Source organism: Cryptomeria japonica, chromosome 6, assembly GCF_030272615.1.
Source record: "Cryptomeria japonica chromosome 6, Sugi_1.0, whole genome shotgun sequence".
NCBI classification, from domain to species: Eukaryota; Viridiplantae; Streptophyta; class Pinopsida; order Cupressales; family Cupressaceae; genus Cryptomeria; species Cryptomeria japonica.
Window position 1 is genome coordinate 618,058,493 of NC_081410.1, and position 144,179 is coordinate 618,202,671.

The window sequence follows — 144,179 nt, forward strand, 5'->3', positions numbered from 1 at the left end:
GAAGACTAGGAAAAAACAACATGTGCCTATCCATGGGGAAGTTATGCCTATTTAGTCCTTCCATTCAAGCTATACAATTCTCTTGCTAGATTTTAGGAAAATGTGATAAGAATATTATTTTATTTGGCTGATGACTCATGAAAGTGTACATAAATTATTTCACTACATATGGGAATACCTATGAAGAAGCATTGCCAAATCTAGACAAGGTACTACAATGGTGTCAAGATCACAACTTGTCCCTTAACAATGAAAAGTGCTACATGATGATAGAGGAAGGAATTGTTCTGGGACACTACATCTCACAACATTGTATTTAAGTAGATCTAAGTAAAGTTGAAGTGATCAAAATTTACCATATCCATTAAAATAGAAGGATGTCATGAATTTTCTTGGACATGTAGGCTACTACATACAATTTATTTAGGATTTCAACAAAATTGTCGTACCATTGTTTGTCCTACTGACCAAAGATTTTTAATTTGACTAGACAACATGTAAGTAGCCTTCCAAACTCTACAGAATCTTTGACAAAGGAACTAGTACTAAGAGGACCTAACTAAAATCTACCATTTCATATGCATACAAATGCTTTTGATTTTGTTGTTGGGGTAGTCTTAGGCCAAGTAGAAGGAGCTGCAAAGTATGCAATATATTATGTTAGGAAGAATATTTAAGTTGTAGAATTGAAATTATTGTTACTAAAAATGAAATGCTAGCTATGACTTATGGCATCAACAAGATTAGATACCACATAACAAGATATATATTTTTTGCATATTGATTATGCAACCATCATATATATGATGAATAAATGAATTGTCAATGATAGGTTAGTCAAATGGTTATTGCTCCTACAAGAGTTTGACATTACAATAGTGGATAAACCAAAGAAGCCAAATGTTACATATTTTTTTATCTAGATTTATTACTCCAACATTTTAGACTAATATATACATTACTCTTTTCCTGATGAACATTTGTTCAAGTACTAATAGGACAAATACCATGGTATGCAAATATAACTAATTATTTAGTTTCAAGAAGGACATCCTCTTGAGAGAAATAACATCTAGTTGAAAAAAGCTTCCCCTTCTCATGGATATCTAGTTATATTTTCTACATAGATTTGATAATGTCCTGTGAAGGTTACATGCATGTAGTGATGAACCTTATGGAGAAGATTTTGTTGCAAGAAGAATACTTTGAAAATATTGAATACATGTTATTACTAGCCCTCTCTCCATAATAATATATTAAAGTATAATAGGAGATGTGATAGATGCTAAAGGATGGGTTGTCATCTGATTCAGAGTAATGAAATGCCCCTACAAACACAATTGGTTGTCTCACCTTTTGAAAAGTGGGGACTTGACTCTATAGGGCATATTAACCCTCCTTCCAATAATAAGAAGTACATATCATTCTGCACTAATTACCTCACCAAGTGGGTGTAAGTTCATGCAATGAAGCATGCTCGAGAAAATGTTTTTGAGTTCTTATATAAGGAAATTTTCACTAAGTATGGAGTACTTAGAGAAATTGTTATCGACCAATGGTAGGGTTCACCTAACTTGCTTACACTTCACCTAGTTGGTGTTGCTCAATTCCACCAACCTCACCAAGTCTAGCTATTCTTCAAGACCTCCAAGTCCTCCCCAATCTCTAATAAGGACTTTCTCCTTGCCAATTAAAGGTGTTTACATAGGTGCTTTGACTAGGAACTCCACCATTGAATGTGCTTCTCAAATGCTCATCTTGCAACCTCGACAACAACTTGTCAACTTCCCACTTTTCACCCCCATACTGTTATAAGACATTGCAGAGGTGTGGAGGCAGTATTTACCATGGAATGAGTTCAACTGGGTCCAATTTTGTTTTTTCAATCTTCATTTCCCTTACCGATTTCAAAAAGTTGCTTAGAAATAGGGCTACAAGGATGAGCCCCGATTAGGCCTCCTAAATCCAGTTTTTGAGGGGTTTGAGGGAATCGGTCCAAAAGACCCTACAATAAGTTTTATTTTTCTTCAGTCACTCAATCATCCTCAAGCTATTTTGGTGGTTTTAGTCTCCCATCTTGCCGTACAGTTCCCTAACCCAAAAATGAGGGTTTGCTAGGGTTTATAGGCCTCAACCGGCTGTGACTGTTCAAAAAAGGAGTAAGGTTATGAAATGAGGTTGTCAAATCTTCCCCTCTCAAATAGAACTCTAAATGGACCTATCCTTCATTTCCAAATGCTAAATTTTGGGTTTTGAAGTCACCCCTGCCATATACATTCAATTTACACCCTGTTTTCTCTAGCCGGGTTGCTCTTGGACTCGCTTAGAACAAGGTGGAAACTATGATGAACTCCACTTCCAGAACTCCTCCCTGCATATTTACAATGTACATAAGGTTGCCTTCCATGTCCCAACAGTTAGTGATGGTATCACGGAGGGATTTTATGGGGCAACCATTTTTACATAATTTGCTATTTACAAGCCAAAACTGGCTGCTTCAAAACAAACAATAAAAGAACTAATAGAAACTATCTACAAAACATGAAATGGATCAAATGGCACTAGAAAAAACCAAAGTAAAACTACCCAAAGTTGGATCAATGGATTCAATCCATTTGTGTTCACATTTATGCAAAATAAGACAAAAACAATGATAACAGTCCAAAAATGAGTGGTTTCAGATTGTCATTCACCAAAAATCAAACTTCCAACCTTGGTAACCATGCAAGAGGAGGTATAAATAGTCTTCCCCACATGTGGAGGCATCTTAGGTCAACGTGCTAACCCTAACTCCACCTCTAAGCTCATTTAGGACCAAAGTTGTCATGACAACTTTTACAATTTTCCAAATTTTGCTTTGCCAACTTAGGCAACCTATTACAAGTCATTATTCATGTCTTTTTCAAAATTCCTTAGACTATTCTAAACCTCTCTAATGCTCTCACAAATTTATGTCTCTTTTGACCAACAAGAAGGCCATTTTAACTACTCACCCTAACACCTACTCACAAAGTGCAAACCTAGAAAGGAAACTAACACAATTAGGCCTACACTTGACTCAAATAAAAAATTACGCACACACCTTGGACCCTCCTGGAGTCCTTATTGGAAACTTGACTTGGCTTAGGTCAGTACAAGCCAAAATTGTAGAAGGACTATGAGCCTAAGTCCTAAGTGCTCCTGCACCATTCTCCCAAAGAAAAGGAAATTAAGTCACCTCTTTGGGGATTAGATTCTGATCAATGCCTAACTTCTTGAAATCTATCTCAAGCACCCATGTAGCTTCAACATCATCCATACCCTACCATTTGATTAGGTTCTCCCAATAAATTTGGTGTCTTGTCTTCTTAGCGATCCTTGAACTCAATACCTTTTCAGACTTTGGACTTGATTTTGCTGGTACTTGAAGGTTATGTACATCATATGATACCTCTGAGTGACTGTAATCTGAATCTGGAATTGGTCCTTTGTAAGCTACTAGATCTGCTATATTGAAAACTGATGACAGTCCTATTTCACTTGGTAGGTCCACCTTGTATGCATTTTCTCCATACTTGGCTAGGATGGCACATGGACCCAACCTTCTCCTCTGCAACTTATTAGGTACTCCTTGCTATAGCCTTGCCTTGTTAAGGTGCACCATGACAAAGTCACCGACTTGGAATTGTAGGTTCTTCCTTCTCTCATCAACCTTTTGCTTGATCTTACTTGTGTTCTCCTTCAATGCTTGCTTGACTAATTCATGTACCTCTTTCATTGACTGAGCAAAAACTTCAGCATATCCACTCCTTGTTGCTACATTTACCAAGTCCCTTAACTCTAGTATACCCCTTGGGTGAAGACCATAGACCACCTCAAAAGGACTCTTGCCTGTGGTTCTATTTATTATGTCATTGTAAGCATATTCATCTTGTGAAAACACTTGATCCCATGTCTGACCATACTCCTTGGTAAGGCACCTCAATAAGTTTCCTAAGCTTCTATTAACCACTTCAGTTTGCCCATCTGTTTGTGGATGGTAGGTTGATCCAAAGGATAAGTTGGTACCAAGTTTTTGCCAAAGCATCTTCCAAAAATGACTCATGAACTTTGAGTCCCTATCTGAAACAATGCTCATGGGTAAACCATGTATCCTTATCACTTCCTTGAAGAACAAATGAGCTATATGACATGCATCATGAGTGGTCTTGCAATGTAAAAAGTGGGCCATCTTACTAAACCTGTCCACTATGACATAAATGCTATCAAATCCCTGCTTTTTCCTTGGCAAACCCACTACAAAATCCATACTAATGCACTCCCAAGGTCTATTTGGTATGGGAAGAGATTGGTATAAACCGACATTTGAAGAAGTTCCCTTGGCCTTTTGACAAACAATACAAGTTTCCACATACTTCCTAACATCTTGATTGATCCTAGGCCAATAGTAATACCTTTGAACTAACTCTTGAGTCTTGTTGACTCCAAAATGACCACTAAGACTGCCATTATGCTTCTCTTGTATGATATTTTCTCTTATTGACCCTCTAGGCACACAAAGTTGCCCTCCTCTAAACAATAATCCATCTTGCAAGGTAAAATCAGAATACTCACTATGAAAATGATTTTGATACTCTTTGCATACCTTCTAGGCACTTTAGAAGTCTTCATCACCCGAGTATAGGTCTCTAAAACTATCAACACCTATGCTCCTTAACTGAATTTCTTCGATTGTCAAGAGTCTCCTGCTCAATGCATCAACAACCCTGTTTAGTTGACCTTTTTTGTGCTTGATTGTAAATGTGTAGGCTTACATATATTCTACCCACTTCATGTGTTTGTGACTGAGTTTGTCTTGTGAGTTTAGAAAACTCAAAGCTTGACTGTCTGTGTAGACTACAAATTCCTTAGGAAGGAGAGAGTGTCTCTATTTCCTCAAAGCCTACACTAATGCATATAACTCCAAGTCATATGAGGAGTATTTCCTCTTAGCATCACTTAGCTTCTCACTATAGAAAGCTACTGGTATTTCTTCTTGACTTAGGACAACACCCACTGCAACATTGCTTGCATCACATTCCACTGTGAAGAGTTTCTCAAAATTAGGCAACACCAACACTAGTTGAGTGGATATCCTTTCTTTCAAGGTTTAAAAACCTTTATTTGCTTGTTCATTCCATTGAAACTTTTCCTTAATTCCACCTCTAATAGTGTCCAACATTGGTGCACATATAGCATTGAATTGTCTAATGAATTTCTTATAATACCGAGCTAGTCCATGGAAGCTTCTCACCTCTGTTGTTGACTTAGGAGTAGGCCAATTTACTATGGCTTCAACCTTGCTAGGATCCATCTTTAGATTTCCTTGTGACAACACAAACCCAAGATAAACCAACTCCTGCTTAACAAATTCACACTTGTCTAAGATCATGGTTAGCCTCTCTTCATACAATCTTTGTAGAACCATTTGCAAGTGGTTAATATTATCTGCCTTATTCTTACTGAAAATGAGAATATCATCTAAATATACCACCACAATTTTACCTATAAAGTCCTTCAACACCTCATTCATGAGTCTCATGAAGGTACTTGGAGCATTTGATAAGCCAAATGGCATTACAAGCCATTCATAAAGACCCTATGTTGTCTTAGATGTTGTTTTCCATTCATCACCCTCCTTAATCCTAATTTGGTGGTATCCACTTTTAAGATCAATCTTGGTAAATTATTTGGCTTCCCCTAAGAAATCCATTAGGTCTTCTATTCTAGGAATTGGAAACATATATCTAATGGTGATCCTATTTATAGCCCTAGAGTCAGTGCACAATCTCCAAGTACCACCTTTCTTTGGGGCTAAAACAATAGGTACAACACAAGGGCTAACGCTTTTCCTAATTAGGTCTTGGTCTAAAAGCTCTTGGATTTGTTTAGCAATTTCTACATTTTGTTGGGGAGTCATCTTGTAAGCTGCCTTGTTAGGTAAGGATGCTTTAGGTATGAAGTCAATTTGATTTCTTATGGCTCTTTTAGGAGGTAAGGTGGATGGTTGTCGATCACTCACTATCCCTTTGAACTATTTTAATAGGTCTTGAACCTCCATTGGCAAATATGATTTCTCTTTCTTGTCTTCCTCTTTTGGCTTTATCACTAATGCAAACCCTATTCCTTCACCTTCCTCAAGTGTCTTCAAGAACTATTTTTCACTCACCAAAAGGACATTAGGACCTGCTGCCCTCTTTTCACCTTCCTCAAGGATAGATTGTATCTTGAATGTGACTCCATCTTTCTTGAATGAATATGCATTCTTGGCCCCATCATGAATGGCTTGTCTATCAAATTTGCATGGTCTTCCTAATACAAGATGGCATGCATCCATGGGTAGGACATCACACAACACTTTGTCCTTATACCTCCGAATGGTGAATTCCACCCATGCTTGCTCATTGACTAGGACATGTCGGCCTTTGTTCAACCAAGTGACCCTATATGGGTTGTTGTGAGGTATCCTTTGTAATTTAAGCTTACTCATTGCCTCTTCTGACACAATGTTGTCTATTGACCCTGAGTCAATGATCACCTTGCAAACTTTGTCCATAATCTTACATTTAATCCTAAATAATGATCTCCTTTGGCTAGGCTCTTCTCTGACAGGTTCTTTTATCAAAGTTCTTCTTACCATTAGGTTGTCACCTACCTTTGATTCTAAGGCAACCTCTGAAGTCTTGTTGCTTGAAGTCTCTTCTTGAAGATAGTTCACTCTCCTCTCACTACTTTGTGATGACGACCCCTTCTCTGGACACCTATATGATGGATGACCAAGCTGATTACAATGATAACATTTCATTGAGGCAAAATATGAAAAACCTCTACCTTGTCCACTAGACCTTCCTCTAAAACCATTGTTTGACCCCCTTCCTCTATTGAATCCTCCTCTACCAGTGCCACCTTCTTGCTGCTCCCCTCATCCTAGACTTGGCCAGTTTGACTCTTTGAGCTTCAGCTATGCCTTCACATTCAAAATGGTTCTCCATACCCTCTATCCATTCTAGAACCACTTCTACTTCCATCTTGCCAGTGAACAATGACAATCCTTCTAGTGATTTACCACTTAAGGCTTTCAATGCCTTTAGGAAAGGTTCTTGTTCTAAAACAAGATCAGGTTCAGGTACTCTATCTACTTCTGACACCTCTTTACCCTTCCCTTCTTCCCCTTCAACCTTTACCAACACTTCATCTGCCTTGGTTTCAATTTCACCAAGCTTACCTTCTAATTCTACCAATTTTTCCTTCAAGAGCCTATTCTCTTCCTCCTGATCATCCACTTTCTTTGCCAACTCTGCATTGGTAACCATGGTGTTGTCTCCTACAGATTCCATTGAGGACATCTACTCTCCTATCCTAAATCTTATAGGCTCTGATACCAATTTGGTAGGTTTCACCTAGCTTGCTTACACTTCACCTAGTTGGTGTTGCTCAATTCCACCAACCTCACCAGGTCTAGCTATGCTTCAAGACCTCCAAGTCCTTCCCAATATCTAATAAGGACTTTCTTCTTGCCAATCTTAAGGTGTTTACACAGGTTCTTTGACTAGGAACTCCACCAATTCAATGTGCTTCTCAAATGCTCATCTTGCAACCTTGACAACAACTTGTCAACTTCCCACTTTTCACCCCCAAACTGTTATAAGACATTGCAGAGGTTTGGAGGTGGTATTTACCATGGAATGAGTTCAACTATATCCAATTTGGGTTTTGTAATCTTCATTTCCCTTACCGATTTCAAAAAGTTGCTTAGAAATAGGGCTACAAGGATGAACCCTAATTAGGCCTCCTAAATCCGGTTTTTGAGGGTTTTGAAGGAATCGGTCCAAAAGACCCTACAATAAGTTTTATTTTTCTTCAATCACTCACCCATCCTCAAGATATTTTGGTGGTTTTAGTCTCCCATCATTCTGTACAGTGTCCTAACTCAAAAATGAGGGTTTGCTAGGGTTTCTAGGCCTCAACCGACTGTGATTGTTCAACAAAGGAGTAAGGTTATGAAATGAGGTTTTCAAAGCTTCCCCTCTCAACTGGAACTCTAAATGGACCTATCCTTCATTTCCAAATGCTAAATTTTGGGTTTTGAAGTCACCCGTGCCATATACATTCAATTTACACCCTGTTTTCTCTAGTCGGGTTGCTCCTGGACTAGCCTAGAACAAGGTGGAAACTATGATGAACTCTACTTCCAGAACTCTTCCTTTCATATTTACACTATACATAGGGTTTCCTTCCATGTCCCAATAGGCCGTGATGGTAGTGCGAAGGATTTTATGGGGCAACCATTTTTACATAATTTGCTATTTACAAGCCAAAACTGGCTGCTTGAAAACAAACAGTAAAAGAACTAATAGAAACTATCTAAAAAGCATGAAATGGATCAAATGACACCATAACACACCAAAGTACAACTATCCAAAGTTGGATCAATGGATTCAATCCATTTGTGTTCACATTTATGCAAAATAAGACAAAAACAGTGATAACAGTCCGAAAATGAGTGGTTTCAGATTGTCATTCACCAAAAATCAAACTTCCAACCTTGGTAACCATGCAAGAGGAGGTTTAAATAGTCTTCCCCACATGTGGAGGCATCTTAGGTCAATGTTCTAACCCTAACTCCACCGCTAATCTCTTTTAGGACCAAAGTTGTCATGACAACTTTTATAATTTTCTAAATTTTGCTTTGCTAACTTAGGCAACCTATTACAAGTCATTATTCATGCCTTTTTCAATATTACTAAGAGTATTATAAAACTCTCTAATTATCTCACCAAGAAGGCCATTTTAACTACTCACCCTAACACCTACTCACAAAGTGCAAACCTAGAAAGGAAACTAGCACAACTAGGCCTACACTTTACTCAAATCAAACATTACACACACACCTTGGACCCTTTTGGATTCCTTATTAGAAACTTGACTTGGCTAAGGTCAGTACAAGCCAAAATTGTAGAAGGACTATGAGTCTAAGTCCTAAGTGCTCCTGCACCAACCAAGGACCTTAGTTCACATGAACATAGATTCAGACATTAGTGAACAAATGCAACATCAAACACAAGTACTCTACCCCTTATTATATCCAATCAAATTGGTAGGTTAAGTTCATCAACAAGGATATTGAAACTAGATCCTAACTGTGACAGTTTCCTTGCATTGCAAGCACTAGGTAGCTTAACTTCCTAAAGCAATGTGGCCCTATAGAACAACTTGGAAGACTACAACAATGGTTACACCATATGAAATATTGTATGGGATAAATTTTTTTCTTCCAATTGAAAACAAAACACAAAACATTATGAATAACACTTCAATTAGGAATATAGTTATTAGCAGCCCCAGAAAAAGAATAATAGAACTACATGTCCTAAATGAAATTAGAAGAGAGGCATTCCATCATACAAAGATAGTATAAAATCAAAGAATGAAATGGTGTGATAACTTCATCAAGACAAAAATATTCAAAAATGGTGACTAGGCTCTTCTTTATGATTCAAGGTATAAGGATCATAAAGGAAAGTTATAGACATAATGTTTAGGCCCCTATGAAACTGATGAAGTATATCAAAATAGTGCAATTTGTAGAAACCTAAAATTGTTCTTACCTATCCACATTCAATATTAGCCTTCTTGATCCCTTATTTCCATGTTTCAGATCCTTATTCCTATCCTAAACCTTAATTTTAAATTAATAATTATTATTATTTAATGATTTTATCCCTAGCCTATCCCATTAATAAAATAAATATCTATTATTTATTTAATTAATTCCATGATTCCATTTATCCTTGTCCATGTAATCCTATCAATCTAACTTTCTCACATGCATCATTATCTAAAATTTCCATCATGCCACAAGTGTCCCATTGACATGTCTAACTAAGACTTGTCCCAACTCATTGAACCTAGACACATACCCAAAATTCAAACTAACTTTATATCCTATCCATCAATTTCAAGCTATTCCCATAATGATGTTTGCCTAACCTTATGTCAAGCCCTAGAGCTTCTCTATTATGTGAAACTTGGCATATGAATCCAACTTTGAGCCAAACTCTAAATCTTATTCAATCTTAACAATCCATTCTTAATCAACCCTAGATATTGATTTTATCTCTTGAGAACTCTATAACTAGAGGCCCTCATCCTTCATCAACATATAGTGTTGTAAACTGTATGCCTTAATTACGAGTCCAATTTCACACACTTGTTGGCACTTCCTTTAGTTCTCATTCTCTTAGATCATTTTATGACCATTTCTAGCCTTGAATTTTACCTCCTCCAACTTAAGGTGATGTGTCCTATTCTATTTTAAACTTTTATAGCTTATCTCACACTTAATTCATCACCAAAAGCCAAAATTAGTACTACATCTAATACCATAGGCCTTGATTCTCGCATCCCCAGTTTTCAAAGATTTTTTTTGGGAGGATTAGGGCACCACTCTCCATAGTCCCAATAATTTATTTTAAAAATAATTGTAATTCAAGTGTCGGTTTTAACATTACAAAATCTGGTCTTGTTTTTTGTATTTGATCATTTTGTGTTAGCTTTTTATCAAAAAACAACTTTGTGATCCATATATTATAAGCTGGAAACTTTTCTCATTTCCATATATGATTAGAATGACAACGAAGCTTTTCTAAATTGATCACTTAACTCTATAAATTTCAAGCATTATCTAAAATATCAAGTTATATGTAATGATAATTCACCATTATTGCAAAATGATTGGAGCTTCAAGGAATGTTGGAGGACAATAGGGACTAATGACTGATGATCAACTTGTACCTCTTCTCAAGTAGTTGGTATGGTTTTATGTTGTTCTCACATTTTTGAGTTTTGATCTCTAGATCTGAAATTTTACTATTACTTGTGTCTTTTATGCATTTATGGTCTCTTGAGTTGGTTTGTACACCACCTTTTATTTAATAATCCAGGGCTCCACTCTAACACACTTGAGTAGGGATTTTCTTTTATGTTTATTCTTTTCACTACTCAACACAATCTTAAACACACTTTAGGTTCATAGGAAACACTTTATTTAAACATCTATTTGGCTATTTGTGGAGGTAAGAATTCCAACAATGGTGCTTGATTGAGGCAAGATCCTATATAATTACAACCATTTTTCCTCTCTTTGTTCTTGTGTAGGTACAAATCAAAAAAATTGTGACAATGTGGAGGTACAAAAAGATGGGATTTATAGAGATAAATTTATCATCATAAAAAAATCAAGAGAAAAAGATTGGATAGGGTAGTTAGTGCTTTGATCCTGCCTACTTTATCTAGATTTTCAAGCGACAAAAGCTTTAAGTTTTCTCATCCTAGATCTAGTAAGTTCTTTTAGTTTGTGCAACTTTGGTATAGGGGCACCTGATGAATCAATCCAACACAAAACCCTCTACTTTTAGCTACAGGTGTACTTTTATATCTCTATTCCATTTTTTCTATTGTCTTTTTCTTCTTGGATGTCTTTAACTTTTTTTCATTAGTTCATATTGTCATTTATGCATGCTATTAGAAGTAATTAGAAAACATCTCAATCAATCAATCAATCTTCTTTTACAACAAAGGAACACAACCTAGGTAGTTTGGATCTATTTGAGTAGAGTTAAAGATAAACTAAACGCCTTTCATCATTTTGTGTTCCAATGTTTTATGAAAGACAAGTTGGTTTTGGTTAAATTACTAGCTAGTTTAGTCCATCTCTTTTCCATATCAAACATTTTGGAACCCGATGTGTTTTACATATCTTCTGATTCTAAAAAGCATAGATCTGATTTACATACATTATTTATATATTCTATGGGGTTTTCTTGATTGCTTAATTGATGTATTTTCATTATAAGAAATCATTCAAAATCTTTGTTAAAAAAGCTTTTATTTTCTTTTATTTTAGATTAGAAAACCAAGCTTTTACATTAAAATTCTTCTATCCCTTAATTGACATTTTTCACCTTGTCTCATTTTATTCTACTTCTCTCTTCTATACTTTCTTCTATCAACATATATCTTGGAGAAAGAAAGCTTGTCCGATCATGTTGTATCTCTTTTTTATAATATTTTCATGCATATGACAAGCCATTAACTGGTTATGATTTTGATATGTTAGATGAAGCCCTTGATGACTTAATCTTGATAGAATCATCCTCTATGTCTCCTACAACATCATTTTTCCAATGAATAATCAATATGATATATTTATTTAGCTATACAAATGAACCTAAGAAACATAATATTATTGTGGACCTTTATCCTGACCTTTCTCATCCACAAACAAAACCTATCATAATTGTTTAGGTATTAAAAACCCATCTAGACCTCTTAGTTACTGCTTAAACTAGGCAAAAAAACTCAATCAAAGTAGTAGACTTAATCAACAAGTATCACAACAATCTCATTATAATGGAATTTCTTATGTATATAATAATAGAAACAATAAGCAACATAATTGTATAATATTTGTTCCTACTTCTCTTCCACATTCTTAATTTATGCTCCCTTTAACACCTCATCTTACTCAACACTTTGGTAAGGAGTATGGTCCTATTGAGGAAGTTCACACTTCTCCAACCAACACCATCCTTTGGGATTGATTCAAACATCACCTACATACCATTAGATTATCCATGAAGCCTTGCAAAAGATAGTTGTTGTACCTTTTGCAAGATTGACTGATGTAGAAGCTTTGTTAGAGTGTATGCGTGCAACAATGTCAGATATTGTGTTCTCACAAACATGAATTGCCTTCTTTGGAAGTTAAAAAACAATATCCTCTAATGATTGTGGTTCTTGTTGGGTCAAAACTAACAAGATTAATTTCAAGGTTATGGAGCTAGAAGTTAGGTTTAATTTTAGTTTTCTCCTATGTAAATCCAAGGTGTAAGATTGTGATAGGTGTAATAGTGGTATGCTTAAAGTTGAGGGTGGTAGGTTGAGTAAGAATGAAATGAACTTAAAATTCAAATAAATACTTAAGTGAAAATACCACTTAATATCTTTGTTTTAATTTTGATATAGGAACATGGGTAATCTGCAATAGGAACAACAATGTTTTGCAACAGGTACAAAGATAGTCTACTACAAGAATAAAAACGTTTTGTAGTAGCTAATAAATTTGAGACTTAAAGTCACGATGAAAACATAAAACAAAAACAATACTTAATTAGCTTTGTTTAGCATCACAACTTCACAATTCATAACTAAATTAAGAACAACAAATGTAAACAACAATCACAAATAATGTATAAGAAATTCCCATAAATCTAATTAAAATAGAAATAAGAAACATACAATACTATAAACAATAAAGACTGCAAAGGCATTCCAAGAAGTGGGTCTGGCCTCCTCAATTTGCCAAGTAATAGAATGAAGAACACTTTTTACTCTTGTTTGATCAAAAGAAAAGTCTTTATATTTCTCGTAAACTTAGTTGCATATCTATTACACACATAGTATATACTGTGATATTAATAAGCCTATAGCACATAACCACTGAGTCTATGAAAATATTGTAATGTTTGTATTTGGCCTATGACCAACAAATCAAAATATAATAGTGATACAAAACTTGTCCATTGATCACAAATTTAAAACAACATTCTAAATATCTTTCTTGTTGCACAACAAAAATATAATTTTAGAAAACAAAAAGATCTTCGACCATCTTCACCATATGGCTTCCAAACACATCCTTTTCATGAGATCATCATAAATTATTTGCCTTCTATTTGATCTTGCAATTAACCACCAAAAATAGATTAGTTTTCTTGAGAATTGGCAGTGCAAAGTATCTTTTATTATTTCAACATTTTAAAAAATCTCTACTTCCTTATGGTAATTATTGCCAAGAATGCTAATGGAGGACAATGGGAATAGACATAGCGGAGAACATAGGAATTCAAAAATAGAACATATTTCTCTCTCATTGTTTTCCTCTCAACTAAAGGGTTTGCATGTCCTTACGTAAATATTGGTTAGAAATCATGTTGCTCTTGGGGACTATACCCACTCATGGCCTCAAGTGCTTGTTTAGGCTCAGGATGAGATTGAGAAGGCTTGGAATGGCAAGATCAACTACCTTGTCCTCATGAAAGTTATGTTGGTTCCACACAAGTCTTGTATGGGGGGCAAGGTCGGGAGAGACTACTAGGATAACCCAAGATGGGGGTCGGGGTCTGTAGAGAGTACTGGGGCAACCCATACTGAAGCTATGTGATGACACTCTTCCTTTGTGAGCACTAGTATCCTACTCTTGTGTTGTAATTTGTAAGTCCTCTAGAGTTGTCCTCATTGTGTTGTTCATCTTTGTGTTACTTTCTTCTTGTTATTTTCTATGGTTGTAGGTAGTGACCTTGCATTCCTTTAACCCTTGCTTGTGTGAATGTGGTTCATGTGTCTATCTCCTAGCATGGGGGTGGGCCTTCAGGTTCCACATGGTCGGGTGGTAGTTGCCTACTTCCATTGGGTATTTTGGACTTGTTTGTTGCACGAATTGGCTTGCTTCTCTTGAATATAGTTTACTATGTATATTTGAGGTAGATTCATACATTCTTTATATTGTTGCTATGTTATATGGATATCAAATGTAATTTTAATTTTCACACATACAAGGCAGATGATGTAAACAATAATGTAATTATGATGTAATCTAAGTAAAGTGATTGCAGGATTTATGATAGCTAGTTGTAATGGTGTTATTGTTCCGTTTGGATAGAATATGTGTTAGTCATTTATTATTCAAAGGAATTATAGGAACATTTGGATTTGGGACCTAAAATGAACTTAGACTTAAAGATTAAATGAATGCAATTAGTTTCTTATCATAGTGAAATTGAATGGAAATGAATCTTTCAGAATATGTTAACTTGCTCTTTAATACTCATTTCATAATGAATGGTTAAGTTGGTAACTATGCTAGATGTAGTTTCATGATTGCATGAGTTGTTAAGTAACAATGTTAAAGAACCTTAGATGATGGTTTGGTTTTCTTTCTTTCCGCTTGTGCATATGATTTCATGATGTTATCTCTATTTGAACATGGCATTAGGATACACTTTAAGATGTTTTTTTTTAAAAATATTTCTTTTCTTAGTTGAGTTAGTTAGGTTAGATCCTCTGGGGTTCCTTGGCAGGGCATACAAGGTAACTAATTAGTCTTAGTACTATAATATATCTCAATGCCTTAGGAAAACTCCCTTATTCTTGTAGGAACAAAAGTGGAGGTCATACCCAACTCAATAATTGACTATTAGTTACCTTATTTGAGGATAAGTTTTATGGTATTATTCCCAAATTTTATACCCTTGGCACTTGGAAGACTATCCATCCTTAAGTATTTAAAGATTACAACTCAAATCACTAACATCATCATTCATGCACAATATCTTCCCAGTGCAAAGTGACAAAATTGATAGATTCACTTTTAGCCACATGCTTAAGAGATAGGTATGTGTTTAGCTTTTGTATCCATACATGAGTAGTACCCTTATCAATTATATCAAAAGAGGAAGTGTTAACTTCCCTACTACACATTTCTGAGCTTTCTACTATAGTTGAGTTCTTGGTTCTTGTCTTATTGTACCTCTAGATTTATTCATATTAATGAAGTTTGAGAGAGACGTTGCTTCTTAGATCTCTACTGGATTTTTTTTTATTATACATAATATGTAGTGATATTTTCCTCTATCAAAATTTAAGTTTCTACATTAGGATTTTATTCTTCTTCCTTATGAAGGATAGTGAGCTAGAGAGGTCTATCATTACTTTTGCTATTGTTGATATGAGCTCCTAAAGAGCTTATTCCATGATTCTCAATAATGGTTATTTATGTATTATCCATCTTATGAATAATTTGTGCCAACTAATAAAGTATTAGGTCAAAAACAAATTTCCTTGATCTATAGAGCTATCTTCCATATTAGTTCTCCTATCTCCATATGTCATAACCGCTTCTTCTATGTTTAATTCTTTTGTGCTTGATCCTTCTATCTACAATTTATTTTTCTCTCATGTAATATATCTAATTCCTTGGTTACTATATAAAATCATTAAATCATAATATTGAACAATATAACAAGAGATATAGCTCTTATACCACTATAATAACGATTTTAGAGAAACAATTTAGATTTGAGTGTTTTTAACTAGATATTAAAAACCTAAAAAAAATTCACATTCACACATCAAATTGGCAACCTAATATTAACAAATATAACCAACAACAAGATAAATTCCACAACTTCTCTTTTTCTTCAATGAAGTTCTAGCTACATCAAAATATTTTGTAGCAATAGCAAGAACAATAACTACAATAACAACAAAAGCATTCAAAACTACACTATTGCAACTCTAAAGGTTATTCACAACCTCTAAGTGAGATTTTCCTATAGGGAAAAAGGGGTTTTGACCTTTGACTCTTGAAACCAAAGGGTTTTCATCCTTTAATCTCCAACAATCGCAAGGGTTCTTACCCTCAAATTGGGTTTCTTCAATGCAAGTACTTAGAATATTTTTGATAAAAAAATTCCTATTATGATGCATGATATCAAAATGAACATGTTTACTATATCAATGAAATCATGGCAAGTATTGAATTTGAACCAAAACAATGACTTAGATTAAGCAAGGACCATCTAGAGTTAGGATGTAACCATTGCATTAATGAAAGCATGGTAATCTCCATCCTCTAATGCCACAAATACATGTGAACCCATTCCCTTAAAATCAAATAATTTGTTTAGGTTGGGAAGATTAGATTGGGTAGTCACAAGGACACATCAAGGATAGATCATGACTCTTACCACTTGACAATTATTAGGTGTGAGTCATGTTGGGCACCTTGGAAAAGGTTCTAAATTAAGGGGATGGGTGAAGCCATGACTTTTGAAAGGTAACCTACTATAATAATTGGGGAATTAGGAGTTAAGGGAATTCATACAAGTAAGATAAGGATGAATATCCTACAAAGGCAAAGAAAAAGAATGAGGGTTAAAGGAAATGAATGCTAAGAAATAAGACTCTAAAATATCAATAGGAAAGGGGAATAATGTGAGGTGTAGAAAAAAGGCATGTTGGGATGGGAAATTCTTATACCCTATTAAAGATAAAGGAATAAGGTGGATGTGGGTAAAAAAGAAAGGGAAACTTCAATATATCAAAATGATTATTTCCTATTTTGCTACCTTAGCCCATTGGAAATATGGAATGGTCAAATAATACCTCTCATTAGAGATAATTAGAAAGGAGACAATATAATTTTGTCCAATATCAAGCCTACTTAGTTTGGTATCACATTCAACAAGTATTGTGCCTTTTGAACTACTCAATATAAAGCCTCATAAGCTCATCCATTGATAGGGAAGATGTATTTTGTGTAGTGTGCTACATTTGATCCTTTATTAGGATTCAACTTCATAGTTTTTGAGTCAAAATCATTCACTATTATGAACATGAATGGTCCATTTAGTCATCATTACATCTAGATGATGTTCAAGAGGTGATGATCTACTACAAATCAAGTGCACTCAAGGCACAACACTTGTTGAAGGTCTTACGAATGGGTAGCAAGCTAAGTGGGTTTGATCTTAGGGAAAACTCCATAGTTAAGTGCTCAAGGATGGGCCCACGCATGCCCAACACCATTTTATCCACCTCTTGCACTTAGTGGACCATAGTGTTGGCCATTCATGGTTCCACTACTCTCTCCATGTATTTGCAACCAAATGCCATTCCAACCACACCTCCATCACTTCCTTCTCATATGTTGGTATCTATAAATGGGTCATGGGGAGATATCCTAACCACATTACCAACCTCACATGTTGCCATATAAGATGTGTCAGAGGCATATCTTACTATACCCTAAACTATCGTAACAATCACTTACAAAATCTCTCTATTATCAACTTTGTGCCATTGTCATACCACCTACTTTGTTTGAATTATTTTAGTTGGACTTGATCCTTTAGCCACTCTACCAAAAGCTTGCATGGATGTCAAATGATATCAATATCAATAAAATGTTTCCAAACTTGTCACCAATAGTCCAATCTCTAATTTTTCCAATTCTAAGTACATGCATGTTTCAATATTGTGCATAGGAAACATTGTTTGTGACCTCAAAACTCAATCATATTACTCTCACAATAAGAATGTGGTATATTCCCAACACTATGATAGTGCACCTATCATAATGCTCTTGCCATGATCATAAAGTATATCATGATAAAAACGCACAATGACATCTCCCCCAAGAATGCATTGTGCTATCCTACTCCATGCTATAAATCATAATTGTTATCCCATTACTAAGGAACATGCCCTTTCCATTTAGATATACAAAGCTACTATGATAACCAACATCCATTGACACACTTACTCATCCACATTGCCTTGATCTGCTCACTAAGTACTCAAATTCTTTAACCTTCACCAATGTACACACAATCAAGGCATCAATATTGAGGAATATTTCCTTCAATTTGATTGTAAACAATCTAGCATTTGAGCATGTATTATTTCATAATTTTTAACACAAAGATTGTTTAAACTTTGATTAAAGCACGTGCTATATACAACCTTCCACATGAGAGATCTAGATCTAGCCTATTTATAAAGTAAGCAAAGAAAATTAATCAAAATATTTCACCCATTCTTCTTCTACTCTAATGGACTATGGATCTCTCCTCCCTATGCAAACAAAGGCCCCTTGTTGTATCTAAATGAAATCAACACCCTCCTTATTGCATCTTTGATCTATAAATATAGTAAGCTAAAACAAAAAGTAGGATAATTATTACAAATTCAAGATTGCATAACGAACAACTCTCTCACCCCATCTTCAAGTGAAATGGATGAAAATATATATACAAAAATCATTCCAAAAAAAAAACCAATTTAAAGATTCTATGAATTTTGCAACATGACATGAATGGTCTCAAGATTAATTTTTCAAGTCTTGTATAACCACTCATTAATTGCACATATATTGCTTGAGGTGTATATCTTTGATGGGATAAAAAAGATAGACAAACAATAATTTTACAAGCTATAAATAGATTAACATCACTATATTTTAATTGACTTATGCAACAAGATATATCTCCCAATAGAAGAATTAATCTGCAATATCAAATTAGAAAGAAAGATGAGCTTACTAACTTGCATTTTGTTTGAAATTAAAGTAACACAAAATTTCCCCATTGAAAAGAGTGGAAAATTAGGAATCAACAATAAAATTATTTGAAAACAACAATGATCAGAAATAGGAATGTTTGATGTGCAACATGCCAAGATTTGAAAAATCTTGATTGCTTTAGACTTCAACATTAAAAGGCCAAAACTTGTTTTGGTAATTTGATGTTACAACTTTTGTCGATGACAAAATACCATTGTTGGTATATTGGATAAGAAAGTTCATAATATAAAAAGATTGATATTATGCAAGATTTTTTTTTAATTATAATTTTAAATGAAGGTATACAATAAGAGAAACAAAACACATTTTAAAGTCTTTTTCACAATCAAGCTTCATATTTAATACCCACAAATTGATCAATTAAATAATTATTCTCTATCATTATAAAAAATAATATAACTAGATTTGTAGAATGCATCAAGCAAATTAATTTAAACAACAAATAATTAGTGTTCTTATAATAAAAAAAATTATGCAATTTATTTTTTATTTTGTGAAATTATTTTTCTGGATAACAATAAAACTAAATTTGTGAGATATGATATCATACAAAATAACTTAAAATAATTAATAATTAATATCCTTATAATAAATACTTTGTTGAGTCCAATGGGATCAAATTTGTGAAATACAATATTGTACAAATTAACTTAAATCAATTAATAATTAATATCTTTATAATAAATACTTTGTTGAGTCCAAGGGGTTGAACTTAATTGGTTGAAACATTGAGTTCTTGTCGTGGAGACCCAAATTCAAAACCCAATGGAGCATCTAATATGAAATTCTAAGTCTCTTGATCAATGAGATATCTAATATGAAATCTAAGTTATCTCTTGGTCTTCCATGATAACTACTACACTTGATAATGAACAATGCTTCCCTAAACTGGGGACCATCTTCCTTCCACCAGTGGGTGATTTCTTCACTCTGGAGTATGCGCTCTATTGCTAAGTGATATAACTCTTTCAACACATCTTTTCCCAACTAATATAACATATGATATAATTAATACTCTTTCAACTCTACAGTGATAATGCATATATCAATTGTATCACGAGATAGCCAAAATTGCATTTTGAAGCATTCAACTTCATATTTTCAATGAACACTGGACATATTTGCAAATGTAACAATGATGTTTGCGAAAACAAATAACACCTATTTGCCAATCTTTGCAATTGCTTGAAAAAAACATCTTACAACATTGCTTATTATAGTCTAAAGCCCACTTCACAAATTTAGATTTTCTACTGAAAAAGAAAAGCCTTCATTTTTTGATTCTCCGAAGAATGTAATATCATATTAGATGCCCCAAGTTTCACTTATTGGGATATAAATATTCTGATGCCATTCACATCCTAATACTCTACGCAGACATTTACAAAAGATTATGCGAAAAGCAGTTGAATGCATATTATTGTCAACAGAAAACACCAACATCAATAAAAAGCACCACTATCCAAAGAAAATTTACTAGTTCATTCTCTCATCATAAATAACCTGTTGCATTATTTGCATTTGATACCACACAGCTTAGAATCCTTTGGTACCAGATGACTGCAACCGCAATGCTTCTATTTTTCATTTTCAATCATTTGTCGTCACATATACGCACAATCTGTTTTCCTATGTTTTTACCATGAAAGAGACCAACAAAAGCAGCTGGTGCATTCTCCAGACCATCAGTAATATCTTCCATGCAAACAATTTTCCCTTCTTTGATATAACCTTTTACCTTCTCCACAAACTCCGGATATGTCTTTGCATAATCAGGTTCAAGGAAACCTTCCATTTTAATGCGTCTGATAATTATTTGTGACAGGTTCTTTATACCTTTACCCTGCTCCAAATTATATTGTGAGATCATCCCACAAACAGCAATTCGGCCAAAGATGTTCATGTTTTCAAGAACTGCTTCAAGCATATCACCACCCACGTTCTCAAAATAGATATCGATCCCATTTGGAAGGTACCTGAGAATACATAAAAAACACGTTTATCAATGTTTTCTACAATACAAGAAATCATTAGCGATAATTAAGTAAACCATAAATATTGTCAGAAATTAGTCTGTGTCAGGTTTCTCGGACATATTCTCCAACAGTCTATGAGGAATGTAGTATCCAAAGAAATAAAAAATATAAACAAGTCTAGCCTCCTTTATGCTGATAAGTAAATTAAACAGGAAACCAAATGTAAAAGTTGAAACAAAAAACAGCAAGACCTGTGCTCTGGTGAAGGACCCTAGGCTCATATCAACCTTCATTCAAGGCATGAGAGGGCCATCTACAATTTTAGAATATTTCACTGAGTTTCAGGGATAGGCAGCATCGTAATGGGGTTTTTGGTAGAGCAATTTTTTTTCATGATTTTGGGGATGGCGAGGAGATGGCAGAATGCTATTAAATAATATAAAAAAAAAAATATTTAAAATTTGAATATACAAATAAATGTAAAATATGTTAATGCAATCTAAAATAAGTGAGTGAAATTTAATCATCCTTGAGCCTATTTTTTTCTAAAACACTGGCGACAATAAGTGAAAGAGGTTGGTTGTGGTTTGCATGCATGTGCCCCTTGTTTTGTCTTTTGTCAGCCACTTTACAATTCTATAATGGGATATTAAAATCTTGATTGCATTTATTGTGGAATATTTTAAGGTTTCTCACCCTTAGGGCAGTAATCCCTTTTGTTTAAATGGCGCCCATGCCTTTTCTTCAACTATTAATGCCGAAGTGATAGGAATTTGAGCATACAATGGTACCCCTATAGAAGAAACTTCGCAAGTTTGTTCCAAGGTTTCCCACAATGTATAGCTTCTAAACTGCTGAATATTGGTCTTCTGAACCCTAGTTTTGGTAACAATTGTAAAGGGACTGAACAATTTATGCATATTGATCATTTTGTTGGTCACATACCTTCTCAAAGTATGCTTTGCAGCAGGGTAGATTCTGCATGGGTCCCCCATCAGGTTAAGCTTGATGCTACTCAAAACTTAACCAAAGGGTTTCTTCCTCTTCCACTTTGCGAAAGCTAACCATACAGATGCAGTCCTCTGCCATGGTCCCTATTATGTGTGTAGCTCTTTGCTAGTTTTCTTTCCCTGGAGAAGGGATTTCATTGTGTCTGACCAACAAGCTCGTAAATTCAGGTTGTCATTGTCTTGTTGGTCATTCCACAACCATATGCTTCCTCCCATGGAAGGGTGCTATGGAGGGCCTAAGATGGCAGTATTTAGCAATTATTGCTGTAAAATACAATTAAAATTTTGGGAAGACAATATCACATAAAAGGGAAAATTTTGGATGGACCATTAAAACTTATATAAGATCATACCAAAATAAATATCTGATCTATGATATACTTTTAAAAATGATACATATTTTCACATTTGAAAGGCAACTCTGAATGGATAACTGTCACAAAATATTGGTTTGATAGGCAGGGTCAATTGTCAAATTTAGGTGCTAGAGGTAAGTGTTGAGACTGAAGTTTTTTATTCCGCTGAACTGCAAATTCATGTTTGTGTGCAGATAGACCTCTCCAAAGATTTAAAAGAAACTGTTGAAATTGTATATGGTGAAATTGGGAATTTAAATATTGTAAAACCAAATAAAGATCCAACCACATAAACCCTAGTTCTACAATGAAATCCACCATACACCAATGAAAAACCTAAAAACATGCAAAGCAACAAATAAGAAAAATTATATCATTCACATGCTCATTAAGGTTTGATCTCCAATGTTTCATATCTCCATTAATCTTGCTTTGATATTTTAGTTGCTCTTAGATTGTATGTGTGCACAAAAGCCCAACAAAGAACGGATTGTGGTTGTGTATGTAGACGCTTGACCGCTATGAGGATTCACACAAGCATTAGAATTCATATTCGCATTAGCATGAGGATTAGGATTAGGGGTTAATAAGGATAAAAGGATTTTCTTTTATAGAGAGTACCACAAAAATGAAGGGATATTATTAAAAGGTGGAGGGATAATTGATCGGCTAGGATTGAAGGGTAGATATAGAAAATAGAAAAATATTAGGGAGGTGGTTAAAGGTAAATTAAGAGATGAATGACAAGTGTCATGGAGCGAAAAAGCTAATGAATTAATTAAATAAATAAAGATTCATTTGATTAATAGAAGAAGTGAGGATAAATTAAATAAATAAAATATTTATTTAATTTAGGGAAATGATAGATTAAATAAATAAAATATTTATTTAATTTAGAGAAAGGATAATTTAAATAAATAAAAATATTTATTTAAATAAGAAAGGTTAGAAGAGGATTAGTGAATTAATTAATTAAATAAAAATCTATTTAATTAATAGAGGCTTAGGATAAAATAATTAAATAAATAAATTAGGCTAGGACAATTTTAGGTGTCTACATTTTGCCCCTCTTTGAGAATAAAAATATATTTTGGCGTCGTTGCCTTAAAAGAAATCGGGTCAGCCTTGAGTGATTCATGTCCGTAGATCCCATCAAAGGTGAGAAGAGGCCAAAGGGTGGTCAAGACCAAGCAATTAGGTGATTTGCCGACCCTCGGCTAGAGGGAGCACAAAGACGAGTCGAAGCTTGGAAGTACTTGGAGTGTTAGGATGCTGGAGGTGGACGTGTAGAGGACGTGCGCGTGTCTGCGAGTGCAAGGAAAGCATCATAACGTAGCAGTCGGAACAGTTCACTCAGGTCCGATACACCTGGAATTACTCAAAGCATTGGGGACGCTGAAGGTGGACATGTAGAGGACGCCTGCGTGGCCGAGAGTGCAGGGAAAGCACCGAAACGTAGCGGTCAAAACAGTCCACCCAAGTCCGGCACACAAGGCGAATACACACGTACCTTCCGACTAAAAACAATGTTGAACACCCAGGAGACGGGTCGGAGGACCCGGTACGGCATTGCAAAACATGCATAACCATTTGGGAGGCAAATGGCCAAGATGATAGGGAGTACTGGCTGAAGGCATTTCCCGCCACCCTTCGGGGGATCGCGATTGACTGGTACACAGACCTCGACGCCCAGCACAAGACGAGATGGAGTGATCTGAAGAGGGCGTTCAAGGAGGAATTCAAACTCTTGAGGGATGATAATGAGATCGTGGCCGAAATCTATAATACTAAGCAAGGGAAAAATGAGAGTGTACGCGCTTACAATTGTAGGCTCAAAGAACTGTTGAACAAGATGGAAAACTAGCCAACTGACAGGTTGAAGAAGAGGTGGTTCATGGAGGAATTGATACCCTCAATGCGCAAGAAGATGAAAGTAGTGCCTCCGTCCTCATACGCTGATGCGTACAATCAAGTGATGGACATCAAGAGTGAAAATAAAACTTCCTCTCGACAGAAGAGGAAGACTGATGATGATGAGAGCACCAAAGGAAGCAGTGACGAAGAATCCAAAACCGCACGAGCCCTTTGACGAGATATGTTGAGAATGATGAAAGAATTGAAGGCTGAGAAAGGAACCAACAATGAAGGTAATGAACTATGGTGTATTGAGTGCAAAAGGGAGGGGCACACGAAAGGTAATTGTCCTAGATATATGTTTTGTGAAATTTGCCAAGTGCTGGGGCATTCAATCAAGGAATACCCATACAATTTGAAGATGAGAAGTACACAAGTAGAGTCCAGCCCATCGAAATCACATAATGTATTGCCAAGTGGTTATGGAAATCAACGAGGGCGAAACCAAATACAGTACGACTCTAGAGGATGTCCTATCATACAGTGTCGGCAATGTAGTGAATGGGGACACTTTGTGAGAGACTGCCATAACAAGAAAGACAACATACAATTATTGTGCAAATGGTGTGGACTAGGTGACCATGAAGACACCAACTGCCCGAATCAGAAGGGTATTAATATGCTGGACATGGAGGAACAAGAGGACGTAGTTTTGACAATCACAAGAGCACAAACAAAGGCGGCGATGTATTCAAACTCCGGTACGGAAAAGGAACAAACCGAAGTAGAACAAGTGTCGGCGAAGGAACAAGTAACTTCCAATGGAACTGCAAGTATGTCATTGCGGGAGTCAGAGAAGAACATAGTCCGGCAGGTGCTACAAACCAAAGAAGCAAAAGTCGGCATTGAGTCGCGATTAATCGTGAATAATCGCGAATCGTCATAAATGTCAATTGTTTCCCCAAAGTCGGGCCAAAAAATCGTTGACTATCAGTCAACGACTTTGGCCGATTAATTGCGGGTAGAACTTTGCAAAATCGTGTTTAAAAATTGCGAAATATCTGCTCGGCTAAAAAAATGACATAAACCCTAAAAATCACCTGTGAAAATAGACCGATTCTGGGTATAGTTTGCATGGAATCAGTTAGGGTTCGAAATTTATCCTTAATTTTTTGCCAGACGTTTTGACCTCTGCAAAACCTTAATGACTTTCTGTATCGCTGAAAATTGAAACCTTAAATATTTTTGTTTGCATTTTGAATAAGAGCCTCACCTTGTCTCGCTGTTTCACTTGGGAATTAAAAATTAAAAATTGGAAATAACGTTTCTGCAACTGATAAAGCTTGAGAAATACGAGAATAAGCTTTCCGTCGTTTCCTTATTTTTGGTAACTTTATATTATTGAGAACTTTAAATTAAAATCTGAACTCTAAATTAAAAACTATGACATCTAATTTGGGAGATTATAAACTTTATATAGGTATTTATAAAAATAATTATAAGCGACAATCCTTACATTCATTTATATTATTGTTTACTATATGTTTAATATATAATTAAAAATAATTTAATAATTAACATTATAAAATAATTTGTAAATTAAAATTATTATACATTATATTAGTGTCATTTATTAAAATATATAGAATAATTATATAATTTAATAAAATTGTAAATTAGAAATATAAATAATTTAAAAATTATAAATTAAAAATTCATATCTTTATAGACCATTAATAAATGTAAATATAATAATATTTATTTTTAATTTATAATATATATTATTTAATTTTTAATATATAATTAATATATATAAAATAATTTATAAATTAAAATTATTATATATTATATTAGTGTGTAATTTATTAAACTATATAGAATAATTATATAATTTAATAAAATTGTATATTAGAAATATAAATAATTTAAAATTTATAAATTAAAACTTCGCATCTTTATAGACTATTAATAAATGTAAATATAATAATATTTATTTTTAATTTATAATGTATATTATTTAATTTTTAATATATAATTAATATATATAAAATAATTTGTAAATTAAAATTATTATATATTATATTAGTGTGTCATTTATTAAACTATATAGAATAATTATATAATTTAATAAAATTGTAAATTAGAAATATAAATAATTTAAAAATTATAAATTATAAATTCGTATCTTTATAGACAATTAATAAATGTAAATATAATAATATTTATTTTAAATTTATAATGTATATTATATCATTTTTAATATATAATTAATATATATTTAATTTATACTATATTTAATTTTAAAAATATATTTATTTTTTATACTATATCCGATTTTTTGCCGATTTTTTCCCGATTAATTCCCGATTTTTTCAAAAAATCTTATACTTTTGTTTTGTCGATTAATTCCCCAAACGATTAATGCTTCTTTGCTACAAACAACAGTAAACACAATGCATCTTGTTGCGTTGGCTCAAAGAAAATAAGATTAATTGATACAACATTTGCCCTAGTATGAGAGTGGTATGCCCCCTCGAGAGATTGGGTGAATTTTTTTGAAAAACTGTAGACAATCTCTCAATAGGAAAGAAAGGCTAGAAGGGATAACGATAAGACAACAGGTTCAAGGAGGTGAAAATCAAGCTCGAAAGGGATCACGGGGCAGTGAAAAGGCATCGAGAGGCAAGCACAACCAATTAGGGTTCCACGACCTATATATAGGAGCCACGGGGAAAGACATCCTCATTTGCATCCTTGTCATTTGAGAGATCAGAGCACAGAGCATCTAAGGAGCTTGAGCAAAGCAGACATCAAGTCCAGAGCTATGGCGGTTAGATTGCATAGGTTCGATCGAGTTTGACGCTTCGAACAACCAACAGACATGGGTGAGCCGGTATGTATCTCTAACTTGCTTGTCGATTTTGCATTTATGACGCATTTATTAGGCAAGAAGTGGGACGAAACAGAAACGTGGTCATAGGTTTTTAGGGTTTCAGCGTGTATAGGTTACATCTAGGTGCGTATAGGATGTGACAATGCATGTAGGTAGGCTAGATCTACGTGTATGCTTGTAATGTCATATGTGTCTGCAACTTCTGCATATATGCTATTAGTTCGCGTATAGGTAATAAAACTGTGTGCGCGTCGAACAGTGGCCCGTATATGTCTCGCAAGCAAAATTTAGGGCAAAAACCAGTTGCAATGTGATAAACATATGCAACAGATTGGATAAACTCTTGAAGTGATAGACTATGATAGGTGCCCCAACGAGGTAAGGCAAAACTATGGTTTAGTGCAATGTGATAAACATATTACATTGATAGCAATAGCACCATGCGATAAACATAAGCACTACAAAGATAATGCTAACCAAGCAGCACCATGTGGTAAACATAAGTACTATGAGGATCGGATACCAAAACGATACTATGTCATAAACATAAGCACCACAAAGATAGGGTTAGGAAAGTAGCACCATGTGATAAACATAAGTACTACTAGGATAGGATAATGGCCAACTAAGTAGTACCATGTGATAGATATAAGTATCGCAAAGATAATGCTAGATAAGAAGCACTATGTGATGAACATAAGTACTACTAAGGTAGGATAAGATAAGAAGCACCATGTGATAAACATAAGTACTACTCGGATAAGATAATGCAAGGGGCTAATAATGGGAGACTGATGCAATTTTGCTTGGTATGATTGTAGGAGTACTTGCCTCTCTTGGATTCGTAGGAGAGATCCCATGACACAGAGACTTTGGCCACAGTTGACAGAGGATGACCACAGAGTGCTAGACGCGATGGGTTTGAGACACATTATGTTCATGCTTGAGGTTTGGGCGAACATGGGATTGTTGACTGCACTAGCCGAGACTATGGCATTCAAAGAGCTGCTCATTTCATTTGTCGACCGGTGAGTTGTCGGTTACCTTGGAGGATGTTTATAGAATACTGTGCATTCCAATCACTAGAGAGATAGTAGTTTATGAACAGGACGGGGATGAGGATGCTCTGCACTGAGTGTTCGCTAACAAGGACCTAGACATTTGAGGTGGACACGTGAGTTGGAAGACCATGTATGCCAGCAGGGAGGTTTTAGCAGCAGTTGCGGGCAAGGTAATTAATGGATATCTTTGCCCAAATAAGATGACACATGGTTTAGCGGCTGGATGGGGACAAGCCATGGAGATGTTGATGATGTAGTCTACTCAACTTGCATGGGGCCCATGTATGTTGGCCCACTTGTACCATGAGCTACATCAATTTGTCTATCTTGGTGGATGCAACATTGAATGTGGAGTCACATTACTATAGGTATGGTCATATCAGCACATTCCAGGCCAGTGTGCTTCAGATTGAGGGTACATGGTTAGTCCTATGTACATTATTATTCTATGATCATTGGAGGAGGGTCATCGACAACATAGAAACTGTGATATGGAGACCCTACCTCGATTGCGAGGACTGGTAGGAGGATGCCATAGAGCTCCCATTTTGCTACAAGACCAAGTGCTTGATTGGGCGGATGCCCTATATACTAGATAGGCATTTACCGAACAAGATATCCAAGCAGTTTGGCTGGGTACAACAAATGCCTCGAGGGTCAGGTGAGTTTGCACGAATAGTGCGAGAGCAGGTACACTGGGGACCAATTTTGTCATATGAGACTACTGTGGCCGAGTTCCAGGTGCTTGTCCTGATGCCTTGGGATCTACACAGGGATATAGCAGATGCAAGGATGACGCCTAAGTATGAGGTGTATTTCAGAGCACCCTCGTTTCCACAACTGACAGGAATAGGGGAGCCACCACTTGTTTTAGAGGATGATGATGATGATAAGGATGGGAGGCCGGGTTTGAGGAGATGGCGAAGGGGAGGAGCTAGGAGGGTGGTGCAGGAGAGGGGAGGAGGAGAGGGAGATGGAGGCTGACATGGGGGAGACAAAGGTCAGGAGGGTAGGCCACCATGAGGGAGAGGGGGACAACCAACACAAGTTACCCCACAGGTACAGATTAGATAGGTGCAGAGGCAGGATGCCCCACAACAGGCCAAGGGATGGGGAGAGGATGAAGGAGGGGAGTTAGCTATGCTATGGGAGAAGGTTCAGACACAGGCCGCAGATATAGAGTATTTGGAGGCACAGGTGGCTAGGATGAGACAGGAGCTACAGGAGGCTCGGGATGTGAGGGACAGGGCCATAGAGAAGTATACTATTACAGAGGAGACCATCCGAACTGCAGGGGTTGCCCAACAATGAGATACAACTACAAGTTATGCATTTTGCTTAAGTGGGTGGTGAGATTATCTATTGGAGGAGTCTATGTGAGGTAGCGATGCCACCACATTTGAGGGAAGGGATCTATAGACAGGCGTCCCAGGCCACATCAAGGAGACAGGGGCAAAGGGCATCTAGTGGTGGAGTCATGGGACCACCACCACCAACAAGATCAGCAGGGGGGACACAACAAGGAGATCTAGGGGCTGGACTGTTAGGAGCTCAAATTCCATTGAGGCCTACAGGCTCCAAGGGAGGGAGTTCATCATAGTCCTCTCGAGTCCATATTGTACCCGTTTTGTATATGATTTTTAATCAGACACCTAGGACATTTGTAGTCATATGATTTTTTGACATCATTATATCATGACACATTATTTTTTTGATATATACATGAGATATGACCTATTTTGACGATGACTATATGGTGATGATCTTATGTGATGCATGTATGATTTTGCTTATGATATGATGTGACTATATGTTTTATATGTCTATGTGATGTGTTGGATGAAAATTTTGTAAACTTGGGAAGTTCACAAAATTGTGGTTTCAGCCACAGTGTGTGAGATTGAATCTCTCCTAGTTATAAGGGAAGGCTCCCCCTTTGTTTACTACTCTCTTTAATTAGTACAAAATACAAACTTTTATTCCTAATCTAAGCTTGGGTAATATAGCATCCTATTCTCTCTTTAGAATAGATGTTTTTTCTTTTCTCTTTTTTTTTTCTAGAAAAAAAGTTACAATTGGAGCAGTAATGATTAATTCTACTTTAAAGTCAATACAAAATAACTTAAAGCATGCCAATGAATGATACACATAAAGAGAAACAAAGTTTCTATAAAGGCACAAAGTCCTCTGTTGCTTCTCCGGGATGAGAAAACAGTGTTCAAGCTAAAAGTCTTGTAATCACTATAATCCTATCAACCTATTACAAATAACTTTTGTAACCCAAGATATTTTACCAAGATAACAAAGTCAAGTACAAAGTCTTTGTATTGATAGCTAATTACAATTTTGATAATCTTTTCTTGAAAATAATAAAATGAAGTTCAAAGTCTTCAAATTCCACCTCTTGTACTAATTGCTAATTCAATTTTAACAAGAGCTAAAATGTAACACAAAGTTTACAAACCAACACTTATTCTACTCTTTAATACTATTTCAACACAAAGCTTTTATTTGATCAAAACAAGGTTTTATCACAAGAATGACGTAAGAACACTCTCACCATAAACCACAATGTATTCAACACAAAGTTTGAATGCCAAAGATGTCTTATTTGATCAAACTCGCAAAATAGCAATATAAACTCAATGTTTCACTTTGCTCTTCACTTCGGCAGAGTTTTGTTGCATAAAATTAAAGATTCAAATTACAAAGAGCAACCTCATATATATAGGTGAGGTGCAATGAGCTAATCTAGAAAAACTGGGACTAAATCAAAGAAGAGTCACATTTGACTTAGAACTCGTGCATACGCTAGATGTAAAAACATAAATACAAAATGACACTTGAGGTGTCGAAGTCTTATTACAAAATGCACCTACAACTTTAGAAAATACTGTGTCACCAGCCACTGCATTATGATCTTGCTTCATGAATTCATCGAACTTTTGAAGAGCAATCTTTATCTGTTCTTCAACAGGTCCCTTGGTATGGCTTGTGATAACTTTGACTCGAGTGATCGAATCTTCGAGACTCACATAGCACTTTTTGTGCTTATTTAGAAAAGAAGACAGCTCATCCAAATTGACTTGAATGTCTATTAACTTATCAATGGAAGATATTGAGAAAACTTCTTTGTCCACCTCTTCTCCAATGAGCAAACTAAATTATTTGATAACAACAAGAGGCTTCTGGTTTTCATCAAGGAATGTATAGGGAAGTGCTGATATATTTTCAATGATCTCTTTTCCTTTGTCATTACATTCCCTTTGAGCCTTTCTCATATCCTTGATAAGCATTTCCAAGGTGTTCATTTGATGTTCTAGCGCTTCCCTTTGTTTAAGGTACATATCCCTTGAATGAAGCACTCCATTATCAACCAGAACATCTAATTGAAAATCTTCTAACTTCAACCATGAGTCGAAGTCTTTCTTGTGTGTCTCTAACCCTTGTGAGAAAAGATCCAATGTTTTATCTATCTCAGACTTAACTAATGAGATGTGTTCCCTGACTGAGTATCCTGGGTTGAGGATCCTTTTTGACTCTTATCTTTTCCAACTGTGAATTTGAATTTTGGAGCCTTTGGAGCCATTGGATCTTGTCTATTCTTAGTTCTAAATTAAGAAGTCTTTCCAACTGGCCCTACAATGTCATCCTCTGATCCAGTTTGAAAAGGTTTTAATCGACTCCCTTTCTGTGTCAGACAAACATTGGTGTTGGCAAGGATATTCTGAAATCTGGTCCTTAGTGAAGTATTTTCCTTTTGGGACCATTGAATAAGAGGCAAAAGTGAATCTGCAACCTTATTCCTTTCATATGTAGGATCTAAGATGTCTCCATCATCTTTGAGATCCTCAAGGATATCAACAAGGTTGAGGTTCTCAATTTGCTCCAAAGTAAGGCAATAGTAGTCGAACCTTTTGATATCCTCTTATGTTCTGCAGTCAATCCAAACATCCTCTACCCGGTGAACATGTGTAACTTTTCTTAAGTTTGTTCTTCATACCTGTTGTGACGTCTTCACACATCACCCCATTTCAAATGGGGACCCCACTTTTCCCCTTTAAAGTAGAAGTTTTGCCTGATTTCCTAGTGTTTGCCTTTGCTTATGAGAGGGTTTTTGAATTTTGAATAGGATCATGTGTTTAAAATGTCAAAATGTTAGAGTGATCTTGAGTTTTGTCTAAGTCTAGGGTTGGTGTTGAGTTTTAATTTTGCCTTGACATTTGGGCGTAAATGCGTTTAAGTGTGGTAAGTCGGTGATATTTTTGTGCCTAAGCATCAAGAGGTCCTGTAGGGGCTATTTTTGTACTCCTAGGAATCTATTCAAGTCAAATTTGCACTTTATTCTAGTGAAATCCCTATTTTATCGCTCAAGTTTTGATAAATTTGGCTAAGTCTCGATGTGTTTTAATGAAATTTGAAGTGTCCAAATGATTTTGAGTGGTTAAATTATTAAATTCCTGATAAAATCCATGTTCTAGTGGTCAAAAGGTCAAAATTCCTAATGGGAGGTGAATTTCCCCTGGATTCCTGATTGACCTAATTTTTCCCCCACTCATTATCCAAACATGGGGCAATTTTCCACCAAGGAGGTAAAATTTTGACTAAGTATGGGAAATTATCTTGATGACCCTCGATTTTCCCCTGGAATGTAGATAACTTTGATCTAGATGAAATTTCTTTTCCTGATGAAGATCGATTTTCCCCAGGATAGTTTGTGAACAAGTTTAATGGATTTTTTTTATGCATGGATTTTTATCTGGATGGGGGTCGATTTTCCTCAAGTGGCAGTTGAAATGGTTTATGATACTTTTTAATGAGGATTTTTATCCCGACATGGGGCAATTTTCCACCAAGTTGTTATAAAGGCAAAATTTTTATCCCACATTGCTTGTGTGGTGAAGTTTCAAGGCAAAAACATGTATAAGTATGCCCAGCCAGCATTCAAAATGATAATATATTTGCTGATTGTGATTGCTAAGTGGCAGATTGAAAATGATTTATTGATTCCAACTGGGCAATTTTTATCTAAGTGTCCATTGGACACCATTTTTGAGAGCTAAGTTGCAAATTTGAAGAGTTTGTTTGCCCAATCAGACCTGGGCATTGCCATTGAGGAGAGCTACAACAAGTATTGGTGGCTGATTAAGCCATATTTTCTGTGAACTTGAGGTGGCACCATGATTGGGTAGGCTGCGATTTTGTTAGTGAGGCAGATTATGCCATGTTTTGGGAAAATTTGAAGGTATTGCTGAGCTCCATTGAGGTTTGAAGGCTGCCATCACACTCAGATCAGAATTTTTCACCATTGCTGGAACTGATTTTAATACCATTGTTGGCTGAAGTGTGCATTTCCAGATTTAACTTTTCACTCACAGCCATCTTCACACTTGGGCGATATTGTTGAGAAGTCATTTTAGAGTGGTTTGGAGGGATTTTTTGAGTACACCATTGCTGGTGTAAAGTCTGAAACAGGTTGTCTTCAGACTTACTTTTCATTTCCAGCCACCTCTACATTTGAGAAATTTCACTTGTGCATCATCCTTATGAGTTTTTTGAGCACTTGGTGGAGCTTCCATTGCCGATCTAAGTCTGAAACCTCACTTTCAGATTTGTCTTCAGACTTAGATATTCATTACCAGCCCTTTGTTTGTGCCCAGAGTTGACAAACTTCACTTTGGTAAGGTAAAATCCATCAAATACAAGTGTTTCCTATGACTGCGACAAGTTTAAATGACTGATTTATTGAAGTTGCAGGTTGTCTTCAGACATTGGGCAGCCATTGTTTGACCTTGGAAGGGTGTCTTCAGACTATAAGAACTAAAAATCAAACTTTTCCACACCCTTTTCCAAGCATTGTGGTATACTTCCTAGCACTAATTTTGATATTTTTCTAAGTATACCAGGTTGTTTTCAGACTGAAACTTCATTTCCAGCCACACAGTTATGCCCAAATGTGACCATTTATGAGTTTTGAGGGTCAAAATAATTCAAATGCAAGCATGTGACATGGCTGTGACCGCTTCCAGCCATTGATATTCATCATTTTTAGAGTGTCTTCAGACTTTTTGGAGCCATTTTCAGACTTTCAGAGGGTGTATTAAGACTTAAGAATCAGAAAATCAGACTCCAATACACCATTTAATGAGTATTTTCAGACATTGGAGGGTGTATTCAGACTCAGTCCTCAGAAAATCGGACTTTTATTACAACTTTGATATCAAATCAATCACTTTCAGAGTGTTTTTAAACCTCCGAGTGATATTTCCAAACCTGGGTATACAATTTTGGGCTCCAAATACCTGATTTTCTGAATTTACAGTGGTGTCTTCAGACTTATTTATTGCAATCAAACTTATCCTAAGTCTGAAAATCAGGTTTTCTTGAGGAGAGTTTTCCAGATTTCAATCCGGACCTTACCATTTTCCAGAATTGGCGTTACAATTTTCTAATCGGAATTATCCGGACAAGTCTTAACTCCTGTCTCTTGTGGTAGACAACCCTAGAAAATGCCTCATTGAGGCGGCTGCATATACTAAATATGAAGTCATATAGAAATTCAAAGTGGTAGGAACCTTGGTCAACTACTCACACAAAGCATCAGCTATTTGTTTAACCCAATAGATCTTATTTTGCCAGATAATATGGATGTATTGATACATCCACTTGTGATAAGTATCTGAAATAGGAGGTCCCTTTACTCTAGTGAGGAGAGTAATCGAGTCATCTACCTCATCAATGAAGTCATTTAGATGAATAGTCTCAAGCCATCTGGCAATAGTAGGCCTTGGAGTCTTCAGTCAATTATCATTAATGTTTCTTCTGCATTTATCTAAGTTGTTGTCATAGTATGTTAATGCTGATGGCATGTCAATATTGGCATATTGATCAACATTAGGGCACTTGAAGGTAGTATCAAAGAAATCCTCATCCAATTTGATGAGAGTCTTCTTCTCCTCTGTATCTTTAGCTGACCTACTTACTGGATCATATCTGTTAGCTAATGCTAACACAAACTCAGGATTATGTGTTGACATTGGGAAAGTTGCAACCAAATGAATGCCACTGTTGATGGTTGCCTCCATTTTGTAGACTGTGGCGGTTCTTTGACTCTCTTCAAGAAGTCTTCAAGATCTATGCATCCCTTATGTTGTCAATATTAGATGACACGGATGAGGACGGGAAGACCAGATGAGGGTCTTGCTTCTTGAACTTCATTGCTTTCTTGCTTGGCGATGGCTTCGTCATCTGACTATGACTGTAACTCCAACATTTGAAAAAAATCGTCACCATGCTTTATCTTATTAGAATCACCTTATTAGGATTCCAAAAAACCCAATTTGTTGATAGAACGAAATCCCTTTGAATGCAAACTAGATTTATATCTCCAATCTACATGTGTTTGGTTCTGGTGTAAACCGGGCTTAATAGTCCGATTTACACCAAAAATTGGTGAAAGGCATACAAAGTGCATTTCGGACTTATAGGTCCGATTTGCACTTGAGGGACTCAAAAATGAAAAATGGTGTAAATTGGGGTTGAAAGTTCGATTCGCACCTTGGGAAGATCAAACAATGGCAAATGGTGGCAATCAGGCTTTCAAACCCGATTTAAACCATTGCATAAAGCAAAGGAAATACTGCAATTTCATGGCAGGGTTATACCCTCGCCATGCACCATGTGAAAGCACTTGGGAAAACTACAAAATATGAAAATGGTGTAGGTCAGGGATATGGTCCCGACATACACCGTGAGCTGGGGATTCACTAAACATTGTTACCATGGAAATGGTGTAGGGTGGGGGTATGACCCCGACATACACCGAAAGGTGAGACTATGATGTATGTCGAGGCCATCACCCCGCCATACACCATAAGACAAAGCCCTCAAAAACAAACATGTCGGGTTTGTATGGTGTACGCTAGGATGACAAGCCCGACATTTACCGCAAAGAAAACACTGTGTAAGGGCATAGATAATGACGTGTGTGCGGAGGTAACACCCGCCATACACCAACGGAAAAGAACACGGTGTATGATGGATGTTAACCCCAAACACACACCATGATCGAAATCTCAAAAGTAAATAGGGAAAATCGATAAGAAGAATACCTAAAAGAGTTCAATTCGCTAAGTAACCAAAACCGCAAAGCCCTTGAAAAGAATAGATAAAAAGGATTTACAAAGGAGGAAATTAAAACAAACTCAAACTCACCAAATAATTAATTATGCAAGTTAAAGCGAAATAAATGTGTATTTCGGACCTATAAGTCCAATTTACACATTTAGACTAAAAAATGGTGTAATTCGGACTTATAGGTCCAAAATACATCATTTTGAAGAAAAGAGTGCAGTGTCAAATTTAAACTCCAATATTGCACCAAAAGACCCAAAGGTGGTGTAATGTCGGACTTAAAATCCGACTTTGCACCAAAAGATAAAAAAGATAATTAACTAACAAAACTAACATGGAGAAACAGCCACAAAGTTTCCCAATGACTAAGAGGCAGGCAAAAAGCCTCGACAAACAAACTCTTAGAGAAATGAGATCGAATTCGAATAAAGATTCGTAGGGGTTGTCTTGTTTTTAGCTGAAGCAAAAAACAAGGACAGCATGATGTTTATGAGATGCAATTATGTGATGATCCTATGATGCTTACATGATGCTCATGAGATGCATTTTATGTTTCCATATGCTCATGCTATGTATGATGTTATGACGCTTATATGATGTTACTATGATGCAGTTGATCTATATTTATATATGATCTTATGATGCAGATGTGATGCATGCTTATAGATGCATAATGCAATTATGACTTATGTTATGACAATTATGTGATGCACTTTATTTATGATGACGTTATGATTATATGCAAACTAATCTATTAATATGTAGGATGGATGCAGCATAATTTTTATCTATATGGTATGCACGATGTAGACTAACATATGATGATGCAGATGAACAGTACATGAAATGCATATGTTTTTGGTGTGTCATTATACTCAGTCATATGATTCTATACTACACAGGCTCAAGGAAGAACAAATGGAGGACACACGGGAAAGGGGGATGGAAGGTAGAAGATATGGAGGTGAAATGAGCTTTTTGTGCTATATCATCATTGAGCTTATTATGGAAAATTTATTGTGACCATCCAAATATAGGTTTGACCTAGATAGTCATTGTATCATTTGCATGGAGATCAGACAATCACAACACAAGGAATGCCCTTGTTCACACTAGACCCATTGTGTCCTCATATCCTTGGACAAGTCATTGTATTACTAAGAGACAATCCACAAACAACAATAGGTGATCATGCCCCATCTGAGCCACTCTAGTCATAGACATCCTTGAGAAGCATAGGAAACATGACAACACACGAGATCAAATCAAAAGAAAATCAAAGACTCGACACCAACATAAATTGAAATCCTCAAGTTATAAGTGTATCTTGCCACACATGTTAACATGTTTGATTTGGTCACAATGTTGTCATCCTGATAAAGGACTGATAATACTAAAAAACCCTGTTGTAGTCAAAGTCTGCCAAAAGATTGATTTGTTGAAAGCTCACTGTTGCTTGTGTCTCATCTAAAACCAACTTACTCCATCGAACCAATACTTTATTGCAGAGAAGAGCGAAAACTTTATTGTGGATCAGCGATGCAAATAATCTTTTATTGCAGATTGTGTGTGGAAAGAAGGAAGGAATGAAAAGACAATGCTCCTCAAAACATGCGATGCCAAGGATCCACTTCCATTACTATGTTTAGGATATGCCCCCAGTTATAGGTAGGACCTAATTTATTATGGGTGAAAGGAAAGGGTGGAAAGGGTTTAGTATGGATAGCGAACCAATCTTAGGTAGATGAATAACAAGCCATGATGGGAATGGACAGGTTTATTATGGAATGATAAGCTGTGAGTGTGTGCATAGTGAAAGGGCGAAACTGAATCTTGAAGGAGGGAGGAGCAAAAGTCTCTACACATGGTGCCAGTAACCCGATTTTCACCATGGTACTTGCCTAGGGCACCACCGAAGTAGTTTTCACCGTTGGACGAATTTATTTCTCTTTACTTTTTTTTTCGATTTTTCAATTTTTTTGTGTCACAAGGTGCCTGTTTGCTAGTTTTTCACCAAAGTGACGATTTTTTATTAGGATTCTCTGAAAAGCTATGTATAAGACTTGCGAAGGTGCATGTTGTTGATAGGATCATCCAATGGTTGTCCATCTGGTGTTGATAACCGATATGCACTTGAGCCATAAATTGCTATGATGACATAAGGACCAAGCCAATTCGGTTCGAACTTGCCCCTTTTTCCTTTGTCCTGTTGATTTTTGGGGTTTTCTCTTAGGACCAAGTCACCCACTTCAAATGTACGAGGTTTCACTCTATGCTTGTAATGGTGACCCATGCATTTCAGATGATTGAATGCAGTTTGTTAAGGCTCATCTAACAATTCCAAGTCCTGCAAGCGACAGACCATGTAGTCTTCATCACTAATAAGATCGGGTAGAGAGACCCATAAAGATGGTAACTCAACCTCAATGGGCAAGATGGCTTCAACACCATAGACAAGTCAATAGGGAGTAGCTCCAGTAGGTGTATTGACACTTGTGTGATAAACCCATAGGGCGGGATTAAGTTGGACATGCCAGTTGTGGCTAGCATCATCGACTGTCTTTTTAAGGATTTTGAGAATAGTTTTGTTCGACACCTCAGCTTGACTGTTACCTTGGGGATAGTATGGAGTGGAAAAGCAATGGTGAATGTGGAATCAGTCACAAAGTTCACAAACATCCTGGTTTTTGAAGGAACATCCATTGTCTGTGACGATGGAAATGGGAACACCGTATCGACAAATGATGTAATTGAGGATGAAAGTTGCAATTTGCTTACTGGTGATTTGGGTGAGAGGGACGACCGCAATCCACTTTGTGAAATACTCAGTGGCCATGATAATGAATTTATGGCTGTTGGAGAATGGAGGGTAAATCTTGCCAATGAGATCAAGTCCCCACTGACAAAAGGGCCATGGAGTAGCAATCGGTTGAAGTTCTTGTGTTGGTGCATTTATTAGGTCTCCATGAATCTGACACTACTTGCATTTCTTGACAAACTGATATGAGTCCTTTTCCATTGTAGGCCAGTAGTAACCAGTTCTCATAAGTTTCTTAGCTAAGATTGGACCACTAGAGTGAGCCCCACATATACCTTTGTGGACTTCACGCAATGCAATTTGAGCTTCCTCACTCTCTAAACATCTAAGAGTACCATCGAGACTCCATCAATAGAGTGTGTCGGCTATGATGACATAGCAGGAGGTTTGGTGGATGAAGGTACAACATTGATTGTTGGAAAGGTTAGGTGGAAAGGTATTATCGTGAAGCTAGATGAAAATGTTGCCGTACCAAGGGGAATCGAGACCAATAAAACATATTAATTCAGATGGAGTGATCTCATATGCAGGGACCAAAAGATTATCTACCAAGAACTCACAACGGGTCATGTTCTATGGCATGTAGATCAAGGAGGCAATGGTAGCCATAGCATCTGCAGCTCAATTATTCTCTCTTGGTATTTGCTCAAAGACTATCTCTATGAAATATTTCTTGAAATCGTCCACCATTTTCTTGTAAGGCATTAGTTTTTCATCTTTGGTTTGATAATCATCATTTGCTTGACGAGTCACAAGTTGAGAGTCCCCAAAAACATGAAGCTCTTGGATCTTCCATTGAACTGCAATCCATAGACCTGTTGTCAATGCCTCATATTCTGCCATATTGTTCGTGCAAGGAAAAGATAACCGATACGATTTAGGAATAGACCCCCTTGAGGTGTGATGAAGAGTATGCCATAATCTGGATTTGGTCACTGTGAAGATAGATTCATCCGGAAATTCTAATACAAGAGGAGAATCGTCGATCATTGGTGCATCTGCGAGTTGGTCTACAATGACTTGTCCTTTAATAGCCTTTCTGTCAACATATTCAATGTCAAATTCGCTTTACATCATTACCAATTTAGCAAAACTGCCTATAAGAGCTACTTTGTTGAGTAGATATTTCAATGGATCAATTCTTGCTATGAGTTTTTGTTTTGTGAGTTAACATGTAATGACGCAATTTTTGTGAAGCAAAAACTACGGTAAGACACACGCTCAATTGGAGTGTAATTAAGCTCGTATCCAACCAATATACGACTAATGTAGTAGATGGCTCATTCTTTTCCTTCATGATCCTGTTGCGCCAAAAGTGCCCCCAGTGTTGTCATTGTTGCTGATATATAGAGTAACAATAGTTTTCCCTGAATTGGTGGCATAAGCACTAGTGGATTCAAGAGATAGTCTTTAAAAAGTTGAAAAGCTAGTTGGCATTTGTCATCCCACTTAAACTTGATGTTCTTGTGAAGCAAATGTTGAAATGGATGACACTTATCTACAAGTTGTGCTATGAATCTGGCGGATTGACTAGAGCTTTCCTTGCAATGATCGGAGTTGACTGATATTCTTAGGAGGAGGCATCTCTAAAATTGCCCTAACTTTTGCTGGATCTACCTCAATACTTTGTTGTAAGACGATGTATCCTAAGAATTTCTGAGAGGTCACTCCAAAGACACATTTCTTAAGATTCAATTTGACCTTATATTTCTCCAAACAATCAAAAACCATTGCTAGGATATCCAAATGCTCTTCCTTTGTAATTGATTTTCCCAAAAGATCATCTACATAATACTCCATGGTAACTATTGTCATTTTATGACACCCTTGGTCCATCAGTGAGAACCGATCAGAGATATGTTCCATGGACCAATGCGGCCCCAGTTGATCAAGAAGAGAAGAATCATGAAGTGTGAAGTGTTGCCTTGTCCAGAGGAATTTCCTCCCTTGGCCTTTTCTTCTTCCCCGGAACTCTGGAACCCAGAGGTTCCGTAGTTCTTTGCCTTAGCCGCTTTCTTTCCTTCTCCGAAACTCTGAAACCCCGAGGTTCTGAGGTTCCCTTCCTTCCCTTAGCTTTTCTCCAATTCTGCGGAACTCTGGAACCCCGAGGTTCCAAAGTTCTTCCCCTAGCTTAGCCCCTCCTTTCCTTAGCCTTTCTTTTTCCCCGGAACTCCGGAACCCCGAGATTCCTTGTCCTTATTCTCCTTCCCTCTTCGGAACTCCGGAACCCGAGGTTCTGAAGTTCCCCTTCTCTCTTTATCCCTTTCCCTTTCTTCTTAGGAACTCTGGAACCCCTAGGTTCCGAAGTTCCTTTGAGCAGTTCCCTTCCCTTGCCTTTCCCGGAACCCCGAAGTTCCGAAGTTCCCTCCTCCCCCTTCTTCCTTCTTCTCCCCGGAACTCCGGAACCCCGAGGTTCCGAAATTCCTTCCCCTTTTGCCTTCTCTCTCTAGTTCCTTTGGAACTCCGAAACCCCGAGGTTCCGAAGGCGATTTCCTTCCCTTCTTCTCTCTATCCGGAAACCCCGAGGTTCCGAAGTTCCTTGCTCCTTCTCCTGTCTTCCTCACTTCGGGAGTCCAAACTTCCGAAGTCCTCGGACTTCCTTCCAACTGGCGACACTTCCGGATGGCATGATCGACACTCAAGGCTTTTAATGCTCCAACAGTTTTGGTGACTTGTGCACTTTCTTTTGTGGAGCCACAAGGGTGCATTAGGTGTTTTTGGCAGGATTTCCATCAAGGAGGTACGGGGCCATACTTGGTGACTTATGTCATGTCTGACTTTGGAAGGTTAGTCAGTCCACCTTCCTCAGAGTTGCCTTTGGTGGTATGGCTAGGTTGCTTGCATGTACAAGCCAAGTGCATGCACTTCCTTGCAATTCCAGACTGACATGCAGGGGTCATGATCACCATTGTAACCCGTTTTTTTATATAAGGCTGTTAAGCCTCATTGTAAAGGGTTCTCTCCCTGCTGCCTTGAGCTTTCCTATGCTCTTTCTCTTCTCTTGAAGATTTGTAACTATTTTTGCATTTCTACAATTGTAAGATTGGGTTTTGGCCTTATGATTTATTAAAAAATCACCATTCTTGCCTCCTTCTAACCTATGTATGTTGTGTATGCTTTTCTTACCTTCATCATAGGTGTATGTCTTGTGGATTTTCTCTCCATATATGTTGTGTTAACTTGTTTTCTGAGTGTGACTTGTGGGAATCCTTCTCCCCTCTTGAAACTTAGAAAACTCTAACCTCCATATATGCATTTGGGTCACTTATGCAATTGAAGTTGTGCATCTCTTGGGTTTTTTAGTTGGTTCCTTGTGCCGTTTCGGTAGGGAGAGAAACAATCTCTTATCTTGGTGCACCACCTCCTTTCATTTCAAGCATTCTCTCTTCCCTTTACCTCTGCAAATTGTTAGGATAGGCTTAAGGGTTAGTTTTGAAGTGTTGAGTTAGTTCAACACTTGTACTCGGATTGAGAAGGAAGTCAGCCTTCTTCGGAGATTCAACCCCCTTGCGCAAGGTCCCACACTTCGGGGTTGTTTCCATGTTTCACAAGGTTGCTGAGTTGATAGCTCAGCAAGGGTGCAAGCTTTTGTGATAACAGTAACATGCACGATGTCATGAAAATTTATTGTCATAGCTCTCCGATATGTGGCACCTGTGTTTTTCAATCTAAAGAGCATGACTTTCCAACAAAAGGTACCCCACAGACATGTGAATGTTGTCTTGTGTTGATCTTCAAGTGCTATCTTAATCTAATTGTATCCGGAGAATCCATCCATAAGTGATAACTTTGCATGTCCTGCTGTGAGATCGACGATCAAATCGATGTTCATGTTGTGACCTATTTCACACATCGCCCCATTGCAAATGGGGACCCCAGTAGTTTGCTTTTTATGGTAGACCACATCCTTCAAAGAAGATATCAACAATCATCATAAACTAGGATCCCACCACTTTCAAAAGATGGGGTGAAATGGAAGAAGATATGTACAAGACGCTTTACAAAGAATTAGAAGAACAACCTGATCAAGACCATATCACAATACTAGTAGAAAACTATGGAAAAGGCTTCAAGTTTCTACAAAAGATGGGATATGATGGAAAATGTCCTGTTGGCCTGCAAAAGAAAGGTATTGTGGAACCATTACAACCGAAATTAGTACCCAAAACACAACGGACAAAAGGACTTGGTTTTGCACCATTAAGATTATGTGGTCTTGATTCTCAAGCAACATTGCAAATCACCCATCCCACTTCCACTAATGAACAACAAAAAGAAAGACGCTATTCTACAAATTCAAATGAATGGTAATGGGGTTCTGACAAATCATCCAGTAATTATGAGCTAGCAAAAACTTTTAGAGAACTTGGTGAACCCATCGAAGAAGAAAAATTTAGAGAACTATTCAAAGTTGGTCAAGCATCATCAAATTCTACATCTCAAGATAAGACAAATAGTGGTGAAGCATGGATAAAGACCTTTTGTGATCCTAAACCCTATATGTCTTGAGGCTCTAGGCGAAAACTGCAAAAAGTGAGAACTCCCATTGTTGAGTGTCCTTGTAGTGATGTTGATTTAGATTCTCTTACGATCGAGATTGATGAGGAGAGTACTAGTCATGACCCCGATGAGTTCATTGACATACTTGACGATTCTTGTGTGTTTACCCTTACACCTACCGACTTTGAACATACTGATGGCCTTCCCCTCATTCACCCTCAACTTATTGATTGGGACCAATAAGGACCTCCACAACTTGATACATTCCAAAATGATGAGGCCTTCATTAATTACCTTGGTATAAGAGATGATCTCCCTCTTGGGGACCATAATACAGGATACACCATTGAACTCAATAGTGTGGCATACTTTGGAGAGGGTGCCAAACCTTTTAGTTGCAAAAATATTAAAATAAAAACAAGTAATGGGTCTTTTAGTGAAAATTGCACTGCGGCGCTTTTTGACCCCCAAAAAATAAAAAGGATGCATTCGGTGGTGAAAACCTCTCTGAGGTGCCGGAGGATGGAAGTTTTGACACCCTCCCCATGACATCATATCAGGAAAAGACATCTATGTTGATTGAAGAGACCATAAAAAACATTGGGACAGAAGGAGTATCACATTACACCTTCCTCGCACAATCATTGACAGAAATTGAAGGGCCAAAGTTCAAAAAGTTTTTCACAGAGAGATAAATTTTGCATGGTCGTACGTAGATATGCCCGATTTAGATCCTAATTTGGTTATGCATCACTTGACAGTTACTCCAGGCGCCAAACCAGTTAAACAAAAATTGCGTAAGATGCATCCACAAGTGGCATTACTAGTGAAAGTTGAGCTTGAAAAGTTGTTGGATGTTGGCTTCATTAGGCCAATCAACTATCCCAAATGGATTTCCAATCTTGTACCTGTTAGCAAACCAGATGGCAACATAAGGATATGTACTGATTTCAGAGACACAAACAAGGCTTGTCCCAAGGATGACTTCCCATTACCAAACATCGATTTGATCGTCCATCTCACAACAAGCCATGCAAAGTTATCACTTATGGAAAGATTCTCCAGATACAATCAGATTTAGATAGCACCTAAAGATCAACACAAGACAACATTCACATGTCCGTGGGATATCTTTTGTTGGAACGTCATGCCCTTTGGATTGAAAAACACAGGTGCCACATATAAGAGAGCTATGACAACAATTTTTCATTATATCATGCATGTTACCATGGAGGACTATGTAGATGATCTTTTGGGAGAATCAATTACAAGGGAAGAGAATTAGGATGTCCTAGCAGTGGTCTTTGATTGCTTGTAGAAATATAAAGTCAAATTGAATCCCAAGAAACGTGTCTTTGGAGTGACTTCCGGGAAACTCCTAGGATACATTGTGTCACAATGAGGTATTGAGGTAGATCCAACAAAAGTCAGGGCAATTTTAGAGATGCCTCCTATGAATATCAATCAACTTAGATCCTTGCTAGGAAAACTCTAGTCAATTCGTAGATTCATGGCATAGTTCACAAATAAGCGTGTCCCATTTCGATATTTTCTTCACAAGAACATCAAGTTTAAGTGGGATGACAAATGGCAACAAGCTTTTCAACTACTTAAAGACTCTCTTGAATCCACCAGTGCTTATGCCACCAATTCAAGGAAAACCATTGTTACTCTGCATATCAGCAACAACGACAACACTGGGGGCACTTTTGGCACAACAAGATCATGAAGGAAAAGAACGAGCCATCTACTACATCAGTTGTACATTGGTTGGATATGAGCTTAATTATACTCCAATTAAGCGTGCGTGTCTTGTCGTACTTTTTGCTTCACAAAAATTGTATCATTACATGTTAATTCACAAAACAAAGCTTTAGCAAGAATTGATCCATTGAAGTATCTACTCAACAAAGCAGCTCTCACAAGTAGGTTGGCTAAGTGGGTCATGATGTTAAGCGAATTTGACATTGAATATGTTGACCGAAAGGCTATAAAAGGACAAGTCATTGCAAACCAAGTCAAAGATGCACCAATGATCGACGATTCTCCTCTTGTATCAGAATTTCCGGATGAATCCATCTTCACAGTGACCAAATCCAGATTATGGCAACTATATTTTGATGGATCATTTACTCAACATGGAGCAAGAGCAGGCATACTCTTCATCACACCTCAAGGGGATTCTATTAAGAAATCATATCGGCTATCCTTCCCTTGCATGAACAATATTGTAGAATATGAGGCATTGACAACAGCTCTACGAATTGCAGTTCAGTGGAAGATTCAAGAGCTTCATGTTGTATCAGTTAATCTTATTTTCTTTGAGCCAATGCTACAGGCTGCATTGTCTCAAAGAGGGGCAAAATGTAGACACATAAAATTGTCCTAGCCTAATTATTTTATCCTCAGCCTTCTATTAATTAAATAGATTTTTTATTTATTTGATTAATTCACTAATCCTCTTCTAGACCTTCCCTATTTAAATAAATATTTTTATTTATTTAAATTATCCGGCAAAGGCCTGACTTTGCACGGCTTGTACGATGACTCCCACAACGATATTTTGACAAAGCATTATTTCTTTGCTATTTGGTTGCTGTTACAGAGCTTTTGGAGGCGGCTCCATAACATTTTGAGTACAGATTCCTGTATAATCTTAAGCATTTTTGCTTTTAGTGTTTCTCCAGGTTTTGAGGACAGAATTTTGGGGTTGAGTTTACTTTTTCTTTTGGTCTTTATTTTTTACTTGACAAAAAGAATGCAGGATGTGGGGACAGCCTAAATGGTTGAGGGAAAAATTGGTGTGAAAAAGGAGGGAGTCTCTAAATTTTTTAGTTTGATTGCAGGGATGGGAGCGGGAAGTTTCATACTGTCCTCAAGTTCCTAAAATGTCCCAAACAGGGGAATGTGTCAATAGCCTTAGGGACATGTCCCTGGAGAAGCTGCAATTTTATTAAAATACATATTGGACAATGATTTAACTCTAAAGCTGCAATGAGAATGTTTACCTCTTAAGAGCAGCATTTAAGTCTGGTTCCTCCTTGTAATTGAACGCATCATCAAAACCTAGCCTGTTTTTCAGTAAGTCCACCTGCATGACACAAAGAGATATAAAATCCGTATAATTATGAATGCAATTCATATCTGAATACATTTTAAGTCAATCATTCATTTCTTGGGCTAACATAATTGATCATGATTTCAGGTTAGTGAGAGTTAAGGATAAATTGCAATGGGATGCTTATTGAGCACTCACATTCATAGTGTGCTCTGGGAGGTACATAAGGATCTAACTCTTCTATCCCTCATAGTTTGGGTGACCTATGTCATACTCCATTGTAAAGCCTACTTGTCCACCTATGTATGCTCTGCAGTTAGCAGGCCTTACTACTTGGGCATCAATATCTATAAATATTGCTGTACTCTTCCATTCAGTAATCTATTAAATGAAATTGTGCATATTTGAAATTCTGGTTCCTACCGTGCCATATGAAATGATATAGCTTTTCAATTTCAAATGATAGAAGACAGAAACTGAAAACATGGAAGAGACAAAAACCAACAAGAAGTAGCTCAATGTCACCTTTTCTTTGCTTCCAGCACTCCCAACAACATAACAACCATGCAACTTGGCAAATTGGCCAACAAGCTGACCAACTGCTCCAGCAGCTGCAGAGATATAGACTGTTTCCCCTGGTTTAGGGGAGCTCACCTTAAAAAAACCAATATAAGCTGTGTGTCCAGGCAGTCCTGCAACCCATCTGGCATTAGAAAAGAATAATGGTTCTTAATTGTCTGCATAAAAGGAAAATGAGACTTTTACCCTCAGAATAAGTTATCCATTTATTCAAGGGTTTCATTAAATCAAAAGAAGCCTACAGATATTTCTAGTTCAGACAATGCATGACCAGAGCTGGCAGTTTTCATGTACCAAATTTTTAAAGATCATTGTAAATTGTCACTCAAAAAGAATACAGTTTGCATCATTGATATCAAAGCATGCAATATCTCAGTAATAACAAGACACAATTGCTCACGCCTGATATAGTTTACGTATTCGTCTAGGAGGGAAAGCTCCTCTTATCTTAGAAATTAAAAGCATTTATAGATAATTAGAGACATGAAGCTGACTACTGGTATCATTTTACACAACTGATTTATTTTAATCATGTCTAAGATTGCTATTATTATTAAAGGCACTCACTGTTTTCTTCAAGTTTTTTTAATTGCTTTTTCAGGATTCAGGATAACATGTCCATAACAAAAGAAGCCTGGAGGTAATAACAGGTATTTCTAGTTCACATGAAGCATGACCAGAGCTGACAGTTTTCATGAACCAAATTTTTAAAGACCATTGTAAACTGTCGCTCAAAAAAATTTCAGTTTGAATCATTGATATCAGAGCATGCAATATCTCAGTAATAACAAGACACCATTTCTCATGCCTGATATAATTTATATATTCAACCATGAGGAAAACCGAAAAGCTCCTCTTATCTTAGAAATTAAAAGCATAGATAGATATTTATGGGCATGAAACTGAGTACTGCTACCATTATTTATTTTAATCATGTATTAGATAGCTATTAAAGCCACAAATGTTTTTTACTAAATTTCTTAATCATCCTGTCACTTCTTTCTTCAAGTTTTTTAATTCATATTTCAGGATTCAGCATAACATGTCACTACTTTCTTCAAGTTTTTTAATTCTCAAAAATGATGCATAGTTCAAAAACATTACTCACAGTACATGAATGACAACTTATATACATATGAATGGTATAACTTATACACTAGGGCAATACAAGGACACAGAAATGTGCTGCTGAGTTTACGAAAAGGATTTATTATCGCACACAATGGTATACATAGACTAAGGAAAACATAAAATTTTGTCAACAGAAGCAGCCATGAAATGCATTCCTTATGACATTGCATTTGATTCATGATATCTATTCTACAACACAATTCACTTAAAAGAAAGTCATCCTATTCATAGAAGTAAAATTATACATGTTAGTATACACTATTAAATGCATTCTAGGATTATCGATAGAGAAACTATGGACCACAAAGCTATTTACGCAATGTTAGGAAAGCTTCTTTCTAGAATATATTTAATGGTAATAATGAAATAATCATGGACCAAAAAACCAAGTTCAGACATGTCATTTACGGAATGCAATCTAATACAGAAAGATTTTGAAAAATGGCAAATGCCTATTATGCCATACCTAAAGCCCCTATATAGTAGGAAATAGGCACATCTGTATGTAGGATCTTTCGCATGCCCCTGCCCTCTGGTATTATACTGTATTCTTCCCATCCAGTAAAGCCAGCTACCAAATCCCCCTGTTTGAATTCTGGATGATTTGATATTACAACCTTGGAGATTCCGTGGCCATTGATAACCTGCACATGTTCTCAAAGTTCTCAGTATTGGAAAAGAATCCTATGAGTGTTTCATCTTTGATTATTTGCCTTGTACCAAACAAGAGAAAGGAAAATATACCATTCTACAGTGCAGCAAGGGGTTAAAAACATTGGTCCCCAAAGATGTGTCCCAGGGGGTTTTCAAACATTTCCTGAAAGTAGCACATTTCAAGGATCGGGGGACAGGGATAGAACATTATCATCCTGTCTCCACTTTTCCTCAGAATTTGGGGATGTCCAAAGGACACTCTTTCACTATGGGGTATGTCTCTGAGGAATGTCCCATATAGGGGTACATGAAGGCATACTGATTCCTGTGGACGTCTTGACATCCCTTACAAAAATGCTCTGAAAAAAATAAATTTAAACATGAAAAAAAGTTCTGATCTAAATGCTGCAGTTTCTTATTTCTGCCATTTCATCATTTTAAATTTCTGATACAGCTCCCCAAACAAACTTTTTCTGCTCTTTGAATGGTGCTCCTGCTGTTCTAGTGCAGAAGAGACCTTCTTATGCATTCAGAAGACTGAAACAACTGAATATTTTCTGCTATATGCTCCTGTACCTGCCTTTACTCTGCTGTTGCCTACTGCAAAGGGTGAATGAATATGAAATAACAATGATTTTACCTTTTATATATAGCATATTTTCTCATGATCTGATCAGGTCAGCCATAGTTCTACCCATAGTTGAAAAATTCGGACTTCACAATAACTCGGCAGGCCCAAAAATTTTAAAAACTTGGGACTCGACAAAAACTTGGCAATTTTAACAAACATTTTAAAATACATATTTTTTTTTAAAAAGAATCTTATAAAACACACATATTACTAAATTTGTTGAGCATATTACTAATTTCCATCATATATATTAGAGCTTAATACATATCATAGTCCAAAAAACAAGTTCAACATCTAAATGAGTTACAATGCCACTTCCACTAGCCATATCATATGTAGAAGTTGCCCCATCTAAAGATATTTTTGGCAGGTTGTGTAATAATAATGTCTATGTAAGCACACTCAAAGAGTCATATCCCAATTCCTCCTCACCCCCTCATTGTAATCAAGTTTCTTATTTGATGGATCCAATAACAAATGGGGATTTGGGAGTGGAGACCTATTGGTGTGGTTTTTATGCACGCTCAACTCAAAATAAAATACCCACAAATATCCTATTCTCTCTTGATCAAAATCTTCTATGTGCTAAACAGCTGAACTATGTGATCACAAAGACGACTCCAAGCTTCCCAATTCATATAGATGGTCTTAGATGGTTCGTTGTGATTTGCTAGTAATCTCAAGGGGGACTTACATAATTGTTCGAGGAGCTGACCAATCTAAAGATTCTGCTGATTCCTAACTTTTTTTTTTTGGAATGATTTTGCAATAAGCTCTTTACAATCATACTTCTATTGAGATTTGGAAAAAACAAGCAAAAGAATGATGGTTTAGGAAGATAATTCTAACCCTAAGCTAATCCTATGAACTCGGGAGACAAAAATTGCAAAAGTGGAATTTAAACGAATTATTGTTTCGCCAAATTCAACAACTACACAAGAACGGTGCTATCTACTAGGGAATTCAAATGATTTTCATATCACTGATATTCCCCAACATATAGAACAATGAATATAGCAATAGAAGTTAATTTTTCATTTACTAGTTCAAGCTAACTTTGCAAAATAATTGAAAATCATCCAATTATAGACAGTATGAGCACGTCAACTCCACATTAAGCAATTTTTATCAAATCCTTCATTCAATCTACCAACTTGAAAATGAAATCTATTCTAATGAGAGCTGAGAAACCATGCTAACTTGCAAAAGTGGACAAAGATTCACCAACAATTGAACAATGAACCATGTTTATTGCTTAAGAAATATCACTACAACAATTTCTTCGAAATCTCTCATATCCCAAATGAGAAAAGGAGGGTTTATATAGATACCCTATTACAAAGCAATGGCCCATATTGATCCAAGATCAATGGCCAAGATTGAAACCCTAAACCCTAATTAAGGCAGGCTACGATAGTTACCCAAATTGGACCAATGAGAAATAAACAACTATTAAATCCATCTTTCTTCTAGAGGTGGGTGTCCCTTATCCTCTTCCTTGGCAGCAAATTCCATGAAACTAGTCATTATTGGCCCCAGCTCTTCCATTGGGACACTTGGCAGAATGTCAATCTTGTACTCCATCAAGTCCATCCCATCTGTGACATGTAGCAAAAGTGGCTATCCAATCAATTTCTACTTTTTGAAAACCATCCTCAATGGACAGAAATGAGGATGTTGTGCTGAAATGATATTTCTGGATTGAATTTGTGGAAGTGAAGAAGTTGCTTTGAACTTTGGCTTTTAGGTTCTCTACATCCATGTACTTGTCTCGAACTATTTCCTACTCAAGCACATCAGAGACTATGACGAAGACCTTGTCTTGGATTGCTTTGATTGTTTCTTCTATTTTGGCACCATCAATCCTCATCTTTTCAAAGGAATATTTATGGATTAAGGAACATTTCTTTGCCTTCTTTTCTTGAAGTCTTTGAGGTCCACACGGCCAAGGTTGGTATCTCCAACCTTCTTCCACTTTGTCACGATCTTGGATTCCGGTTGTGGTCCTTTGTTACTGAACTTCATTTGCGCCTTTCTGGAAATCCCTGCTTGAGTTGACATCTACCACTTGAAAATCCTGAAAAATTTTAAGTTAAAAACCATAAGGGGATTTGATGTTAATTTCCAGCCTAGAGTGCAAAGTTTGAAGGAATTTTCAAAGGATAATTCTTATTTAACTTATGAAATTCTAGGAATTAGACTTAGTAAAATTTTGGAAATTGAAGCATTTGCCCTTAAAAAGCATAAAAAAGCGAGATGATGATAAAATTTGAAGAATTTGAAATGAAGTTTCTCATGCACTTCTTGAAGATTAGAAATTCCGATTGAAAATCTGAAAGAAATTTGGAATTCCGAATGAAAATCTGCCCTCAATCCTTAGTAAACCTAAGAATTTTGATAAAATTCCCTGAATTGCTTAAGGAATCACTTTCAAATTTGCCTCCAAGTGTGGAAATTGGCTTTAAAATTCTCTTGGAAGTTGTCCTGTACCTGCAATTTACTTCAAATTTTGCTTTGAAGTTTGAAAGAAAATTATTTCCTGAGCCGCAACTTTCAACTTTGAGAAGTGATTTGTGAATGAATTGCCAATGCTCGTGTTTATAGAAAGGTCGAATGAATCTGATCTTGTTTTGAGCATCAAGTCAAACCTCCTTTTTCCTTTTTTGCTTTCATGATCTTAGTGGCGATCTCTCGTGTTTTTTTCTCTAGAACCTTCTCTTTGTGGCAACTTTTGACTTCTTTCAACACTTCCACACTTAGCCAAATGTCTATAGTTTTGAATTTTTCACATAGCCAAATTTTCAAGAGCTTTGAATTATTTTTCAGCACTTAGGCAAATTTTACCTCATCTCCCTTGGGCGGCCTTAGTTGGCAATCAAGGAGTTTCTTCCTTAGGCATTGGATGATCTTCATGTTTGAACAAGAATTTTTCACCTAGGCAAGGTGGGGCAGACTTCATGTTTGGTTGAGAAATCCTCATACACCTAGGGCAGACTTGGTGTCATCTCAAGGAATTCCTCATGCATGGCAAACTTGGCACTTGCTTGGGAAGTTTCCTTCATGGCTTAAGGGCGGACTTGCTGTTGAGATAGGAAATTTCATTACTAGGGAAGGGCAGACATAATGTTAAGATAGGAAATTTCCACTCTTGGAGGGTGAACTTCACACTTGATTTTAAGATTTTTGCTTTAATCCACCAATACTTAGCCAAAATTTTCGAGTTTTTCTCCAAGGTAACTAATTTCTTATCCTCTCCTTGGGCAGACTTCATGCTTGGTTGAGGAATTTCCATCATGTTGGAGCGAACTTCATATGAGATCAAGGAAAATCCTCAATACTTAGCCATTTTCTTGAATTCCTCCTTGAGCAGACTTCATGTGAAAAAAGGAAAATCCTCATTCTTGGAGCGGACTTCAGTGCCATCAAGAATTTTCACCAAGCATTGGCGAACTTCAATGCCATCAAGGATTTTCACCAAGCATGGGCGGATTTCAGTGCCATTAGGAATTTTCACCAAGCATGGGCGGACTTTAGTGCCATTAGGAATTTTCACCAAGCATGGGTGGACTTTGGTGCCATTAGGAATTACCAAGCATGGACGGACTTCTCTTGGAATCAAGAAATTTTTCCATGGATAGACGGTCTTGATGATTAAACAAGGGATATCTTGATCCAAGCTCTAGACTTAGCCATTTTCTTATGATCTTCAATTAGCTTTTTGGAAATTATCCTCTGGATTCGAAGATGGTTCTCTCTTGGCTCGACATTTTTCCTGACTTGATGACCACCCATGATCCCGAAAAAAGAAAAAAAGCAACTTTCTATTTTTAGAAAAGAGCAAAACAAAAAATCAAGTTCCCGGATTGGCCTCAAAATGCCAAAAACAGAACTTTCTAAATTTAGAAAAAGCAAAAAACTGCAAATTTCCTAAAAATAGGAAGTTGTTAGAATTGATCCGGAAAAATTGCGATTTTACTCCTTCAAACTATCTGAGCACATCCGTAGCATCAGAACACCCTTTTGACCACTCTTTCTCCTTATTGATTTTGATGACTCCAAATTTTGAAAAACTTGACTCATTTGCAAAGGGCGAGAGATTGGAGACAAAACCCTAAGACACCAAAACACTACTCTTAAAAGCGAAAAGAAGGGGGTCCCCATTAGCAGTGGGGCGATGTGTGATTACGTCACAACATGACCCCAATGGGGTTGAGGGGCAGTGCTCCTCATGTGGGTCTGGGGGCATTGCCTCCAACGGGGTTAAGGGGCAATGCCCCTTGTGGGCAGCACCCCTCACCACCAAACCCAAATTAAGGGATTTGAAACATTCATCACCAATGAAAATTATGTTTTTTTAATTGCAAGCAAGAAAAACCAAACTATATAAATTTAGACAAGATTTTCAAGGAAAATTCAAGAATTTTTGAATTTACTAATGAGTTTTTCAAGGAAAAATTGCCACAAGTTTTACGAAAACTCGTCGGCAAGTAGCTCACCTAGCAAATTGACTCATGAGTACTCGGCGCATTTTGCAAATATAGTTCTACTCTTTTATAGCTAGGTTGGCCCTTTGAAAACATTTCTTTTTTTTTTACATTTAAAAATTCACAACAATGTAACGAAAATATGTATCAAACTCATTTTTTTATCTATGATGTGTGCTTAACTCTAATTTTGATATGTATATGAAAGAAATCAGTAATATGCATGTTTTTGAAGAATAATTTATAGAAATATGCTAGAAAAAAAATTATATATATATATAGCCATCCCCCAATTGTCCCCAGACTTTTGAAAATAATTCGAGATCCTTGACAACCCACCCCTCTATTAGGTTCCTAGTTATATGATATTATAATGTATGTAGGTGCATGGAGATGCCAACATGTGGCACACATCCTTTAAGTTAGTTAAATCGGCTCATGTGGATAACTTGTGTAAGTTATATCAGGTGATGAGTAGGCCTTCAGTGGGATTAACCCTCCATTATATTATTAGGTCTATATAGAGGAGGTAATTATCATTGTCAAGCTATGTGCTGTATATGATTTTGTGCTTGAGATCTCTTGGAGATATATTATGAATTTGACTTCTTAGATAAAGAGTATTGTATGGTGTTAAACTACCTCAAAGGTTTATTCTACTTTTGCTTATATTGGATATTAGGGCATATTGGCCCATATCTTGTGTTGTGTGAGATTTATCTTCTACATTGAACTATTACAATAATTATATGTGTGGATCTTATCAAGTGATATATCATATTAGAGATATGAGTTAGGCAAAGGTGAGGACAAAACCCTAATGTTTTGAGATTTGCTTATATCTTTCAAATGGCTGCAATTTTTTCTACAATTTTTTTCACTAAAATTTGAGGATCATCTAAGGAAGCTACAACCCAAAAATCAGGTTTAGAGTATCAACATTAAGAGTTATTGTATTTTTATGATTTTTCATATCTTCACTTTCTAAGCTGCAAATCAAGGAATTTTCTTATATTTTACAAATTTGGGAAGTTTGGCAAAATTTATTGCATTTTTATATTTGTTTTTAATTCTAAGCCAAAAATTCATGACTTGATTAAATCAAAGTTGGGTATATAGAGGAAATTTAAAAACCCTAGTTTCAATGGGGATTCTTGAGTTTGATGGAAGTGGAGAGGCATTAGAATGGTGGCAAAAATATAAAAGAGCTCATGGTAAAAGTGAAATAATAAAGAAACAATTATCCTTCAGCAAAAGCAGCGAACATCACCATTGGATAGTCATGAGTAAAGAGGCACGATAACAAGATTAGACTAATAATGATTACTATTTGAAGATAGACAATTATGTGTTAGGGAAGGGCATAAAGTACGATTTGTTAAGGCAACAAGTAGTTGGAAAAGAAGAGATTAAGTTTTAAAGAGGAGACACCACCTTTCATGAGGAAGGTCCACCTCAAACAACACCTCCTTTCAGCAATATAAGAAGGGAGGACGAGATGATGGAGGGGGGATCATCAGGAATAAATATAAGAACACCTATGCAGATATCCACATCACTCAGCAATAAATATAGTAACAAAGGCAGATTGAATCATCAAGGAATCAGCATTTAATTGGAAAACACATCATCAGTCCTCTGCAGTAAATCACCATCAATCAGATCATATCAGAACTGTTATTAAGTTACAGGCACACACACACACAGACATATACATATACATACATACATGTCCTTATGCAGAATTTAATAGTAATATTAATATAGACTGCAATATGTATGAAAGCCATATATATATATTAATATTACTATTAAATTCTGCATAAGGACATGTATGTATGTATATGTATATGTATATGTATATGTATATGTATATGTGTGTGTGTGTGTGTGTGTGTGTGTGTGTGTGTGTGTGTGTGTGTGTGTGTGTGTGTGTGTGTGTGTGTGTGTGTGTGTATAACATGAGAAGTTATATACTCATAGTCTAGTCCTTAGTCTTCTGCTAATGCGTACGTAAGGATTGGAATGATTGTGTAGGGAAAGGCAGTCTAAATCCTCACAAGTCAGGCAATTCCAAGATGGGTAAGGATATGTATTTCCAATGCCTTGAGGGAGAGTCCCGAGATGGGTACGAACATGCATTCCCAATGCCTTGAGGGAGCTTGCTTGTAGATGGTCTCTAAGCACCCTAGCACAATAATTTTCCCTTCTCAGTTTGGGCTAGAGAAGTAACAGGGATAAGACCTTGATATATAGGGTTTTAGAATTGTATTATTAAAAAATAAATGCCTATTAATCTAAACATTTAAAGTGAGATGTTATAATATTTAATGATGCATTCAATAATATAGATCAATTGTTGATAAACAGCCTGCCTCCAAGTAGGGGACATCACAATGAGAAGATTAAGGATAAAGTATTTGTACTTTTGCTCCAAAAAGGGAAGATTCAATCCTTCAATATAAATGTATTCAAAAGGTGAAGGTCATTGTTTTTGTATACCTAGCAGCAAGTATAACTTCATCAACAAAGAATTATCCAAGAAAACACAAGTACAAGCAAGAACATCAAGGATAATCAAGTAGTAGGTAAGGATATTCAAATTTTTTAATACTTGAAGCTCTATATGGATAATATGTTTTGCATTCAAAATATTCTACTTTGGATATGGATGGGTTGGATATTGTTATTGGTTATTATTGGTTAGAATCTTTGAAAACAATAAACATTAATGTGAAAAAGAAGTTCACGAAACTTTGGTATAGGAGGAAAAAGTTACATTACAAGATAGTACACACAATGATGTCCAAAGGAAAGTCAAGGAAGAGAAAGTTCAAGACCTACAAAAGATTGCACCAATGAATCAGAGGACAAACAAGAGTGAGATGTAGAGAAAAAAGAGAAGACAAGTAATTCTCTTCACGAGACAACAAAAAAGGTGGCAAAAAATGGTGAAGAATCAGATAAGGGTGCACTATATAAGCATCAAAAAATTTCCGAGAGACAAGAATAATGGAGGAAACCATCATGGAGGTATGATAATACATGGAATCAACAATCCAATCACTATAGACCTACATGGAATCAAAGGAACAACTACAACAATCAATGGTATCACTGAAGTAATTACTATTCACAGCAGCAAAAAAGGACTGATTATGATAAGGAATAGAACCAAATGGGTGCATCAAAATATGGATCAAGGATGGGATCTAAGTATTGTCAAGATAAAACTACTACAAGAATCAACTATGGATGGTTGAATGATTGGTTATGGCATCATATTTGTAATGAATTGTGTCAATCAAGCTATTTGGCTTCTTCTCATGTTCCATGGATAAAACATGTCAATGAGGGATGGCATGTTAGGTACCTATGGATCTTATATTATAATGTATGTAGGTGGATGGATATGCCAACATGTGGCACAAATCTTTAAATTAATTATATTGGGTCATGTGGAAAAATTGTATAATTAATTATATGGCCTTCATTGGGATTTCCCCTCCATTATATTATTAGGATGTCTCTATAAAGGAGGTAATTATCATTGTAAGGATATGTGTTGTGTATGATATTGTGTTTGGGACCTCTTGGAGATATAGCATAATTTGACTTCTTCTATTAGAAGTATTGTATGGTGTTACCTTACCTCAAGGGTTTATTCTATTTTTGCCTACATTGGATATTAGGGCATAGTGACAGACAAATATCTCATATTGTGTGAGAAGTCTATCTTCTACATTGAATTATTGGAATTATTATATGTGTGGATCTTATCAACCCTAGTCCCTTGATCATGAAAACTTGGAGAAACATGGGTTAAAACTTAAAAGAGTGTAAAATTATATAAACTTGTCTATGTAATTAAGGGAGAGAATGAGGTGATGTGTCATGTCGCCTTTTGGGAATTAATGCCACGAAGAATATCTCTAGTCTATTTCTATTTCCCATAGGCTAAAGGGAAAAATCAAGGGAAATAAACTTTAATATTATTTTAAGTTGGGCCAAACAATTTTTAATTTAAGGAGACAACTTCAAAAATATTATTAAAATAAAATAAGTGATTTTAAATATATATAAAGATAAAAAGATTTTTTTAATATTAAAAATAAAATAACAAGTACTTTTAAGTATGAATTGGAGGAAAATTTAATCAAGGACCTAGATTGGAAAAGTAAGAGGGTGCCTAGCCTCATTTGGTATCTTGATTTCAGTTTGGCATTCTTTTATTGGGATCTTTGGCATTTGAGTTTTGACATTCAAGGATGAAAACCCTAGGTACATTTGGGGTTTGAGAGAACGGAAAGCCTCTTGATTCCACATTTTAGATCAAGGACGAAAACCCTTGTTTCTCATATTGAGTGATCCATACAAGGATCACAAATGAGCTAATTTGTTGAGGATTTAAAGACATTTTTTCAGTTTGAATATTTCATCCTTTGGAGGGCTATATGTTGTTGCTATAGTGTCGCTATAGTGGTGCCTGTTACATTTGAGGGTTTTTACATTGGTTTTTAGGACTTTGAAGAGTTATTGTGCATTAAAAAGTGCTGGATCTGAATTGTTTATGACATTTCCCATCAACCCTGATTGAGCACTACCCTTGGAGAAGTTAAATTAATAAATTCCAGCCTTGAGATCAATTAAAAATTCCTGGTTTATATCATTGCCAACCACCAACAATCATGCTCAGTGTTACATCAGTTATATAAGGCACTATTCCAGTCATCGAAAGGTTACATCAATCATACAAGTTGCTATTCCATTATTTTGGAAGGTTGCATCAATCATATAAGGCTAAGTTACTGTTCCAGTACGAGTTGGGTACGAGAATGTACATACACACACACACACACATACATATATGTATGTGTGTATGTGTGTGTGTGTATATATATACACCTCATATTCATTATTTGCAAAAATGAAAATATTCAAGTCTCAAAATGTCATTACACAATTAAATATCAAAATTACAATCAATATTTAACAGTCTTCATATTATTCTTCATCAAAAGCATCAAGGTCTTCTTAACTAGTGCGGGTCTAATTACAATTTCATCAATTACATTCATGTCTACTAAATTAGAGGCAATGCAACGATTTCACAATATCGAAGAAACGTGAAGAATCATCAAATGGAAACAAGGAGCCTTCGAAGGGAAGCAAAGAGTCAACCAAGAGGTGAAAAGACAAGAAATGTTGGGAAACCAATATTTAAATTGGTTTTGCAATAATGAAAAAAGTGAAGCTCATAGAGAGAATAGAAAGAAGAAAGCACAAGGGACTTGTGACCTTTTCACACATCGCCTCATTGCAAATGGGGACCCCCTTTTTTTTTCTTTAGTGTCTAGTTGCTTTTAGGACTTTGTCAATTTAGTAGTAAGTTTTCATCTCCAGAGCAATCCACTTTCGAAAGTTGGTAATTCGAGCTATCTTTGAGCTAGGGTCCTCAAGATTGAAGGATAGAAGCGAAAACACAATATTGACAATTTTGTCAAAATGTTGTCAATTTTGCAGATATGTTGTCAAGTTGTCATGTTGCAAGATTGTCAAAAGGAAGAGTTTGTCAAGGTGAGCGAAATTGGAAATTTCCCTCTAAGGGTCGATTTTCCACCCTTTCGGAGATAAAATCAAGTGTTCGGTGATGAAGTTTGATTGGCAATAAAATGAAATATCCCTTGTGTTAGTCAAATTTCCACTCCTGGAAACTGAGCGAAGAATATGAAGGAAATGAAACCTTCCTAGTGGTGGTTGATTTTCCACTCCAAGAAGAAATCCACAAGGAAAAAGGTAAAAATCTTCCTCGTGCGTGGTCATTTTGAACCCTTCCTAGTGATGGTTGATTTTCCACCCTTGTATAATTGAGAAATTTTAAGAGAAGGAATTGATGTTGAAAGGTAGTGCTCAATTAACCACAGACAATCCATCAGATGTGTTGCCTTCCCAACCATAGATGATAAAAACTTATCGTCAACCCTGAGCACACTACTTATATTTCTCCCCACTGATTGATTTTTCAAGGAATAAGATTGCACCTCATAAATATGAGGGAGAGGCACCCTTTCACAAAAGGTCGGACCTCAAAGCAATCTAATATTCACAAAGGGTGGCAGACATATAGGGTCGGCCCTAAATAATTATCAAAGATGCTAATTAAATTCTCAATTATGATTGATATAATTGCATATAAACTCGGACCTATAATTGTCTTGGGCCGACAAGCCAATTAGACAATTATGTAAGCTATGTCGGCCATAGAAGGATCCGACCATAGCTACAACATCAACAATTGAGTGGGGTTGAATCTTTCTCCTAGAGGTCGATTTTCCACTCTAGATGAAAATTTGCTAACAAATGGAACAATGAAGGTCAAATAACGCAAATTCTTTTAGGATACATGGAAAAGAGCACATATGGCATGGAATCATTCATGAAAATTACTATGGTCAAAACCTCATCAAGGTGCTTCACCTTTTGGATATTTCTATCAAAGATAGATCGATGATGGGCAGGAACATGAGAAATTGATAGACCTCGATTCCTCTTAAAACAAAAGTGCACTATGTCTATTTCATTGTGACCTTTCTCAAAAAGGGAGACCTGCAGTACCTTCTCCATTGGGCCATACAGAACCTTTATAGAAATGCTCTTTAATTACACAACACTTGATCAATGATGAGGGGAACTTCACGTAGATGTCAAAATTAATCCCTCCTCAAAACTCAATGGAGGTGACAAGCATCAAGATTTCACTTCATTTTGTAAGGCACAAAGTGTAAGTTCCTTGGGAGCCTAGAGTAGTTGGATGAACTTGCATCGACAGAAGACAAATTGAGATTTGGCTGCATCTACACAAGGCAAAGTTTTCTAGTCTGGAATTTTGAAGGTGAGACTTAGAATCTTGCACGAAAACTTTGGCTTAGAATGAGGTGTTTTTGAAAAATACACATATAGGGAAAGATGTTGGATGCAATGTGTTGAGGATGAAGATCCACCTAAAAGGATATGAAAAAGTGATCAATGGTAAGTGTGTGTTGGAAAGAAATTCAAGTTGAATTGAAGCTTGGAAAGGAGGATTCAATTAGAAGCCCCATGTCTAATGTCATCACTATCTCTAGTAAGAAGACAGAGGTTGCTAGCTTGACAATTCTAGCTATATACTGCTTCATGTTTGCACTAAATAAGAGGAACCTTAGATGAAAGTTTCTCATGTCAACAATTGCAATAATTCAATTCCCCATTAAATCAAATTGCATGCAAGCCAGTGCATGCAACATTAAGCAAAAGTAGGTAGGTTGGAAACCATATTCTAGCTCATGGGCTCCCTTGGAAGATGCTGATTTTTTATGGCCTTGTTTCTAGATAGCTCTATGCAGTTCAAATTTCCATTAGCTGATACAATTATATGGCAAATCATAGATGATGTTGTTGTAATGGGATACTTTAGCTAGATATTATGCTTAGAAGTTTTGTACAACTTTATTACAACCTTTGAATCCTGCTAGCATCAAGTATCCTGGTAGTTCTTAACTTCTTTGATACATCATTGGTTTGGTAGGTTTTCCATCTTTGATATTCAAAGTCCATTTTTCTTATTGCCCTTATTAGAAAAAGGGGATTTAAAAGCAACTGTACAACATTAAAAATTTCCAAAGTTAATAAAGGTCAGCTTTCATTACCACAAATATTGAGGCACGTTGGATAAATGTTGACTCTATAATGTGTAGCATCAAGCATATCATCTTCATTTGAAAAAGTAATGGGTTAATCACTTTTGGCACATGTAGAAATTACTACATAAATTTCCATTTATTCATCTAGTTTACTAATATATTTGGCATTCCCAAACAACACTAAGATAGATTAATGAGGGATTCTGTTATTATGGGATGATTTTCAGGCTGCAAAATCTCTTGACTAGATTGTGCACGCTGTGCTCTCTTGTATTTGTTACTTTCCATTGCTTCCTTAAAGATGCACTAATGCATCTGCATCCATCCGGTACATGCATGCAAAGCCTAATTGGTGCAGATACTTGGATTATAAAGAACCTACCAAAGGTTTGTTTCCCTAGAGACACTGAAAAGAGGGCTAACACTGCATGTGAACTACAGACCACTTTTAGAAAACATCCCTCAGAAGTTGGCTTGACTACAAAGGAATACAAATGAGTTTCAGTGCAGAGCCTGTGCTATAGGTGTATTTCTAGTAGACTCCAACAAAATAAAACAGAAGAAAACATTCTAACACGTTTTTCACATTTAAGTTACTTGGCTTTATAAACAACAATGATGTAAACTAAAACATAGCAAATCTTACCAATCCAGGAGTAAAAGGAGCTGTGAAGTAAGAAGCAATATTTTTCATGCGGCCTCGCATGTATGGATCACATGACAAATACAAATTCTTTACAAGAATGTCTTGTGCTCCATCTTTTAACTGCAATGGAAGTTTGGTACATTTTATCAACATATCAGACTCCTTTGGCACTCCAGTAACATAATCCTTCAAGATTACTTGCTTATTACTCACTTCAATGCTTGCCATTTTACTAGAGTTCCCCTGCAATGAAGTGGTCAAAATCAATAACAATATCAGAAGTAAAACTCTTATCCTTCTACAAGCATCAACGATATACATAGAGATGTCTTTTACTCTTTCAAATAAACCATTATGTGGTCTTCATATCATGCTGCAATATGCTCATAAGAAATGTATTAACACAAAATAACAAGAATATGGTATTATTTTGGAGCTGCTATATTATGCATAGCAATTGTCCACATAAGAATTAATATATTATGGCCCAATAAAGGCCTGCTCTAGACATTGAGTTCGTCAACTGCATCCTTATATTTGTAAATCAAAGTCGATATAGCAAATTTAAGAGACATGGGACTCTCAATCAGCATTTAAGTCATGAAAATTTAAATTCGAACAATTACCACATCACTCTTTCATCACCATATCATAATCATGCTTGATAAATTAACATTCTCTTGGTGTCTGTGCACCTGTGTGCATGTGTGTATTTATTTGTTTATTCGACAATCCTAGCATTTCAGATAATCAATTTGTCAGGCAAAGGGAGTCTTCTCTCTAGAAGTTTGGAATTTGCTCGAAATTTGTGCAAGATGATTAACACTCTGCTCTATAGATAGTATTCATCGTGATTTTTGACCCACACATGTTTCTACGAGTGCATTTCTTACAATATTGACAGTGTGAGGAATTCAAGGTACTGTTTCAAATCCTAAATCTGAACAGCTACATCTCATTCAATCTTGTAAGCTGCCTGTTACATTGTTAATGCAGAATCCAGATTGCTTTTGATGAGCCAACTCTCTTCTGTGGGTAGTCCACTCCATTTTCAAGCTTTCAATATTCAAACTTCTAGATTCAGGATGAAAGGCCACCTGAATATTCTTTCTTCCTACATAGAACAGATAACTCCCATCTCTTTTTTGCCTGCAGAGTTTCTTTTCACTTTCTAAAGGCAAAAATCTAGGCTAAATATCCTCCCATTGTCCCTTCTCTATTGTAACAGACTAATCAAGAAACTTGCTTTGCTAAATAGTTTCAGGAAACATCCATCACAACCTTTCCCAGATCATCCCATTTCCAACAAAAGGGTATCTTAAGAAAATCAAGGCTTCTCTTAGACTGGATCTTAAAATCCCAGCCATTTTACCAGTTGAATCTAATTACTGTTTCACAGCTTCCACATTACCAAGCTAATAGTTCTCAAACTCAAATTCCTGAGGCCCCACGCAAAAAACTACTTCCTTGTACCAAATGTAAGAACTTCACTCCATTTCCCAGAAACTACGGCAGCCATGTATATACCAATTTGATCTCTTCATGTAGATATTAACCTATAATATGAATCATTTCCTCGAAACCTTTACCGATAAGCATGACAGAGTGATATATCTTCTTGAGTAGCACATCAACACAGGCCAGGACAGCTCATTCAAAAATCAGATTTTAGAGGAACAAGAAAAAAACACAGTAGAAATTGAAATTTAAATTCATTACTCTCCTTTCAAAAACTTGGGCCTTCTTTCAGTTATTCAGGCACATCACTGGATACAGTAACATGGAACCAAGTTTCGTCAAACAAGAATCAGTTAACGGGGGCATCTTGTACACTCTTAGTTAAAGAAGTTGATTGCCATAAGCTCACCAAATGGTGACCAGTGATTTTTTTTTCCATCAAATAAAAAGGACCATGCTTCTCAAAGTTTTTAATAATTAATGGTTCTCTGTCACTCTAAAGCTGTCATATTTTGAAACTTCTGCATTTCTCTTCTAATCAATGGATATTATGTTGTAGTTCTTAGAGACAAGGCTTTTGGATTGGGACTCAAATTTTCAGTGTTGTAATACTAAGTGAATCTAAAGCATCATGCAATTCTTATCCCAGCAACCAAGCTTGCTGTATTTTACTATTTTAACCACTTAATAAAAAAATGATTTTTGCTGATAAAAAAAGAGCTTGCTGTAAGTGAACGGTCTTGGTATTTTGTTGTGGAAAACACATTTTCACCACTATCCTAGTCCACAGGTCTATAAAACTTTGGCAGGTGGGAAATTCTTCTTCTTTCCTATATAAAAAAGTAAAAACCACTTTCAGGATATTATCTTCTTTCCAAGATCTGCAGTGATCCTTTTGGGTAGATATTATTCTTCTCAATGGGTCTGTAGTTATGTAGATTTTGTCCTTCTCTAGGCCATTCGTGAGCAAACTATTAAAATGGAAGGACTCCTTTTAATTTTTCTTCCAGTACATAAAAGAAAACCTATCTTTCCTCATAAGTCATGCCTTCTGGGAGCAATGAGTCTCCCAAGGGAAGTAGAGATCTTGAGGCTTCAGAAAGAACGAATTTTTAATCAAAATGGTGCTGACACAGCTCAATTAGTATTCCATGTTGAGCATGAAATCATGATTGGGCCAGGAGGGTGCCTTATCCCACTAAAGTACCAAACAACAGCTTAGTGGAATGTCAAAACCAATAAATTCATATGATGATGGCCTGCATTGAACATGAACCAGCACATGCATAGGTAGGCCTGCCCAGGGAGCTTGTTATGAACTGATGAGATGGAAGTGAGATACCAAAAAAGGAATAAAATAACAAGTCTTTCTATCCTAGAGCACATCAGAAGTAGCAGATCAGCAAGATGCCAGATTTGTTACAATGTCATGTTTTAAAATCTTTATACACAACGACTTGACTCTAACGATCGCAATGGAGTAGAAGACCTTTTAGTCCCTTGCCTCTTGCTTTTAAAGGTTCATTTCTCCCCTTGTCTCTTGCTTTTACGGTTCTCCTTGTTATGTAAATATTTCAGTCTATTGTTGCTATTTTTGTTTTTTCTACATTTGCAAATCTGAAAGACTGCATTAATAGATGGAGTTTTGAGGTTTTGTTCATAGTGTTGTATATCTGGAAAAGGTTATGGACACCACAACAATATAGATTCTTTAGTTCTGTTTCTGTGAGAAAATAATCCCTGGAAATAAGGGTCTACCTGTACAAAGATTAATGACGTATCTTCACCAGTATGTATTTTCCTGGGACATGCCCCCAAATTTTGAAACTAGGTCATTGTTGCAGTAAGCAACCCATCTTAATTTAAAGTTTAAAATTGACCACAGCTTCACACTCTCACTTTCATAGTATTTATCAGTATTAATAAGTCACTCTAAACCTAGGTCATTGTTGCAGTAAGCAACCCATCTAATTTTAAAGTTTAAAATTGACCACAGCTCCACACTCTCACTTTCATAGTATTTATCAGTATTAATAAGTCACTCTAATACAGTTACAGTTTTGTCCTATGTTGTTATGGCATGTACAGGATGCATAGCACACGCATGTGTTTGAAATGAAGCATGTGCATGTGTATGGACTGAAACATGTGCTAGGAATGATAACCAGTCTTGGAAGCCCAATTTTAGGGCAACTGCAAATAAACTAGTGACAAGTGTCAGGTCATGAACATGATGATATGAATAATGATAAAATGTTGGTAGATCCTTTTCTAGTCAATACCACATCTTTTGTTCCTGTTTGAGCTCTCAATTAGGTAGAGAAAACTTTCTTGCTAAGTATTCAAAGGTCATATAATTGGCATTTTACCATTCACAGGACTGAGATGATTCCTCCTGGAATTAGGTGTAATCCCTAGATTATCTAGATCACCTGCCTCAAGTGACAGGTCCGTATGCCCTGTTAGAAAGCTTCTCCCCAATTGAGGCTTGAACTTGGGCATCCTATTGATATATGTTAGCCTCTAAGCCCTGAGCCTCACCAGCTGAACATTCAAATTAAGCCTGCACATTGAAGGGATTGCTTGAACATTTTATGTGTCATTATTTGTAATTTAAAAAAATTACCACTTTCACTATTTCTATAAGTTTCTTGCAAGAAAAGTTCATGTTCTGTACTCATAAAAACCCCTTTTACATCTGATTCATCTCTTAAATCATCAAGGCCATGTTCTAAGGCTTGATTTACTCACATGATCTCCAATCTGCGATTGATCGCATGAATATATAAGCAAAATCATTTCCATTAGCATTCTACATATTTAAATCAAACATTGTAACCAATAGTACTAAAAGACAAACTGATTAAATTCGATATATAATTTAAGTTATAGTTAGCTGTAATTAAACCTCACCAGTAGATGGCTACTTTGGCTTTCAATGCAGCTTTCCAGTCGATGAAAATCATTACAATTATATCATTCTAATTTATCGGTAAGCAGTTTTAGGAATGAATGTAATCATTTTTTAAGATATAAATCAGTTAGCAGGCCACCCTGCTATAGCAACAAGAACACTTATTTGCTTTACTTTATATATAAAAGTTTAAGTCTGTACCCATTATCTGTTGGGAGAACAAACCACACTGTGAACCACTACAGAGCTGATAGCTCAGTGGTAGACCACCGCAATAGGGATGTCCTAGGTTTGGGAGTTTTAGCTAGTTTACAGAATATAACAAACCTTATATCCATCTCAAGCAGAAGCAATTTTAAAGTAAAAAGGGATTATACAATGACTCAGATTTCTAGTAGCCGAAACCCATTACAATTATATAATAGTAGTTTACAGGCAATAAATTACATATATGAAGTTGATCATTCTTTGGTTACAGTTTAGTCAGAAGGCCACCCGTTGATGTGAACGAAGTCATTTTTTTTCTCTTATACACATCAATCTTTAATTTTGTACCCATAACCTATTGGAGGAACAATCGACCCTCCTAACTGCAAAGGGTGTTGAGTGGTAAAACACCTGAACAGGGAGGTCTTGGGTTCGGTCTCTGGCAAGTCCATGAAAATTTTAAACCTTATCTCCATGTCAACCAGGAGCCATTTTCTACTAATTGTTAAAATGATGTATAAAATGACTCAGATCAAGCTTCCATCCTAAAGCTAATTGGACCACACCCAGATGAGGCTGGGTGAAATTCTTGATGTAATTAGGCCAAACATAAGACCTCATGCCTGAAAGATGATCCTGAAGGAGCTCTCAAACTAAACGATGAATGCCATTATAGTGCATTCTAAAGATGGATGGCGAATGCCAAAATTTACCAGAAAAAGTACAAATTACTCTTATTTCAGTCCTAAGTAAATGAAAATATGACAAACCTCAAATGTAAAAAGAGCAGAGAGAGAGCAGTAGTCAAGATCAGTGCCCTCTAAACCAGAATTCAGATATTATGCAATTGCAGGCCAAATTGGTGTGTACAACGTTTAGAACGAGGATTAGGGAATCGCTGAGTTTAAGTAGTGAACAACCTCCTACAAGGTGGCCGGAACAATCACTTCGGTTTTTCAGCCATATTTTGACCACCCGACGATTTTATCTAATTTGAAATTTTGATGTCTTCTTCTCTTATGGCCCACTGAATGTGTGGCCTTGTGTGAATGTTATGAAGCCGTTTTTATCATGATTAATTTGCGGAATCTTTTCCTTGCTTATTTCGTTTGTCGTGTTCAGTTAGGCCAGAGGGGATTGGCTGATGATAATTCCAGTAAAAGTATTTAATGGTATTATAAAATGATTCATAGATATTTTCAAACAAATGATTTATTGATATTTTTTACTTAAAAAAATGTGTGGTTAATATTTTCAAATATATTTAATATTTTTAATTATATTATATGTCATTAATTTATTATTCATATATTCTGATAAAATGTGTGGTTAATATTTTTAAATATATTTAATATTTTTAATATATATTAGATGTCATTAATTTATTATTATTATTGAAAATTATTTAAAGGAGTATAGGTATTTTAAATACATATATAATAAAATTAAATTATTTTCATTTATTAGCATATTTATATTTATGAGATGACACAACATTTGATTTTACTATTTGTGTACTTCATGATCTAATTTACTTGTACTATGTTCTAATATGACAACTCTTTTTTAATACCTTAACCTTTATTGAACTTAATCATTATCTTGATTGAACTATAACTCCCTAGTTAAAGCTTAACTGTAATTAAAATCTTATCTGATTCTATAATCCTAATGGTAAATGAAGCAGTCACTGGTGAGGAGGGACCTCAAAGAGATCAGTCCAAACCGGTCAGCAAGAGTAAACACAACAGAAACACACAGACATGATGGAGGCAATGCAGAACAGATAGTTTTATTGCATGAAATTTGATTACATCCAATCGGTAACAACCGGGTTACAACATACCAGCACACAGGCCTGGTAGAATAGGTAACACCGGGACCTTGAATCGAAAGATCTATCTTCTAGGCACAATCTATCTATCTAATACTCCTTGATTCTCCAATTGATTACATTCTCAAGCATATATATATATATATATCCAAAGGATCCAATTGGCCCAAAAGGGATCAAAACCCGAAGAACAAGACCTAACGTGCAAAATGAACAAGGTTGGCTTCCGCCAAGATATTCCTCCGGAAAATACAAAGGATGAAACGTAGAAGGTCAGCCAAATGCCAAGAAACATCGAGATCAACGTCCAAGGCTCTGCAAGCTTCAAAATGCGTTCCAATAGATCACCAAAATAGGTCTCAAGCAACCGATAACAAAGGAACAACCGGTAACAAGAAACTATCAAGGAAACCAGTAGCGATATCTTATCGGAAAGTGATCCAAAAGAGATGCGGTTTGAAAGCAAGAAAGATGATCAAGTCTTCAAGTAGAATCCAACTCCACAAGATCCAGTGAGCCAAAACCGAGACACACAGAAATAAAACTGAAACTACAAACAAAACATAAAGGAAATGTTTTTGGTTGATGCAAGATTGTTGTGAACTGAGGATGCTCCTACATCTAACATCCGGGGTTAATGAAAAAGTGAAACTCTCACTTTGTTGGGGTCAGAGGGAAACCAAGGCGGTCTACCTCTGCCTGAGAAATCCAAGATGAATCTTCAACTGGTCTACTCTTCCACTTTACAAGATATTATTTGTACTAACTGTTCCAGGTACTACCCCCAATCCTACTATCCAAAATTTCTTCAATCTGATCTGGTTCCTTCCGGAACAATTGTTTCTCAAGGTTCGCAACACTGCCTTCATTGAATTTTGGTTCATGGTACTCATGAAGATCTGCAATGTTGAATATAGGTGAAATACTTAGACTATCTGGTAGCTCCACTTCATATGCATTTCCAAAACTGAACTTCCTCAAAATCTTACAGGGTCCAAACTTCTTCATCTGCAACTTATTATAAATTCCAACCGGGAATCTCTTTTTCCTCAAGTATACCGTCACTTCATCGCCAACTTCAAATTCCTTATGTCTCCTCTTCTCATCTGCCTTCTCCTTATATTTGCTATTCATGTCTTCCAAATGATGTTTAACCTGAATATGCAATGCTGCCATGTGATCTGCAAATTCTTCTGCTTTTGAACTCTTTCGGTCTTCACTGCTAATGTCTCTCAATTTTGCTATTCCTCTAGGATGCACTCCGGTAACAATCTCAAAAGGTGTTTTTCTGGTACTTCTATTCATTGAGTTGTTATAGGCAAATGCTTGTGCAAGGATCAAATCCCAACTTCTGGCTTTATCTCCCACTAAACATCTCAACAAGTTTCCCAAACTCCGATTAACTACTTATGTCTATCCATCAGTCTATGGATGAAAAGTAGAACTGAACTTCAAATCTGTCTTCGTCTTCTTCCAAAGTGTTCTCCAAAAATAGCCAACAAACTTAGTGTCTCTATCTGAAACTATGCTCTTAGGTAATCCATGCAATCTCACCACTTCCTTGAAAAATAGGTTTGCTACATGCAATGCATCTGATGTCTTCTTACAAGGTATGAAATCAGCCATCTTTGAAAATCTATCCACTACCACAAATATAGAATCATTCCCTCTTGGTGTCTTAGGCAATCCAAGTACAAATTCCATGCTTATATCCTCCCGAGGTCTTACTAATACTGTCAAAGGTTTATACAATCCCACATTCTGACTACTACCTTTTGCAACTTGACAAACTCTACAACTCTCCACATATCTCTTAACATCCTTATGAATCTAGGGCCAAAAGTACTGCTCACTCACCAATGCAACTGTTTTATCAATGCCAAAATGTCCAGCTAAGCCTCCACTATGTTTCTCTTTGATTAGGTTCTCTCTCATGGAACTCTTAGGTATGCATGACTGAACTCCCTTGAATAACATCCCATTCTGAATGAAATAATCCAACCATTTGCTTCTATCAACCATAACCAGTTCTCTACATGTTTTCCAAGGTTCTACAAAATCTGGGTCTTCATCATACAAGGTCTTCAAATCTTCAAAACCTAATACTGTCACTCTCATCTCTGTCAGCAAATTCCTTCTCCTACTCAATGCATCAACAACCTTGTTAGATTTCCCACTTCTCTACTTCAACACAAAGGTGTAACTCTGCAAGAATTATACCCATCTCATATGTCTCTGATTCAACTTACTCTGATTGTTCAAATACTGCAAAGCTTTATGACCTGTATACAATACAAACTCCTTAAGCAACAAGTAGTGTCTCCATTTCTTCAAGGCTTGAACTATGGCATAAAATTCCCGATCATACATTGAATATCTCTTTCGGGAATCATTCAATTTCTCACTGAAATATGTTATTGCTCTCCCTTCTTGACTCAAAACTGCTCCTATTAATGTTCCACTTGCATCACAATCCACTTGAAATACCTTATTGAAATCCGGTAAAGGCAACACAGGTTGCTCGGTCACCTTCTGTTTCAACAATTCAAAACTTTTCTTTGCTCGAATGGTCCACTTGAATTCCTTCTGATCTCCTCTCATGGTCTCAGTCATACGGTTACAAACTGAACTGCAATTTTTGATAAACTTCTGGTAAAAACTAACCAATCCATGAAATGATCTTACCTCTCCAATGCTTTCAGGTGTAGGCCACTCAACAATGGCTTTCACTTTCTCAGGTCCATCTTCAAACCATCATCAAATATCACAAATCCCAAATAGACCAACTCATCCTTCATGAAAGTGCACTTCTTGATATTGATCATCAACTTCTCTTCTCTCAACCTCTGCAAAACTTGTCTTAACTACAACAAATGCTCCTCTTTTGATCTACTGAAAATTAGAATGTCATCCAAATACACAATAACAAACTTGCCCAATAATTTCTTCAATACCTCATTTATCAGCCTCATGAAAGTACTCGGTGCATTAGTCAATCCAAAAGGCATCACCAACCATTCATATAGTCCTTCATTTGTCTTAAATGTTGTCTTCCACTCATCACCTTCTCTGATCCTGATATGATGATATCCACTCTTCAAATCTATCTTTGTAAAGCATTTTGCTCCACTCAAACAATCCATTATGTCATCCATCCTAGGCAAAGGAAACCGGTATTTCACTGTGATCTTGTTTATTGCTTTTGAATCGGTACACATCCTCCATTCTCCATTCTTCCTAGGTGCTAATACTGTTGGCACTGCACAAGGGCTCAAACTTTCCCTGATCAAACCTTTCTCCAACAACTCCTGCACTTTTCTATTCGGTTCTTCATTCTTTGCTAGTGTCAACCAGTGTGCATCTTTGTTAGGCAAACTAGCTTCGGGAACCAAGTCCATGCAATGACTAATACTTCTAACAAGTGGCAATCCATCAGGTACACTATCTCAAATGATGTCCTCATACTTTGTTAGAAAATCTCTTATCTCTGTCGGGTGTTCTCCTTCCAATTCTGGTCTCTCAGCCTTCTTAGGAATTAAGGCAAAACACCCATTGTCTCAGTCCATCCATGAATTTCCTTCCATCTACTAAACATATTCTAGTATTTGTACAGACTTTACTCTTCAAAGGTTCCTCCAAAGGTAACAAGGTTTGCTTCATCCCATTGGCCACAATAGTGTATGTATTCTTCCTCCCATCATGTATTGCATGTCTATCAAACTGCCAAGGTCTTCCCAACAAAAGATGACAAATATCCATAGGCATAATATCACACAAAACTTCATCATGATAATTCCCAATTTTCAATTTTAACAAACATTGTTCACTTACTAACAACTTATGTTCATCCTGAATCCATTCTATCTGATAGGGCTTAAGGTGTTTCAATCTCTCCAATTTCAACTTATTCGCCATCTCTTGAGAAACAAGATTATTCGAACTACCACTATCAATAACAACTTTACAACACTTACCAGATACCTTACATCTGGTCTTGAATAGGTTCTTCCTCTGCAAGGGTTCTTCATCTCCTCCAGTATGACACAAAGCTCTCCTCATCATCAATAGTTCTCCATCTTCCGGTTTATTGTCTGATCCGGTGGGGTTTTCTTCCACCACTGCTGCTCTTCTGGTAGCCTCTGTGTTCTTGCATTCAAATGCACGGTGTCCTTCTCCTCCACACTTAAAGCAAGTTCCTCTAAATGTCCTCTTGTCATGTCTTCCAAAGTTCTCATTCCGGTAACCATCTGGTTCTTTCCTCCGGTAGATATTTCTCTCAACCTTCCGGTATGAATTACCTTCTTTGCTCACTTCCTTGTCCTTGTTCTGATCTGTACCGGTTCCTCTTCCTCCGGTATATCCTCTTCCTCCTTTAAATCTTCCTCCGGTAAACCTTCCACCTCTACCTCTTTGTCTTTGCTCATGTCTTTTGTTCAATTTCTTTTCAACCTTTAGTGCATATTGGTAAGCCTCTTCAACACTCTCCAATTTGATCATACTGAGTTCATCTTGTACAGACATCCGCAACCCGTTCAAATATCTTGCAATCTGTTCAACTTCATCATCAACATGTTTGGATCTAATGTTCAACTTGTAAATGCTTTGGTGTACTCCTTCACACTAGATTCTTTCTGTCTCAGATTCTGCAACTTCCGGAACAAATCCACTTGATAATTCGTCAGGACAAACTTTGATTTAGCTTAGCAATCATCCTATCTCATGTCTTAATCTTTTCTTTACCTCTTCTTTGTCTATCAACTTGCAAGTGCTCCCACCAAAGAGATGCATGACCTTTCAATCGGGTACAAACATATTTCACCTTCCTCTCTTCTGCAGTGTTTTCAAAATTAAAATACTTCTCCATCTCCGAGATCCAATCCATCAATTCATCTAAATCTAACTTCCCATCATATTCTGGTGGGGTAAAATTAGGTTTAATGTTTGCCCTACTCAAAACTCTTAAAAACCTTTCTTCATCTGGATCAACTGTCGGTAGGGTCACTTGTTTTGTCGGGGCTTCTTCTCCTTCATCTTCGCTCACATCCTCAATATGTAGACCTCTTCTGTGGGTTGTCTCCATAGCTTCTAACCAGGCTGCCATTCCTCGCAACATCTCCATCACAACAGGGTTTGCATTCCCATGCGCTCCACCATTCCTAGTTCCTCTTCGCGCCAGTGATTCACGCTAGTCCTCTGCAATTGCAAATCAGATCCGTAATCCGCCACCCTACAACAAAATTCAGGACACGCAACCTCCAGAATGAAACTTCGCTCTGATACCACTTGAAGCAGTCACAGGTGAGGAGGGACCTCAAGAGATTAGTCCAAACCGGTCAGCAAAAGTACACAATAGAAACACACAGACATGATGGAGGAAATGCAGAACAGATAGTTTTATTGCATGAAATTTGATCACATCCGATCAATAACAACCAGGTTACAACATACTGGCACATAGGCTTGGTAGATTAGGTCACACTGGGACCTTGAATCGAAAGATCTATCTTCTAGGCACAGTCTATCTATCTGATACTCCTTGATTCTCCAATTGATTACATTCTAAAGCATGATTACAAATATATATATCGATCCAAAGGATCTGGTCGACCCAAAAGGGATCAAAACCCGAAGAATAAGACCTAACGTGCAAAATGAAAAAGGTTGGCCTCCGCCAAGATATTCCTCCGGAAAATCCAAATGATGAAATGTAGAAGGTTGACCAAATGCCAAGAAACATCGAGATCAACGTCCAAGGCTTTGCAAGCTTCAAAATGGGTTCCAGTAGATCACCAGAATAGGTCTCATGCAACCAGTAACAAAGGAACAACCGGTAACAAGAAACTGTCAAGGAAACTGGTAGTGATATCTTGCCGAAAAGTGATCCAAAAGAGATGCGGTTTGAAAGCAATCTGAAAGATGATCAAGTATTCAAGTAGAATCCAACTCCACAAGATCCGGTGAGCCAAAACTGGGACACACAGAAAGAAAATTGAAACTGCAAAGAAAAAAAAAGGAAATGTTTTTGGTTGATGCAAGATTGTTGTGAACTGGGGATTCTCCTGCATCAGTAACCTACATAAAATCTTAAAAACCTTATTTTATTCTCTAAATTAGTTAATTAATAAAAAATATTCAATTGTGTGGAACAAAATGCAACTTCAAAAGAATGCAAATAATAAGAAAAGCAGTTAAAGTGACAAATCCAAGCAACAACCAAGATTGATATATAGGATAACTGCACTCAAATGGAAAATAGGTGAGAGAGATGAAAATGGCTAAGGGTTTGTGTTTATGCTAGATTTGGAAACTAAAATTATGGTAAAACCTAAGAGAATCAACCACTAAAACCCTAGTCCTACAATAGAATCCAACATAAAACCAATGAGGAACCAAGTAACATGCAAAACATCAAATAGATAATACCCTTCACATGCTCCAAGGGCTTGTCTTCATTGTCCTCCTATTTTTCATTGATCTTGTTTGATATTGTTGCTCTCAGATTTTATGTGGGCACAAGAGCTCAATAGAGAATGGATGGTGGTTGAGTATGCAATTCGACAAAGTGTAGAAACTTGCACTTGATTGAGATTTGGAAGGATAAGAAAAGAAACCTATTTTATAAAGAGTACCCTGAAAATGGAAGGCTAGAAAGAAGAGGTGGAAAAATAAATGGCCGACTAGGATTAAAGAGTAGGTATAGGAAATAATAAAATATTAGAGAGGTGGTTAAAGGTAAATTAAGAGATGAATGACACTTGTCATGGAGGGAAAAAACTAAATTAAATAAATAAAAAATTATTTAATTAATAGAAGAGGTGGAGCCAATTAAATATATAAAATATTTATTTAATTTAGAGAAAGGACAATTTAAATAAATAAATAAAATTATTTAAACCGGGATAGGCTAGAAGATGATTATTAGTGAATTAATTAAATAAATAAATAATTATTTAAATCAATAGAAATCTTAAGATAAAATAATTAAATAAATAAAATATTTATTTCATTAGACTAGGATAAAATAAATAAATAAATTTTACTATTTATGGACTTTATGACCTAATTTACATATACTTGTATTATGCTCTAAAATGACAACTCATTTTTAACACCTTAACTTTAATTGAACTTAATCATAATCTTGATTGAATTATAACTCTGACCCTGATTAAACGTTAACTATAATAAAATATTATCTTATTCTGTAATCTTAATGGTAACCTAAATAAAATCTTTAAAATCTTATTTTATTCTCTAAATTATTTCAATTAATTAAAAATATTCAATTCTGGGGAACAAAATGCTACTTCAAAAGAATGCAAATAACAAGAAAACCACTTAAAAACACAAATCCAAGCAACAACCAAGATTGGTATATAGGATAATAGGACTCAAATGAAAAATGGGTGTGAGAGATTAAAAAAATGGCTAAGGGTTTGATATATAGGAAGTTGGATGAGATTGGATGAATGGTCAAGATTAATTGATGAAGATCAAGGGTGGAGGATGATAGAGAGGAGTAATGGAACTTTAAAAAAAAATAGTACTTGAATGGATAAGCCCATGTGCTTGATGTGATGGGAGGTGGTGACCACACTTAAGCTTTACATGCTTAGTGGAGGGGCTTAGGGGAATATTAAAATTAGAAGTAAAATGCAAGTGGATGAGGGAAATACAATTTTTTAATTTTTTAATTCAAAATTGAAGGAAAAGGGAGATAGGGATTTTAATTAAATAAGCATGAAGTTTTTTTTAATTAAATAGATGAATGAGTAAAGACATAGATGAAATAGGTAAATTAATTCACCTAAAAGGAAAGAGGAATAAAAATAAATTTGATCAAATTTAGGTGTCTACATTTTGCCCCACATTGAGATGGTGTTATGAAGTAGCATCATTTCAAAGAAAATTAAGGCATAGACCTTAGAAGAAAATGGTTAGATTAGAGAAGATACCCTAGTCACTCAAAAGAGTGTCTAAGAGGAAATATGATAGGAGATTATGATAAAGATGCCCCCTCAAGAGGCCATGTGGGTTCAAAAGAACATTGGTATTCTCTCAAAATGGATGAGATGTGGCATGCATGATGTGTGGATGAATATGGTAGATGTATTATGGATTTAATAGCCTAGGATGACAATTTTAATGCAAATGATGAAGATGATTAATGGATAGACTAACAAGTCTATTTAATGCAAGAGGATACTAAATGATAATGAAATGGATGGGAACGATAATGGATAGGCTAGCAAGTCTATATTATGTAAAATACAATGAGATGATAATATAATGATATAGATAAATGAAAGGAAAGATAAAGGAAACAAAAGGGGATTGAGAGATAATAAAAAAATATGGGGGGATAAAAAATGAAAGATGGGGGATAGAAAGATAGGATGAATGGATTAGAAAGATATGAGATAAAGGGATGGGGGCGATTGAGTGTCATATGATAACTGTCATTTAGTGAGAACTTATTTTGATTTATCATTGTATATGAGGCACATAGGGGCTTCACTGGCTAGGCAATATTATATCACATGCATTCATATTGGGGGGTTTAATATCCCAAAAAATGAGCTCAATATATTGCCCATTTGGTGAAAATAGGGGGTTTTTTAATATCGGTTGTGTATTGGGAGGGGGAGACAAAAAAGGAGTTTAGGGAAATATCTTTTGAAAATAGGGGGATTCTTTAGTATGCCATGAACACACATGATATAACCTAGGCTCACTAAGTGAATCCCCTATGATGAGGCACCAAGGTATGAGGAATCAAGGTGATTTCACATCCAACATATACGACTGACTCAACAAATAAAAAGGTTAGTCTAACATCTCACAAAGTTATAAGACACTTTTGGGGACACTGCTAGAAAACTACAAGCAAAAGATATGCCCCAATACAATATGAAACCACAAGGATCTCATGAGGTAACAACATGTGACACATAAAAAAGACACACGCAAGCAAAGAAGCAAGACCATGCCCCTAGTTTCAAGATTTATAGCACACCATGATATAAACGATCGTGGCGACAATAAGAAGGTAAAAATAGGAAGTTCAAGATAAAGATAAACAAATATCCAAAAGCACCAAAGAGATAATAAGCATCTCAAGTACATTTTTCCATAGGGAATATTGATGAATGGGGTTGATGTGGTATGATGTGAGGAAGGATACATCCTGCAAAGATTGAAGATGGAGACTAAACTAGGATCCTTATGACAAGAGACAAGCAAGACACCCAAACCTCTAAGGGACCATAGATGACTGTTGAAGCACTATCTAGATAGGGACAAGGTATTGAAGACACACAATCGATTGACGTAAAAGATGAAATCTAAAATACCAATATGTACAAGTGAGCCTAGATGGAGACACAATTGACGTTGTGTACAAGACTCAATTTATAAGATGCACAAAATATACAAGGGGTTAGGATTGTGGATGATGGTGGATTGATGGTGGATGGGGTGGTGTTGATGTGGGAGCAATATATCTTGAAACAACACAAGGATTGGATTGGTGGTTGATGGAGTGTTGTTGATGTGGGAACGATATATCCTAAAATAACACAAGGATTAGTGTTTGTAATTCACCCATAAGGGATGGATGATTTCACCGGTAGAGGTAATTAATATTTTACCAACCTCAATAATAGCATATTTATAGGCAGGCAATAAATGGGTTACTATTTATGACACAGTCATCACAATAAAATTAATTTTGGTGTCCACATTTGGAATTGTATATTTTAGAGGTTTATGAGATTTTTCATAAGTTGTAAGAGCATTCATAATAGTTAAGACAATTGTCATAAGATTCTATGACAACTATGAGAGTATTTATGAAATTTGTCATAAGTTGTAAGAGCATTTATGACAGTTATGAAAACTGTCATAAGATGCTATGACAACTATGACAATATTTATGATAAATCTTTTCTATCTTGAAGAGATGCCTTATGACAACTCTAAGAGCACCTGTGAGAGGTTATTTATGGGTCAAGTTGATGATTACAAGGAGGTTTTCATGTAGGAGTTGTATGGATTTTACTATGGTATTTTGGAACCTTGTTTTGGCCTATGGTAATGTTCTTGTGGTGGTATTTTGAGCCTTTGTGGGTCTATATATTGAGGGATTGAGTTGGAGACAAGTATGAGTTTGTTCAAGTTTTGTTTTGCAGGGGTTATGGTACCAGATTGAAGATTGAGTGGAATTTGAGAGTTGTATTGTAGTTGCATATTGTTGATAATACAAGTCTTTCATTTCTTCTTGGTGGAGTTTTTTTCTTTCCAAAATGGTCTCTCCACATAATTTTAATGTTATGTGTTGATCTTCTATGCTATTGGTGATTTCATTGTTATCTTATTTCCTAGTTATCTTATTTCCATTTGATAAACACATATAAAATTTATTTACAGTTACTTTGAAGCTACATATATTACTGTGCACCTCTTCTTTTCTAACATTTGGTATTAGAACTTGGCCAATTTTGTGTCTTAGGTTGTAGAAGGGAGGTTTCTTGAGCTTTTGTGGGATTTTTGGTTGATCTAATTTTTGTAGATTCATGTTGATATCATGACTACAACTTCATCTTGTTTGGACATAGAGAAGTTCAATGAAATGGGTTACGAGTTGTGGCAGCTAAAAATGGAAGATCTACTTAAAGAATGAGATCAATGGGTGGTTGTGACAAATAAAGTGAAACCTAGTAAACTTTCTGATGAATACTGAGAGAAAGTCGATAAAAAGGCACCAAGTACAATCAAGTTGTCTCTTTCTAATTTTGTTCTTTTAAATGTGTCAAAAGAAAAGTTTGCACAAATTTGTAGAATCGAATTGGTGAAACCTACCAAGCCAAAAGTCTAGTAAATAAACTTTAGTTGAAACAAAATTATTTTTTCTTAAGATGAAGGAAGGTGTTCATCAATTGTCAAACATTTAAATTTCTTTAATTTAATTTTGAGTCAACTAGCATCTATAGATATTTCAGTTGAAGACGAGGATAAATGCATCATGCTTCTTTATTATTTACCCGATTCATGGGAAAATTTCATTCTTGCTATCACTGCTAACCTCAAAGATCCAAAGATGGATCCACTTGTTGGAACTTTTTTGGCACAAGAAATGAAGAGAAAATATATGGATAGTTCAGGTGATGCTCTCAATATAAGGTGAAAGCCTAAAAAAGATGGTCTAAAGGAGATAAGAATGGGCCTAAAGACAAGTCTAAGGGTAGATCTAAAACTCTTGTTAAAAAGAACAAATTGAAGTGTTGGAACTATGGAAAGAGGGGACATATTAAGAAGGAATGCAAGAATCCAAATAAATAGTTTGATTCCTCTACAAAGAAATCCTCAAACTCAGGTGATGATACTTTTATTTCTTCTCTTCATGTAATGACTAAAGAATATTGTTTAACTGATTCAGAATGCTCATACCACATGATTCATCATAAGGAGTGTTTTTTCACATATGAGAAGTATGATGGAGGATAAATCTACCTTGATGATGATTCTTCATATCCTATTGTTACAAGGGGTAAGATTCAGTTGTGTTTTAGTTAGGGAGAATAAAATATATTTTAGGTGTTTTGCATGTCTCAAGTATAGAAATAAATTTAATTTCAATTTCTATGTTGAATGATATGAGATTACATGTAACATTTGACAGGTATGGTTGCGGATTAGTAAGAAGAAACTTGGTCTTAACAAGAGGGACAAGGAAGGAGACTCTTTTTAAGCTTGAAGCCATTACAATTGTTAAATATTCTAATGTAACTGAATCTGGAAATACTTGTATGTTGTGGCCCACTATAGATTGGGTCACATTAGTGAGTGGTTTAAAAACCATTTTGAATAAAAAATTGTTAGATGATTTTTCCTATCCCAGTGAGAGTTTTTAATTTTGTGAACATTGTGTGTTTGGAAAACAAAGTAGAAAATTATTTCCTTTATGAAGTAATAAATCTAAGAGTAAATTGGAAATTTTTCACTCAAATGTATTTGGTTTAGTGGATATTGAATCAATTGGAAGATCTAGATATTTTGTCTTCTTCATTAATGATGTTTCTAGATATACCTGGTTGTATTTTATAAGGCATAAATATGAAGTTTTCACTAAGTTTTAAGGCCTTAGTTGAAAATAAAATATTGTAAAATCAAGGTTTTAAGAACTTATAATGGAGGAGAATGTTGTTCTAAGGAATTTGATGAATTTTGCAAGTATGCAAGAATTGTATGCAAAAAACTACTCTATATACTCCACAACAGAATGAAGTGGTAGAAAGGTTAAATTAGACAATAATGGAAAGAGCTAGAAGTATGTTAAGTGGTTCACGACTTGATAGATGATTTTGGGTAGAAGTTGTAAGTACTGCTTTAGTATAAGGCTCTTAATACACCACCTTATGAAGTGTTGATAGGTAAGAAACCTTTTGTTATGCATTTAAGTATATTTGGATGTGAGGCTTATGTTCATGTACCTAAAGAAAAATGAACTAAGTTGGATCCAAAAACTAAAAATTGCATTTTCATTCAATATGATGATAATGTAAAAGGATATAAGTTATGAAATCCACTAACCAAGAAAATTATTTTTTTCTAGAGATGTGATTTTTAGGGAACTTAGTGTTATTTATGATCCTAAACAACCAAAAGTAAAAGAGAAGGAAAAGAGTGCATTTTGAAACTAAGCATGAAAGTGCACCTCAAGAAGAATAGAGAAATGGACATGACGGTGAGGATGAGGAAGAAGAATATGAGGGTTCAGAAATAGTTAATGATCAAACCAAGGAATAGGAAGGCTAAGCAAGATCAAGAACAACAAGAGCCCCGTACTCCTATTCTTAGAAGATTCACAAGACAATGAAACCTATTTGATAGGTATATCCCACTAGATTTATGTTGTACTATGTTTGCTTTATTAAGTACAAATGATGAACCTAGATCCTATAGGGAAGCTATTTTAGTAGATGATTGTGATTCTTGGCAACAAGCTATGTTAGAGGAGATGATGGAATTAAAATCATGTGATGCATGGGATCTTGTTAGTTTTCCCAAAGGAAGAAAATCCATTCGTAGAAAATGGATCTACAAAAATAAATTTGGAGTAGACAATTCAACAAAAAGGTACAAAGCTAGACTAGTAGCTAAGGGCTACTCCCAGAGAGAGGGGGTTCATTTTAGTGAGATTTTATCTCCTATTGCTAAATTGTCATCTATTATATTGCTTTTATCCATTACTTCAACTAATGATTTTGAGATTGAGCAAATAGATGTTCAGACTTATTTTTGCATGGAGACTTAGAAGAGGAAATTTATATGCAACAACCTAAAGGATTTGAGGTAAAAGGAAAGTAACACTTGGTTTGCAAGTTAAAATGGTCTCTTTATGGTTTAAAATAGTCTTCCCAAATGTGGTATCAAAAATTTGATTCATTTGTCATGAAATTGGGTTTTGTAAGAAGTGAAGAAGATCGTTGTGTATACGTTAAATGCAATGATGACCATATGCTAGTCATTGTCTTGTGTGTGGATGATATGCTACTTATCAATAATTTTAAGGCAATGGCTAGTGAGCTGAAAGCTGAACTTTCAGGGGCATTTGACATGAAGGAGTTGGGAGCTACAAGGAATATACTTGGTATGGAAATCAAAAGAGATCAGGTGAACATAAAGTTTTGGTTATCACAAAGTAAGTATGTTGGCACTATTTTGAATAGATTTAATATGCAAGACTATAAATAGTAAGAATTACTTTGTGTTGGCACTAAGATTTCATTAGATATGTGTCCTAAGAATGATGACGATTTGAAGGATATGTGTAATGTGCCTTATGTTAGTGTTGTAGGAAGCTTAATGTATGTAATGGTTTGCACTAGACCAAATATTGCATAAGCAGTGGGAGTTTAAAGCAAGTTTATGTCTAACCCTAGTAGAGAACATTAGAATCATGTTAAAAGGGTGTTTAACTATTTGCAAGGAACTTGTGATTATTATTTAGAATATTATGGGACTAATAATTTGGATAAGACATTGGACATATAGGGATTTGTTGATGCAAATTGGGCAGGTGACTTGGATAGTCAAAGGTTCACTAGTGGGTATGTGTTTACTTTGTTTGTAGGAGTAGTGAGTTGGATGAGTAAAAGGCAGGCTATAGTTTCTTTATCCACCACCAAAGAAAAGTACATGGCTAGTACCCATGTTTCTAAGGAGGTAGTATGGTTACAAAGATTGTGTGTAGGTATTGGTTTTTATTACAAGGTTACTCATATTAATTGTGATAGTCAGAGTGCAATTCATTTAGCTAAGAATCACATGTGTCATGCATGGACTAAACATGTGGATGTACAATTATACCATTTTTTTTGTGAGTTTCTTGCAAACAGATAGAATGAGTTGAAGAAGATTGACACTCAAGAGAATGTCGCTAATGCACTTACCAAACCTATGAGCATAAAAAAGTTTACTTGGTGCAGAATGGCCATGGGTCTTGTTACTTGTACTTAGTTGATTCATGATTATGTATTCCTATGGGCGTATTTACAATGTGTAATGTCAAGTGGGAGAATGTTGGGTTTTAGGTATCATCAACATTGTAAATCCATGCGTTTAATAATGTTTCTACTATTGTTTGTAATTAACCCATAAGGGATGAAGGATTTCACTGATATAGGTAATTAATATATTTTACCCGTCTTGATAATTGCATATTTATAGGTAGGCGGTTACTGGGTTACTATTTATTGCATAGTCATCACATTAAAGGTGATTTTGGTGTCCACATTTGGAATTTTATATTTTGGAGGTTTGCGACATTTGTCATAAGTTGTAAGACCATTCATGACAATTATGAAAACTATCATAAGATTCTATGATACCTATGATAGTATTTATGACATTTATCATAAGTTGCAAGAGTATTCATGATAGTTATGACAACTATCATAAAATATTATGACAACTATGACAATATTTATGACAAATATTTTCTATCTTGGAAATATGCATTATGAAAACTATAAGACAATCTATGAGAGGTTATTTATGAGTCAATTTGATGATTCCAAGGAGGTTTTATGTAGGGATCGTATGATTTTTTACCATCGTATTTTGGAACCTTCTTTTGGCCCATGTTAAAGTTCAGTGGTATTTTGAGCCCCAATGGGTCTATATATTGAGGGGTTGAGTTGGGGACACGTATGAGTTTGTTAAAGTTTTTTTTTGTAGGGGTTATGATACCAAATTGAAGATTGAGTGGATTTTGAGAGTTGTATTGTAATTTCATATTACTAATAATAAAAGTCTTTCATCTCTTATTGGTGGAGTTTTTTTCCCAAAAGGGTTTCTCCACGTAATCTTGATACTATTTGTTAATATTTTATGGTGTTCTTGATTTCATTGTTATAGCTATCTTATTTTCCTTTTCTAAACACAAATAAATCTAATTCACAGTTGTTGGTTGAAAATTTTGCAAACTAGAAGAGTTTACAAAATTGTGGTTTCAACCACAACAACATGAGATTAAATTTGTCCTAATTCTTTAGGGAGGGCTCCCCCTGTGATTCACTACTCTATTCTAACAAAATAAGATATAAATTTCAACTCCTATTCTAATATGGGTGGCACATCATCCTATCTTCTTTTTTCAATATAGATGCTATTCTTTTCCTCTCTTACATAAGTACACTCTCACCACAAACCACAAATGAATCCAAAACAAAGTTTGGATGCCAAAGCTTTCTTCTTATTTCATCAAGTTGTAAATCACAATAGGAACACAAAGTTTCACTTTTTCACTTCACTTCTGCAGAGTTTCGACATATAGATTAAACATAATCCATTTGAATTACAAAAAGCAACCTCATATATAAGAGAGGTGTGCTGAGAAAATCTAGGAAAAACTATGACTAATTCAAAGAAGAGTCCTAATTGAATTCAGACTCATGCATTGCCTGAATACAAAAACTAAATACAAAATGACAATTGTGGTGTCAATGTTTTATTCAAAAATGCATCTACTATGAAAATTACTAAGTGTCACCAAACACTCCATTTTGATCCTACTTCATGAATTCCTCAAACTTTTGCAAAGATGCTTTCATCTATTCCTGATCAAGTCCTTTAGTGTGACTTGTGATGACCTTGACTCAAGCGATAGAATGTTTGAGGTTCATGTAGCATTTCTTGTGCTTCTTTAGAAGCGAGGCTAGATCATCCAAATTGACTTGGATATCCACCAACTTATCAATTGAGGACAATGGGAAAGCTTGTTTATCGACCTCTTCACCAGTCAATAGACTGAACTCTTTGATCATGACATCTTCATGAAGGGGATTTTGTTTTTCATTGAGGAAAGTGCAAAGAAGAGTCGATATCTTCTTGATGATGTCTTTCCCTTTATCATTACATTCTTTTTGTGAATTCCTCAAATATTTGATAAGCATCTCTAATGTGTTCATTTGATGTTCCATAATCTATCTTTACTCAATGTACACATCCCTTGAAGGGATCACTCCATTGTCAACTAGAATATGCAAGTGGAAATATTCTAACTTCAACCAAGAGTCAAAGTCCTTCTCATGTGCTTCCAATTCTTTAGAAAACAAATTCAAAGTTTTATCAATTTTGATTTTTACCTCCTCCATGTTGTTTACAAGAGTGATTGTTGAACCTAGGAGATGATTCCCTTGGGTCAACAATCTATCCATTGATTCACCAACTGTTCTCCTACAAGAATTTACCTATTCAACTTGTTTAACAACTTTCTCATCCATGAAAGAAGTGATCGACTCAATTACCTCTGATGATTTGGTAATTTTGATCAAGACCTCTATGAGATGATCAAATTGTTTCTTCAAGTTATCTTTCTTAACTTTCTCTTCGTTGAACATTGCCACAAGATGCTGGAAAGAAGTTTGAGCATCTTCAACTGCACCCTCATGTGTTTGTTTTCCCATATCAATTCTTTTAATGACATAATCAATAGAGTGCACCTTATCCAAGTCTGTGTCCAGAGAAGGAATAGCCATTTCCACATACTTGTTCCTTGATTGATCGATTCTCAATCTGGATAGAGTATTGGCTTTCTTTGTCACCTTGGGCTTAATAGGCACTAATTGATTAAAATCAAAATCATCTAAAGATACAGCCTGCTTTTTCCTCTTGGGAGTGTTAGACACTAACCAAGGGGGCAATGATGAATCTTCATCTACTCCAGCAGTCAAAACTTGTGTAGCCAATTCCTATGACTGATATGGAAGAAGTAACCTCAGACAAATTGGGAAGAAATACAATATCAAGGTTGTCATGAGGTGTATCAAGGGCAGATTCACTTGTGGAATTAAAAGGAATGACATGAATTTTAGGAGCTTGAGATGAAAATGACATAGTGAAACCCAAAGGAATAACATCTGTAACAGAGACTAAAGTAGTACCTGTGATATCACGTGATGTAGGAGTAACACCTTTGTGTGTCTCTTGAGACTAGGAAGTACTTGGGATTTCAGGTAATCCCTCCTCATCAAATTCTCCTTCCTTTTGTTCCTTCTCATTCTCTAGTTCATCTTCTTCTTCTTCTTGTTGATCATTTTCATTTTCTCCTTCTTCTCCTTCAACTTCATCATGGACTTCAGTCTCTTGAATTGAACACTCACCTTGAGTTTTACCCTTTCCAATAGTGAGCATGAATTTAAGACCTTTAGGAGCCACAAGATCCTATCTGTTCTTGGTCCTCAATTCATAGTTTCTTCCCTTAGGCCCTCTTCCATCTTCTTTAAATGATTCAGTTTGGAAAGGCTTTAGTAGGACACCATGTAGATTCAACCAAATACTGGTATTATCAAGAATTCTCTGGAACTTGGCCCTTATTGAAGTATTCTCCTTTTGGGACCACTGGATAAGAGGCAAAGGTGATACAACAATCTTGTTTTTCTCATAAATAGGATCTAGGATGTCTCCATCCTCCTCAAGATCCTCAGGAACATCAACAAGATCAAATTTCTCAATTTGTTATATAGTCAAATGACAGTAGTCAAGTCTTTGAATGTCCTCTTTTATTCTACAATCAATCCACACATCCTTAATTTGATGGAAATGAGTGTGACTCCTCTTGATTTTGTTCTTCATTCCCCTGTACTCAAAATACTTCCTGGCTTTAAAGAATCTCATAGTTACTCTCCTCACCTCCTCCTCCATGGTGCAAGCCTTGTAGATGTAATTGATGGAATATCTCCCTATGGCAATAGAAAACTTGAGATCTGTCTTATGAGCTCTAGATTGATGTTCATGAATTGATATCATTTGGTGAGCCATCTCCATAAGGATAATCTTATCTGACATATACCTTGGGAGCATGAAGGGTCCTCCATCAAAGCATCCAATCCTAATATATGTAAATGTGGGGAATTGAAAGAAAATACAACCATATTCACTCACCACCTTCCAAGCTTCATCTTCCACTCTTTTGTTCTGAAGATCTTTGTCAAATAAGCATATGTAATGAGAAAATAAGGCATCATTGGCCCTCTTGAAATGGTGTAAACTCTCCTTGAGAGTCAACTGAGTGAAGTACTTGTAAACAAGAACTTGGCTCCTGTCACCTGTGGTAGATCATCCTGGAAAAGTCCTCATCAAGGTGGCTGCATAGACAAGGTAGGAAGTCATATAGAACTTCAAGGTGGTGGGCATCTTGGTCAACTGCTCACATAAAACATATACAATCTTCTTGCCCCATTAGATCTTCTTCTTATTCTAGTTGGTAATGTGAATGTACTGATACATCCACTTGTAGTAAGTATCGGAAGTCGGCAGGCCTTTTACTCTGCTAAGAAGGGTAATAAGATCATTGACCTCCTCAATGAAATCACTACAAGGAAGAGTTTCAAGCCATCTTGATATTGTAGGACTAGGTGTTTTTAGCCAATTATCATTTATGTTCTTTCTGCACTTATCTAATTTTTTATCAAAATAAGCCACTGCTGATTTCATGTCACTATCATCATATTGATCTATAGGTGAACAATTGAAGATTGTCTCAAATAAATCCTCATCAATCTTGATGAGTTTCTTCTTTCCATCTGCATCCTTCACTGATTTGGTGGCAGGATCATACATGTTGGCTAAGGCCAACACAAATTATGGATTCTGTGTAGACATAGGAAAGGGTGCCACCAAATGTATTTCACTGTTGATGGTGGGTTCCATTTTATAAGATACTGGTAGCTATTTTACTCTTTTCAAGAATTCATTGAGATCCACATGACCAATCTTCGTATCTTTGATATTGTCTATATTAAATGATATAGACGAAGAAGGAAAAACTGGATGAATCCCTTACTTCTTAAACTTCATTAATTTCTTGTTAGGTGAAGGCTTTGTAATTTACGATAAATGCACTGTAACATGATAAGACCATCATTTGAGACAATTATCCTCCATAGGAATCTCATTTTGATAAGATAAAACCATTGATTAATCACAAATTGGTCAAAAACTTCCAATTTGCAAGTGCGTGTATTAGGTGTAATTAAATCGGATTTATAAGTCCGATTTACACTTAATAAAAGTGTAAAATCAACATCAAATGTATATCGGACTTAGAAGTTTGATTTACACTTTATATAAAGCATAAAACCAAAATAGGTGTATATCGGGTTTATATCCCCGAAATACACTAAAGGAACAACACATATAGTGGTTTAATTTGGAGTTATACCTCCGATTTACACCTATTTTGATATAAAATCAAAATATTGGTTAAGTGCATGTCAGAGTTATAACTCTGATTAACACTTGCTAATGGAAGAACCAAAGATAGGTGTCGGGGGGTTATACCTTCGACATACACCTATATAAAAACACTGATTTGGTGTAAGTTGGGGTTGTAAAATCAACCGACACCTATTAAAAAGCACTGATGATACGGTGGGAGTGTCAAGCGGGGTTATACTGCTATTCTTAGAGGATCCGGTTAATATTGAGAGGAGGGTGAATCAGTATTAACAATAATTTCAAACTCAAAACTTGAACTTATAAAACTTCTTCAAATCAAACATAAACTAGTAATAAACTCTTTACCATTAACGGTAATCATTGATAACCAACTGTTAAACCAGTTTATCAAAACAACTCATTAAGTGTTCATCAATATGCATAAACTGAAAGTAAAACATAACAGCACATAAAAACATTCACCATATGAACACCATGTTTTTCACGTGGAAACCCAAATAGGGAAAAACTATGGTGGGAATTGGTACCCACAAAAATTGTGCACTCTTTCGGAATGCACCCTATTAGGAGCCTAGCCCGGTTAGAAGCTTACAATGATGCCCTGTTAGGAGTCACCTGGTTAAGGGATTTAGATGATCAGCCTTGTTAGGAGCTTTGACCTGTTAGGATCAACCTCGCAAGAGGATTTAACACTAAGATGTTGAGCTACCCGGTTGAGGGATTTACAATGTAAGGCGTGTTAGGACCTACCCGATCAAGGTATTTTGACTGCTGCAATTGTTAGAGAACAACATTGAATGATTTGGGTACAACACTTAACTGCTTGCTTGATCAGATCCAATTAAGCTCCAAATCTGCTACTCTCTAGCAGATCTCATACTCTAGTTCGGCTTCACACTTTTCTCAAAACCACCGACACAACTAACATCAACTGTACCGACATAAATAACCTTTTCAACTTAGTTGGTTACAAAACCCTAAGACTAAAAACATAGATCATCACAGATATTTTATAACTCATTATAGATCATCATTGATCATCATATGGATCATTACAATCAATTAAAAATCAATTACAACCGTTGAATGATCATCACATCTCGATCAGATACAAAGTCAAACCCTTAGAACACTCCGCTAAGCACTTTGCATATTCCCAAAAAAATTGATCTCAAAACACGCCAAAACATCTTTCAAACACTTCACGCGGTTTGTGCCATGTCATAACCAACATTTGAATTTGATGTAGATCACCGCCAAATAAAAAATCATTATTGGTTAAGAGAATTCTTTACTGGTCCTTAAACCCTTCTTAAACCCTAGCAAAAATACAACAAAAATCATAAACATGATTTCCGATAACCAAAACATGATGTGGTTCCGGTCAGATACATATTACAATGATGCAAGCTCACATTCCAAACTGCAACACTTCAATCATCACCAATCACCAGATCAAATCAAAACATTCCTCGTTTACCGGTTAAGGTCCTAATTCCTACTTCATTGTCTATAATACCGGTAAGGAATTTTTGGTAGACCAAAAAGACTTAGATGACAAAATACAACATAGTAAATATCAGTTGCCATCAATGATAGCACAAATAATTGATCAAAGTCATCCGATCATGTAATCTAAATCTCTTCATCACAATGTCATCACAAACAGTCCTTTACCGGTTCAGTCACCATTCTTCATCTGCATTAGTTATGCCAATCATGCCAACATTCTCCCCCTTTGACATTGATGGCAAGACCAACATAAACTCCAACAAATTCAGCTAAAATCATGCTGCTTATTTTTGAAACTTCTCTGGTGTACTTCACTCTTTTGTCGGTTCTTCTCTTTTCTTCTTCACCTAGAACTGAATCTTCATTTCTTCTCCCCCTTTCTGTTACTCATCTTCTCCTCCTTATGCTAATATATTTCTTCTTCCCCTTTGACAGCAATGCCAAAGGTGAATATGCATCGTCGGTCATCAAATCTCATCTAAGTTGCCCCCCTTGTGGAGTAGCCACCATTTCATCAAATCCTCAGTGAAAAATATTCAGTAAGCCCACTGGATTGATGCATCTTCTACATCTTAGTTCTTCTTATGTAGGGGTATGACCCATAATTTACCTCTGAGGTACTCAAAGGTAGTCTTCTGCAACGGTTTTGTGAAAATGTCTGCAAACTACTCTTCACTTGTCACATGCTCCATTCTGATTTGTTTTTCATGTACTCTCTCCCTTAGAAAGTGATATTTCAATTCTATGTGCTTTGTTCTTCGATGTAACACATGATTTTTTGAAATATTAATAGCACTTGTATTGTCACAATAAATAGTTACCAGTTCAAACATATCAAGTTTAAAACCTTCTAATACATGTCTCATCTAGATTGCCTGCGTACAATTAATTGATGTTGCAACATACTCTGCCTCTGTTGTTGACTCTAATATGCATGTTTGCTTCTTACTTGTCCAAGCAACCAATTTACCTCCAAGAAGAAAAGCTCCACCGGTAGTGTTTTTTCGATCATCAACATTGCCTGCCCAAGCTGCATCAGTAAACACTTCCAAAGAAAAATCATTTTTATAAGGATACCATAAACAATAATCTATTGTGCATTTCAAGTACCGAAATATCCTTTTCACCACTACCAAGTGAGTCTCCTTGGAATCCTTTTGAAATCTAGCGACCAAACCAGCAACATGTGCAATATCAGGCCTACTGTGAACAACATAATGCAACTTACCAATCAGGGACATGTATTATTTTTCATCAAAAGAGGGTGAATAATCTTGTTTAGACAGTTTACAACCTGTCACCATCGGAGTACCAACCAATTTACAATCCTCCATGCCAAATGTTTTCAACACTTCCTTTACATACTTACTCTGACAGATAAATATTCCACCATCCAATTGTTGGACCTGCAACCCAATGAAAAACTTAATCTCACCAATAAGAGACATCTTAAATTCTTTCTTCATCTCCTCAGCAAATGCCATACATAAATCATCATCACCTCCAAAGATTATATCATCTACAAATACTTCAGCTATCAACATTCTGTCTCCATCAGTCTTAAGATATATGTTACTGTCTTCACTGGTACATTGGAATCCTATCTTGATCAGGTGTGCATGCAATCTTTCAAACCATGCCCTCGGTGCTTGCTTCAATCCATACAGTGCCTTGTGTAACTTGCAAAACATATCTTTATCTTCAGTTAAAGAAAATCCATTTGGTTGTTCTATGGACACTTCTTCCTCAAGGATGCCATTAAGAAAAGTAGATTTAACATCCATCTGGAAGATCTTAAATCCTTTAAATGCAGTGTAAGCAAGTAACATTCTTACTCCTTACAATCTCGCCATTGGTGCAAAGGTTTCTCAATAGTCTTCTCCTTCTTCTTGTGCATAGCCTTTGCATACCAACCTTGCTTTATTCCTCACAACCTTGCCTTCTTCATTCAACTTGTTTCTAAAGACCCATTTAGTGCTGATCACATTCTTGTCTTCAGGTCTGGAAACAAGTGTCCATGTCTTGTTCTTCTCTATCTGATCCAATTCCTCATTCATGACATTAATCCAATCATCATCCTTCAATGCCTCTCTTACCATTTTAGGCTCTATAGTTGAAATCAAATAGGAGTTTTCTCTGATTTTCCTTCTTGTTTGTACACCAACATTTTTATCTCCTATAATTTGCTCTTATGAATGATTCAATTTGACATATCTTGATATTACCGTTTCTGGTGCTATGCCTTCTGCTTCATGTTCTTCATCGCTATCTTAATTTACCCATTGAGCACCTATTTCTGCATTTTCCTGCTCATCATTCTTTTGTACTTCCGGTTCAATGAACGCAAGTTTTTCCTCATCTTTCTCAGGTTCATATCTGCTAGTCTTATTAGATTTCTTAGAGAGTTCATCTACCTTCACATTTGCACTCTTAATGATCCTTTTTGTTCTCTTGTTATAACATTTGAAAGCCTTACTCTTTGTAGAGTAACCAAGAAAAATACCTTCATCACACTTTGCATCAAACTTTCCAGTGTAATCATCACATTTAATGAAACAACTACTCCCAAAAATTTTAAAGTAACTTACATTAGGAGTCTTGCCATGCCATAATTCATAAGGTGTTTTGTTGTTACCTCTCTTTACAAGTACCCGGTTCAAAGTGTAGACAACAATGCTAACTGATTCTCTCTAAAACATTTTCGGTACTTCACCTTGAATCAACAATATGGTTCTAGCGGCTTCAACAATTGTTCTATTCATTCTCTCTGCTATCCCATTATATTATGAAGTTCTCGGAGCTGACATCTGCCTCTTGATTCCCTATTCATCACAAAACTTCACAAACTCATCAGAAGTAAATTCTCCTCCTCGGTCATATCTCAAGCATTTTAAATTCGTCCCAGTTTCTTTCTCAACTAAAGCTTTGAATTCTTTGAATTTACTAAATGCCCCAGACTTTTCTTTTAGAAAAGTTACCCACATCATCTTGGAAAAATCATCAGTGAAAATCATGAAATGTCTATCACCAAAATAGCTCTTAGTCCTCATAGGACCACAAAGATCAGTATGAACCAAATCTAGAATATTTTCTAAAGAGAAAGACTTACTCATGAAAGATACAAAAGTCATCTTATCCATCTAACAATCCTTACATAACACATTATCTAGTTATACAAGCTGGGGAAAACCTCTCACAATGCTTCATTTACGAACCTTTATCAAATTGTCAAAATTAACATGACAAAACCTCTTGTGCCATAACTAACTGTCTTCAATCTTTGCCACGAAACAACTATTCACATTAGTATTCAGATGAAACAGATTACCTCTTGTCTGCTTTCCAGTACCAATCAATTCTCCATTGCTTCCAAGAATCTTGCACACTCCACTTTTAAATTCTAGAAGATATCCCTTATCATTTAATTGACCAACACTCAAAAGGTTATGTTTTAATCCATCAACCCAAAAGGCATCATCTGCATTGCTTTCTACATTTAATGAAATAGTTCCTTTACCTTTAACCATGCAGGGTGTGTTGTTACCAAATCTTACCACACCGCCATCAAATTCTTCAAGGGATAAGAACTTGTTTCTATCACCGGTCATGCGGTGTGAGCAACCACTATCTATTATCCATTCATCATTGCTATCCACGTGAAACACCAATGCTATGGAAATGCCCTGAAGTTATTTAAAAAAGATAGTTTTTGTCTCTTTTTCTACAATTTTTTATATATTTTTTTTAAATTTGATTTTTTTCCCGATTTTTTGCCGATTTTTTCAAAAAATCTTAATACTTTTGGTTTGCCAATTTTTTTCCCTAAACAAGGTTATTAGAGTAATAAGAATCTTCATCTAATATTTTGGGTATATCAAAAAGATCACCATGAAGCAAGCCTCTTTCTTGGATCTTCCTCGACTGACCATCATCAATTACTTGATCCTTCCTTGGTACTTGATATCCTTATGCTCTTACTCTCCTTTGATCATGTATATGGCCTCAAACATCATGAGGATCTTCACAAGCTTTTCCATTTCTAGTGCGTGCATTGTCTGAAAATTATTTATGACTAGAGTCATGGCTAGGAAGCTCGTGTTTAAGGGGGGAAGGATCTTTTAATCAATTACTTGATCCTTCACAACAACAAACACTATCTCCTCATTGCCATCATCTTCTGATTCTTCATCAGTTACTCCTTCATCAACTGCAACATAGCAATGTTTTTGTCCTTTTCCTTTGAATTTCTTGAACTTTTCTTTTCTATCACTGTTAGGACAATTTGCAACAATATGTCCAATCTTATTGCAGGAAAAACACTTCAAGGGTAATTTACCTTTATACTTACTGGTGCCTCTAGGAAATCTTTTAGCCAATAGTTCCTCAAGTTCTATTAGATGATCTTCATTATCATCCTCACCTCTGCTACCGCCATGACTAGACTTGTATTCATGATTATGACAAATATCCTTTCCTTTCCTAATAGATGTACCAGTTATAGAAGCTTTAAAAGAAAATTAAGATGGTTTTGAAACACTATTATCAAAGTTGTTTAACTCAAACACAGTAAACTTTCCAATAAGAGAATCAATAGTGACTTTATCTTTAGAGATAGAACTCAGTTCTTGAATTGCAGAAACTCTAATAGCATATTGTGGTAGGAGAGTTCTAAGAATTTTACTAACAACAATATCATCATCAATCTTACCTCCAGCACTCTTAATACCACCTACAACTTCTTTAATCCTTTGACCATATTGTGTAATGTTCTCACCATCAGCCATTTTCATGTTATCAAATTTGTCTCTTAAACTTCTTCTTTTGCTTTTTGAACATGTTCATCTCCTCCATAAATCAATTCTAATTTCTCCCATACCTCAAATGTAGTTTCTAATCTATGATCATCTATATACTCAGAATCAGATAAAGTACTTACAATTGCTTCCAAGGCTTTAATGTTTTCTTGTTGTTCTTTAAGCTCATCCGGTGTCAAGGGGCTAGTAGTAGAAGCAACATACTTGGTTAACACATGATTCCAATACTGAGCACCTAATCCTTTAATGTATATCTTCATCCGGTCTTTCCATATCCGGTAGTTGTCCTTGGTAAACTTGGGACCCTCCTTCTTCATCATCTTTCTTCAGGATCTTTCCCTCAAGTTGTTAAGCTTTTTGCATACAAAGGACCAATGCTCTGATACCAATTGTTATTCTTAGAGGATCCGGTAAATACTGAGACAGGGGGGTGAATCAGTATTAACAATAATTTCAAACTTAAAACTTGAACTTATAAAACTTCTTGAAATCAAACATAAACCAGTAATAAACTCTTTACCATTATCGGTAATCACTGATAACCAACTATTTTAAACCGGTTTATCAGAACATCTCATTAAGTGTTCATCAATATGCATAAACTGAAAGTAAAACATAACAGTACATAAAAACATTCACCATATGAAAACTATGTTTTTCATGTGGAAACCCAAATAGGGAAAAACCACGGCGGGAATTGGTACCCACAAAAATTGTGCACTCTTTCGGAATGCGCCCTGTTAGGAGCCTAGCCCAATTAGAAGCTTACAATGATGCCCTGTTAGGAGCAGACCCTGTTAAGAGTCACCCAGTTAAGGGATTTAGATGATGAGCCCTGTTAGGAGCTTTGACCTATTAGGATCAACCTCACAAGAGGATTTTAACACTCAGATGTTGAGCTACTCGGTTAAGGGATTTACAATGTAAGGCATGTTAGGACCTACTCGGTTAAGGGATTTTGACTGTTGCAATTGTTAGAGAACAACAGTGAATGATCTGGGTACAACACTTAACTGCTTGCTTGACCAGATCCAATTAAGCTCCAAATCTGCTACTCTTTGGCAGATCTCATACTCTGGTTCGACTTCACACTTTTCTCAAAACTATTGACACAACAAACATCAACTGTACCAACATAAATAACCTTTTCAACTTAGTCGGTTACAAAACCCTAAGACTTACAACATAAATCATCATAGATCTTTTACAACTCATTACAAAACATCATTTATCATCATATGGATCATTACAATCAATTATAAATCAATTACAACCGTTGAATGATCATCACATCTCGGTCTGATACAAAGTCAAACCCTTAGAACACTCTGCTAAACACTTTGCATATTCCCAAGAAATTCGCTCTCCAAACATGCCAAAACATCTTTCAAACACTTCACGCGGTTTGTGCCATGTCATCGTCAACATTTGAACTTGATGTAGATCATCGTTAAACCAAAAATCATTACTGGTTAAGACAATTCTTTACCGGTCCTTAAACCCTAGCAAAAATACAACATAAATCATAAACATGATTTCCGATAACCAAAACATGATGCGGTTCCAGTCAGATACATATTACAATGATACAAGCTCACATTCCAAACAACAACACTTCAATCATCACCAATCGCCGGATCAAATCAAAACATTCCTCGTTTACCGGTTAAGGTCCTAATTCCCAGTTCACTGTCTATAATACCAGTAAGGCATTTCCGGTAGACCAAAAAGACTTAGATGACAAAATAAAACATAGTAAACATCAGTTGCCATCAATGACAACACAAATAACTGATCAAAGTCATCCGATCATGCAATCTCAATCTCTTCATCACAATGTCATCACAAATAGTCCTTTACCAGTTCAATCTTCATTCTTCATCTCCATCAGTTATGCCAATCATGCTAACATATTCCCCCGACCTACACTTTGAAAAATCTTCAATAAAAATGGTACCAAAAGATGGTGGGGGTTGGGATTGTAATCCCGACCACCACCATCACTTGAAAGAAGGTGGTAGAGATCGGGCTTACAAACTCGATAACCACCATATGTTTCAAAGAGGCAATGCAAACAAATGGGTGGTGGGACTGTGTCCCTTCCACACATTGTAGAGCTAGGCTTTGGTGTATGACAGGGACACAACCACGTTACACACCGCAGAGCATAAAACAAAGAAAATAAAGGTGTGAGTCGGGAAGGTAACCCGACTCCCACCCTAAATGAATCTATGATGTGCGTCGAGTTCTCATCTCGACTCACACCCGAAACTAGGGTTTGGAAAAAAAAAAGTGATATAAAAAAATGAAATGCAAGATTTAACATTAACCATATTCATTGAAGTAAAACTTCAATGTATATGGTCGATGTTAAGATAACAGAGATAAAGCTCGAAACAAAATAAGAGTTAAGGGCAAAAATAATGCATACCACGAGTTCAGCTGAATCCGATTGAAAAATAAACAGGTTCACCAAGAATCTCCATGAAAATAATGAGGAAAAATAGGGCACAAATTGATAAATACATGAGTAAAAGAAGCCTGATGAAAATTGAACTCTAAAAATCAATAAATGCAAAATTGTGCCTCATAATGGTGTAAATTGGACCTAAGGTTCGATTTGCACTATAATGACTAAAATGGTGTAAATCGGACCTATAGGTTCGATTAACACCAAAGTTGATCAACATGGTGTAGGGTTTAAAACCCAACTTGACACCAAGATAGGGGACTTAACTTTAAAGTTAAAATTTTGAAATTTTAACAAAAACGGAGGGAAAACTAACTTTGAATACCAAGTATTTGAATACAAATGAGACGACAAAAATGCCTCATTATTAGAATTAAGAGAAAAGAGGATGAATTTGAGAAAAAATTCGTAGGGTTATCCTGTTTTCACCAAAAATGAAAACAAGGACAACAACAATTAATTTGAAGCTACATATATTGTTGTGCACCTATACTTTTCTAACAAAGGATGCATCCTGATGATGATGATGGGATTGTGATCAAGGATTGCAACAAGAAAATGAACAAGATCAAATGTGATTGGATGAATTGCTTGGTGTTTGATGTTGGATAGCTGAAGGGTATTGATAGGATTCACATGCAATGGTGGATTTGTGAGGGGCATTGGGATTGATGGGGTATGGAATTGGATTGCATGGGGTAGCCTAGAGATAGATACCAATGACAAGGGATTATGAGGTGATGGAATGATATGGTAGGAGCGATTGAAAGATAAAGGATATGATGATAAGGATGTGAAAGATGGAAGGGTCATGAGGCAAGGATTGGGATTTGATGGAGGATTATATATGAAGGGATGGAGATAGACAAGGAATGGGAGATGAAAGGATTATGGATGGTGCATGTGATAGGGTTTAATGGGACTATGTTACAAAGGAAATAAGTTTCCCCACTCAGGATATATCATGCATGATGAGGCATTAGGAAGAATATTAGAGGATGACAAGAGGAAGAGGGAGGTAGATGGAAGATAAGATGACAGGTGGATAAGGAATATAAGGGTATGTGGGTAGGATTAGATGGATGGGAGGAAGGTTGGGTGGATGAGAGATTAGATAGATGAAAAGGTTGATTGTGAATTGTATGAAAAGAGGTTTCCAAAACATGTATACATGGTGGTCTTTAGTTTTATCAAGATCCAAAGGAGGATGGAAGAATTGGAATGGATAGGATATATTGAGTATGATAGGTAGGATGGATAGAGGAAACGTGATAGATGGATGGATAGAAGAACTTTCCTCCAAGTGTAGAGAGAAAATTGATGGAGGGATTACACATGACGCCTATTTGCCATGTTTTCATCATGGTAATTGTCTAAGGCATATGTTTGTCAAGTTTTTACCATTTTATAGGTGTTTTTCTTTACTTTTTTTTTTTACTTTTTATTTTGGAGATTTCTAATTTTTTGTGAGGAAGTTTGTGGATGGATATGGATGAAGATACGTGGATTTGGAATATGGGAAGATAAGGAGATGGATGGAGGACTCAAGCATCAAAATCAATCAAGGTAATAAGAGCCCCTTTAGAGTGATCATTGGATGTTTGTACAACCTTATTATGATGAATGAATTATGCAAAGGCATGGATTAGATGGTTTTGATTGGGGTTATATGTGGTGTAAGGGATATGGTAATGGAAAGTATTTAGATGGAATGATGGAAGGGAAATGTTATGGTGTGATGTTGTTAAGACCAACATTGGCACATGTTTCAAGGGGTGTTGGCTGTGTGGAGGAGAAATGGATGGAAGATGTGGGGATGGATAGGGAATTCAGGGACATAGGGACCCAAAATAGATTTAGGAGATGGAGAGGAGGAATTCTTATCTTGTTGATTAGCAACTTTGGATGCCATTTGCATTTTTCTTTTAAATGCGTTACTACTTTTTTCTTTGGGATCCACATAGTTTTTGCTTTTGTTTTGGTGGGCCTTCGTGTCCTTTGGGATGTAGTGCATTTTTTATTATATTTTGCATTTTGGGAGCATGTATCTTTGAGGGGACATGATGATCTTTAGATTTTTGTGGATTTTTAGTTTGATGCATTTTTTATTTGGTATCCAAATTACTTTTAGTAGCAAGAAGGATTGTGGGAAGATATAGGATGTGGAAGGAATATGAATTTAGTGATAGAGGTAGGATGTTGGATAAGATGTATGGGTATGTGCCTTTGTTGATCCTAATTGAAAATTAAAGGAGTAGGGTGTTTATGATGGGTGATAGGGATATGGGATTGGTGTATGAGGAGATTCGTATGTCAAGATGGAGGATGGGATTTTGGGATATAAGGTCCCAAATTGGTTTTAGCATGTGAGGGATATGTGATGGTCGATTTTGGGATATAGGGACCCAAAATAGATGTAGAAGATGGACAGTTGTTTTGGCTTGATATTATGGAGGAGGTGGAATGGCGGTAAATGGTTAGGAGGAGCAATGGGCAGATGTTAAGGTAGGTTTGAAAGTATGCTTAGGTTTTGCAATAGTTATACCAACATGTTTGGATGAAGTGCTATGCGAAATGTAACCAAGATCATGAGGTTTTGGGCTTTCTTTGACATGGATGGGCTCTAGGGTACCTTTCTCATGTAGGCCTAAGCCTTTACCTTGATAGTTCATTATTCGGCATTTGATTTAAAATATAATACTTGTTATTCGGGGAACAAGATGCAAGTCCATTATTTGATGAAGGAGGACGGGTGACATATATGAGGTGTTTTTCTACTACAAGAGAACCACCATGGATAATTGTAAGTGAACCACAAGAATAAAGTGATGGTGGTGGGATGGTTTGGATGAGAGTTAATGAAGGATCATGCAATGGATTGGACGAGACAAGGTGATCTTGATTTGGATGAGGGGAGGATAAGGTATCATGAGATGTAGTAGGTGGGATGGTATGATCATGATGTGGATGAGGGGAGGATAATAGATCTTGAGATGGAGTAGGTGGGATGGTAGGATATTGATTTAGTTTGGTAGATATTTCAACATACTGTGGAATAAGATCTTGGCATGATGGGATTGGTATCGATGGTGTGATAGGGGATGAGTGGGTAGGATTTTCAAATGGAATGGATGGAAGGTTCTTCAATTAGGGTGGATGGAAGGAGGATAGATTCATGAATAATTATAGGAGGGGATGATGGGGACTTTGGTTGGATGGTGTAAGTGGATGAGATGGTTTCAACAATTTTAGGAGGGGGAAAAGGAATGATAGGTATAGGAGGTGGAAGGGCCTCATCACTAGTGGCCTCACATGATGGAATAGGATGACATGACTCATCCACTTTAGGCACTAGGTTTTGTGATGGCTTCTTTGTTATTAGTCCTTAGAGGACATCCAAAATAAGATACTTACATAATATAAGTATGAAGTGGGGGATTAGGATTAGATGGAGGATTAGAATTGGATGGAGGATTGAGGTACAATGAAATGGATGACAAATTGAGGAAGGACAAAGTGGAACTTGATGGAGGATTAGGATTGGATGGTGGATTGAGGTATGATGGCATGGAAGGCGATGGATTGAGATAGGAGGGAGTGGATGGTGGAGGATTAATGTATGAGAGGGTGGATGGTGAATTGAGGTAGGAGAAAGTGGGATTTGATGGAGGATTAAGGTATGATGGAATGGAATGTAGTGAATTGAGATAAGAGGGAATAGATGGTGGAGTGAAAGTATGGAGTGGATGTTGGATTGAGGTAGGAGAACGTGGGTGAATGACTAAGGTAAGATTGATTGGATGATGGTAGATTATTGTAGGAGAGAGTGGATGGTGGATTAGGAATAGTGGGGGGATTATGGTGATGGATTGGAGGATTCAGAGTAATTGGATGACTTAGATAGTGTATTGCAAAATGGATTGGAGGGTGATAAGATGGTGGATTTGAGCTAGGGATGAAGGTGATAGGGTTGTTGTAATAAGATGGAGGTTGGGATATGACCATGGGACAATATGGAGGTATGGGTGTTGCATGAGAGGGATATGTGGGTGTGATATAACAAGGAGATGTAGATGGATGACATAATGGATTTCCCTTATCAAAGGTATGATTTGGATTATTAGTGGATATGCATGGAGGAATGATGTGGTTGCTAGGATGGATGATTGGATTTTGGAAGACACTTGGAGCAAGCTTGCTAGCTATGATGGCATCAAAGTTATCAATTTCATACTCATCTTGATCAACAAAAATTTCATCATCATCAGAATGGGGTGGAGTGGAAGAAAATTAAGGATGGAAAAACTCATCACAATAAGATTGCAACATGGTGATAAGATGATTAGTTTGGTAAGGAATAAAGGATGAAAAAGGATGATGAACTAAAGATAAAATTAGGATGAACGATAAGCACAAACTAGGATGTGAATTAAGCTTAGATTAGGATGAATAATAAGCTCAAATTAGGAAGGTAATTGAGTCCGAGGAAGATGGAAAGAGAATGGGGATAACAAAAATGACTTGTTTAGCCTAGTATATGGAGAAAAAAAATCTGATGGGAATTTTAGATTAGGAAGAATGAGGAATAGCTAGGGGACAAAGTGCTTTCACTTTGGATTTTGGATGGGGGTCGATCCGCTAAAAGATAGAGTGATCTAGCTACAAGACATGGCAATCCTGCTGAAACAAGTCTGCTAAAAGATAAACAAATTCACTAAAAGATATGGAAAACCCACCAAAGGAAAAACTAAATAGGATTAGGTGAATCTACTGAAAGACAAGGAAAACTTGCTAAAAGATGGATTGAATAGGATTAGGAAATTCTGTTGAAAGACAAGACAAACCTATTTAAGGAATGATTGAATAGGATTAGGCAAATCCGCTGAAAGACAGAGAAAACTTGTCAAAGGATGAAAGTAATAAGGCAAGGCGACCGTGCCAAATGAGTAACAAATGCATCAAAATAATAGTAGACTTATTGAAACATAGGGCAATTCCACCTAACCAAGGAATGATTGAATGAACTGACTAAGATGGTAAAAGGACCGAAGATAGAAAACTAGAAGACATGATATGTCTAGGATTGGACCAGCTAGAGATAAATATCAAATTAAAACAAAAAGACATGCCAAAAACACTCACATGCCTAATCTAGTCAAGTGGGAATGCCTACTCACGTGGGCTAACAATGCAAGGACTAATACCACAAAGGTAGATAGCTAGAGCTACGGGCCTACAAAATATTTCGCTTTGCTATCTCTTGAGGAGGCTAGATAAGCACAACCAAATAGATTCATATCTCAACCCAAATAAGTACACCATAAGAAACTTTGGGGTACGATACGCATCCCTTGCACCATAAGAAGCAATAGGTGAAGTCTTCTAACTAGGCTATACAAGCAACTAGGTGAGTCCTCTAAATACCACAATATTAAGTGCGACACATTTGTGAACACCAATGTGATGTTCCCATTCAATCCATATTTCATTCATGAAGGCTACCTCTATCAATTACGTCATTAATACAATCAATCAATTGTTACGATATTAATATGGAGCATCGCTGATAACAATCACGAGAACCAGTGAAGTGAGACTCTGACCAATAATGACAATGGTATTCCAATCAGTATATCAAACTAGTAAAACATTCCATAACCTTCGATCACCAAATCACAAGACGATCAATTTGTGAAGGAGTGAACCAATCAATCAACTAAAATACCAAATAAGTCATGAATCCATCAATCTGATATATCACGAATATTGTTTATACATGTGTCAGTATAGACATTGAGTAAGTGCAACCACAAATAGAAATACAAAAGTTTTCAAACATCAAAACAACATCAGATTGCTGTATTTGAAATAGTAGATTGCGGAGGAAGACAAGTAAGGTGGTGAATCCACCCTTGCAGACCATAAGATGCATAAAATTAAGGAAGTTCTATTAAGAAGAGACAACATCCACCATTCTCGCAGGAATAAAGGATTATATTCAGACATAAAGGCTAAAGACATGACGTGATTGGATTGGGCTACAACTTTCAGTCTCACCCCTTTATATGCCTCGTCGATTCATGCGGTTGACTTCATCCATTGGGATGATCAAATCCCAAAACAAGCCTCTAAAAGGAAGAAAATGTTAGGCGAGCTAGCACCCCTAGGATAAACACAACAAGAGTTAGGTATGTGTGTGATTTATGATCCCCAAGCTCACCTTTCAATGGAAGAGGAGAGTATATGTCAACACACCCCAAACATGAAAAACAAATTAATTGAAACTTTATAAAATTGAAGTGTTCCTACATTAGTGATAAAATGATATTCTTTGACTACGTCCTATAAAAGATGTGTTAGTAGTTTTAGATTTTGTCTTTATTAATCGATGGCAAGCTTCACAACAAATGAATTAGATGCCAAAAATGTTCAATGATAACGACATGTTAACCCTAGGGGATTTAAGCATTTGACCCAATGATTGGGGGGTGCAGGGTTGGAGAGTGTAGTAGACAGGATCGATGCCCTCTAAAACACAATTATGATATTATGCAATTGTAGGCTTAGAGGAGTTGTATTTAGCCAAATTGGTGTCTACAATGTGTAGAATGAGGATCAAGGAATTGCTTAGTTTAGTAGTGGACAACCTCATATTAGGTGGTCAGAACAATCACTTCAAATTTTTAACTATATTTTGACCACTTGACAATGTTTCCTAATGTGAAGTTTTGACGACTTTTGTTGTATGGCCCACTAAATTTGTCGTCTTGTGTGAATGCTATGAAGTAGTTATTGTCATGATTAATTTGCGAAATCTTTTCCTTCCCCATTTTGTTTGTCGTGGTCAGTAAAGCCAGAGGGGATTGGTTCGTGGTAATACTAATAAAAGTATCTAATGGCATTATAAAATGGTTCGTAGATATATTTTCAAATATATTTAATATTAATTAGACGTCATTAATTTCTTATTATTATTTAATATTATTTAAAGGCGTACATATATTTTTAATATATATATATAATAAAATATAATTATTTTTATTTATTAGCATATTTATATTCACGCGAAGAATATCACTATGGAGTAACAATGATTAATTTTACTCTATGTACTTCATGACCTAATTTACTTGTACTATGCTCTAATATGGCCACTCTTTTTAACACCTTAACATTTATTGAACTTAATCATAATCTTGATTCTACTATAATTCTAACCCTAAGTAAACCTTAAATGTAATTAAAATATTATCTTATTTTGTTATTCTAATAGTAACCTAAATAAAATCTTGAAAATCTTATTTTATTCTCTGAATTATTTCAATTAATAAAAAACATTCAATTGTGTGCAGTGAAATGTGACTTCAAAGGAAAACAAATAACAAGAAAAACACTCAAAATCACAAATCAAAGCAACAATCAAGATTAGGCTAAAAAGACGTCAAATAAACCCAAAATACCATGAAAACAAAGTATATCAAACCTTCTGTTATGTAGATTTTCCCAAGATGTTTGGTTGGATGCATGCTTACTCAATATTTCAGCAATGTAATGATGCTCAAATAGAAAATGGGTGAGAGACATAAAAATGGCTAAGGGTTTGATATATAGGATTTTGGATGACATTAGATGAATGGTCAAGATTGATTGATGAAGATCAAGGGTGGAGGATGATAGAGAGGAATAGAGGAATAAAAAATTCCATTCGAGTACTTGAAGAAACAAACCCATGTGCTTGATGTGATGGGAAGAGTTGAACTCACTTAATCAAAGATTGTGTGCACATGCTTGGTGGAGGGGCTTAGAAGAATATTAGAATTGGGATTAGGATGCAAGTGGATGAGAAAATAGGATTTTTGAAATATTTTTAATTCAAAATTGGAGGAAAGGGGATACAGGGATTCAACTAAATAAGCATAGAGTTTTATTTAATCAAATAAATGAATGAGTAAAGATATAGATGAAATAGGTAAATTACATAAATTAGTTTACCTAAAAGGATAGAAGAATAAAGGGATAAATTTGATCAAGTGGTAATGATCGAATTTAGGTGTCTATATCAATCTTTATTTTAAATAAAAACTTGTTTTAATATTTTATTATCTTATTATCTAAAATCTATCTTGCTTTTAAAATATAAAATATTCAATTTTTTTTTATCATATTCTCTATTAAGATATTCAATATTTTTATCCTAAATAAAATCTTATTTTAATATTTTATTATCCTATTATCTAAATTTCATCTTGCTTTTAAAATCTTAAATAATATTTAAAATTTTAAAAATAAAATAAAATTTTCTTTATTATTTTATTTGAAATTATAAAATTACTACATTTATTTGTTTTTTCATTTTTCATGTATCATCCATCATTGCAAATTATGCATATGTTGATTTTTTATTTTGTGAACGCAAATGCATGACCTCCTATGACCTCCTATATGTGAGTGGTACACACCACCAACATAGTTATATGTGTGTTAATAATTTTTCGATATTAGGTGATGAATATTAATGAGCATGTTTTAAGCTTCTATTGATTTTGTGAACACGGATGCATGACCTCCTAAATGTGACTTGTACATGCTTTCAACATAATTATATGTATGTTGATATTTTTTATATTAGATGACAAATATTAATGAACATGTTTTAAGCTTTTATTATATTTGAAAGGATGTACTTTACAGTTGATTGTAAATTATGGAGCACACAAAATAACATGGTAATCTTTGGATTTGTTGGAATTAAATTCCATGTAAAAATAGTTAAAGTGTTTCAAATAGTTTTCTTACATATGATGATGTACATGTGCTCTAAGTTCTTGAGAATGATTCTACACCTTAAATTGATCATTTTTTTTTAGTTCATTAATGAAAGCTAGTTCATTCAATAGTTAGGAAAGAAATGGACTTCATTAATTATCATAACATACAATAAAGAGATGGAACTACTTGTGCAAAATATCTATATTCAGTCTTATTATGTTGGATTGTTCTTGATATAATCAATAAATGTAAAATAATAAAATAAAATAAATATCTTAGAAAATAAAAAATAGTATTTTAATTGAGCCTAAGGTCATAAATAAAAATTAGAACAATCTCATTTAATTTATTTAAAACAAATTGAAACTAACAAGGAAATAACACTACTAAAGAATATTGAAGATGGGAAAATTGAGTTATGTAATATTAAAAGATATTGAAGGTGTGATTGGACCAAATTTGGCCTCTTGTAATTTACATGTGTGTTTATTCATCTAGGTTTGATTTCATGTGGATTTGACTAACCTATTCACCTACTCATACCAAGTAAAGTGAAGAATGACTTTTGATTAATAAATGTATGACTCGGCCAAGTTTAAACTTGTATGATTTTTATATATTAATTCTCCTACTCATAACATAACCAAAGAACAACTTTTGATGTATAATGGCATGCTTACTCATCCAAGTTCAATACCAAATGACATTGACAAACCAATTATCCTAATTGTGTCAACTTCATTGAAAAACAACTTTTGAGTTGGAAATGTGATGAAGGGGTACTCCCCTTACAAACCCAAACACACAACAACAAAGAAATAAATAGAACTGCAAGAAAGAAAAACTTTAATTTTATTATTCCAATGAAATGAAACTAAAACATTAAAAAAAAACATGAGCTATGTCATGAACTTTCTCATTACAATAATATGCAAGCTAGAGCCACAACCTACAACTATTAGAATTGGCCTTTGTAACCATCATTTGCCTTCTTTATCTTGGGAAAGTTAACCACGTTGGATTGTTATAGAAAGTGGAACTCCCCCTTTTTATGTCAACATCTTTTCTCTCCATTTTCCCTTTATTGGAATATGCTAAGAATATATCTAAAATAGGTTTTCGTACCCACCAAAGTAGGAACTTGATTGAGCCATTTTTTTAAAACTAAAAATCTTAAAGTGATCTACACCTTGCTTTCCCAAGATCATTAATTAATCAAACATTCATAGAGGTCACATTTGATCATTAAAAGGTCCAAAATTCAAGTTGAATATTTTTTATAGGAATTTTGAACCTTGAAACACAAGTGATTCTCAATATCGCAAGTCTACTTCAAGGTATTGCTTCTCACTTGGTTTTGGTCCAGTTTGTTGGTTGAGCAAAAAGCGGTCTGCAATTGCTCTTTCACCAACAAAGGCCGAGTATCGAGGGGCATTTAATGCCACCACTGAGGCTATTTGGCTTCAAAATATTCTCATTGAGTTTGGTATTCCAATTTGAAATCCTAGCATCATCTTTTGTGATAATCATAGTGCTATAAAAATCTCAAGAAATCCAGTTCATCACCAAAGGACAAAACACATTAAGATACATATGCACTACATTTGGGAGTTGATTCAGGAAGGCATCATTGATCTTAAGTATTGTTCTACATCGGAGTAGATTGCAAACATCTTCACCAAACCCTTCATTGAAAGTAAGTTCCTTCATTTGCGAGCTTCACTTGGGATGCAAAAGGTGTCAACTTTAGGAGGGGCTTCTTAGTCCTTTCGTGTTTCTCTCTCTATTTAGGGGGGGCTATTCCTCTTATGGGGGGCTTCTTCTTTTGGGGGGGGGGGGATATCTATGTACATGGGTACCTAACATGGCCTCATTTGTCAGGACCCATCTTTTCACCCACCTAAGCTACGCTTAAGGGGGGGTGTTAGTGTAGGTTTTTTATTTTCCCTATGTTAGGGGACATTATTTTTCCTACACATGTTATTTAAGCTTTCTTAGGTTATTAGGAGTGGTTAATATGAGGACACGTGGCGAAATAATCCAGCTACATGTGTAACTCTCCACCTCACATGGGTAATTGAGTTATACACCCTCTTTTGGCTTGTTCTGCCACCTCTCATAACCACTATTTTGTCATTTCCTAAGTGGGTTATGGGGTAGTTGGGTTTCTCACCCTCTTTTGGCCTTATGTGCCAACTTTCTCAACTTCTTTCTTGTCTTCATGTAAGGAAGTTATGCTACATGTTTTGGCATTTACATAAGAAGGTAAAACCTCCCACCTTTTATGGGGAATAGGAGTTAATGCACCCCTTGGATGTATATGCTATTATTTTTCTATATAATAAGCACTATACTCTCACCTTCATTGGTTCAATGATAGCTCGGTCAGAGTCTTCCCCAAATTCTCATTTGTCTCTATTCTTTCTCTCATATCAGATTTATATTCGTTCATCTATTTTGATCTTCAATCATCTATTGTTTGGAGTTGCATGTGATCTATGACTAACGTCAGATCCTAGCTTGGTTCTCGGTTCTCGTAGAATCTAACAGTTATCAAAATATTTGAAGAGTACCAAGGTAAGTCAAAAGATTTGAAATTTGTGATACCTTTTGAATGGTACCTAGCATTTGAAAGATACCTCTATAATTACATAAGGAGTTCAAGAAAGGAATATTAAAGATCAAAACTAAAAGAGGTTGTTAAGGAGGAAATTATTAGGCATGTGAAAGAGAAAGCTTTATCATGGAAAGAAGAATAATCGAAACCAAGACCTAAAAAATCCATCAAATGCACTACAACACTACATTATTCAGTGAGTTAAAAAAAAATCATTATAAGGCACCTCCTTCTAGCTCTGGAAAAATGAGTGATCTCATGTTGCAAAAAAAGAAGATAATAATTGTTTTTACATTCTAGAAGATAAAAAAAAATTCTTATGCAAGGAGTCTTGGGAACTAAGCCACAAATATTGGAGCATATGAGAGGCAAAATTAGATAAAGAATCAATGAAATCTAAGGAAAGAAGGTGTGGATTTCCTTTAAGAATTGTACCCTTAAGAATGATGTTCAAATGTGTAGTCATGAGTTATTGTTTTTGTAAGGACTATATTTTAACTTGTTATAGCTATGGTAGCAGCTCTTCTTGCAAGTTCTCTAGACAATTTTTTACGATTTAGGTTCAAATCAACACAAGTTTGTCTCGAAAAAATGATCATTTATCAAATGATGGCTTACTAATGAGGTTGTGATCACTCTACAAAAAGTTTTCTTATATCTTTCCTTGCTAGTCTTTCCAATATAATTAAGAGCATTATTTTTTTTTAACAATAATAGAATTTTTCTTTGACTTTCTATTCACATTAATCTTCAATTTGGCTAACAAAGGTCTCATTTTGTGTATCTTTAACAATTGTAGGAAAATATGACATTGTTTTCTCAATGTCTTATTGCTAAAGTATTCACTAAAAAATTGTGTAGTCGACAATTGAATGGTTAGTGTTGACCCCTTTCCTTCAAAATTTTCAATAAAGTTCTCATTAATTTAAAGCAACCATTTTAGAGTTCTTGAAGGTCTTGGATTTAGAATTTCTCTCTTCCTCATAAATTTCTTCATTTATCATGTAATTTGGCAATACATACCGTTCAATTGTTTCAGAATTTTCAATGTTATCAACATTTTCATTTTCAATATATCAATTTCAACATTTTCATTTTCGATTTCAATATCATGCTCCACATTTTTAAATTCAATTTCATCTTCACTTGAAATAATATTTACAAGTAGAGAATAAGCTTGAGCACCTTGATAAATATTTGATATACTTGTCTTTTCTTCATGTCTTTCTCTATCTTTTTCTCTAAAAGATTCAATTTCTTCCATTCTAGGTTTTTACTCGTCGTTTCATTTACGATGACTGTCGCACCCCATTATACTTGCAAAAATATGCACACAAATGATTGATAGCTTGAGGTTTGTATAAAAAAGTGCAACAAAAGCTAATTTTTTGTCTGTATCAGACAGAGATCACGAGATTCATGATACGAAAAGAATGCAGGGATCGTTGGAATGCTCAAAATGGCCCATTGTTCCTTTTTGTATGATCTACAAAAATGGTATTAGTTTAGAATAAATATACATTCCAAATAGATTTCTATTATTTTCATAAGAAAAAGGGTGCCAATGGCTAGGGATTCACCTTGGCCTCTTTTGGTTTGTGTGCAACAAAATAAAATGGATATCCATTATGAATGGATATTCGTTTATAATAAATATACATTAGCACGTTTTAGAAAACAAACAATACATTAAAGTTATCATATAGAAAGTTTTATTATTAATATATAATAAATTGTTGTATATTAATACACACACACAAACATATACATATACATAATATACATATATAAAATTTATATATACATAATATATATAGAGTGAGAGAGAGGGAGAGGGAGGGAGGGTAGGAGGGATAAAGAGAGGAAGAGACCTAAGAGAGAGAAAGAGAGAGTAGAAGAAAACTTGAGAAAAGAAGAAGAACAAAGGGGAGAGAGAGAGAGAGAGAGAGAGAGAGAGAGAGAGAGAGAGAGAGAGAGAGAGAGAGAGGACCATGTGATCATTTTCCTCATTTACAAACCGTGAAATAAATGTTGGACGTTGATAATAGGAGAAGGTGACAAAGAAATAAGACTCAAGGGTATTTTCCTCGTTAGAAACCAAATTAATCAATAATTTATTTTCCACTGGTTGATTTAAACTAGGAATATTTCTATATGTGCATAGAGAGAGTTATCTAAGTAGGGTGGGAGGGATAGAGAGAGAGTAGAAGAAGACCTTAGAAAGAAATAAGAATTGGTCTTGGGCAAACTAGAAAGGGTGACTAAGACCTTAGAGACAGAAGTATAGAGGGTAGGGGACAACACGTGGGCTTCACTTAGTGAACCTGGGTTATATCACCTGCGTTCATGGCATACTAAAGAACCCCCCTATTTTAAAAAATTATTGCCCTAAACACCTTTTTTCCCACCCCCTCCCAATACACAACCTGAATTAAAATCCCCCCTATTTGCACAAAATATTGCATTTTTTCATAGCCCGAATTTAAAACCCCCCTATTTTCACTGATGTGTAATATATTGCACCCTCATTTTTGGGATATTAAACCCCCCAATATGAACGCATGTGATATGATATTGCCTATTTAGTGAAGCCCCTGTGGGGGAGAGAGAGACACATAAGTAAGGTGGGAGGGATAAAGTGAGATATAGGTGGAGAGAGGATGTGAGGGGAAGGCCAGAGAGAGAGAAGGTGGGAGGCATAGAGGGCTAGAGGCGGGGGGTGAGAAATATAGCCGTGTAGGGTAGGAAAGATAGAGAGAGAAAGAGAGAGTAGTAGAATCTATTGTCATATGCTTTTGAGAGGAGATTTATAATGTGTATGGTTCTTGAATGGATTGACTACAAAACAAATCACTTTATTGTTTGTATTATGTGGAGACTGAAAGAAGGTGAGAAAGAAATAAGAATCAAGGCAAGTGACTAATACCTAAGAGAGTTTAGTATTGAGGGAAGAGGAGATAGAGATATAGGTAAGGTGGGAGGGATAAAGTGAGATATAGGTAGAGAGAGGAGATAAGGGGACATACAGATCTAAGTAGAGAGGGAAGCTGAGAGAGGTAAAGAGAAAGAGAGAGGGAGAGTAGGAGAGGAGGGATGTTCTTAGGGATGGGGTTCAAGATAGAGGTTCTATGTACATAGAGAGGGGGGAGAGAGTTTTAGAGATAGAGGAATGAGGAGAGGTGGGTAGAGATAGGTGTAAGGTGTGGGATAGAAGGAGAGGGACCCTTCTAGAGGGAGCTCCTAAAGACGGTGTCTAAGAGGGAGAGTATGAGAGAAAGAGGGAGATATTTATAATTTTGAATGTTATATCAATGACATATAATATTTAGTATATATTATATATTAATATCATAAATTATATAATATTATATATTAGTAATATATATAAATATTGATATATATTAAATAAATATGTATGTTTATTAATATTAACTATTATATATTTATATTATACTATATTATATATTGTAGATTAAAAAATTAATTATAAAAAATGTATAGTTGACATAACAAATTAATTATAACAAAGAAACTTACAATACATTGAAAAACATGCAGAACAAAATGGATATCCATTCACAACGGATATGTTTTTTTTTTTTTTTGACAAAATCTACAACCTTGGGATTTCCCTCGAGATTGCTTTTGCATTTGGTTCAAGGGGGTGTCAAACTTCGAAAGTCAACACAAAACATGTTTAATAGTTTTTCTTGGTTTTCCAGACTTTACCAATGTGGCTGACTTTTTTAATTTGAATTTGATGAAACAAAAGGGGTTTATTAGGAAAATTGTCATCTTTCCACCAATATAAACTATGCCCTATTTTGAATTTAACAAATCATTATTATTTTTCTACATGGATTACGACTAAAGTCTTAATTAATAGGTTGATTGAAAATCATCTATAACATTCAAACAATTACACATTTTTTGAATCTGAAAGATGTTGCACATTCTATGCTTCCCATATTATAGGATAAAACAAACCAAATTTTATGAAGTTTTGACCAAGTTATGGTGAGCAGATACATGACTTTTTATATTTTTAATGTTCTAATAAAAAAATTATAATTAATTATTTACTTGCCAAAAAATTACAAAATTTTTTGGCACATCTAGGCATGTGTCCTCTACATATATTGAAAGTTTCAAAAAAATAATTTTTTTTTCATGTACTTAGGTTCCGTAGACATACACCTGTTTTTTAATTTTTTCCTAAAATTTTAGTACTATTGCATTGATATTTCAAATTTTCACCTAATAGATTTACCCTTTTCCAAAAAACAACTAGTAGCTAAGAAATTGGACTCCCATGTTAATAACCTCTTCATATTTTTATGTTATGTTAATAACTTGTTCAAATTTTTATGTCAAATTGCCTAACTTTGATTTTATTAATTATCATACCACTTAAGGACCTAATTTGGACCCCATGATCCTACACACTCATTTATGCTTTATTTATTAAAGAGAAATTTCTAAGTTTCATGTTCATATTGTGATTTACCATTTTGTCGACTACTCTTGGGCAGTTCTTTGATATTTTCCAAAATTCTACTGTTGAATTATAGAACCACTTGTGTGATTTTTACCTACATAATTATGTTTTATCTTATAATAGAGATTGGAATCCATTTCTTTTATGTGGGAGACTTCCAATTGCAAGCATTAGCTTCATTCATTTAAAATGAAAATAATAAAAGATATCACATGTGGTAGTATAGGGCAGTGAAAAATCAACTTCATTTCAAGCCTCAAAGCAAAGTCGAAAAAACCATTTAAGATTTTAGATATTTGGTTTATCTTTGCTAACAAACCACACATTCAATATCAAATTTTAGCACAAAGGAATTCAAATTGCATAATATTTGCATAGATGGCTAGAACCATAGGACAAGAGCCATTGGGAATCATTACATGGAGTTGACGTGAGATAATAGACTATTTGAAAATGAAAGAACAATATTCCTTGTATAGTTATTGTGTGACAACTCAAAGAGCAAATAAGGATATTAGGAGACTATAAAATACCTTGAGTACCTCTATTGTTTCAGCCACCATTGCTATGATGGCCCATTCTACATTGGTAGGGAAGAGTGCATTATAATGACAAAGTAGAGGAAACCAAATGGAGCAGATTAGAGAAGATGAAGGGATTTTAGTGGAATCCACACAATTAGCATACTCCCATCACATCCTCAGGGGACTTCAAAGAGCTTGATTTGATGTAGAATTAGATGCCACCTCCTGCTTGAGGGCAAGCAAAAAATTAGGGTGGTCAAAATGGTAGGTTTGAGAATTATCTTTTAATTGCTACTTTTTGTCTCGTTATTTTCCAATCACTAAACTTTTCATACATTTCCATGATGTACTTTCCCAAGTTCATGTTAATATGATGCACCAAACATGTTTGATGAAATATTTGCATGTTTTTATGGTTATTGATTAAGAAGTGATGTGATAGTCTAATTAACCTTAATGAATAGGTTATTTTTAAGAAAGCCTAACTTATTTTGTAGCAAGAAAAGAGGAAATGAGATAATCATCTACAAGTAGAATGGGAATTCCAACAACTGTTAGATCTACAACAATAGTGAGAAGATGAATTCCTATATTTGAGAGAAGGTACTGTATACGGTGAAAATGGATAACAACAATGTTGAAAGACTAAATGAATTCAACCACAAAACCCTAGCCTAACAACAACAAAGATCCACCATAACATATGAAGATTACCTAAGACAATGCAAATCAAATGAAAGCACAAAGATTATACCATCACATGTCCAATAGGGTTTGGATCTCCATTTTTCCTATCTCCATTGATCTTGCTTGATATATTTGCTCTCAGATTTATATGTGCACAAGAGCTCAACAAAGAACGGAAATGTGGTTGCAAGTAGGATTGCATATGGAAGTGCAAAGCGTAGTGTAGTCGAGTGCGTAATTGAGTTAGCCCGTTCGGGTTTGATAATGAAGGAAGCATCTCCTTATATAGAAGACACTATATGAAATGGAGGGATAAGATTGAGAGGTGTAAAAGAGGTCGGCTATGATTAGAGGGTAGGTAGAGGAAATGATAAAATAATGAAAGGGTAGGTAGTGTATGAATTAAGAGATGAATGACATGTGTCATAGGTGGAAAAGGCTAATGAATTAATTAAATAAATAAAGATTTATTTAATTAATAGAAGAAGTGGGATCAATTAAATAAATAAGGTATTTATTTAATTTAGGAAATGAGTAATTTAAATAAATAAATATATTTATTTAAATGAGAAATAAGGCTAGAAGAGGATAAATGAATTAATTAAATAAATAAAGATTTATTTAATTAATAGAAGAATTAGGTTAAAATAATTAAATAAATAAAGATATTTATTTAATTAGACAAGACAATTTTAAGTGTCTACATTTTGCCCCTCTTTGAGACAATGCAGCTTGTCACGTTGTTTCAAAGAATATAAGATGAATTGATACAAAGTTGCCCCAAGATGGGAATGATATGCCCCCTCGAGAGATTGGATGAAAATGTCTGAAAAGATCACAAACAATCTCTCGATAAGAAAGGAAGGCTAGAATGGATTGACCGAATAGGATAGAGTAACAAAGTCACGGGATAAAGAAGACTGACTCAGGAAATGAGGGATAGGGCTAGGGCTAGGGTAGTCTATAAGATAGACCACAAGGGGAAAACATCCTCATTGTCATCCACACATCCAAGAGATCAAAGTGCAGAGAGAGAATAGAGCAGCAACAGTCAGCAGCAATGGCATTGGTGCATAGATTTGATCGCGTTCGCCGATTTCAGAGGCCAACAGATGCAGGAGAGCCGATAAGTACCTCAAAACCTCCTTGTACTTTGTTACAATATATGTTGTCATTAATGCATGTTAGGTAGTGCAATAAATGCATTTTAGAATATGTCAAACAAGGTTGAAAAATGCTTGGGCATGTCTGTGTTTGTGCCAGGCGCATCTAGGTTAGTTAGGCACGTCTGTGTCATGAATGCGCATTTATGTCTTTAAGGACAAATCAACAGTTCTGTTATGAACATACACTGTCGATTGGATAAGCTGTTGAGAGGATACACTCAAGCAGGTCCTCTAGGGAAGACTAGGATAGCAGATAGGGCTAGGATTGACAATTATGTGATAGAACATACGTTGCCAATTAGGAAACTACTCAAGAGGATACACTCAAGCAGAGGCCCTAGAATAGGATAGATTGAGGCACTTTGTGATGAACAGTGAGTACCAAGACATAGTACTTTGTGATGAACATGGAGTACTAAAAAGAGTAGCACTTTGTGATGAACAGGGAGTGCAAAACACGTAGTACTTTATGATGAACAGGGAATACCACTAGGATCCATAGCAACACTGTGTGATGAACAGTGAGTGTCACTAGGATAGAAGCAACACTTTGTGATGAACAGTGAGTGTCACTAGGATAGAAGCAACACTTTGTGATGAACAGTGAGTGTCACTAGGATAATAAGCAACATTTTGTGATGAACAGTGAATGCCACTTTGACTGACACAGTTGATTTGCTTGATTGCAGGAGTACTTACCTATGCTGGAGTCATGGGAGAGATTCCCATTGACTCAGAGGTTACTATTAGAGCTAACATTTGAGGACCGAGCTGCCATTGAGGTTATGGGTTTGAGATTTGTTTTGTATGTGCCTAAGTTTCGAGTGAGCATGGGATTGATGACTGTGCTGGTTGAGAGATGGCACTCAAAGACATGTACATTTCATTTGCCGATAGGTGAGATGATAGTTACCTTAGAGGATGTATACAGGATACTAAGGATACCGATCAATGGGGAGTTAGTACCCTACGATCGAGACGGAGACAGGGATGCATTGAGATGAGTGTTTCAGGATCCAGGACTGGAGATGAGGGCTGGACATGTGGCATGGGATACCATGACAATGATAAGACTGACACTACTAGCAGTGCTAGGAGGAGTGATCAGTGGGGTCTTGTGTCTAGACAGGGTGACACGAGGGTTGGCTGTGGGCTGGGGGAGCACCTTGGAGACACTGGTTACACAACACACCAGATATGCCTGGGGACCGTGTGTGCTGGCACACTTGTACTATGAGCTGCATCAGTTTGTTTATCATGGATCCGTAGGATTGGGCTGCGGAGTTACATTGCTGTAGGTGTGGGCATATGAGCATCTGCCGGTTACCCGACTGATACATTTCAGGGGCAGGGGTCACAGATGCAGCTTTGTTCATTTGTATGATATGATTACATCACAACCACGGATTGGCAGGTTGGAGCATTAGCATCGAGTCTTGGATGAGATCGACACTGTGATATGGAGGCCGTACCGTGAGTGTGAGCAGTGGGAGGGGGATGCAGTAGATCTACCTTATACCTTCCAGAGCATATATCTGATTGGGCGGATACCCTATGTATTGGAGAGACAACTGATTGACAGGGTATGTAGGTAGTTCGGTCGTATTTAGCAGATGCCATGGGGTTCCGGGATGTATGCTCAGATAGTGAGAGACTAGGCACACTTTGGGCCACTGTTGTCGTATGATCAGGCCATGATGCAGCTGGTAGAGATGGTGCTAATGCCCTGGGATATGTAGCCATAGATTGAGGATGTAGGTATGGATGCAGAGTACAAGGCATATTGGGCTAAGCATCCCTTTCCACGACTGACAGACCCAGGGGAGCCTTTAGATGGAGATGGTGGTGGGGATGGGGATGATGATGGAGATGGTGAGGGGAGAGGCTGACGGAGGAGGCGGGGTGTAGTTGGAGAGAGGAGGGTGGCTCCACGGAGAGAGGGTGGGGAGGAGAGATAGGCTCGGGTATTGAGGGGTCGCGGTGGATTGCCACTACAGGTGCCAGTAGCACAAGGTCCTAGATAGGTGCAAGGATAGGGGTAGAGGCAGGTACATGTACCATTACAGGGGGAGCCATAGGCAGAGCCACAGGCAGAGGCACAGGGGGCCGAGGAGGAGGAGGATGAGTTGCTTGAGCTGAGGGAGATCTGCCAAGGATAGGTAGATGAGATCCAAGACCTAGAGAGGGAGACGGCTAGGCTTAGGAGGTGACTGAGGGACACAGAGCATGAGCGGGATCAGGCCATCCAGCGCTATACTGAGGCTGAGACAACACTAAGGGCTGGGAGGTAGGTGAGAGAGGACACAGGGGCTGGATATGCCTATGTTCTATGGGCAAGGGAGGAGATAGGTTACTGGCAAGACCTATACTACGGGACAGTGCCACCAGAGCAGCGGGTGAGGAGCTTTCGCAAACCATCGTGGACAATGACAACTACGGGAGGGAGCTAGAGGAGACAGGCGTCTAGTGGTGGGGTTATGGGTCCTCCACCACCACAAGATAGAGGAGCAGAAGAGATGATCCTGGAGCGGGTCCTTCTAGGGCTCAGACTCTGTCGAGGCCAGGCGGCTCCGAGGGAGGGAGTTCATCACAGCCATAGAGGGCTCCCTATGTATCAGTTTTGTACCATTTTGTATGATGATGTAGACACCTTCGGGTGATTTGTAGCCATATGATTTTGACATCATTGTATCATGACACTTATGATTATATATATATGAGATGATTCATCTTTGCGGCAGCTACATGCATGTGTACCTATGTAATGCTTCTATATGTTTCATGATGTATGTTTCTATGTGATGGTTATGATATGGATGCAAATATGTACATAATGAAATGCAATATTTTTGTTCTTTTATGTTTTTAAATGTTATGCCAATGCAAATGTGAATGTATGAAATGCAAATGATTATGATAATGCAAATGACTATTTACATGATGAAAATGTAAAATGTGCTAACATGTGTTGTGTGTAGGATGTGATGCAATTGTGATATCTATATGTATGTATGAATTGAGGTATGTGGTAATGCAGGTGCAAACTACATGAAATGCAAATATTTTTGGTGTGTCATTATACTCAGTCATGTGATAGCAGGCTACACGGACTCAAGGAGGACAATGGAGGTCAATCAAGAAAGGGGGGATGGAAGATAGAAGATATGAAAGTGAAAGAGCTTCTTGTGCGTTATCATCATTGAGCTTTATTATGGCAAGTAGGTTATGACAATCAAGGCATATGTTCGACCTAGAAAGTCATTGTACCTGTTTGCATGGAGATAAGACAGTCACAAACAAGGAATGCCCCAGTTCACACTAGACTCACAATGTCCTCATATCCTTGGACAAGTCATAGCATTACTAAGAGACAATTCACAAACAACAAATAAAAATAGGTGACGATACCCCATCCTCGCCTTTCTAGTCAAAGACATCTTGGAGATAAAATCTCTAGTCAGAGACATCTTGGAAAAGCTAAAAGACGTGTCACCAAAAAGATAAAAATCAAAAGAAAACCAAGACTCGACACCAACATTCATTGTAGTCCTCAAGTTTAATGTCTCTTGTCACTTGTATAAGTCTTATTTGATTGTGGTCACAATGTTTACTTTCACAAAAAGGATAGATAGCACTGAACCATAATGTTGTCTGAGTCTGTTGAAAGATTTGATTTGTTGAAGCCCATTGTTGTTGTTGTGTCTCATCTAAAACTGACTGAATCCATTGAAAGTGATACTTTATTGCAGAGAAAGTGAAACTTTATTGCAGATCGGCGATGCAAATGTTTCTTTATTGTGGATTGTGCGTGGATAGACTGAAGAAAACTGGAAGAAATTGTACTCCTCGAAACATGTGATGTTCTCAGTTCCACACCCATTACAAGACGTAGGATTTGCCTTAGCCATAGATAGGAGCTGATTTATTATGGATGGAAAGGGGTGAAAAGGAAGGTTTATTATGGATGGCGAACCAATCTTGGATAGATCAATAACAAGCCATGATGGGAATGTTATGAATGGATAGGTTGTGAGTGTGTGAAAACTGAAGAATGAAGGAAATGGAATCCTGAAGGAGCGAGGAGCAATGTCTCTACACATGGCGCTGGTGACCCAGTTTTCACCATGGTACTTGCCCAGGGCGCCACCAAAGTGGTTTTCACCGTTGGATGAAAATGTTTTTCTTTACTTTTTTTTTATTTTTCAAACTTTTTTTTTTGTGTCACAAGGTGCCTGTTTGCCAAGTTTTCACCAAGTAACGATTTTTTTTATTTTATGATTTTTTTTTTTGTATTTTTTATTTTTTTGAATTTTTTTTGTATTTTTGAATTTGGGATACTCTGAAGAGCTATGTGTAAAACTCGCGAAGCTGCATGCTGTTCATAGGATCCTCCAAAGGTTCACCCTCTGTGGTTGAGAGCTGATATGCACCAGATCCATATGCTGTTGTGATGATGTAAGGACCAAGCTAGTTTGGTTCAAATTTGCCCTTCTCTTTGTCTTGTTGATTTTTAGGATTTTCTCTGAGAACTAAGTCACCTTCCTCAAATGTGTGAGGCTTCACTTTATGATTGTAGCTGTGACTCATTCATTGTCGATAAGCCTTGAGATGATTAAAAGCAGTTTGTCTTCGTTCATCCAATAGTTCAAGTTCTTGTAAGCGAGAGATCTTGTAGTCTTCATCACTGATAATGTTTTGCAAAGAGACTTGTAAAGAGGGTAACTCGACCTCAATAGGAAAGATAGCTTCGGTGTCGTAGACAAGTGAATAGGGTGTAGCTCCTATAGGTGTGCAAACGCTTGTGCGATAAGCCCAAAGTGCGGGACTAAGTTGGATATGCCAATTACGGCCAGCGTCGTCGACTGTCTTTTTTAGAATTTTAAGGATTGTTTTATTAGACACCTCAGCTTGACCATTACCTTGGGGGTAATATGGTGTGGAGAAATGATGGGTAATATGGAAGCGGTCACAGAGTTCACGAACATCCTGATTTTTGAAGGGACGCCCGTTATCGGTGATGATGGAAATAGGAATACCGTATCGACGAACGATATAGTTGAGAATGAAGGTAGCAATTTGTTTTCCAGTGACTTGTGTGAGAGGCACGACTTCGATCCATTTTGTGAAATACTCTGTGGCAGTGATGATGAATTTATGACCGTTGGAAGATGGAGGGTGAATCTTGCCTATGAGATCGAGTCCCCACTAACAAAAGGGCCAAGGAGTTGTAATTGGTTGAAGTTCTTGCACTGGTGCATGGATGAGGTCTCCATGAAGTTGACACTGCTTACATTTCTTGACAAACTGATATGACTCTTTTTCCATATTGGGCTAGTAATATCCAGTCTTGATGAGTTTCTTCGCTAAAGTAGGACTACTAGAATGTGGACCGCATATCCCTTCATGTACTTCACATAACGCAATCTGAGCTTCGTCACTTTCTAAAAATCTAAGAAGAGTGCCATCTAGACCTCGACGGTAGAGGATATCGGCTAAAATGATGTATCGAGAAGATTGGCGAATGAAAGTGCGATGTTGGTTATTAGATAGATTAGGAGGTAGGGTATTGTCACAAAGTTATGCGAAAATGGAACCGTATAACTGGGACTCAGGACCAACAACACATATCATCTCAGTAGGAGTGATTTCATATGAGGGAACCAAAAGGTTATCCACCAAGAACTCGTAGCGGGTCTCATTCGGTGGTAGATCGATTAGTGAAGCAATTGTAGCCATGGCATCCGCGGCTCGATTCTGCTCTCTTGGTATCTACTCAAAGTCTATCTTCGTGAACTGTTGTTTCAAGTCATCCACCATTCTTTTATAGGGCATTAATTTCTCATCCTTTGTTTGGTAGTTATTAGTTGCTTGACGAATTACAAGTTGACAGTCCCCAAAAACACGAAGTTCCTGGATCTTCCACTGAACTGCAATCTATAATTCGGTTGTTAATGCCTCATATTCCGCTATGTTATTAGTGCAGGAAAATGATAATCGATATGATTTTGGTATAAAATTCCCCTGAGGAGTTATGAAGAGGATGCCAGTTCCTGCCCCATGCTGTGTGTATGAGCTGTCAAAGTATAGTTGCCAAGGCTTTGCATGTGACACTGTTAAAATGGATTCATCTGGAAATTCTGAAATTAGAGGAACATCATCTAACATGGGAACATCTGCTAACTGATCTACGATAGCTTGTCCTTTTATTGCTTTTCTATCCACATACTCGATGTTGAATTCACTTAGGAGCATCACCCATTTGGCTAGTCGCCCAGTAAGTGTTGCTTTATTGAGAAGGTATTTCAATGGATCGATCCTTGCAACCAACTTAGTCTTATGAGTTAGCATGTAATGTCATAATTTCTGCGAAGCAAAGACCACAGCGAGACATGCACGCTCAATTGGTGTGTAGTTTAGCTCATATCCCACCAATGTGCGACTAATATAGTATACTGCCTTTTCTTTGCCCTCAGCAACTTGTTGTGCTAAGAGTGCCCCCAGTGTTGTTGAAGTAGCTGATATGTATAGTAATAGAGGTTGATCTAGAACTGGTGGCATCAAAACTGGCAGATTCAGAAGATAATCTTTGAGTATCTGAAAAGCCTATTGACAGTTATCATCCCATTTGAATCTGATGTTTTTATGTAGCAAGTGCTGAAAAGGATTACACTTATCTGCAAGTTGTGCTATGAATCTTTGTATGGACTGGAATCTCCCTTGTAAAGATCAAAGTTGACTGATATTTCTTGGTGGTTGCATCTCTAGGATGGCCTTAACTTTTGCTGGATCGACTTCGATTCCTCTTTTTGATACAATGAATCCTAGGAGCTTCCCGGAGGTTACTCCAAAGACACATTTCTTGGGGTTTAATCTTACTTTGTATTTTTCCAACCGATCAAAGACGACTGAAAGTATGTCCAAATGTATATTTCTGTCGATTGATTTGCCCAAGAGGTCATTGACATAATCTTCCACAGTTACGTGCATGAGATCATGAAAGATAGTAGTCATGGCTCTTTGATATGTAGCGCCTGCATTTTTTAGCCCGAAGGGCATGACATTCCAATAGAAAGTTCCCCAAGGACAAGTGAATGTTGTTTTGTGTTGATCCTCAAATGCGATTTTTATTTGATTATAACTAGAGAATCCATCCATCAACGATAACATTTCATGACCTGCTGTGAGATCTATAATCAAATCTATGTTTGGTAATGGGAAGACATCCTTAAGACAAGCTTTTTTGATGTCTCTGAAGTCTGTACATATCCTGATGCTACGATCTTGTTTACTGAGAGACACTAAGTTGGGGATCCATTCAGGATAATCAATTGGGCATATGAATTCAACATCCAATAATTTCTCAAGCTCTGCTTTGACTAATAATGCTACTTGTGGATGCATCTTTCTTAATTTTTGTTTCACTGGTTTTGCCCCCGGTTTAACTGTCAAATAATGCATTACCAAATCCGGATCCAATCTAGGCATATCAGCGTATGACCATGCAAAGTTGATTTGTCGTTCTGTGAAGAAACTTATGAATTTTGACCTTTCTAACTCTGTCAAAGATTGAGCCAGGAATATGTTGTGTGGAACCTCTTCTGTGCCAATGTTTGTTTTGATAGTCTCCTCTACCAACATGGATGACTTTTCTTCATATGATGTTGGGAGAATGTCGAGCCTTCCATCTTCGAGTGCCTCAGAGAGGTTTTCACCCTTAGATACGTCCTTTCTTTTTACTTTTTTGGGGTCTGAAAGCACCACAATGTGGTTTTTGCCATAAGACCCTTGATTTGTTTTTATTTTTATATTTTTTCGACTAGAAGGCCCGACACCCTCACTGAAATATGCCATGCTATTGAGTTCTATAGTGTATCCCACTTTATGGTCCCCAAGGGGAAGATCATCTCGTATGCCAAGATAGTCAATAAAAGCTTCATCATTTTGGAATGTATCAAATTGTGCAGGTCCTTCATGGTCCCAGTCAATAATTTGGTGGTGGACAAGGGGAAGGCCTTTGATGTCTTCGAAGTTAGCGGGGCTAAGAGTGAAGATGTAGTTATATTCAGGTATGTCGAGGTAGTCATCGAGGTCATCGTTGGCACTCTCCTCATCTGTCTCGATCGTGAACGAATCCAAATGGTCATCACTAGTAACACATTCCGGGACACGTGTTCTCATTCTTTGTGATTTCGACCTAGAACCTAGAGACAAGGACTGTGTGGAATCCTCAAGGGTTGTTTCTTGACCAACTTTGAATTTTTCATAAAATTCCTCTTCTTCTATGGGTTCATCTGGTTCTCTGAATGTCTCGGTGAGTTCATAGTCACTGGAGGATTTGTCTAAACCCCATTCCCATTTGTTGGAGTTTGTGGAATAGCGATTCTCTTGTTGAATTGTGGCAGCTTTGACTTGTGATGCTTCTCTTGTCTTTTGAGTGTGGACCTTGGAAGTCAAGAAACCAAGTCCTTTCAAGCGTTCCTTTTTGAATGTCAATTTAGGTTGTAAAGGTTCAATCATGCTTTCCTTCCTTAAGCCAAGAGGACTTTTGCCATCATACCCAAATTTTTGTAGGATCTTGAATCCTTTGCCATACTTTTCACATGGTATGCTGATGTGATCTTGTGTATCATTTTCAAGGTCTTTGTAAAGCATGTTGTATAAGTCTTCTTCTAGTACACCCCATCTTTGAAAGATAGTAGGGTCCCATTTGAGTATAATGATAGATACCTACTTATTAGGATGTGGTCTTCCATATTCTTTTGGTGAACTCATGACTTGTTGTAAGCACATGGTTTGATTCAAAGTGTATTCACCCATGCCCTTGTCCTAAAATCTGCCTTTAAGCTCACCTTGTTTTGATGTTGAAGGTTTTAATGATTCAGGATCAATGTATGCAGAAGAAGGGACAGCTTCCCTATTACTCGGAATGATCATCTTAGTTTTTGGTCTCAAGTTATTGCAGTATATGTATGGATTAGGATCACCATTAACTGTTATTTCGACTTCGTTGTGAGGAAACTTAAAGCATTGGTGGTATGTAGATGGGACTGCCCTCATTTCATGAATCCAAGGATGTCCTAGTAATATATTGTATGTGAGATCTAGGTCTAGGACTTGACAAACCACATCTTTTGTAACTGGCCCAATTTTGAGAGGTAAGGTGACTGTGCCTTTGGATGAATGCTCTTCATCATCATATGCCTTGATGGTAATTTTGTTTGTATAATTCACACCTTTATCAGAATATCCCAATTGTTTAATAGTGCTCAATGTACAAATGTTCAGACCTGCTCCTCCATCTATCAGGACTCGTTTTATTCGATGTTTGTGTATGAAGGCTTCAATGTGTAAAGGTGCATTATGTGGCTGACTTACAGAGGCGTCATCGGGTTCTGTGAATGTAAGGGAGTGTGGAATGGAAAGGTATCCTACCATGGCTTGAAACTGGTCCACATTTAGATCAGTAGGGACAACAGCGTCTCTCAAGATTTTGTCAAGAATGGCTTTATGTGCAGGCTATATGCGTAAGAGCTCAAGGATGGAGATGAGCGTGGGTGTCTTCCCTAACTGTTCTACAAGGTCATACTCAGGCTTGGTTGATGAGGAAATGGTATTTTTAGCTGGAGCACCTTGCAAAGTGAATTTACCTTGATGAGTTGTAACATTACATTCAGAGGTAGGTTCGGAAGAAGATCCAATGCCTTTTAGGAAAATTTTGGGTCTTTGGGTAGAATTCTCAGGCGTTTTGTCCTTGATGATAATGGTAGAGACATAATTGTCCATTTAAATGTGATTGATAGTTGAATCATAGTTATAAGATGCTTTGGTATAGTTGGTTTGGTCATCTATGGTTGCAACTTTTCCCTTGTCATGTTTTGGGAATGGTTCCTTAAACATCTCATGTTCTTGATTGGATGAGGGTCCCTCAATCTCAATGTCACCTCTATCAATAAGATCTTGTATGATGTTCTTCAGTCGATGACAATTTCCTGTTTTATGACCCTTTCTCTTATGAAATTCACAATACTCATCATCATTCCACCAAATTAGTTTGACCTTTGGCTCATATGGAGGAAAATCTGGAACTGTGATTACTTTGTTTGCCACTAGCTTTTTGAAAACTGACTCAAGTGGTTCTACCAATGGGGTGTACTTCCTTCGTGATCTAGAAGTTGTTTGAGTATTTACTTGATTGTTTGTAGAGCTTGATCCCAAAAAAATGATTTTGGGTCGCACTGTATTGGCATCAACAACACCATCATTGACTGTGTTTTTGTTTTTGTTCCAAAATCTTGGCTTATCTTTTCCTTTAAAGTCATCTTTGTTTTCCTTGAATATCTTAATGACTCCTTGTTCAATTAGGACCTTCTCTATTGCTAAGCCTTTTTCAATGACGTCCTTGAAGGTGGACAAACAAGCTTTTCTTAGGTAATAACCAATGTCTTTGTTAACATTCTAGGTGAACATTTCTACCATTTGTTTTTGTGGAATTTCACAAGAGCATCTACTGGCTAGATTACTCCATCTTTGTAAAAATGATGAAAAAGATTCTCCATCTTTTTTCTTGGTGTTGCACAAAGTGGTGACTGATATATCTGTCTCTATGTTGTATGAGAAATGTTGGATAAATGCCTCTACTAAATCACCCCATGACTTAATTCCAGGTGGAAGTTGGGAGAACCATTCCATAGCTTGATCACCTAAGCTCTGTGGGAATAATCTCATCAAATATGTCTCTTCTGCTGCTACCTCAATGCAAGTTGTGAAAAACTGTCTTATGTGTGCCTTAGGATCCCCTTTTCCTCTATACTTATCAAACTTAGGCATCACAAAGTGTGTAGGAAAAGGAGGCATTGAAATGCTCTTGTCAAATGGATAAGGACATATGTCTCTCACTGTGTAAGTTGGCTTCGGTGTATTTATGTCCTCCATTTTCTTTTGTAAGTCCTTGATTTGCTGTTCCAAATTGTTCTTAGGTGGAGACCGACTTCTTGGACCATACCTCATGCTTGAGGCACCAATTGGAGGAGGAGTATGTTTCATAAATGGATGATATTGATCATACACATGTTCATATGGAGGAGGTCTATAATGATGTTGCGTATAAGGACCACTTGGTATAGAGTCATGATGAGGAATGAAATATCTGCTTTGTCCATGTATACCATACTCTATAGGCATGTCGTGAGTTTGTTCTAGTGTGTTGCCCCCAAATTTGACATGGGGTTTCCTTGTGTCCAAATTTTGAGCATGTCTTTGAATATACAATTGCCTTGGTGGTTGATCCTTAGCATTGGTATGTGATTGCGCATATTTTTCTACATAAGACTTCCAAATGGTTTGCGAAGGTGAGTAACATATGCTTGACCATGTGTATGTGGGACCTTTAGTTTTTGAAACAAAGATGATGGTGATTCAGGCACCATATGTGGTCCTCTATTGCCTCCACTATTAGGCCTCCTTTGATCCATGTTGGAGTGAGATTGTTGCAAAGGTCGATTTTCCATTATTTGAGACATGTCAAAATCATGAGGGATCTTGGCTCCACTTTGTGCCATCACTTGTAGAAAGTATTATCTATCTCTCCTCATTATTTCCTCAACCAATTGATTGAAATGGGGATTCATGATGGTGTCTTCCACTTCTGCTGAATGTACAGAGAAGTTGTCCATATTGTCATTGTGTGTATCATTGTTGTTTGTAGTGTCCATGTTCTCAACATTTGGAATGTTTCTATAATGTCAGGTAATGTAGTATGATCAAAATTGAAAAATATATCATTGTCGTACTCATAAGAACTCATGTTTGCGGACTCTTGAGCCTCTTTAGGTTCTCTCCTAGATTTTTGTAAACGGGTTTCAACCATGAACTAGGTATTGACCAAGATGTGAGGGACTAGATGAAAATGGAAAAAGTATGGAAGACCAAGAGTTGGATGGAATGTAAATGAATCTGAGGTGTACTTGCAATGTCCAAAGTGTAAGACCAAGTATGTATGTAGTAGAGTAGGTGTGGCTTCCAAAGAGATGATAGTTTCTCTTGATGAGGTAAGTTGACCTTGACTCTAAGTAAGACCAAATGAGACCCAAAGGTGATAGACCTTGATGAGGGACCACTTAGCAAAATGTTGTTGTATGTAGTATGTTGACAAAGTAAGATGAGGACAAGCAAGTGACCTTTTGACTCAGGTTTAGACAAATGTGTATGTAATGTAAGATGTAAAGCAATGATGGACTTTGTGAGACCCAAGGAATGTTTAGATGCTAGATGAAAACCTGAAGAGATAGCTTAGGAAGCTCAATAAGTCTGAAACTGACTGTTCTTGTTTGCTGAATTATGAAAGTTTTCAATCCTGAACACAGACGTGCCTCTATACTTCACAGACGCGCTTAATGACACAGACACTATTCTGTCAGACACAGATGCACTTAAACGACACAGACGTGGTTTTGTCAGACACAGACACATTTCTGAGATGCTGCAATGTTGCTCAAAAGACACAGATGCGTTTCTGCCCTTCACAGATGCGGTTATATGACACAGATGATGTTCTATCAGACACACACGCGTTTCTGCAAACTTTGTGCAATTTTTCCAATATGTGAAGTTGTTTGTTGTGACCAAATCTAAATGTTTGACTATTTTCTGTGACAAGAGGACACAATGTTGATGAGGACTCAATGTTTGCAAATGTTGACTCCAAAATGACTCAAAGAAAAGTGTGTTGTTTGATGTAAAATTGTTTTGCATACACTTGAAGACACAAAAGACACAATGTTTTGATGTTTGGTCTTGAATGTTTGAATATTCAAAATAAGTCAAGCACAATTCTTATGGCTGGCCAAGACAATAGTTGTTGATCCCACATGGAGTTTCCCCTGAGGCTATGCTATTCAGAGTGGATACTTAGATGCTTGACTCCACTGGCTCCACCCTCGACACTCACTTCTTGGGACAGCCAAGCATCAGTCCCCACAAAAACTCCCCATGGTGAACTTTTTATCTCTACTAAGAACCGTATGTGTGTGGGCCGCTACCAGAGGTCCGACCTCCTGCCCCAACAAGTAGAAGGATTTTCGCTTCTAAAACAAAAAGGTGCTAGTAAGGGCATCTGCTCATGTGGCCATACATGTGGCACTTTCAGCTCTGTAAATACAGAAGGCTCCCAGCCGGTAGGGGTTACACCCTACAAATGATCAAATAAATTTGATCAAACGGGTTTATGGGGAGACATAGTGTTGGTATGAACTAATCAACACACGTTATCCATAGTTTTCACCATGAATACAGTTGTTTATAGTGGTTTGGAAGAGGTGGGTTTTCCTCGCTACCACTTGGGTCGTCCTCTCCTCACTAGTAGTCCTAATGACCACACGGGGAGACAAGCCATCTAAAGATTAAACAAAAAGAGCCTATTGCTCAAGACACAAAAGACAATGGTTCAATTTTAGTGCACCAATTGAAGTGTTTGGTAGTCTATGAAAATAAGGCACACAATAAAGATCAAAAACCCTTGCCAAGGACCTACAACAAAGATCTATTAGTGGTTTGGATTGTTTGAAATAATCACCCCTTCCTGTAAGCACACAAGTTAGGTAAATTTTAGATCCAAAAGACTGTGAAATAGGGGCCTTCAACAAAACGATTTTGTTTCCAAGACAAGCTGCACCGCTTTTGTTAGCTAGATCTGAAAATGTTAGCTCAAAATAAACCAGATCTGAAATCCGAATGATGAAAAATTGAATCAATGAAACAAAAAATGCAACAACCAAACACAAACACAATTGTCACAGACATAGATGTTGCCAGAACACACAGACGCGCCTAGATCTGACACACACGCGACTCCCGAACGCAGATGCATTTCCCTAATGCAGACACGCCTGAAGACCTCACAGACACGATTATGGAATACAAACGCATTTCCCAAAATCTGCAAAAAATAAAATATTGTCCAAGACGTAGACGCGATAAAAAATAAAAAACGCGATCCGAAAGTGCGTAGACGCGAAATATCAAAATGTTGTCAGAAATGTCAGATCTGCAACTTTAAAACACAAAATCTGCAGCAAAACATGTTAAATGCAAAAGGGACAAGAGTCCCACAGAGCGAGAGTCCCACCGGGCGTGCCAAAATGTATACGGTGAAAATGGATAACAACAATGTTGAAAGACTATATGAATTCAACCATAAAACCCTAGCCTAACAACAACAAAGATCCACCATAACATATGAAGATTACCTAAGACAATGCAAATCAAATGAAAGCACAAAGATTATACCATCACATGTCCAATAGGGTTTGGATCTCCATTTTTACTATCTCCATTGATCTTGCTTGATATATTTGCTCTCAGATTTTATATGTGCACAAGAGCTCAACAAAGAATGGAAATGTGGTTGCAAGTAGGATCGCATATGGAAGTGCAAAGCGTAGTGTAGTTGAGTGCGTAATTAAGTTAGCTTGTCCGGTTTGATAATGAAGGAAGCATCTCCTTATATAGAAGACACTATATGATATGGAGGGATAAGATTGAGAGGTGTAAAAGAGGTCGGCTATGATTCGAGGGTAGGTAGAGGAAATGATAAAATAATGAAAGGGTAGGTAGTGTATGAATTAAGAGATGAATGACATGTGTCATAGGTGGAAAAGGCTAATGAATTAATTAAATAAATAAAGATTTATTTAATTAATAGAAGAAGTGGGATCAATTAAATAAATAAGATATTTATTTAATTTAGGAAATGAGTAATTTAAATAAATAAATATATTTATTTAAATGAGAAATAAGGCTAGAAGAGGATAAATGAATTAATTAAATAAATAAAGATTTATTTAATTAATAGAAGAATTAGGTTAAAATAATTAAATAAATAAAGATATTTATTTAATTAGACAAGACAATTTTAGGTGTCTACAGGTACAAGTCTGTAACAACATGTATCAAAAAACTAGTGTTGAGCTAACTATGCCTAAGGAAGATCAGGTGACTGTATTAGACTTTCACTACCAACAAAAGATTATTGAATCAAGGACTCTTATACTGAAGTTAAAGCCACTATTTTTTTTTGGCATGAATCTACAACCTATCCACAGATGCCTCCATGACTGGATCTTCTCTTAAATGTTAGCAGAGTTATGATAGGACTTTATTTCTCAATCTCTAACATGTTTCCTAAAAAATACCTGTCACATTGCTTAACAGAGATGAGTGAAAAATATAGTGATGAGTCCAAGATTAGTTAATATTAGATAGGACTTTAGTTACCAATCTCTAAGGGCATGTCCCCATGCTGCTGCTTAGCTTATTTTGGCTAGCAGCAACTGCTCAACTTTTTAAGGAGCAACTTGTGGAGCAGGTGGCCCCATGGATAGTCAAATGGCTGCTTATTTTTATGCAATCTTCTTAAATTCTTTTGTAATTAAAATTATTGATAATATTTTTTATAAATAAAATTCATAAGCAAAATTTTAGGCAAGTGAAGAGGAGAGCAAAAAAATATGGTGAAGCCATGTGTCTTTTTTTTCAATAAGCAGCCACTCCTTATTTCTAGCCCCCCCTTTTTTTCAAAGCTTATTTTCATTTTTTAAGCAGCTGTTGCTCCACTAAAATAGCGAAAGATTCCAATTTATCCTTTTCCCTTAATTAGAATTTTACATGGGAACACTCTAGTTGCTTAAATTTAAGCAGAAAATGCTCATAAGCAACCACATGGGAACATGGAGTAAGTTGTGTCCTAAAAAATTTACTCTCTCACTGCTTAACACAGATGAGCAACAAATATAGTGATGAGTCCAAGATTAGTTTATATTTCAAAGAGCAATGGATCTGATGATCAAGTATTCAATATTTTTTTGTTTTCATGCAAGCAATTAAATTCTAACCCAATTTAACTCATTCAACAAGAAGTTTATTTCATGATCACTCGTAGGGATTGAGTTCGTTCCCCCGATTGCTAGATTGAGCCTGGTAGGGCTGCTAGTAGCATATCTGGATGTGGATCGAATTCCACATTGAAGACCTAGAAGCACCTATAGAAGAGGCAACCAGCATTGCCCCAACAAATGAAGTGCTCGTACTCGCTGATACATGTGCGGATACCGATGCGGGGCCCTCTTCAAAGTGAAGGATTGAGATCGAGGAGCAATCCAGCACTAGGGTACTATTTGAAGGACTAGCCCCCTATAATCAAGCTACCTCCCCCCTACCCCCAGCTGAATTGGGTGGGGAAGGGCTAGCCCCCTACTATTCATGAAGGAAGTAATCTATAGGAAGCATTAATTGTTAGCTGCTTGTTTTGTATAATAAGTGCATATAGCGAAGTAAGGGCCTACTTGAGGTACAATGCTATTCTTTTTAAAAAATAAAAAATTGTTAATACTTATACATTCAATTGTTAAGTAGAGATAGCTAAATATTGATCTAGCAATTATGATCAATATTTAGCATAGGACTTTTAGCTAAGCTTATCATTCATTTATAGTAGTGATATGTAAAATGAATGTTAGCAATACTCTTTAATCCTTTAGTTATTTGTTAATCATGCTTACCTTTTAATTTAATGAATTTTTAATGTATGAAATTATTGTAGGGACCCTAGAGACCTCTTAGTGTGCAAACAGTACATGCCTCATCTCAAGTGTACATCCATGCTTGACAATTTAATGTATCTTACTACAATTTTAAGTATAAGTGCATGACAATACTACTCCTGGTCGTTAGTTGTATAGGTGACCATGCACCTTTAAAACCCACTTTTTTATCTAGTTAAAGAATAAACCTCTACTAGTCATCTTTTTTCATACCAGTTTTTACGTATATAAGGTTATGATTGGATTTTATTTCTATAGGGAAACTTCCTATCTCAACCTTCATTAACCTTAGACTTACATGTTGTGAACAAACAACATAGTCCACTACACTTTTTCCTTTGCAAGTTTTGCATGTGATGCTTCCAGAGCCCAATCATTCCCTTATACCAATACATTTGATCAAGTCATGAAAGCCACTTCTCCAAAAATTCAACTCCAATCTATGAATACTTACTTCTATTTTTTTTCTTTTCTTGAGAGACTCTTTCCCACTTTTAATTATCTTCATCCTCTAACCATAAAGTATTTATATTCAACCCCTCTTCCCTACTAAGAAAAAGAGCTTGGTTATTCATTTTTCTTGCATTAAAGTCCCTTATTAGAATGACCTCGACTATAGCAAAATACTATGTTATGTCCACTTTTAATACTTCATAAAGATCTTCAATGTCCAGGTTTTTTTTCTTGTAAGTTTTAGAGTCATGGAAGGAAAAATAGCATGTCGTGTTAAAGAGTAGATTCCTTTATTAGGAAAAGAATTAGAGAGCAATATACAATAGAATGAATGTAAAGTTAAAATATAAAAAATAATACAAAACACAATGACATAGATATATGTGGCTCATCCACTATGGGCTAAATATATGGAGAAATAGTCAGTCATTTATTTTTATTTATTCAACAAAATGAAGGGATCCAACTTATAACGCACTCATTGCAACTTCCTCCTCTCTCTAGTGTGGTCTCCACACAAAATACAATAAATGCATAGTTCTAATACAATTCCCTCATAAAAGAGGGTTGCCTTCTCAAGAAAGAAAAACCAACATAATCTCTACCATTAGATATGTGACCTAATGATGAATGGTCCATATTTTCCATGTAAAACACGCCCAAAAATTATACATTTAATAAAATTAGGCTCCATAGCCAACAATGTTATTTGTTAACATCATTCACATGTAGTAGTTATTTGAGTGGTTTTCCACTTTTATTTCCCTTGCCATGTTTTCTTTACCATCATTCTCACTCCCTCATGCCCCCTGCCACTTTCCTTTTATTGATTCCAAGTTGTGACCTTTTTATATCCTTTGAATTTAGGCACCTTGCAACCCTCATGCTCATGCATTTCAACAAGATCATGCTATGGACCCTAAACCAGGATCCCTCTTCCAAGGGTAGCCTCAACGACACCAACTTACTTTTGAAAGACGATTTTAAGGACCCTGTATTACTATTTATTATGGATTGTGCTATCATTATTTTGGACTTTCTCCTATATAACCACACCTCCTTTCCTTCATTTCTTACTGCTATAACTTTCTCCATTTCTTCTTTCTTTATTCAACCTTTCCTCAATCTTTTGAACTTCTTAATATTTTATTCTTATCTTCTATGTTTTCCAAGATTACTCTTATATTTTTGTTCCTTACTTTGCATTATTCCCATACTTGTTTGAAAGATTTGCCCTTCCCATTGAAAATCATCTAATAAGACTTGTCTCTTACTAGCCTGCAAGTATTTTCACCTTCTCCATGCTATTTGAACCTTTTTGCAACCTGATTTGGTTCTTTATGATATCTCTTTGTATTGTTGTTGACTCTTGTACCACTTAGGTCCATGACTTGGCCTCTAAAACAATTAACTAGCATGCAACGTGGACTATGAATCAATAAACACATTTGCCTATACATAAGAATAGGAGGAGCTCAAATGACTAACCTCCAATTTTACATCCCAAAAACATAATACTTAACTTCTAGATTTCTTTCATAACATTGGTGGATGCCTTTTTCGCTCTGGCTATTTGTTGACCTGTCTTTGCACATCTCATGAGTTGTAGACTACTCTTGGACATACATGAACGAAGGGATTTCTAATGCAGCATGTTTGTAACAAATGAGTTGTTATTTTATTTGCAGCCATGATTTGATTTGTATAAAAATCCGTTTGCTCTATCATATTTTAACATTGGTATCAGAGCAAAAATGATGATATTATTGAGCATTGCCTGTTAAACCTAAGAGCAAAAGCATCTACAGTGCTGGAAAATGAGTAAAACTCCTTTTCCATTTTATTTCTAGGCTGCAAGCTAAAGTGGGTTCTATTCATTTCTAGTTGGGCAGTGTGAGTCGTTGGATTGCAGGGATTACCCCAAAGATCTATTTTTTGTGAAGACTCAACAAATAGTAGTTTGTGGGTTCACTAATGAAGGCATTGAATATAATTTTTATTAATTAATATTATTGCTTATTGTTGCACATGAAGAGTATAGAGGTGTGAAAGTAGAAGTGGAAATATAGAGAATTCGATAAGAAATAAGTATTTTTATAATTGTTTTTGAAATGGTACATGAAGATAATATTAGAAGAGATGAAAAAAATTCAAAACAAAGATGTTTAGTATTTTAATAGTATGAAGATTTAATAAGGTAATTTTTTTTTTTTGTTTGGGAGATGAAGCTATGCAAAATGGAAGGGTTAGTTATGAAAACCAAACACAAAAAACAACAAGAAACGAATTTGTTAGTGTTAAAAATCACATGGAAAACACTATCCTAAGCAAGCATATCAAGAAAAACACTACAAAACAAATAGAAAGCTTAATGATTCTACAAAATGTAACTTAACATCTCCATATGCTCTCTACCATGCTGGTAGCTTCTCCTTCCTTGTTCCTCTCCTCTCCAAGTTCCAAATAAGTGTAGCTCTCAGCAACTTTTTGCACTATGGATGCCTTATGGAGGTTCAAAATGAAAAATGATTTACTTATGCAATGCAAGTGTAAACAAAAAGCTAATATTAGATGATATAGAATGAAAAGGATTTATTTTAATAAAAAATAACAATACATTGATGATTTATGCTAAATGCTCTCTCTAAAAATGACTATAATGTAAATGCATACAAGTTTTCAGGATGATAGCTAAAAATGCTAGATGCTTGAGGATTTGAAAATGAGGAATGTGAGCTCTATTTATAGGTAAAATGGAACAATGGATGGTTGAGATTGAGTAATCTCAACAAGGGTCAGGATTGAATGGTTTATGATCCATGTGAAGACTTTCAACCCAATCCCAGGATGACAAGTGTCAACATGAGATGGGTTGAGAGGAGAGGGAAGAAGCATTAAATGCTTGACATGACCTGAGGGTTAACCTGAGAGGTAACTCAGTAAGGTTAATGTTGAGTTGAGTGAATAAATTCATTATCCAAAGAATAATGCTTTTATCCAATGGATAAAATTTTGTGCAAAAGTTAGTGAGGATAACCATGGTCAAAGCAATAAATGCTTGAGAAGACACATGGGTCACATGAGGGTTGAGTTAGGGGTCAAAGTCCCTAACCATGGGTGCAAGTGGATTTAACCATAAATGGTCATGTAAGAGCCATTAGTGGTTTAGAAGACTTTAGAGGTTAGCTTGTTGAACACATAAAGCATTTAATGTTTTTCAAAGACTTTGAAGTCTTTGAGAAGTGATTCCAAGTTGCTTAGGAATGTGACAATAATTAGGGCATGGATTAGGCTAATTAGGAAGAGGTTAGAAGAATCTAGAAGGAGATTAGGATTGCAAGTGGGTTTGGTGGGTGAGGAAAAATAAGATTTTTATTAAAATAAAATTTATTTATTTCAACAAATAGGTGCAAGTTGCATTTTTAGGAGAATGCAAGTGGGAGGGGGATTTAGTGATTTAAATAAATGTTTTATTTAATTTATTTAAAAGAAGAAAGAGGATTAAATGAAATAAATAGGATTTATTCATTTAATTGATTGTGAATTTAGTTTAATGAATTAATTAAAATAAATTGAATAATTTATTTAATTAATAGGAGAATGTTTGAAGATGAATTAATTAAATGTTAATTTACTTAACTGATGGCTAATGGGTTTTTAATCAAATAAATAACAAATATTCATTTAATTAAACTAGACAGATCTATGTGACTACATTTGCCTCTCTTTGAGACGGTGTGGTTTATCGCATCGTTTCAAAGAAAGAAAAATATGTGTGAAGAAATATGCCCTATAAAATGTTAATTTAATGGTTGGTATGCCCCCTCAAGAGATGGGCCGAAAATTTAAAAAAATCGGGCGATCTCTCGAAAAAGAATGAAAATGGGCAGGGAGATAGAAGAGAAGAATTTAGCAATACTGGTGAAAAAAAAGAAGAAATCGAAGATAAAATGGAGAAATGGGAGGCTCTGGAAGTTCACGGGGACCACGACAGTGAGGTGTAAAATTAGATTTACAGTGAAGGGTATATATGGGGGTGAAGGGGTAAAAACAGGGTCATTTGCATTCGTCTCCATAGTGATTTCAGAGCTCTAAAAGTGACCTTTTTGAAAGAGCAAGTAGCAGTCAGGATGTCGGTACTGATAGCAGATCATCGGCTAGAGCGAGTTCGTCGATTCTAGTGGCCAGATGACTACAGACCAGCGGTATGTAAATTTGAAAGTTTTCTTTTCATTCATTTTTTATATGTTTTTTAGCTTGTCCAAGTTGAGTCAAAACAATAGTGCTAAAACTGTGTTTTGGCGCTGTTGTTAATTTATTTAGCGTTATTGTGCCGCTATAGTGCTTTTGCATAGTGGTTTTAGTGCTTTTGCAATGTATAGCGCATTTGCATAGTTGATTTAGCGTTGTTGTGTGTTTAGCGCTATTGAGCCTTGCTTGTAGCACTATTGTTTGTATATGGCGCTATTGTGTAATGTTTGTAGTGCTATTTTTTGGTTTAGCGTGATTGTCATCATAGTAGCACTATTGTTAGGAAATAGATGCCCCAACATTTAGAAATAGAATCTCCTGATGCCAATGATGGATGGATGGATGGAGAGGGGAGTTGTTTTGAACCATAGCAACTCTGTTGAGACTTAGGTCATTAGGATAAATGTCTATTGTAGTCTAAGTGTGCCATGATTGCTTACTTGTTGAGACCCGAAGATACTTGATCAAAGTATCTGTTGATAGTCTAGGTTGAAACTTAAGAAAGTTTGAAACAAAACAACTGATGATGATGGTTGATGCACGTGTGTAGGAGGAGCTTCGCGTCTTACAGATGCAAGAGAGGCATCCAGCCAAATAGGTGCTACGAGATCAATTGACAGAGGCCGAGGTTGATTGCATTGCAGTGACAAGCCTGTACGATGTGATGTATATGCCCGCGATTTGGACGAATCACAGTTTGATGACAACATTGGCAGAGTGGTGGCAAAGTGAGACTTGTCGAAGATATTAGTAATCAACAAGTGAATGATCTAGATAATAGCATAGTATGCTTAATTAGATCCTTGATAGCTCCTTGTTAATGCATTTCAGCATTACTTCAGTCTTCAATGTCTCCACACTCTATCTCTTCACACAGACCTAATCTTGTCTTCAATGATCACACATAACATTTTCTATTCTATATCTCACACACGCAAACCCTAGACATGAAATCCTTATAAAGGAATATAATTTCATGTCGGTCCAATAGAATTAGACTACAAGTTCCTAGGTACAGTGCATCTAGACACATTTGGTAACACGACACAAAAACACTGTCAAAGTGTCGGTGGATGATAACTCATCACACATTACAGTAATATCGGTTGGTAACTCATCACATATATATACCAGTTAATACAATATACCGATTATCGGTTGTCAAAAATGAACACTGGAAGATCGTAGTATATCGATCAAAAGTTAACTACCGCTTGGGTCCTTCGTACCGCTTGAGATCCTCAAACCGCTTGGGGTCTTCATACCGCTTGGGATCTTTAGTTAATCTATGACTGGTAAACCATCTTCTACAAAATACCGATAGTCTAAAGACTATACATTCAATAATACACAATACCGGTTGGAACAATTACCGGTTGAGTATAACTCATACATCAAGAAAGTGTGTGTCCATTAATGACAATCCAAACATCATCAAAATGCAAACAATCTCCCCCTTTGGCATTGATGGCAACACTTAGGAAAATTTTGACATCTAAGTGTTTTTACAACAATAACACAAAAGATGCTACAATCAAAATTACTCCCCCTAAGCATATACACTACCCCCTTTGCAAAAATTACAAGTAAGTGCATAAACATTCACCAAAATTTTAATGTATGTACACTACTCCCCCTTTGCCAACAATGACAAAGTAATGCAAACTATCCTTTTTATAAAATAACATAGAGTATATGTTCATGACAATAAGGAATGAAATTTCTCAAAAACAAATTTAAAGTTATGTACAAAAGTTTTCATGTCAATTGTCCATGACTCAAGTAATGAGGTAGCAACCTCACTTTCAATCTTCATTTGGAATGCCAGTTCTTCCATTGCATCGATGGTACTCAGCTCTTGAGTTACCATGATAGCTTCCAAGTTGAGAAAACATCTCTGAAGAACCTACAGTTTAGGTAATAGGAGCAGTTGAAGCTCCTGCAAATCTTGAGTCTGGTTGCTGATCTCTACGTCCATCTTGGCAGTCTGATGTCGAAAATGCTGAATAGTTTTTCCATAGACAGTGAATAAATCATAGGACATCTTGAAGTTTCTGATATATTCCTGTAACTCCAATTGGAGTTGATCTTTCTGTTTGAGCACATCTTCACAAAACAGATGGGGTTGGCAGATTTTACTCAAAAGTAATTTACCCTCACCCATAGCAACACTGATATCATTCTGTTGCTTTAGTAGTTGTGACCTGAGTTCATTCATTTGTTTGACTAAGGCAATATTAAGTGCCTTTTCATGGTTCTTACTTGCAGTTGCTTGAGAAACATCCTCCAAGTAATGTACCTGGTCCTCTACTATGGTACAAAGAAGTTTGAGCTTTGACAAAGAGGAGTCAGTATTGGGGAGGTTAGTACCAGGAATTAGACTGGTAAGGGTGTCAACTACAATTTGTATGACATCCTGTTCTTTCTTCTTCCGCAATTCTTCCAGTCTCTCCTATGCAAGTTTGATGCCTCAAAGTAGCTCAGACTCCTCTGCTAATTGAGTCAGACATGCAAGAGTTCGATCAATAGGACTGGTGGAATCAACCTGCTTGGTTTGATCACTGATTGCCTTAGGAGTCTGCCCTCCTTCTTTGGTCTTGATCTCCACTTGTTTTCTCTTCTCTGCTTCCTTCTCCTCTTCCACTCTTTTCTTTTCTTCTTCTTTCTTCTTCTCTGACTCTTTCTTTTTCTCCTCTTCTTATTTCTTCTCCATTTCTTCCTTCTTCTTATCCTCTTCCTTCTTTTTCCTCTCTTCCTCCTTCTTCCTTTCTTCTTCCTTCCTCTTGTCTTCTTCTTTCTTCTTCTCTTCTTCTTTTCTCTTATCTTTTTCTTGCCTTGCTTTTTCCTCTTGTTCTTTCTCTTCTTTCTCTTTGTCCTGTTTCTCTTCCTCATCTTTTTGTTTGTCAGGAGTGACATCCTCATTATCTAATGCATCAACATCAATAGGGTCAATTTGTTCTGTCACTCTTTCTCCTTGACTGTCAAATACCTCATCCGGTTTGCCTGAGGATAGGTCAGGTGCTTGGTCAACCTGCCTAGAGGCTTCAGATACTTGGTGCATTTTGACAACAACTTTAACATGTATCTGTGTATCCTTTTCTACTTCAGAAGTTTTACCTTCTAGTAACCTGAGTCGCCTCCTTCTCATAAAGAAGATGCCTTTGTTCTTATCCATAATTTCAAGTAATTCATAATTTGAAGCATCAGGAAAGTACTATGCAAAATTTTTCTCCTCGGTCTCTTGTTCTCTTTCAATGGCTATGCGCCATTCATTATACAAAGAATTTGGAGTAACATATTTAATCTTAGAAGGTGACCGATCATTAACACATAAATATTTAATGACCTCCTATTCTACCTCCTCTTTCTCACTATCATTAAAGTCATCAAAATATTCCTTTAAGTCATCAAGCACTTTCCTCCTAATATTCTTTATTGTCCTCTGACAATGTGTCATTGGTTTATAAGAAGAAATATCTAAATTTACCGGTGCAGAAGTTGCTCGTACATTACCAGTAGACTTCGTCTTTTTGCTTGATTTACTTGTCTTCTTTATTTGAATCTCTGGTTCAGTGTCCTTTGACTCCAGTGAGTGATTCCTGGATTTCTGCTTCCTCTCGAATACTTTTGCCGGAATAATCTTAGGTTTCTTTTTGGCTGGTGACCGCTTGGTCACTTTCGGACTAGCAGATGTAACCGGTGTAGATACCGATGGCACTGCTTTGCCCTTTTTCTTCTTCGATTCCTCAATCAGTGTGACCCTCTCTAAGTAGGTACCAGTTCTTTTCTTCTTTGTATCCAGTGGTGAGGCAAGTAGGGTAGAGGCATACCCAATCAATATGTCATTCATCACTTCATACCCCATAGGGAAAACTACTTCCTTTCTTGGTTCCATCGCTTCCATTATGCAACCATCTGTCCTTATTGTGAAGCAGATGTCATCTTCATTATTCTTCACAATATCACCAGATATGCTCATTCTCTGGCTCATCTTTCGTTTGAATTCATCAAAATACTTATTTAGAACTCCAGGATATGCAGTTCCCACTACTTGTAGACTCTCCTTAATCTATTTGGAAATCGGTAGGTCAGTAGACCATTGAACATCACCTACTCCAGGGAAATAACCTTGAAAATAGAAGAATAGACCGACCAGAAGTTGGCCAAACTTGAACCTCAGAGATTTATCCTATTTGATGGATTTCAGATTCACCAACAATTGCTTCTGTAAGCAAGTACATAGGTCATATTTAGTATCTTCCTTGATCATCCTGTAAGCAGCATTCACTACAGCAACAGGGACATAATTCATTCTGCTGGCATAAAATATCATGTAACCAATCACCATGCAAGTATATTTTACCAGATCATCAAAAATGGTATTGACGGTCATTGCTCGTTGGTCACTCACAGAACCAGTGAGCTGTGTCATTTTAGTTTTGGTGACCTTCGGTAGAACTTGTACTTCTCCAACATTACAGAATCTGGTGATGACATGAATCTCTTCTGATGTGATGTCATGGGTCTGCTCGAGATACATCTTGTCACCATGCACTCTGCTGAGGATAATGCGAATATGTTCTTCTCTAAATTCTTCTAGAAAGTATACTGCATTGTGCAGTTTCATCTTCTCAAGAATGGTATTGTTTATGGTGAAAATGGATACAATAATAACAATATTGAAAGGCTAAATGAATCCAACCACTAAACCCTAGCCTAACAATCAACAAAGATCCACCATAACATATGAAGATTACCTAAGACAATGCAAAATAAAACAAAATCACAAAGATTATACCATCACATGTCCAATAGGGTTTTGATCTCCATTCTTCCTATCTCCATTGATCTTGCTTGATATATTTGCTCTCAGATTTTTGTATGCACAAGAGCTCAACAAAGAACGGAATGTGGTTGCAAGTAGGATCGTAGTGTAGCAAGTTGCATGAAAGATCATTAGCATGAGTGATTAGGGTTAGACAATGAAGAAAGCATCTTCTTAAATAGAAGACACAATATGAAATGGAGGGTTAAGATTGAGAGGTGTAAAAAGAGAGGTCGGCTAGGATTAGAGGGTAGGTAAAAGAAACACCAAAATAATGAAAGAGGTAGGTAGTGTAGGAATTAAGAGATGAATGACATGTGTCATGTGTAGAAAAAGCTAATGAATTAATTAAATAAATAAATATTTATTTAATTAATAGAAGAAGTAGCATAATTAAATAAATAAAATATTTATTTAATTTAGGAAAGGGATAATTTAAATAAATAAATGTATTTATTTAAATGAGAAATAAGGCTAGAAGAGGATAAATGAATTAATTAAATAAATAAAGATTTATTTAATTAATAGAAGAATTAGGCTTAGATAATTAAATAAACAAAATATTTATTTAATTTAAACATGACAATTTTGGGTGTCTACAGGTATACTCTGGTTTGATCTTCTTGTCATCTCCACAGAACAGACTTAGCTGGGAGTGAATTACTAGGGATCCTAGGTCTTCCAACTTACAGTCTATATACCTTGAAATATCTCCCTCGACAATGACTCTGACGGGAATTTGAGATAGGAAATTGTATCTCATTTTCTTTTGAAGAAACTCGGGTGTATCTTCGGGTGCACTAGAACCAGAATGCGATGTAGAAGCCATAACCGAATGATAAGAAAGAATTTTTGGAAAATACCTTCACAATCTAAAATTTAGGTTTTCCAATATCGCGCACAATACACCACTTCGGTTGCTAGATCACCACTTAGTGTTCTTCACTGATTGCAAGATTCCGCACAAGATTTCTTCAACTGCTAAACAAATTGCTCTGGTTTCTCTGCTCTTGAAAATTCTTCTTTCGAATGACGACGAAAACCCTTTTAAACAAACTCTCACCTACCATAATAAATGCATCACCACTAGGGCACAAACCCTAATTTTGCCTTTTACTGCTTCAAATCTTCTATTGACTGACAGGTAACATATACCGGTAAAGGTCTTTACCGATATAAAGTGGGGGTTCAAAATATTTCACCAATATGTTCCCCCTAAGCTTTTCTGAAGCTCAGTTTGCCAGTTCAGAGACTTCCACACTAGGTACAGAAGCAGGTTCATCATGTGACTCTTCTTCTGATTTCTTTTTCCAAGTTTTATTCATTTCCACCTGAACGATTTCAACATCAATTTTCCCTTTTGGAGTGATCGGTATATCACCCAATAGGTTCTTTCTCAGTCTGCAAGTTCTGGTAGTGTGTCCCGGTTTGTTGCAATGATAGCATACCATTCCAGGTGTTCTCCATGGTCCATTATTCATACTTCCATTCTTCCTTCTGCATGTTGCAGCAGTGTGACCGTTACCACGATAGATCAAACAAGTTGCTCTCCAACTAGTAGCTACTTGATAACCACCTGACCAATGGTCATAGGTATTGTACCGGTTGGGATTCTGGTTCACAGAAGGTTCTGGGATGACTCCTTGAGTCCTTGGAGAATATCTCCTAGTGCTGTGCAAAACCGACCTGCATTCAAATGCTCTATGCCCAAACTTGTTGCATGCATAACAGTTTCCGTTGAATCTATTGGATCTAGGCATATTGTTTTGAAAATAAGGAAAATTGTTGTAGGCCTTGCTTCTACACACATTGGCAGTATGTCCTTCTTTGAGACAATTAAAGCAAACAGGTTTAAATTTTTTCTTACCTTTATCCTTGGATGTCGGTTGCTTCTTTGATGCTTCAGCTTTTGTTCCAGAGGTATCACCTTCCTCATATCTAGAGAAACCAAGTCCAGTGGTATTCTTTACTGGCAAGTATTTCCTTTGACTCAGTAAGTTCCTTGGAAATAGCAGCATTAGATTCCATCAAGGTTGCATTCTCAGAAATAGCCATGTTTAGTTCACCTTGCATTTCTTCTTTTTCCACTTTACTCTCTTGGAGATGAGTGATAAGGGTACTGATTTCTTGCTTCAGCTTGGAAATCTCATGATCTTT

The 144,179-nt window shown here is 36.1% G+C and overlaps 1 protein-coding gene across 1 annotated transcript; it reads right to left on the reverse strand.

The window, feature by feature from the left end:
• Positions 1-20,476: 20,476 nt before the first annotated feature.
• On the reverse strand, positions 20,477-68,302 carry LOC131055022 (2-alkenal reductase (NADP(+)-dependent)). Its single transcript, XM_057989631.2, has 6 exons — positions 68,035-68,302; positions 62,686-62,928; positions 49,058-49,235; positions 47,407-47,573; positions 46,832-46,914; positions 20,477-21,198 (listed from the first exon to the last, which is right to left on the reverse strand). Exons 2-6 carry the CDS (start codon positions 62,911-62,913, stop codon positions 20,817-20,819), a joined length of 1,038 nt encoding a protein of 345 aa, XP_057845614.2. The 5' UTR covers positions 62,914-62,928; positions 68,035-68,302; the 3' UTR covers positions 20,477-20,816.
• Between the last annotated feature and the right edge of the window lie 75,877 nt (positions 68,303-144,179).

Coding starts and splice junctions, on each gene's coding strand:
- LOC131055022 (XM_057989631.2), bottom strand. CDS start 62,913: ATGGCAAGCATTGAAGTGAGTAATAAGCAAGTAATCTTGAAGGATTAT. Junction 46,915..47,406: donor GTGCTGGAAGCAAAGAAAAG/GTGACATTGAGC, acceptor TGTGTCATGCAG/GTGGACTTACTGAAAAACAG. Junction 21,199..46,831: donor TTAAATGCTGCTCTTAAGAG/GTAAACATTCTC, acceptor ATGTATTCTCAG/GTACCTTCCAAATGGGATCG.